The 135,001-nt window shown below is 32.5% G+C and overlaps 19 protein-coding genes and 1 long non-coding RNA gene across 28 annotated transcripts; 7 read left to right on the top strand and 13 right to left on the bottom strand.

Moving 5' to 3' along the window:
• The first annotated feature begins 962 nt into the window (after positions 1-962).
• On the top strand, positions 963-6,854 carry LOC101247833 (bifunctional 3-dehydroquinate dehydratase/shikimate dehydrogenase, chloroplastic). Its single transcript, XM_004242269.5, has 9 exons — positions 963-3,248; positions 3,481-3,580; positions 3,649-4,208; positions 4,277-4,340; positions 5,003-5,111; positions 5,496-5,645; positions 5,740-5,888; positions 5,996-6,158; positions 6,524-6,854. Exons 1-9 carry the CDS (start codon positions 2,959-2,961, stop codon positions 6,565-6,567), a joined length of 1,629 nt encoding a protein of 542 aa, XP_004242317.3. The 5' UTR covers positions 963-2,958; the 3' UTR covers positions 6,568-6,854.
• Positions 6,855-7,841: 987 nt separating this feature from the next.
• Positions 7,842-9,706, bottom strand: LOC101258667 (rho GTPase-activating protein 2-like). Its single transcript, XM_004242478.5, has 4 exons — positions 9,375-9,706; positions 9,106-9,226; positions 8,684-9,034; positions 7,842-8,591 (listed from the first exon to the last, which is right to left on the bottom strand). Exons 1-4 carry the CDS (start codon positions 9,653-9,655, stop codon positions 8,037-8,039), a joined length of 1,308 nt encoding a protein of 435 aa, XP_004242526.1. The 5' UTR covers positions 9,656-9,706; the 3' UTR covers positions 7,842-8,036.
• A 2,942-nt stretch (positions 9,707-12,648) lies between these two features.
• On the top strand, positions 12,649-16,775 carry LOC101248688 (NPL4-like protein 2). Its single transcript, XM_004242272.5, has 2 exons — positions 12,649-13,903; positions 16,236-16,775. Exons 1-2 carry the CDS (start codon positions 12,923-12,925, stop codon positions 16,488-16,490), a joined length of 1,236 nt encoding a protein of 411 aa, XP_004242320.1. The 5' UTR covers positions 12,649-12,922; the 3' UTR covers positions 16,491-16,775.
• A 544-nt stretch (positions 16,776-17,319) lies between these two features.
• Positions 17,320-17,981, bottom strand: LOC101248985 (histone H2AX-like; the record flags this gene model as incomplete). The annotated part of the gene is made up of 2 exons (XM_004242273.2): positions 17,320-17,701; positions 17,772-17,981. Coding segments are annotated over 2 exons (432 nt in total), but the record flags the coding sequence as incomplete, so codon positions are not given.
• A 2,313-nt stretch (positions 17,982-20,294) lies between these two features.
• On the bottom strand, positions 20,295-21,968 carry LOC101249277 (LRR receptor-like serine/threonine-protein kinase ERL1). Its single transcript, XM_004242274.5, has one exon. It carries the CDS (start codon positions 21,757-21,759, stop codon positions 20,554-20,556), a length of 1,206 nt encoding a protein of 401 aa, XP_004242322.1. The 5' UTR covers positions 21,760-21,968; the 3' UTR covers positions 20,295-20,553.
• A 2,691-nt stretch (positions 21,969-24,659) lies between these two features.
• Positions 24,660-31,739, bottom strand: LOC101249559 (histidine-containing phosphotransfer protein 1). Of its 2 annotated transcripts, XM_026031793.2 has the most exons (7): positions 31,389-31,739; positions 28,156-31,253; positions 27,948-28,078; positions 27,802-27,870; positions 27,511-27,582; positions 25,568-25,640; positions 24,660-25,026 (listed from the first exon to the last, which is right to left on the bottom strand). In XM_026031793.2, exons 2-7 carry the CDS (start codon positions 28,216-28,218, stop codon positions 24,976-24,978), a joined length of 459 nt encoding a protein of 152 aa, XP_025887578.1. In that variant the 5' UTR covers positions 28,219-31,253; positions 31,389-31,739; the 3' UTR covers positions 24,660-24,975. The 2 variants fall into 2 exon arrangements, with proteins under 2 accessions (XP_025887578.1, XP_004242324.1); XM_004242276.5 differs by lacking the exons at positions 24,660-25,026; positions 25,568-25,640; positions 27,511-27,582; positions 27,802-27,870; positions 27,948-28,078 and having other exon boundaries at positions 30,593-31,253.
• Positions 31,740-36,214: 4,475 nt separating this feature from the next.
• Positions 36,215-38,922, top strand: ERABP1 (ER auxin binding protein 1). The gene is made up of 5 exons (NM_001247897.1): positions 36,215-36,370; positions 36,758-36,864; positions 37,057-37,260; positions 37,860-37,927; positions 38,577-38,922. The coding sequence occupies exons 1-5, from the start codon at positions 36,250-36,252 to the stop codon at positions 38,683-38,685; spliced, it is 609 nt and encodes a 202-aa protein (NP_001234826.1). The 5' UTR covers positions 36,215-36,249; the 3' UTR covers positions 38,686-38,922.
• A 381-nt stretch (positions 38,923-39,303) lies between these two features.
• LOC101258968 (RNA demethylase ALKBH10B-like) lies at positions 39,304-42,545 on the bottom strand. Of its 2 annotated transcripts, XM_019214182.2 has the most exons (8): positions 41,926-42,536; positions 41,562-41,689; positions 41,363-41,480; positions 40,798-40,908; positions 40,553-40,668; positions 40,286-40,440; positions 40,001-40,094; positions 39,304-39,925 (listed from the first exon to the last, which is right to left on the bottom strand). In XM_019214182.2, exons 1-8 carry the CDS (start codon positions 42,359-42,361, stop codon positions 39,626-39,628), a joined length of 1,458 nt encoding a protein of 485 aa, XP_019069727.1. In that variant the 5' UTR covers positions 42,362-42,536; the 3' UTR covers positions 39,304-39,625. The 2 variants fall into 2 exon arrangements, with proteins under 2 accessions (XP_019069727.1, XP_010323031.1); XM_010324729.3 differs by having other exon boundaries at positions 39,304-40,094; positions 41,926-42,545.
• A 10,948-nt stretch (positions 42,546-53,493) lies between these two features.
• On the bottom strand, positions 53,494-61,191 carry LOC101250130 (E3 ubiquitin-protein ligase SP1). Of its 4 annotated transcripts, none has more exons than XM_010324730.4 (12): positions 60,852-61,191; positions 60,507-60,614; positions 60,369-60,421; positions 59,568-59,692; positions 59,384-59,479; positions 59,124-59,261; positions 58,789-58,854; positions 57,747-57,883; positions 57,330-57,440; positions 54,718-54,761; positions 54,474-54,576; positions 53,494-53,743 (listed from the first exon to the last, which is right to left on the bottom strand). In XM_010324730.4, the coding sequence occupies exons 1-12, from the start codon at positions 60,989-60,991 to the stop codon at positions 53,641-53,643; spliced, it is 1,224 nt and encodes a 407-aa protein (XP_010323032.2). In that variant the 5' UTR covers positions 60,992-61,191; the 3' UTR covers positions 53,494-53,640. The 4 variants fall into 4 exon arrangements, with proteins under 4 accessions (XP_010323032.2, XP_010323033.2, XP_069154979.1 ...); XM_010324731.4 differs by having other exon boundaries at positions 57,771-57,883; XM_069298878.1 differs by having other exon boundaries at positions 57,771-57,883; positions 60,782-60,947.
• A 2,161-nt stretch (positions 61,192-63,352) lies between these two features.
• Positions 63,353-67,028, top strand: LOC101250608 (sm-like protein LSM2). 2 transcript variants are annotated; one of them, XM_004242279.5, is made up of 4 exons: positions 63,353-63,512; positions 64,155-64,219; positions 64,438-64,596; positions 66,589-67,028. In XM_004242279.5, the coding sequence occupies exons 2-4, from the start codon at positions 64,217-64,219 to the stop codon at positions 66,706-66,708; spliced, it is 282 nt and encodes a 93-aa protein (XP_004242327.1). In that variant the 5' UTR covers positions 63,353-63,512; positions 64,155-64,216; the 3' UTR covers positions 66,709-67,028. The 2 variants fall into 2 exon arrangements, with proteins under 2 accessions (XP_004242327.1, XP_010323036.1); XM_010324734.4 differs by having other exon boundaries at positions 63,369-63,618.
• Positions 67,029-67,358: 330 nt separating this feature from the next.
• LOC104648124 (heavy metal-associated isoprenylated plant protein 35-like) lies at positions 67,359-68,907 on the top strand. The gene is made up of 5 exons (XM_019214215.3): positions 67,359-67,481; positions 67,562-67,638; positions 67,711-67,789; positions 67,995-68,361; positions 68,474-68,907. Exons 2-5 carry the CDS (start codon positions 67,615-67,617, stop codon positions 68,697-68,699), a joined length of 696 nt encoding a protein of 231 aa, XP_019069760.1. The 5' UTR covers positions 67,359-67,481; positions 67,562-67,614; the 3' UTR covers positions 68,700-68,907.
• A 16-nt stretch (positions 68,908-68,923) lies between these two features.
• On the bottom strand, positions 68,924-73,065 carry LOC101250900 (CSC1-like protein At4g02900). The gene is made up of 12 exons (XM_004242280.5): positions 72,797-73,065; positions 72,270-72,671; positions 72,043-72,195; positions 71,602-71,737; positions 71,428-71,529; positions 71,208-71,327; positions 71,073-71,153; positions 70,619-70,959; positions 70,166-70,411; positions 69,772-70,096; positions 69,467-69,700; positions 68,924-69,325 (listed from the first exon to the last, which is right to left on the bottom strand). Exons 2-12 carry the CDS (start codon positions 72,581-72,583, stop codon positions 69,077-69,079), a joined length of 2,301 nt encoding a protein of 766 aa, XP_004242328.1. The 5' UTR covers positions 72,584-72,671; positions 72,797-73,065; the 3' UTR covers positions 68,924-69,076.
• Positions 73,066-73,497: 432 nt separating this feature from the next.
• On the bottom strand, positions 73,498-74,974 carry LOC101251195 (EID1-like F-box protein 3). The gene has a single exon (XM_004242281.5). It carries the CDS (start codon positions 74,486-74,488, stop codon positions 73,655-73,657), a length of 834 nt encoding a protein of 277 aa, XP_004242329.1. The 5' UTR covers positions 74,489-74,974; the 3' UTR covers positions 73,498-73,654.
• A 550-nt stretch (positions 74,975-75,524) lies between these two features.
• LOC101251485 (small nuclear ribonucleoprotein SmD1b) lies at positions 75,525-78,700 on the top strand. Its single transcript, XM_004242282.5, has 4 exons — positions 75,525-75,845; positions 75,927-76,003; positions 78,002-78,193; positions 78,315-78,700. The coding sequence occupies exons 1-4, from the start codon at positions 75,832-75,834 to the stop codon at positions 78,374-78,376; spliced, it is 345 nt and encodes a 114-aa protein (XP_004242330.1). The 5' UTR covers positions 75,525-75,831; the 3' UTR covers positions 78,377-78,700.
• A 1,195-nt stretch (positions 78,701-79,895) lies between these two features.
• Positions 79,896-85,166, top strand: LOC101251789 (protein trichome birefringence-like 10). Its single transcript, XM_004242283.4, has 4 exons — positions 79,896-81,067; positions 81,532-81,921; positions 83,140-83,298; positions 84,492-85,166. Exons 1-4 carry the CDS (start codon positions 80,634-80,636, stop codon positions 84,856-84,858), a joined length of 1,350 nt encoding a protein of 449 aa, XP_004242331.1. The 5' UTR covers positions 79,896-80,633; the 3' UTR covers positions 84,859-85,166.
• Positions 85,167-86,994: 1,828 nt separating this feature from the next.
• On the bottom strand, positions 86,995-87,474 carry LOC101259261 (protein FANTASTIC FOUR 3-like). The gene has a single exon (XM_004242480.1). The coding sequence runs from the start codon at positions 87,472-87,474 to the stop codon at positions 86,995-86,997; it is 480 nt and encodes a 159-aa protein (XP_004242528.1).
• A 2,746-nt stretch (positions 87,475-90,220) lies between these two features.
• Positions 90,221-96,321, bottom strand: LOC101252093 (DAR GTPase 3, chloroplastic). Of its 2 annotated transcripts, none has more exons than XM_004242284.5 (9): positions 96,073-96,321; positions 94,120-94,263; positions 93,895-94,011; positions 92,854-92,997; positions 92,683-92,769; positions 91,877-91,992; positions 91,262-91,443; positions 90,912-90,969; positions 90,221-90,807 (listed from the first exon to the last, which is right to left on the bottom strand). In XM_004242284.5, the coding sequence occupies exons 1-9, from the start codon at positions 96,211-96,213 to the stop codon at positions 90,684-90,686; spliced, it is 1,113 nt and encodes a 370-aa protein (XP_004242332.1). In that variant the 5' UTR covers positions 96,214-96,321; the 3' UTR covers positions 90,221-90,683. The 2 variants fall into 2 exon arrangements, with proteins under 2 accessions (XP_004242332.1, XP_010323043.1); XM_010324741.3 differs by having other exon boundaries at positions 90,221-90,797; positions 96,073-96,312.
• Positions 96,322-96,666: 345 nt separating this feature from the next.
• Positions 96,667-97,209, bottom strand: LOC138349018 (uncharacterized). The gene is made up of 2 exons (XR_011221548.1): positions 97,063-97,209; positions 96,667-96,995 (listed from the first exon to the last, which is right to left on the bottom strand). It is a non-coding gene; the product is annotated as an uncharacterized lncRNA (long non-coding RNA).
• Positions 97,210-97,489: 280 nt separating this feature from the next.
• LOC101252697 (fatty-acid-binding protein 1) lies at positions 97,490-102,388 on the bottom strand. The gene is made up of 4 exons (XM_004242286.5): positions 101,723-102,388; positions 100,365-100,614; positions 98,823-98,914; positions 97,490-97,880 (listed from the first exon to the last, which is right to left on the bottom strand). Exons 1-4 carry the CDS (start codon positions 102,126-102,128, stop codon positions 97,741-97,743), a joined length of 888 nt encoding a protein of 295 aa, XP_004242334.2. The 5' UTR covers positions 102,129-102,388; the 3' UTR covers positions 97,490-97,740.
• Positions 102,389-103,713: 1,325 nt separating this feature from the next.
• Positions 103,714-111,322, bottom strand: LOC101252406 (ARM REPEAT PROTEIN INTERACTING WITH ABF2). Of its 2 annotated transcripts, none has more exons than XR_742131.4 (19): positions 110,978-111,322; positions 110,579-110,739; positions 110,002-110,174; positions 109,791-109,911; positions 109,619-109,693; positions 109,400-109,494; positions 109,161-109,236; positions 108,935-109,042; positions 107,328-107,456; positions 107,161-107,229; positions 106,959-107,018; positions 106,569-106,692; positions 106,335-106,474; positions 105,147-105,210; positions 104,986-105,065; positions 104,500-104,564; positions 104,299-104,416; positions 104,098-104,212; positions 103,714-103,990 (listed from the first exon to the last, which is right to left on the bottom strand). XR_742131.4 is itself a non-coding variant. In XM_004242285.5 (19 exons), the coding sequence occupies exons 1-19, from the start codon at positions 111,222-111,224 to the stop codon at positions 103,903-103,905; spliced, it is 2,118 nt and encodes a 705-aa protein (XP_004242333.1). In that variant the 5' UTR covers positions 111,225-111,321; the 3' UTR covers positions 103,714-103,902. The 2 variants fall into 2 exon arrangements, 1 of the variants encoding a protein (XP_004242333.1); XM_004242285.5 differs by having other exon boundaries at positions 104,098-104,222; positions 110,978-111,321.
• Positions 111,323-135,001: the final 23,679 nt, after the last annotated feature.

Below are 135,001 nucleotides of genomic sequence, written 5' to 3'. Positions count from 1 at the left end.
CTCATTAATTGAGAAAGATATATTTATTATTATTATTATTATTTTATCATTAGTTTAAATCAGTTAAAGCAAGTTATATAAATTATTATTTTAACTACCTTATGATAAATTACTGTAATATATATGATATTAACTTTTGTAAATATTTTTGAATTCTCATTATTTGAGATAAAACATTCGTCCATCAAGTATATAAATTAGTTATTTAAAAAAAGTGATTTCCTTACTATACTAAATTATTCTCCTAATTTTAATGAATATAAAAGCAAAATGTAAAGTCATAATTTTTTTATCCTTTTATCATTTTGTATAGAATGAAATGTTTCATTCTAATTTTTATCAAGTAGATCATTGTTTTAGTTTGTTAACACCTATATTTATAAGTGGACTCAAAATTAATCTACAGATGGATAGATGGATCAGTACAAAATTTTTTAATATATTGAGACTCGTAATTTTAATCTATTTCTTGAATGATTTTCAAATTTTTTTAAAAAAAGAATATCATTAAATTAGTTATTTAATTCGAATATATATGTTTGACATGATGTTAAAATAATCACGGGAACATCTGATATTATATTATTATTACTTATTATATTTATTTGAAAATGTCAAAAATAATTTTTATATTAGAATCTTTGAGAAAGAATTAAATTTTTGATGTATTCTTAGATTTTAGAAACAATTTTTGATCTTTATTAACTTTGTTTCCTCCTCGACCCCTCTCTAAAGGAGTATAATTTGAAGTCTAGACTATTGGGCGTAGTACTCATCAGTAGTTTTTTCTCATTGTTCCTTGATTTGATCAAATATGTTGTCTTGCTTTCTTTCACACACACGTTCTCCATAGTAATAAACTTTGGTACGGACAATCAGCTATCACAGTTTACAAATGTCTAAATCAATGCAAAATCAACATTACTTTATGACAACTTTTTAAAATGTTTAATCTCTTTTTTTCTTTTTGAAATAGGAAGCAACTCTTTGAAAAGTACAAAACAAAGAAATATTGTGGCCATGGACAACATTTCAATATCCTACATATGATCTATGTGTTCATGGTGCAAACTCTTCTAAGTACCAACACTGGTAGATTAGTGATACATTGTGTTATTCATGCAGCATGTGATGGTGGATGGTGGATAGTGTAATGAGTCAATGACACATACTTTTGGATTTGATTTTGCAAGTGTACTAAAGGAAGTAATAGGTAAGTGTGATATATATGATTGTATGTTGTAGTGTAAAAAGAATATCAAAGATTGACTGAACCGATCGAAAAGTATCGTATTGAACCGATTTAGTAAATAAATATTATCAATTTATTAAAATAAACATTTAATAAAATTGTGGATTATTGTTTGAGTGTATACCGTGCCAAACAAGCAGGATGACTTTTTCATTTTGTAAAAGAAAATCAAGAAGTTTCTAAATCGAACAATCTTACATGTGTCCATATATTTATATATAAATAAAAACAGTTATATTTTATTTTATTTTTTCTAACATTTCTTAAATAAAAATACAACTTAGGTCCTAGATCTCTGATGACAATTCAAATTAAACACGAAAAAATAATACCATAATTTACGTTATTAGGCCCGTACTTACACGGACAATACTTATCTAGTATATATATATATATTTTGTAAAGACCAACTAGTTTTGACATCAATGTTTATGACTGTGGGAGGTGGATGTCTGTGTAGAGTCTACATTTCAAGATTTAAAAGCAATAATTGATGGAAGGTCTTAGAAGGGTGTGCCTATAATTAAACATACGGCCGTGACATTCCACTTGAATCATTAAATTAAACCCTAACGTCGTTATTATTATTATTATTATCATTATAATAAAGATTATCCTCCCCTTAGCTCTCAAACTACCCCCTTAAATTTTTAAAAAAAGTGAAATAAGTATTTTGGAACATAAAAGTTACTATTAATGAATCCAAATAGAATAATATGATAGTATTAACTTAGAATTGACAGGTAGTTATTATTATTGGCATATATATATATATATATATATCAAATTATCAAAAATAATTAAAAGAGAGTACATAAAAATTAAAAGGATAGAGTAAAAATGATTTGGGATTTGAGAATCTTTTCTCGTCTATTGAATAAACTCATTTTAAAAAATGATTTGATCCGATCCATTGATATTTTAGAGTAGGTAGGACATTGTTGTGATCAATGAGAGCAATTTTTCCTATCCCGAGGCTGGAGGATCGGACCTGTTGTGTAGTAAATTGTCACTTGTAAGCAGTGGGGTCGGCTGTTTCTAATAAGTCTTTAAGAATAATGTTATTAATTACATTTCTTAAAATATTTAATTTGATCTATTATAAAATAATATACATCGTTGTATAAAGATATTCAGTTTAAAAAATATCTTCCAAAATACTAGGGGTAGGTGGTTGCAGCGTTAGCTTCGTCCTACCTACCTAGCTTTTTTCCTATATCACAACAACACACTTGAAAATTAGGATTTGTCACATAAATAAGAATTTACTAATTCAATTTTTCTTCAATAATTGTGATATCATTCATGACAGTAAACTTTGGGCTTCAATCATACATTGTCTTTGTCCTTTTTTCACATGCCATAAACTTCTTTTTCCAACAGATGACAACTCAATTGCTCATCAATTATATTTATAAATAAATACCAGTTCCGTTTTTAATATTAGCAATTGAAACACCAACTAATTAAAGCAAGAAAAAATTGTAATATGAATAGTTGATAACTTGATTTGGCAAAAAGAAAAGATGAAAGAATTGTTAGCCAACACCCATAATGTAATTTTATACTGTAACAAAAACAATGTCTCTAAGTAGGATTAAATTTTATTGATCTTGTTATTTAGTTTAAACTTATTTTAGTAATAATAATATCAAAAAGTTTTTTGTTTTTTGTGGATTGAGGTGTGTGTGTATTTTATATAAAATATGCAAGTACTCACATGGTTTGTGTTGTACATGTTCCCTCCCCTATATAAAAGAGAGAGATGGAGTGTTAAAGAAGAGAGAGATATTATTATGGGTTTGAAGAATGACTTGGTGGTGTACACAAGATTAGAATGTGAGAGCTGTGAGGAAATGACTTGTTGTATAGAGAAAGCTAAAGAAGAAGGAGCAGATCTGGTGGAGCTTTGCATTGACGACTTCACTTTCTCTGACATTTCACAACTTGAAGAACTACTCAAGCAAAGAAGTTTACCATCCATAGTTTCTTTCAGGTAATCCAGAAATGGTGGGTTTAATTTTGATTAGCTAAGATTTTGTGAGGAGGAGATGGAGTGAGTCCCTTTTTTTGTTTGATTTCAAGGCACGTGAAACCCACACTACTCGTGGAGAGAGAGAAAAAAAAAAAAGTATTTATTATTACTCTCATCTACTTGTCATTACTACTCTTAACTAATTATATTATATCCATCTCGCATGCATTTATTGGCTGTTCTAATATGTCAGGCCAAAATCTCCGATAAATTCTGAGGGCAAGAAAACATGTATCCAAGTTCTCAAATTAGCTGTGGAATTGGACGTTGAGTTCGTCGAAGTCGACACTCAGGTCATTTCACTTCCATCCATTTAAACCTAACCGAAAATCAAAATTAAATTAAATTTTTGTTTTTTTAGGTTGTCTGCCATCAAGTGGTTGCTGAATTGATGAAGAGCCGATCAAATAGCAAAATAATTGCTTCTACTTATGTCAATGGTGGAAACCCTACTAAAGACACACTTTGTAATTCCATCATAAACCTGCAGTCCACAGGAGCAGATATCATCAAACTTGTCATTGATGTAGCTTATATTACAGACGTTGCACCAGTTTTCCATATGCTTACACATTCTCAGGTCCCTCTAATTGTTAGGGCAGCAGGGGATAGAGGACTTATAAGCCAACTATTGGGTCCAAAATACGGTGCTTTCTTTGTTTGTGGATCTTTGGGAGGCAAATACACCCCTGGCTTGCCATCTTTGACCACCATTAAACAGGTTTATAAACTCCAATATGTCAACCCAGATACTAGAATTTTTGGTGTTATCTCAAATCCTGTTGGCCATAGCAAGGGACCCCTTCTACACAACCCCGCCTTTAGGCATACAGGATACAATGGAATATATGTCCCACTACTAGTTGACAATGTCAAGGAATTCTTTCGGGTTTTCTCATGCAATGACTATGCTGGTTTCAGGTAATTAAGCTAATCTTTGTTTTTTCATGCTTATTTCCTTTTGATACAAACGTGCCTGCCTATTGTAGTGTTGGTATCCCACATAAGGAAGCAGCAGTACGGTGTTGTGATGAAGTTGATCCACTTGCTAAGGTTTGATTAACATACATAAACTATGCTTTCTATAATTTGCTTTTCCTGTTTAAAATATCAACATGTTCAATTTTCATAACTCAGCAGCTCAATGTGGTTTATATAGCATACAGGGTGTATGCAAATCGGTGTGTTGTGTGACTTACCTTCAGGTTTTGGGAGTTGAAGAATCCATAAAAGCACAAACTTTTTGGGATGTCTTTGCTGAAGCTAGTTCAGCATTAATACTTCTTATATAATGACAACTTAATTTGTTTATATATGTGTACAGAGGCCGCCTGCATATAAACATAGGAAGCAGAAAGTACTACCTTTGAATCACCCTAGAATATTAAGCAGAATATTATCAGTTTTATTTTCATAAATCGACGAATGAATAACTAGCCTTGAAGCCTAAGTAGAGATATTACCCTGGTTGGCCATCAACTTATGAAAAGAAAAAAAAAAAGGAAAGAAGTTGTGTTTCTCATATATTCTCACATGGACTAGAATGCTATTGTCCTTGCATGGAAGCAGAATTTGTTATATAGATTAGCTCTGTATCTTGAAAGTTCAGATGCCATTTCTGTACAATACTTCTTTCTGTGTAACCATTCCAGAATATTTTGTGGCTAAATTATCTTATTTTTAAACTTTCTAACTGTATCATGCTTCGGAATCAGTCTATAGGAGCTGTAAACACAATTATAAGGAGGCCTTCTGACGGCAAGCTCATTGGTTATAATACAGATTGTGAGGCTTGTGTGACGGCAATTGAAGATGCACTTAGAGGTACCAATTATTCTTCATTTGGAAGTTAAAAACTTTTTTAATACTCTTACTAGAAAGGTACGAGTGAAAATCTTAATCAATGTAGTTTAGTGGTCTATTATGTAATTCTTTTCAAGGCAATTTTTCCCCAGAATTCAGATGATTACATATTTTTATCTTTTACTTAAGACAATTCTGATTTTTAAATGGGCCTGGTCTCTCCTCTCCGTCCCCCCTACCCACCCGATAAAGCATAATTTAGTGTGTCTGCAGGAGAAGGTGGTACTGGCTTCAATTGCATTACATATTTGATAACAATAATACTATCGTCATTGTTTTCAATATTTTAGTCCCCCCCTGCCCATCCATGGTATGTACCCTCCATTAAATTTTGTGTGTAAACAGAGAGACAAAAGACCAATGGCCATGCATCAAATGTTTCTCCAATTGCTGGGAAATTGTTTGTATTAGTTGGGGCAGGTGGTGCAGGGCGAGCTATTGCTTTTGGTGCCAAAAGCAGAGGGGCAAGGGTTGTAATATTCAACCGCAAATATGGTAATACCTCATATCCCCCTAAGGAATATGGATATGTGATCTTTTGCTCTTTCATATGTCTCCTTCCATTTATTGCAATTTTGTCTTGGAATAGAGAGAGCAAAAGCTCTGGCTGCAGCAGTATCCTGTGACGCTTTGCCATATGAACATCTGAATGATTTCTGCCCTGAGAAGGGAATGATTCTTGCAAATGCTTCTGCTGTGGGCATGCAGCCAAAGTCTGATCAAACTCCTATCTCAAAGGTTGTCTTTCTTGCATAGTCTTCGATAAAAGTTAACATGTATGTTCTCTGTTTGCATGAGAAAAAGCAAACGTTCTGAACTTTTCCGCAATTATCCTATTGTTTCAGGAGGCATTGAGATCATACGAACTAGTATTTGATGCGGTTTACACACCTAGAAATACACGGTTATTGCAGGAAGCTACAGAGGTTGGAGCTACAGTGGTGAGTGGGGTTGAGATGTTTGTCCGGCAGGCACTTGGGCAGTTTAAATTGTTCACCAATGGATTAGGTAGCTTTTCTCTCATCCCTATAATTTTTTACATAAAAATTTGAAGAACCTTATGTCCGTTATTTACTGCTTTGGAGTGATAATTTTTTTTCCCTTGAGCCAAGGATCTAAGGTACTGAAGTTGTATAATTATGTAGTGGATCTTATATGCAAAATTTTGCTATGCTTAATTTGGTGATTGTTAATGTCTTGCATAAGGGCTCCTTACTCCCAATTAGTATGCTTTAATTCTGAATTGTTAATCTGATAGCTTTTTAATGACCAAAGAATAAAAAACATAAAAACTCTTGGAAATGAGGAACTACTAAAACGTAGTATATTAGAAAGCAATGGTTGTAACTCTTTCTACTTGTGTTTTTGTGCAGCACCAGTAGATTTTATGCGGAGGATTGTATATGAGCAATTTTGATTCATTTAGAAGAAAATCAGGATGATATTTGACAACTCCATAGAAGACGAGGTTTCTGAAAAAATTCTTATGATTTACATGGGATATATGTAAATAAATTATGATTGTAATAGTAGGAAGAAACATATATCCCATAAAGGGCAATAATACTTGTTATGTTAGATGATGAAAATTACTGGAACATGATTCATACAGCTGCTGATGTTATTATGCATTTGATTGAAAAAACAATTGTAAAAATTAAGAATGAAATTCCTTGTTATTGGAGGCAAGGCATTAAACAAAAACAGAGAGATGCATTCATGGCAATATGGAATATTTACAACGTGATTGGTGGGCAGAGTTCGTTGCAGTTAAAGGAATAGTATAATGTCGAATTCCAACAACTACAACTTTGTTGGCAACTCATCTCAAAATGGTATGAACCCAATGAGGGCGTTTGGTCTAGTGGTATGATTGGGTCCCGAGTTCAATTCTCGGAACGCCCCCTTCTCTTCTCTTTTTTATTTTGATAACATGATGTCCTTTTCACTTTTCAAGGCTATAACTCCTAAACACACACTATATAGCTTCCCATTCTTTTTGTTGTTTGTGTAAGAAGGTGCTTTTCCGTTTTCAACACTCGGTGTTATGATTGAACTTGTTTCTGCAGTATATGTAACTTACGACTCACAATCAAAATGATAGAATGAATGGTTTCCAACTAGACGGGAAAAAGTTTTAAGGTTTCATTCAGCTTAAAAGAGAAAATAAATACTTAAGCCACTCACTATATATGGAGTCTGCAGCCAGTGCCTCCCACTTAGCAGTGACATAGCAACTGAATGTTCCCTTGTACCACTCTAATCTGTAACATTTGTAAATTCATTGATTCTTCTAATTGATATGACTGTCATTAAGTTTACACTCACCGTCAATTGATGTCAGACAAAGTTGGAGTGCATATTTTCCGTTGATGATTTTAATTTGAGATTAACTGATGTTTTCATTGTGTCCTTGTTAGTCAATTTCAGCTCCTTGTTTCCTTCTTTTGCAACAAATATTCAGTGAAGCTAAACAGAACAGCTTTGTCTGTTTCCATTTACAAATAGACTCTTCTGAGAGACATGCTTGGCTTCATAAAATCTTCCTACTGTTTTTCTTATTACATGAAGACACAAACGTAAAGCAATAGTTCAAACCATTGTAGAGATCTTTTTTTTTTTTGTATAGCAACTTCAACAGTAGTTATTTCCATTTTCACTACTATTCTCTCTTAAATAAAATCATTAATCTTGATAACTTTTTCAATCTTCATCAACAAACCTTTTTCGTACACCATTGATGTTAGAGATCCTTATAGCTAGCTAGCAAAACAAAGAAATCAATCAAGCACGAGTGATTCACAAGCAAACCATCCCAAGGCCTACAACAACACACTTTTTACATCCAAAAAAAATGCAAGATTCAATAGCACTCATAGCTATAAACTACTGCACAGAAACAGCAGATTCTACCTCTATCCTGTCGACATCCTCCATGCTTGCACTTGATCTCTTCGACTCCACTTTTTCTTCCAGAGTAACACAAGTAGTGTATCTTGAGTCTTCACCATCGCTAGTGCTCAAGCCAGAAGTGTCGATTTTACTGTCAGAAGAAGAATCTCCATTTTCGGTAGATGCAGTTTCTCTGCCCAAGATTCCTTCCAACTGTTTCCTGAAGTCATTTTTTGCATGCTCATTCTCATCCAACTGTCGCAAGAAGCTTTCTTCTATCTCACTCAATGACTCGACTTCATCTCTCTCTTCCGTGTTGTAGCTGTAGCGATGTTGGTCCTCATCATCTGATGCTGATTCACAGCTAGTGTCCATCTCTTGTTGCGAGTCGAATTCCTCATCCGTTTGTCTACGAGAAGAAGGAGATGACATGGGTGAATATTCTCCCTCTTCTGCTTCTCCACGCTCTCGTAATGTTTTCATGATCAGGGTCTTGAGCAAGTTCATCACTTGAACAGCGTGCATGAGAGCTGTTAATGGATCAGACATCTAATTCCAGAAGAAGAAGAAAAATGAATTTGCTTTTCAAATCCTTGTAAGAAATGTTCATACTTTATACAACCAACTGCATATTCATTTACCTGGGTCATGTTTGGAGCAAAAACCATTGCAATATTTCTGGCATTCATTTTGTTGGAATCCTCTTGTTCAACAACATCAGCCATAAGATCAATTGCCCAGTTAAGCAATGCAGTCTCGGTTGGTTTAAGCTGTTTCACAAGCTCAACGAATTCTTCCTCGGTGTTGCATTGCAAAACCTGTTGTGGTGAAAGCCCATCAAGCACACCTGATGGGAGTTGTCGGAACCAGGCTTTGATGAGACCAGCCAAGCAATGAACGTCCATGTCTTCAGGCACGATGCCTCTATTTAGCTGGTCCCTTACATGCTCCTCCTCGCTATTTTCTGGGTTAATTCGGAAGATTCCTTCAGCCTGTCCGCACATAATCAGTGAGAAGGCAATAACATAACTTGGTGGACGAAAATTTCTTGTTTTTCTTTTACCTTAAGACCATTTTGTGAGTATAGACGTTGTTGCATTAACAAGAGAATAGTTGGGACACTATTGCCCCTTGTATCATAACAACACTGCATTGACTCTGCAGATACCCCAAACACGCTGACGCTGCAAATTTGGTTACAAATTCAGCGAGCTTTAAATTACTGCGTTTGCTCAACTATTCAATCGAACAGAAAACAGAAGTACTTATTTGAAATAGTGTAGAGTAAGACTGAGGATAAAAAAAGTTTGAGTCTGAGCTATAAGAAAGAACCTGGCACTTGGTACTCTACATGGGATTTGGACTTGAAACTCGAGTGGAAGACCCAGAAATCCATGAAATCGATCGAAAGTTACATGGGTAAGATGCTGGACATTGGTGGGCCAACCTATTTCCACAGCAGAAACAACATCTTCTTGTCGATCTACACGACAAGACACCATTGATTTCCTTAGACCTGCTAATATGAAATCCAACAAAGACAACTGCTGCGCATTTGAATCCTTCTTCCCATTTCCTCCTCCCCTTGTCGTCACCATTAACAACCCCGTCATTGCTCTCTCTCTCTATCTCTATAAATTCGACCTTTTTTAAATTTTAACGAGGAAGAGCCTGTTTTTTCAAGTTTTAAACAAACGGTACGGCCACTCCATTCAAATTTCTTATGTCCAATGACAACAAAACCCCTTTCATTACTTAACAATTTCAATAATGCCACTCAACTTTCTTCAATAATCGAACAATTTAATTAATCGAGTAACTTGTACTACGATTAATTACCCAATCATCCTCAATAAATACACTTTAAAAGAAAAAATAAATTATTTTAGTACAAATTAAATAATTTCGACATCTTTAACAAGATGCCTTTATTAATGACACACAGATAATTAGTAATATTTTGAAATAAAATTATAGAAAAGGAGAATCCAGACCGTTGGTGGATTCTAAATGCAGCTTTTCCCATAACCATTTGAGATCTTTGTCCCTTTACACACTAATTTGCAAAGGAAAATAAATGAATTACAAAGACAAACATTGGCTAATTTACAATTTAATTGTTTTTTAAGGTACAAAAAATTAATAATCAACATATAAATATAACAAATCTTTTTGAATATTGATATGATTGCTCCACGTTATATATTTCTCTGTTTATTTTTATTTATCATGCCATGTTTTTAAAAATTAATTTAAATAAGGATACTGTGAATTATAATTTTTTGTGGTGAAAATTATTTTAGCGTAAAAAGGGAGTAGTAACAACGGCTACAAGTTGTATGGCGGGCTGGGCTAATTAAGAAAAAATCCAAAGTCTTGGGAATGGGCCATTAAATGGTTTTGTTCAAATTCAAAATGTTATGCCAACTTTCACTATAAAGTAGACCCTACTTTTATATGTCAAATATAAAAAAGTAGTATTTATTAACAAGAAAAGTTAATGGGAGTGGGACCATCAAAAACCACAAACTAGAATATGCATTGACATCTCCATTAGTTTTTATTTGGCTATATATATCACATAATTTCAACTTAATTCAAATTCACCATTAAAATAAGCTCTAAATAAACATGTGTGGTTCACATCAACTCATACTATACGTGCAATAGTTGTTGGGTTGAGTTGACAAAGAAAAGGCTTTCTATGTCAGTTCTCAAATCTCTATATTCTTTCATTTGCAAATCATTTATTTTGTTGTCTAATCCTATTCTTTTTGTATGTATCTAATCTTCTCTAAATCAGTTTTGTTCCATTCATATTACATCTTCTAAATATTTTCTTAACCTTTTTGTCTTTATGAACAAAAGTTGAAGTATCACCAATTAACAAATAAGCAACATTTTGTCCACTTAACACATCACATTTATCCATCTTTTATTCTAATTGTGATTATACTAGTACTAATACTCATATATATTGATTTTTTGAATCACACTCTCCTCATATTTCTGTTTATTCTAAACTACAACCAATTATACAAATTGAAACACAAACTTGTGTCACTCCTCAAGTACAATTATGGTGAGTAAAGATGTTTGTTTAAAAAATACAAAGGTAGATCAAAATTGGTGATACTTTAAAAGACGTATTATTAAATAAATAATAAAGTTCAGGTAGATTTGATAATGACATAATAAAAAAAAAGGATTTATAGTGATGGTTTTTTTAAAATATATGAATATTAAGTGAAAGAGTGTTTACTTTTACTTACGAGCTATGATTGTTATGAATAATTGCGAGTTTTATGACGAGTTGTGACTTTTATAATAAAAAAAAATCGAGTTTCATAATGAATTATGACTTTTATGTAAGTGAAAACATTTCCTACCAAATCAAAATGAGGAAATGACACATATATACTTTCTCCGTCCCTAATTACTTGTCAATTTTTTCTTTTTTAGTTGTCCACTCTTACAAATCAAGAAAGGATAAATTTTTTTACCTATTATACACTCAATTAATTATTTTGAAAAATGCATACCTGTTTTCAAACACTTTATGAATAAAAATGGTATATTCATTCACTTAGTATTGATATACATTTATAGCTATATTATTCCCTCTAGTGTATACATATTAAAAAATCAAACACTTTATGTATTCATTCACTTATAATTAATATATATTTATAGCTATGTTATCCCCTCCACTGTATACATGTTAAAAGAATCAAACACTTAATGTATTCATTCACTTATAATATGTATACACTACATTGAATATTCTTTTCAATCGTGAACTTTATGTATACATTACATTCATGTATACATATTTGTGTATTCATTCACTCAAAATTTGTGTACATTTCAAATTCTTTTTTTCAGTGTCACATGAGGATTGCACATGAAATTTTTAAATGCTCAATAGCAAACACATAAGTTGAATCGGATAACGAGAAGAACTTACATAAGTAATTTAGAGTTCTAGATGGAAAATCCACAAAATTAGAATCAATCTCTTTTTTTTTCATGAATAATTTAAGATAATTTTCTTAAATGTGACTATTGATACCTGCAATCAATTACTATTATACAAATTTTTACCTAAATTATATATAACCTACAATTTCAAAAATTAATACTCGAAAAAATTTGAACGACTATAAAAGAGAGAGATCAAAGGCTAACAGTTAGAGAAATTGACACGTAGGCATCAAAAATTTAAAAGCGAAAAGAGAAAAAATAAATACAATGAGCAAATATTTTCATAGAACTCAAATATGTTTTACATATTAACCAAAAAGTAAATTATTGTTTATTCAAAGTAAGAAAGAAGAAGAAAGAAAGAATTAAATAAATACATAAAAGAATCATGTGGGCATGAAAAAGAAGAGCTTTTTTTCCTTTTTAGTTTGTTTAAAAAAGAATGATGTTTATTTTTATAATATTTTAATTTTAACTTTATAGGTGACATATATAAAATCACAAGATCAAAAGGATAGTTTTATACATTTAATCTTAACTTTAATTTAGAACTATAAGTCACGGAGTATTTTCCAATTAAAAAAAGAACACCATGCTGTCAGTTGAAAGAGGGGCTATGTGTGTGCCAATTAGTAATGAAATCAAATTAGGATTTTGCAGCCCAAAACTTGTCCGAGCCCAAGTTTAATTAGGAATAGAAATAGAAATTCAAAATAGAATAGGAGACGAATTTATGCTTTGCTTATTGGTTAATAGTAGTATATAAATGGAGTATTGATTGATTCTACAAGCCAAAGTTAAAGTTTCTACTTCCTTTCTTCTTCGACGGTCCTCCCCAACTTCCATACAGATTCACCTGCACTAAACATATCAATCACCATAGGAATACAACCAAGATGATGATCAGAATCAGAAGCAGAGATGGGTTAGAGCGAGTCACAATTGACAACCCACATGCCACAATTGCCCAACTCAAGTCCCAAATCGAATCCCAACTTCGAGTTCCAGTTCAATCGCAAACCCTATCTTCCAATCAGAACCTTTTGCTCGCTAAAACCCCAGATGATTGGTCTCGCTTCACTGATATGGACAACCCTCATACACCCATCTCCTCTTTCAATCTTACTCACGGTTCTATCCTTTATCTTGCTTACCAGGGTGAGCGCACAATTCCCGGTCCCACCGTACAGCCCGCCGGTTCATTCGGTAGAAAGATGACCATGGACGACCTAATTGCTAAACAAATGCGAGTTACTAGACAAGAGAACCCTCACTGCGAACTCGTTTCCTTCGATCGTGATGCCGCCAATGCCTTTCAACATTATGTCAATGAAACACTCGCCTTTGCTGTCAAAAGGGGTGGTTTTATGTATGGTACAGTATCCCCTGAAGGCAAAGTGGAAGTCCATTTTATTTATGAGCCGCCCCAGCAAGGGACCGAGGAAAATTTGTTGCTTCTACGCGATCCTGATGAGGAGAAATTGGTGGATGCTATAGCTATTGGATTAGGGATGAGGAAAGTAGGGTTTATATTTACTCAGACAATTAGTCAGGATAAAAAGGATTACACTATGTCAACTGCAGAGGTCTTACAGGCAGCTGAGTTACATTCGGAGGGTGATTTGAAGGAATGGGTGACCGCTATAGTGAAGCTTGAGGTGAATGACGATGGCGCTGCCGATGTACATTTTGAGGCTTTTCAGATGAGTGATATGTGTGTGAGATTGTTCAAGGAAGGCTGGTTTGAGACGGATGTTAAGGATGAGATTGATCCAAAGCTTTCCAAGATGAAGAAAGATGTGGTGGTAGGAGTCAAGGACACAAGAGAAGTTGATAACGACTTCTTCTTGGTTGTTGTCAAGATTGCGGATCACCAGGTGCGTTGGATTTATTGCATAGCTTTTTCTTTGAATCCTTTTTGTGTGCTCCATTAGTTGCTAGATGAATTACATTTGTTTGCTTTCCTTAAATTGCATAAAGTGAGTAACTTTATGATCATACTATGAGGAGAAAAATGAAGGCAGTGAGAAAAAGAACTGAACAGAAGAAATACTACACTATTGGTAAGAATTGGCGGTAGAACATCTAAGTATTGATTAAAAGATGCCTTTTTTAATTGTCTTTGGTTGGAACTGTTGAGAATAGAGAAACCTTACTACGGCATTAAAACACATGCTTAATTTAAGTAGCTGTGTGTTTTATGTAGTTTTAGCGAATCGGGTGTTGGTCAAAGCCCCCAAGTAGACATTTGTGTTGCCATATACTTCATCCTACAATTTGAACCTGTTAGGCGGTGATGATAGAACCTAATACTCTATGGTTTCGTGTGTAGTTTGAGAACATCATAAGAACTAGGCAGATCAGAAGGACGCTGAGTCTCAAGTGACTTAATCACTTTTCTCATCTTTTAGATCATCTAACTCATCCTTTCTGATTCGTAACCTTTTTGAAGATTTTTGGGTAATGTAGTTTGCCCCCCCCCCCCCCCCCCCCCTCAGTAGGTGATTTAGCATGTTTCATCATATATTTTTCTCTGATTTGCTTTCAGCTTGTCATCATTCTGTTAGCTGCATTAGTTAGCCCGGTTGGAGAATTCTGCTTTGTTTTCTTTTTTCCACTGTCTTCGCTTCACATGAAGCATGTTTCTGCAGACATGAACTCATTTATCTATGCTTATTTTTGTAATGTCAAAAGAATATTTCTAGGGATAGGTTTAAGTGTGAAATTAGGGAACTTTACCCTATGGTCATTGGACTGTTCAACGTTTAGGCTTGAGCATGATTGACCTGGAAAATTACCATGGAACAATAGCATTAAATCTTTCCATTGAGGAGTTATTCTTCATTCTTCTTCATTCAGTTTTCATTCACTAATTATATCCCCTCTCGCTTGATGTCAATCATGTGATAAATAAATTGGTTGAGGTATTGATGTCACCCATAGCGTGGGTGATGGAGTACAGTAGTGTGCTAGCTGTTGTTGCTATTGACTGTGGTTCTAAAATCTAACCGGTTGGGATATACTTTCAAGTGAGAGGTCTTCGTAAAATTACTTTAAGTGTCTTGCCATAAGACTTTGGACAGAGATTACAATATGCTTATACTCCATTTAACTTGACATGAACTTAAAGAAAAAGGAAGACATTTGAAATTTGTAGTCTAAATTAAAACTGGATATTTGTGTAGCTATTAATCAATTTGCTAAGGGCAAAGGGGGGGGGGGGGGGATTTTAATAAATTATCTTTATTATTATAGAAATATTACATTCCTTTTAGGATGGACTAAAAAGGAAAGTGGTACCACATTAATTGGGACAGAGGGAGTAGTACACTTGCTTTAAGGTGTGGTAGTATGTGCTCAACATGAAACTTGCATATTTTGATGTATTCCAAACTGTAATTCAAAATATTGCAAATTCTTCCTCTGTTTGTTCAGATGGCCTCTTGTTAATGTTGCATCAATTGTGGACTTTAGTGGAGTTTGAGTTTGTTAATGTTGCATCAATCGTTGACTTCAGTGGAGTTTGAGTGTCTGAGTGATCCTCAGTTTCTTTAAGGATATACTGAGAAAAATAGTCACTTTGCTTTTATCACCTGATATAATTGATGAACTGTGATAAGGTTTAGTTAGTGAGAGAAAGAATATGCAACCTAATTTGAATCAAATCATTTAAGAATCATGTAATAGCAGTCTCTGCACTTGGACCAACCTCAAATCAATCACTGTGCTGGGTGATGTTCCTTTTGTTTCTGTTTTCTGTCTTGAATCCAAAATAATTTTGAAAGAGTTTTCTAGCATGTGACATCCAATGTCGACTAGATTTGGAATAGGGCAGCTTTACCAGTTTTCAAAGTCCAGGACTTGGTGGAAGTTTTCAGTTTTGATATATATATATTAATGTAAAACTGGAGCTGGAAGAGATGCATAAAGGCTTAGGAATAGGTTCCTGCCTAGTGGTTTTGGAATAGATCAAACCCTGCAGAATGTCCTTGACAGTTTCATAAAGATACCTGTTATTTTATCATTTTTCTTTTCCTTTCCTTTTTGATATAAATTTGGCACATATGTGCGTTGTATCAATTAGAAATTGTTGGATGGATGCTAAGAGGTTCCTTCAACCCCTTTCTCCCTGTCTTGTGTCCTTTGCTTTCATACTGGTGATATTTATTTGAAGCACTTGGTTCTTATTTGGTCTCATCTCATGTGCAGGGTCCACTTTCTTCATCATTTCCCATTGAAAACAGGATTATTCCAGTGAGCATGAATGCATTGAAAGATCATTTCAATCGAACAAAGAGTCTTTCTTTTGTGAAGCGAATCTCAGATTTCCATCTGCTACTGTTGCTGGCGAAATTTCTGGACATTAATGCAGATGTTCCTGCATTGGCAGAATGTGTGCTTACACAGTCAGCTGTCCCAGAAGGTTACAAGCTCCTTATAGAATCGATGGCTAGTGCCTCTTAAGCAGCATCGCAGACATCAGGTACCAGTGATGACATTCTCTTGAGTCGTTACATGTGTTGCAGTGCAGAAATCCTCTTAATGTTATATTTACCACCAATGAGCTGTTTGGATACTTTTGTTAAATTATATTTGGTTTAATATAATTGGTTGAAGTTAAATTCTTCATATGTTATGGATGTGAGGGTATGAAGATGTTTATTGCGCATGTCTTTTATTGTATCGTCGTATCATAAATTTATAATTCTAATGAGAAGTTGCAGTGTTTTGAAGCTCGATTTAACAAAATATTCTGTTAAAAGGCATTTCTATTGTCCACCCTTTGGGGGTGTCTCAAGAATGATAAATGCACACATGATTGTTCTTCTTAAACATGTAGAATAGAGTATTTGTTTGTTGTCTCTCTCTCCCGCAGTAATTGAAATTTGGATAGGAATAATCGATCGTTTGTTTGTGCAAAAAACAGATGAGTTATCTCATTCTGTAACAAGCATTGCATGTCATCTAGGGCTCCATCTGCAATGGTCATCATTTCTCATCAAAACACTACTACTCCATATGATTATTATATACATACAGAAGTGCAAATCTATGGAGATGAATTACGGACGTATGCCTTGTGGGAATCTATATTTGCCTCATTGCTAACTTTACTATGACGTGTCCGACAGATACCGTATGAAAAATCACAAAAGTACACGACAGTTTAAAAGAATTCTTTTTTTTTCTTTTTACTTTTGTGGTTAACGATGTATAAAAATGCGCGCATTTGTTGTTGTTCCAAACTCCAAAGGACTTGGATACAAGAAGAAAAAAAATGGATACAAGGACATAAGACACCACCAAATGCAATGGGATATATATTCAATGGAACTACATTTTGTTTCAGTTCATTGTTGATGTTAGACGGAATAGCAAATCAGGTGACAAGACAGAAGCAAACATGTTATATAAAAAACAACCCATTCACAGAAATAATTTTAACATAAAATTTAAAACTCTTGAGACTGAGATGCAGACTCCACTTTCCCCTTGCCATTCTTCTTGGGCAACAAATTAGAGTGAATATTGGGCAGAACTCCACCATTAGCAATGGTGACCGACCCCAACAACTTGCTAAGTTCCTCATCATTCCTCACGGCCAGTTGTATATGCCTTGGAATAATCCTGTTCTTCTTGTTATCTCTAGCTGCATTCCCAGCAAGCTCTAGCACCTGCAAATCTCAATAAATCAGCCAAGGGTAATACTATCTTTTTGTTTTTTTTTTAAAAAAAAGAACGAACCTCAGCAGCAAGATATTCAAGAACAGCAGAGAGATAGATAGGTGAACCAGAGCCAAGACGCTGAGCATAACGACCTTTCTTCAAATACCTAGCAATACGGCCAACAGGGAATTGGAGACCTGCTTTTTGAGATCTGGACACTGATTTTTTTGAACCTTTGGCCTTACCTCGACCACCAGCGGACTTTGCTTCAACTGTAGAACTCCTTTTTTATATCTTTTCGAAAGCTTGAATTTGAGATAAGGTTGATAATGAGAAGTAAATTGGTTTGGTTGTTTATATATAGAGAGAAAAGGGTGATTCACGCGGATCGCCAACGTGTTGTTATTCTATTGGATATTCAGTTTCACTGGGATCGTCAAATTTAGTTTTGCCGCGTCACTTTTCATTTAATTGCCGCCAGCTACTAGTTTAGAATTTGAGTTGAATTTTGAGCGCTTATATATACATACATACATTAAACCATGTATGGCAGTACAAGTACCAACAAAAAAAAATACTCTTTGGTTATAGTAGGCAGCAAATTAAACAACATTTCTTAATTTTCTTTAAAATATCTAGTACCTGTTTCGGCCAAAAAAGTTTATTTAGGGTTGCCATAGCAATTGGGCTGCATAGTCTCCTATTAACAAGATCCTTAAACACCATATGAAAATTAGCATGGATTCCAAGTTTTCGTAAACATAATTACACAAACTTCGCTATCACACATACTATTATTATTCCTACTTTTAAATTTTTATGTATCTTATCATTAATTAAGATATTTTTTTTAAGTAGTACATGTATTTTGTGACTAGATATATAAAAATAGAGAAAGGGTTGAACCAGATACATGTGAATCACACTAAATACATATTAGATACAAATACTTGTATGTATTTTAAGTGATTTGCATGTATCTTGGATATCAGGTACATGGGAGAGTGGTGAGCGAGATTTTCTTTGTATTCAAATACATGTGAATCCACTTGGATACAACGTGTATTAAATAAATCACATTTAATTTTGATATCATGTATTCCATATACATTTATTTTTATGTGTTTACTATTTTATACTTCGAACCCCCTTCACAGAAATCCTCATCATTCCCGCCACTGATCTCACATGAATACTCAATTTGTTTGTCTTACTTCGTCCTTGATACCGAGTTTAAAAAAATATAAAGAAAACTTTTAAATCTATGATTTTAGTTTAAAAGATAGGTCTTATATAACAAAATAAATTATTATTTTTACTTGTATGCATTTTGATTTTCCTTCAAAATGATATATTGTATGAAAAAAGAAATATATTTTGAAACCGAAGGATTGATCTTTGTTGCTTGCATTAATTAAGGATTGAAAAAATGTTTAGAGCATGGAAGGGAGTTTAAACATAAAATATGTTGTTGAAGTTCAAAATGGAAAAGAGGGTGTGAGACATGGATGTTCAATCTAATTAAAGAGCTGGATGTTTAAAGAAACGTGGTTTTGATGAGAGGGTGAAGTCATTGTCATGAAAATGTGTTTTTGTTTAGTCTTATTAATATTGACAAAATACATCATTTCACAAGTTTGGATTTTCTCATGTCTTTAAACATGAAAAGAATTCAATTGTATTTATTGTTCAAGTTAAAAAGAGTGAAAGAATATCACATCAGGTATACATACGTTATCTCTAGATTATTATTTTTGGAGAAAGTACTGAAGTTGAGGTACATATATTAACATTATTAAAGAGTAATTTAGTGCACAAATCTAACATTGCATACACTAATGGGCAAATTACTATTCATGCATGTAAAGCCCAATGACATTGGCAACCACATGTTTGTAGGTTGGTAGGAAAGCAAATGATTAATTTAAATTAAATGTCACAATAATAATTTGATTTAATTATGCCCGGTAGCAAAATGTTGTCATTCGATTCTTTCCTTGAAGATAATAGCAAATGATTAATTTAAATTAAATGTCACAATAATAATTTGATTTAATTATGCCCCGTAGCAAAATGATCTCGCTCATCGCTCTCCATCTCGCTTTATACAAACAAAAATATATAAATTATGTTTTTGATTGCGTAAAGAAAGAAAAAATTATATATATACACATATAAATACATATATCTTTATTCCATATATTTATAATTATACAATACAAGTATTTTCATCTACGGTTCTCTTTTATCTTTCTAGCTTTATATGAAAACAGTTTATACAAAATACAGTGGAGTAACTTGTTCTTTTCCACGTGAACAAAAAAAAATCCCCTTAGCAGTTAATAATACTGTATCAGATAACAATTAAGATGCAACCAACATTATTAATTGACATACAAATTGTTGAGATAGATGGTGTTTAATGGAATTTACAGCTCAATTTTGTGCATTTATGGCTTCGCGTGACTGTGATTCATTGGTACGGTGTAATGTATTAATGATGACGACAATTAAATGTATGTATTGCAACTTATCCAGGAAAATAAATAAATATTTGACTTGTAACGTATACGTTACTTTTGTCTGTCTGTGTCAGTTGAGTATCCCAAACAAACATTATATATAATAAGTGGAGAAAAAGCATCAGGAGGAAAAGGGTAACCCAATGAAAAACAAACAATCAGTAGCAGCATTGATCTATTTTGTGTCATCCACAAAAATAAAATGCCAAAATTGTTGGTCACTCTTTTGGCTGCTTCACACAGAGATGGGATTTTTCTCTCCTTTATGCATATTTACTAATATATAAAAAAAATATAGAATGAAATTCAATTCAATGAAAGAATAATGGATGATTTATTTATCCAGTAGTAGTATTCTTGTTTTGCTGCCCCTTCCACTCCACACACTGATTTGTAGGCCTACTCTTCTGCTTCCCGGCTTTCAAAGGACAAGCACTCTCAACCGGCGGAATCATGCAATTATACTGCAAACACAAGGAACTGCTCACCGGAATTTCCACCCTAGGATTTATCTCAATCCCCGTCAGAAAATTATGCTGTAAATATAAAACTTGGATTCCTGAAGATAATAAACGCTCCACCAACAACGCCGGAACCTCACCCGTAAACCGGTTATTGTTCAGATACAAATTCTCCACATTACACAACAACGGAGATATCTCCCCGAAAAACCTGTTGAAGCTAATGTCCACCGTCGGAATTCTCACCTCTGAAACGGGTAAAACCGGGCCCGAAAATTGATTCCTTTGCAGCTCAAGATTTGTCAGTGGAAAAGTAAATAAAATACCCGGAATGCACCCGGTGAATCGGTTCAAGCTAAGATCGAGGTAATTCAACTGGTTCAGCCGACTCAACTGATAATCTACTGGACCGGTGAACTGGTTCCATGACAATGACAAGTATTGAAGCGATGAAGGAAATGAATTCGGCAAAAGGGTACCTGAAAGTGCGTTGTGTTTAAGGTCTAAACGGGTCAATCTTTGGGATACGAAGGGTGGGATCGTACCGGACAAGTGGTTGTGACACAGTATAATGTTGGACAATGCCGGAAGAGCTCCAATAGCCCAAGGGATGCTCCCGGTCAGCTGATTGAAACTAAGATCAAGAGTTTGTAGCTCCCGGAGAAGGCCTAATGACGCCGGAATATCACCGGAGAGAAAGTTCCGGCTAACTCCTAGAAATCTCAGCTTCTTCAACTGAGAAAAACTTTCGGGCAATGGACCAGTTATCCGACCCGGAACCACCGTGAACTCCGCAAGAGCAGAGAGTTTTCCAATAGAAGGATCCAAGTTTCCAGTTAACCCTGGTGCTCCGGCTCTGGGATCACCGAGATTCAAGGCGATCACTTTATCTCCATCGCAGTAAACTCCGGCGAAGTTACAGGGCTCCGAAGTGAAATCCCAGGAAGCAAAATAGTTGGAACCGGGCAAATCATCCAAGCCTTTTCGAATCGCTTGTAAAGCTAAGAAATCAATTGGGTCTAAAATGGCATGTACAGAGAAACTAGTGCTCTGCAGAAGAAGCAGAAGAAAGAATGGTATCATTATTATCGTATAGCTGAAGAGAAGAATGATAGGAAAGGCTTATATAAGTTGGTTATTTCTTTTTTGCCAACAGCAAAGGCAAAAAAGTAGGAATGCTTCACAAGAAAGCAAAAGCTTTGTTGGTTATGGCTGAAATTAATGGTTTAGGAGAGAAGAAGATGATGTTCCTACGGTCACTTTACAAGACAGACAGGAGGTACAGAGTTAATTGTTTCTTTGGTTAATACTTTTTAATTTTGTTTATCGGGAAGAGGTTCGTAACCCCAAACGGTTGTACGAGCCTACCTGGATACTACGAACCTCAACTTCGGAGTGACAGATCAGCACTTTTCAGCAATCTCTCCTTATTTATTATTACTACGTTTTTAATTTCTTTTATCTTTTATCTTTGTATTAACTAGTAACTACTATATATATTTAGTGTGTTTTTAGCCAATTACTCGATTTCAACTCATTTATCCTCCTTGTACAAAGTTTACACCTTTACTAGTATTAGCTAAAATGTTTATTTGTATTCAATACACACAATTGAAATTTAAATAAGTTTGTGGACTATTTATTTTAGTCAATTAAGTATTTTGATGTCTTAAATTTCTGTGGAATGACCAGTAATTTTCAAATTAATTCTATGTTTGTGTTATGTTTAGCAAAATGTTACACGTGTAGTCAACTTTAATTTTGACACATTGATTTTACGTATTTGTTTAACTCCAACTTACTTATTTACATTACATTAAATTAAATTAAATTTGTCATAATTTCATAACCGCCTTTCTCTTTTTAGTTATTTTTTGTTGCATGTAATGTCCGATATTAGTGCATAGAGTACTAGAATTAGAATTCCAAACATAAAATTAGGATAATGAGATGGTCATTTCACATTCAATCAACAAAAATTTTATGGTAATTTTATCACTTTATTATCCTTTTAAAAAAATACTATACTTAAAACTGAAAAAAATAAAATAAAATAATATATATATTTATTTATTTATTTATTTTCTCCAGCCTAAAATCAATAGATATCACTTAGTATAATAGTACATGGTTTCTCATGATTTTTTGTTCTGATTATTATATTGGTAGAAAGAAAGATGCAATAAGTGTGGGGGGTGAACCACACACACGGAGGAACTGTGGGAAGAAAAAGCAAAATACAGTTGACCAATCATCTTCTCCCTATTGTCTTTGTTAGGTATGGACGTTAAGAATGTGGGATTCTAAATTAATTTTATTTCAGGGATCACATGTAAATATATATTTATATTATTTAATTTTCTTATATAAATATATGGTTTTTGGAAAAGCTAATGAATTCGTTTGAATCTATGAACTCCCACCTAGCTTCGCCTCTGCTTTGGACCCTACCTCCTTCCACGTTGGATCGTGCTCTTTGCCGATCATTTTACTCTTTTATTTTATCTTTATGAAATTTCTATATTACCATCTAAAACGATGACATTATATATGTAACAATTTAAAATTTATATGAAATACTATAATGTTTTATATATCTCAGACGCTATATTTATACAATTCTTTAAAAATAATAATTTGAAGAAAAAAAATTTATTTACGTACATTCGTTCAAACATTAAACTCAATATCACTTTATATTGGATATCATTTCACTCTTGATATAATCATATGTTAATATTAATATTCACTGTGATTTCAATATTATTTTGTGCTGAATTAAGTTAATTATTAAAGAGAGTTTTAATATCCATTTAGGTAATACAAACATGTAGATTGTAGAGTGGGAAGTCATAGCTCAATAATTAACAAATATGAACGGTTAATATAATTTTATAAACTCAATAATTTTTTAAAAACTTCTTTTGACAAAGAGTAAGGTTGATAGGTTGAGACAGAGTGATAACGAAAAGATTATGAAGTGGCTAATAATGAGTTAATTATATTATATAGAGAGAGTAATCATAATTGCTTTTCACAAGACATGAGAAGTTGTTATGATATTATTGGTTCCCGTTCCCCACCATTTCCTTTTTAAAGCCAAAGCAAAGTAGTAGTAGTAGTTACAAGATGATTCTCTTTTAATTTGTGTCGAGAAAAAACGTCTTGTTCCAATATTCTTAAATCAAACAAAAGCTTTTCTCTTTTTTTCCCCAAAAAAGAAGAAGAAGAAGAAAGTATAAAGGTCGCTAACAAAAGGTAGCTGGTACATATTGAATATGTCCCAGTATATGTCAATGATTGATGCCCAACTCTACAATTATTGAGATTATCAGACATTTGCTTTTAACAAAAGCCAAAAGATTTGCAGATAATTCACACTAATATAATGGACACGAATCTCCTTTAATCTAAAACATCCATTACAATACATAACTGGAAAAAAAAACACACATTATAGCATTTCCTTTTGCTGATCCCAAAGAGATTATTCAACCCCACTATTTCTATTAAATTAGAATTTTCATTAAGAAGAACTAAAAACACAAGCTAAGAGAATTAATATCTCTGTCTTTTAAGCCTAAACCCTAAACACATTCTGAATGATGATTTTAGGTATAGGAAATCATTTGGTCGATTGGCCAGAAAAGTATAATGTTATCGATGGAGTAGTCTTCATCTTTAAGTTTGAACAAACAAATATAATGTAGTGGAGTATTATATACGAAGGCCACCCACTTAATTTCCCATGGGTGTGAACTTGATTGTATATTCAGAGGCATTATGTACCAACCCCAACAACCGTGGGCGTTTTTGCATTAAAAATGACCAATTGATGACAGACAACAAACAGAGTGTGCACATTTACATGTCAACTCAACTACACTGCATCACCATTATAACATAGAGGTCCAAAACCAATAATGGAACCAATTCTCTTGTTTTCCCACGATCGAGTTGACTACCTATTTTCTGACAACTTGTTTATTGAAACTACCTACTCATATATCAAGCAGTCAAACAAACTTCCATGTGCATTTACAATATAATACGACTACTTAACAAGCTGAAAAGTTCTACTACTTAATGGCTAAAGCACAGTAAACCATTCAAGGGTTAAAAAGTTCAACAACTAGAATTGTATAAATAGTTCAACACCTAAAAGGTCTGTTATTCACATGGAAATACTTTGCATCTACAACTATTACAATCCAGCAATCTTGAATCTCATCTCTACTGCCAACTTTTCTCTCTACTATCTTTCTCTCAGGATGTGGACTTCAAATCATTAGCACCTAGCTATGACAGGTCAGGAATCCTACCACCAGCCGCCAAGATTTGCTTCTCCAGCTGCAATTTTATAAACAAGCTGCAATTTAGCTGATTTTACAGACTTAGAAAAAAAATAACTATTCATGTATTGGACATAGTTGCAACATCTTTGGAATAAAAAGTTTTTATTTAAGCCTAATCATGGAAGAGAATTCAATGTCAGAAACCTGGCTTTAAACAGGTAAAAGGAAGTGACAAGAAAACTTAAAATTTTTTAAACTAGTTATAAGCAGAAAACATGAAAAATTTTCTTGCTAGGAAATCATGGACTCCAACATTACTTGAGAGGAAAAGTTTAAATCAAATGAGGGGATGCTGAGAGGGCTGTTTCATTATCAAACACCAGCCTCTAGGTATTGCTTGTCAAATAGTATGACCTATAACACGTACCCTGTCAAACTTTATCGCGAAATAATTTGTGAAAGATCTAAATTGGCAGAGCATCAGAATCCCCACACTTGACCCACTGAAATTTAAGCATCATGTACTAAATAGCATTTTCTTCAACAGTATGGTACTGAGACCTGGAAATCCCAAACATTTGTAGAAGAGTACTTACCATCATCAAGGTTTCAAGTTTGTTCTTCACAAGAAAATATTCATGTTTCACCTGCTGCAGACATTGCACACACCTGCACAAGGAAATAAAAATAATTTACAAAGATAAATAAGAGTAGAGCCTCAAAAAATCAAACTTAGATGCACCACACAATAACAAGACAGCATCAAGGCTTGAATCCCAAATTAACCAAGGTTACAATATGGGTCTCGTTGTTTCTTACTACCATTTTCCGATTATATATTCCATGTTTGAAAGCAATTAATAAATTAAAGGCTTTAGCTTTTTTGAGATAACATAAAAGTAATCAAAAATGATAATTAGAGTTTGAAAGTTCCTACGAGGAAAGTAATCAAAAAGTAATACCTGTTACTATTCTAGATACCCACGCCACAGCTATATGGTCTTACTAGCTGACTGATGTTACTTCCGTATGTATTTACACAACAGTTGATACATGTATATTCAATAGTTTCTCCAATTTACTTTTTTTTTTGGCTGAGAATGGCAAGTATAAAAGAACAATAGTTCATCCAATATAATACTATAACATAACTAGAAATGCTAGATTTTTTTATTTTATTTTTTTGGAGAAATACGGTATGTGTAGATACTCCACCAAGATTGAGGTCTTGTGTCCAAAACGTCTTCTATTCATATCCTTCCAAATACTCCACCATATGCCAGCAGGTATGGTAATCCACGTCATCTTTAAGTGTTAGGGCATACCTTTTCTAGCTCTTAAATGAGGTCTTTAACAAAATGAACCAGATTTTACTAATAGATGCTTCAATTAAATTGGCCTTTCATGTTCAAACTGTGAAGAAAGAGAATACTTAGACTTAAGCAGATTTGAGGCAGAAAAAAGAGCAGATGGTACTTGAAAAGATCTCTGCACAGAGGCAGTTCATACTGGTGTCCTCCTAAGGGGCAACAATAATTTTGCGAAGATTTAGAGACTCAGTAGTGAAGCTGGTCTATTGTTGTGATCTGATAATTTCAAGCATAAGAGTTGAACAAGAATGGAGTGGCATGTTACACTCCAATTTTATTTTTTTACCAACCAGAAACATCTCTGCTCAAATCCCTCTGTTCTTTATTCTGCAGTGACTGTATACATAGAACTCCAAGAAGGCGTGATTCGTTTTGTTTAGTTACTGGAACTATGTAAATAATGTCCCAAAAGAGAGCCAGAAACACACAGAGATCAGGATGCTTGAGGTGGGGCCACCAAGACACGACAACATTGGTACTGCAATTATAATGTAGTAGAAATGTCTGAAAAAAGATAAATTGGAAGGTTCTAGACATGTACCTTCGTAAATGAAAAGCCATATTAGCATCAAATAATGTCAGATTTAGAAAATGCCCTATAGATGTATTTTGTGTGCGACCAAGAATATACCACATGATCATAGGTAAATCTTAATTTTTTTTTTATAATCTTGTGTCCAGACCAACTTGCGTGTTCCTCGACTAATTCCACGGGATGCCTGCCACTCGAGACCTTATGGTTCTCAAGTCTAGGGTGGGAAGAGAACACCTAGTGTTTTTGTCTCTACTGGGATTTTAACCCGAGATCTCGTGGTTCTTAGCCCACTTCATTGACCAGAAGGACACACCCTTGGATGTTGTCTGTATGTAAATCTAATATCATCTTTCTACGCATTGATACCAATTAACCACTTTATGTTGTCTGTATGTAAATCTAATATCATCTTTCTACGCATTGATACCAATTAACCACTTTATCACTATACGCAAAAAAAAAACCAATGACTTATGATTTACATGGTAGAAAACAAAATTTCCAACATGTCTTCTTAATGTCTACAAAGTCAAATCTTTTTATGTAAATCTTCTAAAAACCCAAACCCTTATAATACAAATAGATAGATAGATAGATAAAGGCAAAAATTGTAAAAGAATCAAGCTATACCCACCCTTCAATGTTCTTCCCTTCGCAGAAGGTTTTAAAAGCCACACAAGCATTCTTTACTCTTTGTGCACCTATGCTGCAAAATATAACAGAGATTCTGATTAATGGGGATACTACTAACTCCTAAAAGACTTCCATTCAATAACCTAAATTCGGCTAAATCTTTGATCACAATAAAATTCACTCAGGATGTATCACTTGTCTACCAAAAAGATACAACTTCAAGCATCAATTAAAGTAGTTTAGTCAATGACAAAAACCTAAAAATGTATGGCAGAAAAGGAAAATTGGATACCTGGAACTGCTACCCTTGAACTGGTGGACATGGGAATCAACTTGCTTAAAATCTACAACCTGTTGTTGACTACAATTGACCAAATAATAAACTAATGATCCAATATTTCTGTTAAAGGTAAACAATAAAAAGAGTTTATTTCTCACAGAGCTGCTGTCAGATTGTTGATAAGGTTTTCTGAATCTACAAAGAAAAGTGAAACTACTTCACGAACAAAGTCTGGGTTGCTCTCATCTTGCAAATTCTGAAGCTGAAGAAACTGATCATCCAAGAATCTCTTTTCAAAAGACAAAAGAAAACTCATATCAGAAAAATTCCCTAATATAGTAAAAAGAAAAAAGAAAACCAACCCACCTCACGGTACAAAGCTGAAATGAAGTCCATGAACTGTTTCTGCAACTTGGCTACTATTTCCATGAATTTGATGTGGGGGAGAAGACTCAAAAACTCAAACTTTATTGCAGATCTACAGATTTCATATACTAATTTTAATAGGTACCAAATCAATGCTCATCGAATTGACTTTTGTCAAAAATCATGGTTAATATATTAGTATAAATTAATGAAATTCCATTTTTGTCCTAATAATAACTACTAGTAGTATTTCCTTTTTCGTTAGAATCAATCAAAACTGAAACTAAAAAAGTTTTATTTTATTATTAGAATATATATATATATATATGGAGTTACAAAGACATATACATACAAGTGACTGTTAGTTATTGACAAAGTGATTTGTAATTGGGGGATATTGTAATTTGTAGCTAATATATATTTCGTTTGCCTTTGAATACAATGTATTTTTGAACTAATACATAAATTATGCATATAACTTTTGGTCAAATATTAGTGGCAAATTTTGTAAACTCGTGATAGACTCCCATTCAAACAATTTTGGAATAATACATCAAACTCGTTAATGTATTATTTGTTACATAATTATGTTTTTGTACAAGTAGTTGTTAGGTTTCTCTTCACCATAACTGTTAATCTAAATACCTTAGTGCTGCATAATTTGCATTATATCTTTGTAAACTAAAAGGTTACAATTGCTTTTCAATTAGTATTGGAGATGAAGAAGTATTTCAATTTTAAAATAAAATAGTGTACGTTTTTGTTTTATGTATAAAATGTTCTTTTCTTACTTAAGATGTATTGTATTCAAAATGAGTCTTGATCAAACAAGATTATGGGAAAAACGATCATACGAAATTCTAACCCAGACAGAAAAAATGCCACAAAAAGTAAGAACCTGGATGGATACAAATATGCTGCCTGTCTAATCATAGGATAGCCAGAATCCAAAATTCACAAGCCATGAATATCTAAAAACGAGCCATCTTGTTTTGTGGAAATCATATAATAATACATGTTATGCGAGCAACAGAATACATACTCATCAATGAGTTTATATAATTTATTATCTTTGTAGCTAATGAAAACACACAAGACTACATTACCCAACTACCAACTAGGAAGACTTGTCAAAATTTATGTATACACTTGAGCAACACTAACTGGTAGGTATGCATGCACAAGAGATAATTTATGAATGGCCAGACATACTCTACCTTGCCCCTGTTAGAGTTGGACATATAGAGACCAAAAAGCCAGAGCAAATTCAAACTACACACAACTTCAATTCGATGGACCAACAAGAAATGCAGAATCTGAAGGACAGTCAATTTACCAACAAGAACAGAAGGAGAAACCATAAATCGGAAACAAATTTCAGCTCTCACAAAATTGGAGATATAAACGTCAAACTTTTTCATGCTACCATATGTAAGTTATTAGAAACTAAAATCTTAACATATATAGGCAAACAAACCCCAGATTGACGAAACTACTACTACTGATTCTCCAAAACCTCAGAACAAGACCTTGCACAGTGATGATAACACCAGAATGACATCATTATTTTAAAAAAACTCTTTTGATCTTTTATCTCTAATGGCGCCGGGCCAAAAGCCTACTCAGACCCTACTAAACCTATCTTGTCCTTGCTGGAACCTCCGAGACCCCTACTATACATAAGATAGAACAAAAACTGCCTGAAATATTATAGTATGTATGTAATTCATATATGAACCCTACTGACCCTACAATTTTATCTACTAACATAGGGGCTATGTTGCTCAACTCTTCAAAAATGCAGGTGCGTGTCGGATTCTCTAAAAGTAGTGTATTTTTGGAGAATCTAACACGAGTGTAGCATCAAAAGTGAAGAGTCCATGCAACATAGCATAGGCCATTCCACTATCAAATCATAAGATAATTGAGTCTTCTAATTATAAAACAATTAATACTAATAATTTCAATTCTATAAATGCCAAAGTGGAAGAGAAAATCACATCATCCTCTTCATACCAAGGTAACCTCATTCACTCCAGCCACAAACAAATAATATAACCCCTATATTGGTAGGTTAACGATGAATCATAACAAACACAACCTCATATTCCATGAGAATGGATTGAACCCCGAAGCGATACCCATTTATGCAACTCAAAACCATCTCCCAACCTAAATACATCCTCTTTAGGCTTTACATCGGTATGAACAGCTAAACAAGCACGCATAGTTTCTATTTCACATCAACATGAGGCAATTCATATTATTAGGCGCTATTTCACTGGTACTTTGGCATATAGAAGGTGTCAGGATCAAATGAATGTGCACTCTCTTTCCGTCAACCGAAGATATACTTTATATACGGGGGGGGGGGGGGGGGGGGAAGCATATATAGAAAGAAAAGAAGCAAAACTTCAAGTTAGCAGCTAACTCAAAGTAAAGAAGGCTAACAAATTTTCCTTTTTGTCACAACCAAATCCATCACCATGAAAAGTAAACAGAGCAGTTGAAATGTATTTTGCAGATGGAAAATAACAATACATGGCGAATAAGTTGAACCTTTAAGACTCTAAACAGTGCATCTACTAAGCATATGAACAAGTCCAGCTCCATCCATCCAGTCATTTAGTGCTACTAGCTACACCCTTCTTGTGAGAGTTGGCAAGAAGAGCGGTAGAGGGTATGGTGTCATCCATAACTTTGGGGCTGGTAAAGCTGAAATCTGAGGGTTTAACGTCAGATAACTGGGGATTTTGTTCAAGAAAAGTAGTAACATCAGTAACGGATCTGAGTTTCTTCCCTAAAGGAGTGAAATAATAAGTATCCATCTTAGAGTAATCTCTCCTGAGGTACAATTCTCTCTTAAAGCCAGATGGGGTTTTAGGGAGATTGGGCTTGTCAATAGCCCAAGTTCGAGAAGCATCGTACTCAATGTCTGCAGGATCATCACAAGTACCATTGGGGCAGTTAAAGGGTTCTTCAGTAAACCTACTTCTGATATCTTCAAACTGTTCCTGTGTCGCAATCCTCCTCCATTTCAAGCATTTTTCACACTGTACTGCCCAAACGCCAACTGATGGATTCGTCGCCGACCTCGACTGTCACAAAAACAAAGTATATATCAAAACCTGAACAGCCATTCGGAAATCAGGCGACAGATCTGTAATTAAAGCAAAAAAGCTACAAGTAGCGGTAGCATTTTTGCAAAACAGAACAGCAAGTATAAAATTTACCTTGGGAGTTTTTGGTGAATCTTTCGCCATTTCCTGAGAGCAATTTCAATGGAGAATTTTGATTTTACATAGCAATTTGTCGCCCAAAAGGATCATATTTACACACTTAGGGTCCTTACTAATTTAGGATTCTCGCGTTTAAGACTCCCACTTTAAATATTTACTTCTTGTTGGTCCCTTACTAATTTAACATTCTCTAATTTAATCCCTTTTTCCAATCCTTCCTTAGCTTTGCAAATGATTATTATTTAATCTCTACGGTGTCATTGTTTTGTCACCCAATTTTTTAACCCTATACTATTGATTTCCCACCTATTAAAGTTTTAAGATTTTCTTTCGAATATTTGCCTCGTCAATTATTCTTATATAGGGGACTATATAAGCTATATTATGAGTGGTGTACTGAACATCAATTTGATCCTGATAATTTCTTTTTACATACAAAAAAACTATAGCAACTTTCAATGATTGAGAATTAATATAACCATTATAAAAAAATAAAAAAATTAAATTGATGATTGACAAGATACATTATCAAATTTTGTTATCACTGGATGGATGCATTTTTGTGAATCTTGAAAATGACACAATACTAACTCTCTCGATCGTGTATCGACATTTTTTCATCTTTAAAATAACGATAAAAAATGAGATTAGGAGTTGAATTCAATAGGTTAGATTGGTATAATATAATATTAGATGGATAGAAAATTAAATTAAGAGCAATCTTTTTATTGATAATATACATATACATATATATATATATACACGTAGGTGCCAACAATAATAAAGTATGAGGACTCGAAGCTCAACTATCCAATCGACAAATATGTGTCTAAAATTATAAGGGTGTAAGGAGTAACCAAAAATATAACCATTTTTCGAGTTGGGTGGTAGGCTTCATTGAACACACACCACTTACAAATCTTAGCTAGCGTTTGGTTATAAATTTTCAAATATTATTTGAGTGAAAATTTGGGTGAAATTTCACCATGTGTTTAGCCATAAGATTTGAAAAATTTATTTTACCTTTTTAGAAAAATATAATTTATACCCATAAATTTTAAAAACTGTCAAAACTAACAATAAGTTTGTATTACAAGTCAAATGGATGTTCGTTACAACAATAATAAATAGTGTCCATGATACTAGAGCAATGTGATAATTTGGAATAAGTGCAACAAGCATTGTTTCATACAATACATCGTGAAGTAGACGAAATACATGACTTTGTTTTCATCATTTTCATCAACAATCATATCATTATTTAATACTCACTAAATATTTTATCACTATTTTGAAATTCAAGCAAAAAATTATGTAATACAACGCAAACAACTAATATAGAGGGTGTTTTGTTTATAAAAGATAAAAGTTTGGAGTAAAATTTTGATTTTCAAAAAATCTCAAATAGTGAAATTTGACCCAAATACTAAAAAAAATTAGTATTTAAAAATTTGAAATATTTACCAAATAATAACAAATTGTATAACAAACATTATTTGCCAAAATTTTTCTCAAATATTATTTGAGAAATCTATTGCCAAACAGGCCTCAATTAGAGTTGAACTATAAGCCTTGCAAAAGGACCTAGTACCAGTAGATAAATTTTTGCTCATCTGAAGCTATTAAAAATGCCAACCAATAATAACCTGCTCTACGATGATTTGATTTAGAGGCGTACAAAATCGAATTAAATTATAAATCAAGTCAAATTGAAAAAGAATTTGATTAGTGATTTAGTTTGACTTGGTATGGTATTAAAAAAACCCGTCTATATTTGTGTTGGTTTGGTTTAACTAAAAAAAAAACGAGACCAAACCAACCCGACATTATATATGTAATTTTAAAATTTTATTTTATACCAAAAATATTTACTTTGACATCATTTAAAAATATTTCTTATACGGTTTCATAGTTTTTATCATTTAATATATCATTTTAATTTTTAAAACTTAGAATTCAGAATGGTCCAATAAAAATTATAGTTCATAAATGTTGATAATTATAATAAAACCTAAATCAAAATAAAATTAATACTAATGCAAAAAAAAAATCAATTCAACATTAAGAAAGACAATAATATTGAATATTTATACTTTAGTTTTACATTGATTTATTAACAATTAAAATATATAATCTAATTTAATTTTCCTTAAATATTTAGTAATGTAACTAATACTTATTAAACTTATTTTAGCATGATTTAGTGCGCTTTTAAATTATGATTATTTTCATTGTAACTTTACAATGTTTATTTTATATGATGATTTCATTATTATTTTTTATTGAATATTATTGTGCTATCAATACTCATCTCATATTTTGTGTTAATTTTTTAAGAAACACCTTAAATTGTATTTTGGTTGGACTAAATAAATATTTGGAGCATAAGTTAATTATATGTTTGTATGCAAGTGCATACTCTGAAAATATTCAAAATTTATTAGTTTGGTTTGATTTATATATTTAAATATTCGACACAATGGTTTGATTTGGTATTTGAAAAATTTGAAAAATTCAAATTTTATCAGTTTAGTTTGATTTATATTTTTAAATTTTTTACACGACTAATTTTGTTTGATATTTAAAAATTTGAACCAACCCAATCATTTATACCCCAAATTTGACTATTGAATATGGGTTCTTGATAGCTGATAGCAAAATTAAAAATCACAAAGATGGAGCGTGTTTTTCGTAAATAAAATGGAGTGAAGAAAGGAAGGAAGAATAAAGTTTTTAACTAATCCGCTATTTTGATTACAACATAAATATTGGCACAAAAGGAAAATGTAGTAAAATTAAGGGTCCGTTTAGTCATACGATACGGTACTATAATACTAAATAAAGATATGGTATCAATGAAATGATATTATGAGATGAAATTAAAGTTTGTTTGGACATGCGATGTGAATTTTAGTATTTTGTATTTTTTCATAAACATAAAAATCTCATAAGTTCTAAAACTATTAAAATAGCCCTAATTGTTTATTCAATCTTCTCAAATAAATAAAAAAATATCGCACAATAAATTATTACAAAACTATTTGTTCTCCACTTAATTAATTGTTTCATCAATATATTTGAGTAAAAGTGACTAAATGTTGGAGAGAATAATAAATTGAGGAAAGACATAAAATGACTCGTGAAGTTGTCTCGAATTATCAAAAAGACACCTAAATTATGCAAGCTTCCTATTAACCCCTAAATAATTCTGAACTGATATTATTACATTATTTATTGTCCACTTAACATGGAGAGTATATGTAATCTCTTAAAGAGTGTGAACAAATAAAAAGAAAAAAAATAATTTTATTTTTGCAAGTATTTTGCTATAAAATACATTTTTTTTTCTTATTATTTTAACTTTTTCTCCTTATTATTTTTTTCTTTTTCTTTATTCCTTTTTCAAAAATTCATTTTCATCTTCATTGAAGCTCCTCACTTTAATTGTCCCTTTTTATCACAATTTCATCTCCCATTTTTACTACTATTAGTTTAACTCGCTTTAATTTAAAACTACATCTAAACATTTAATTACATTCGAACAATTGGATAAGCACATTAGATTTCAAAATGATTAGTAGGTATTATTTAATTTTTTAATCCAAATTTCAATCAAACTTTTCCAAATTTCTCAAAATTATAATTCTTCCAAAATTATCATTTCTAGTTTTGAAGTTATACGAAAATGAGATAAATTAATAAGATGATAATATAATTTTTGTTTTATCCGATTTCAATTAAGTTCTTTCAATTTCCGGGAAATTAATTTATTCTTTTAACATTATGATTTCTAATTTTGGTTTTATATGAAAATGAGTAGTTGATGATACTTTAGAATTTTAAATTTTTTAAAAAAGATAATGAATTTTGTTATCAATAATTTAGTAAAGTCTAAATAATAGTATGAATAGAGTTTGACCGAGAAGAAGAAAAGAAAAGAAAAGAAAAGAAAATGAAAGTAAGGTTCAATTTGACATGGGGGGTGGGAACTTGGAAGTGAAAAAAAAAAGAAAATGAAGAGAGATTATTAAAATAAATGAAATGTAAAATGAATCAAAATTAAAATTCAAAAAGTAAGAGAGAGAAATAAAGAAAAAAAATAAAGGAAAAATTTTAAAAGTTTATTTTTTTAAAAAAATAAATTAACACGTTTCATGTATTAATAGGACAATTACAATGTTAAAATATTTTTTTGAAATTCGGGACAACTTTAATGGTTACTTTATGTCTTTTCTCTAATAAATTTTATATGGATGAAAAAAATAATTTTTAAAAGGTAATGATGTGATTATAAATTTTAGTTACTTTATGTCTTTTCTCTAATAAATTTTATATGGATGAAAAAAATAATTTTTAAAAAGTAATGATGTGATTATAAATTTTATTTACATGTGAAATAAATGATTAGTAAATATAAATGTAAGATTATTTTAACAAATTATAAACTTATGAATTAATTTTTATATTAAAATTTCCAAATCATAATATGATATTTTCATATCATAATTTTTAGAAAATATAGAATCATATAACGTAGGATTACATATCTAAATATTAATTTTATTTTATAATACCATATTGTACGGTCAAATGCGCAATAAGTTAGAAATGAACCTCTTTGTGTTATCCAGGGTCGAAACTGACAGCGGACGAGGAACCCATTAATCTATAATATTATATAATATAAATAACCCTTTGATTGAAAAAAAAAATTTCCAACTAAAACATCAATGGGGCCTAGTAAGGGACATTTCAGTAAAATCAGTCTCGAATCTTCTATAAACAAAAAGCTCCGATGCACCGTTCATCAAGCAGTGGATCTTTCTGGACGTTTTCTCGAAACGACGGTACGGTGATGAAAAGTGGAGTTTCCAGTTTTCAGACTGATGCTACGATAATGATCCGCCATGGCGTCGTCATACTAGTTGCTCTTTTGTGGTTTTCCACAGCCGAAGCTTCTCAGTGCTCAATTAATGGCAAGTCTTCTCATCATTTCCTCTGTATGTGTATGAGAAAAATTTGATATGTATCATTATAAATTTTCACTAAGTAGTAGTGTAGTGGATGCAATGCACTGATATTCTGTTCTCACTAATTTAAAACCATGATTCTGCCTTCAAGTTAGGGAAAAATTCCTACTGGAGGAAATTCTGGGGAGCTTAGAAGCTGATTTGGATTAGTTGTGGCCCTTTTAATTCTAGAAGAAACAAGTTATTGGTTCCTTTGACTGAATTTCCAATGATCGATTGATAATATGCTCAATTGTTTTGAACTGTAAAGAAATTAATTAACATTTTCATTTGGTTGTTATTATGAGCAAATTTTTTTATCTTATAGAAGCTGTGATTTTCCTCATTTTGCAGGACTGCCACTCGTGAAGAATATCAGCGAGTTTCCACTACACAACTACGGGAGGTCAGGTTTATCTCACACTACAATTGCTGGTTCAGTCTTGCACGGCATGAAAGAGGTACTATTCTGCTTGCAGTTACTTAATTTTGACGATACTCGCTGACCTGAATAGAATGCAGATAGAAAGGATTTATATAGCCAGTTCTATCTAATTTGAGATTGAAATAAAGTTGATTGATAGTTAATATTGTCTATTTGGTTTAGACTGTTGCAATTTACTTTGGTTTCATTGCTATTATTTCATGAATAGATAGAGGTGTGGCTACAAACATTTGCCCCCGGATGTCGCACACCAATCCACAGGCACTCATGTGAAGAAGTTTTTATCGTCTTGAAGGGTCAAGGCACTCTCTATCTTGCTCCTAGTTCACATTCAAAGTACCCAGGAAACCCACAGGAGTTTCATATATTCCCTAATAGCACTTTTCATATCCCCGTTAATGATGTACACCAGGTATACATTCTGCCTTGTTCTATCATACTTGTGCTTAAAGTTATTCCTGCAAGATGCAAATAGAGTTCAATAACTTGATAAAGAAAACTTTGAGCTGATACATTTCTTAATGTTGCATCTAGTATTGTAGATAAAAACACTTACCAAGGGTTTCTAATTTTTACTTCTTGAATTATAATCAATCAGTTGACAAATTAATTGTTGAAAGGATTTAAGAATAAAATCAGTCAATATTTTACCAGGCTTCTAGGATAATCTTTGTCTCCACTTCATAATATCTTTATGTGTGAGATATGCTCTATCCCTTCATGGCTAATCTACTTGCTTTTCTTCATCTTTCCATGCTATTTTTGTTTGTGATGGATGAATCTGATGATTGGTTTACTTCTCCCAGCCAAGTAGTTTGCATTAGTCATCCTAGATGCATGCCTTCAATTAAGACAAAATTGTTAATATAGCGTGTTTAAAGACCTATACCAATGCTGCTTTTGCAGTCACAAAACATCAACTGAGCTGTCAATCGTATTACAACTTTTTAAATTAGGCTTCTTCTCTGTGCGCGTGTGACCGGAAGTATGCTTTAATTTTTGTAATTACAGATATGGAACACTGGTGAACATGAAGATTTACAAGCTTTAGTTGTTATATCTCGTCCTCCAGTGAAAGTGTAAGTAACATGTGTTGAACCATAAACTTCCAGTCCACCATTGCACAGATTATCATATACCATCAATTTGTCTGTGCTTAATATTTTTTGTTAACCTTCTTACTTTCATAATTTTGTTTCTATACTTTCCCCACGATGAAAGACTCCATATCAGTTTCATCACCTGATAAGGATCAGTACTTGGACAGTTGGACTTCATCAGAGTTGAATGGGAGTTGTTCTGATGCAGTTACACTCTGTGTTTCCTATGATTTACTATATGTTTTTAGACATTGATGTTTGTTCTTGTCAACATGTATCCCATTGTGTGTAACCCTTATTCCAGGAAAACAATAAACAAGAGGGGGAGGAGGAGGTCAAAATATTTTAGAATAGTTCATCATGGACCAAAACAACTACTATCTAATTTGGCCATTTGAAAGACTTGAGATCAGCCTGCCTGTGCATTTGGAAGCATCTTGTTTTGCTAAGTTCATGATGGTACTAGCTGCGTAAAGGCCTGCAAGGGATTTCTGAAATGTTGTTATTCATCTTTCCTTGTGTGGCTGGCTTGTCATGATTGACTGATAAATTTTCTATAATCCCAGATTGTGCATGCACGCTCTAATTATTACTTAACTGAGCTTTGCTTTCTCGCACTTGTTTTCAGGTTTATGTACGATGACTGGTCGATGCCACACACAGCTGCCAAATTGAAGTTCCCGTATTACTGGGATGAGAAATGTTATCAGACAACAACGAGGAAAGACGAGCTTTAGCCAGAAAAGTAGGCTATGCAGTTACTTACATTTAGCTAGTGTTTGATATGTTTCTGTATTATGCTGGGGTCTAGCTTATTTGAAGGAGTCAATGATTGACTAAAACAGGTCTTGCAGTCATACATAGTACAAATGTGTTACCCAGTCACCACATTAGGAGAACTTTAGTTGTACTCCCTAGCTACTAATACATGATTTCTTTAATTGAGAAACATTAGTAAATGCGGTTTCTGTGTTGCTGTTATTGCATTTTTCGACTCCTTATTCTTGTTGCGAGTGTGATGAAGATTAGTGCTCATCCTCTGTATATCAGATTATCTGGAACATAAATATATGTAGGTCATCAATAATTTTTTGTTCTGGTCTCTCAATTTGATTATTACATTTGTGTAAATACTAATTTAACATTTTCTTCCGTCATCATCAGTACTCTCCTAGATTTTAAAGTAGCCATCGACAGAGTTAGTCCAGTTAGCGCATTTTGCTCTGATGAATGAACAGATAGCTCCAAGGTATGATACGGATCTTGAAAGAACTAAAACCGAAAGTCATTCGCTAAAAATGTCCTTTTTGTATCCAGAAAAACATTATAGAGGAATTTCACTGGAGATGGAAAAGTGAATGAAAATAATAATAATTGTTGGTACTTGAGAAGAGAAAGAGGATATAATTACATTAAAATCAACCTCTACTGTCCTTGAAGAGATTGATAGAAAAAGGAAAAACTCAATGAAAAATTCAGCAGATAATACACTCAACTGACTAAGCTCAAAATATCTAAAGCCTCTCATGGTTAGCATAAGTAAAAGGTATATCAACCAACACCTAAGTAAGAAGGAAAATCTTTGAAGGGAATTAAAAACGCACAAGATATATCTATAATCAACAACTGAGCTCATCGTGGAGAGAAGAAACAACGGACAAGGGACCCATACTCGGTCTAAACAGCCGTACTTGCTTCTGAACTGCTCACTGATTTAGGCGACCCACTAGGGGAAGGTAGCTCAAGAAACCGCCTTTTCTGGGCACGTGGTGGAATATGTTTTGCAGGTTTTCTTGATAATGGAAGAAAGACACCAGTACCACCAGTTGGAATTTTTCGAGGGCTTAGAACCATCGGATGCACAGGAGCTACCATAAATTCTGGAGCTCGAAGGAAACCCCATTTAGGCATCACATCCATAATCTTATAACCATTAGCTGCTCCATTTGCAGTTGAATAATGTGTTGGGACACCAGGCTGCCATAAGGTCATTGCTTTAGTCAGAGGGGGGATTTTTTGATCCGAGACGAAGTTATTCATCTCTGTTCTTACTTTGAAGAATGTAATAGCAACTCTTTTGCTAGCTGATGAGCACAGTGCATGTCTAGCCATATCGGCACTGTTTCCTCTCATGACTAAAAGAGACCTGCCAAATATAGGACAAAATGAAGAATGTCACTGTAAGAAGAATCGTCGTTTGATAAGGACACTTCTAACAGACTGAAATTACACTAGCATGGCCTTACTTTCACCGGGGAATGGAGGAATTGCAATCTCCCATGTTAATGAGAAAGACTTGCTACAGGAGGAAAATTGGAATTTGTGAATACACATTACCCTTGTTTAAGAGAAAGCATGAATGATCCTTTGTAGTTCCCATCACTATCACTCACAAGAGCTCTACCAAATGCCATCATTGATTCAGAGAGGAGAAGGGTAGACACCGGCTGGTCCAAATGTGGTGGTTTCATGAAAGGTTGTGAATACTCCCCCTACATAAGCCAGCAAAAAAACAAAAAAAAAAAAACAACACATTTAGGCACCACTTTTTATCAATCAAAATGTACAGAGGCCAATATGAATCTGGCATAAACAAATATGAACCTCATCAAAATAGTTGATTACACAGCTGTTAGGCCTTCTACTTTCTGATATTAGATTCCACTGAATCAGGTGGTCTATGACACCTTGTAGAAGAGCTGGAATGGGTTCAATGTTACCTGAAGGTTGATTTCTCCCAATTAAGCTTTACGGAATGTGTTAAAAGGTAATAAAAGTATTCAGAAATTTTTATGAATCCAATTGTTGCAACAAACATAGATATGCATTAAGGCACAGCTTTCCCTTACTCTTTTGACACATGGCCTCCTCTTTTATGTGTCCGAAAATTGGGGTCCCAAGCTGAATCATCTCTCTTTTGTTGCCCTTCACTTGCTGGTTGAATAAAATAAAAGTTTCACCTGAAAAGGAAGTCACAAGCAATTCAGGGTGGAAATCAAAGATAAAGGGGTGATTTTGAAGAACACTGATAATGAATTAATATAGTAAAGAGCTTCTTTCTCTCCCACTTAAGAAGTATAGTGTCTTAAATGAGAGCAGTGCACAACTTGTTAAAAAGAAACTAGATTATAGAACATTGAGTCGAGCTTTTGGTGATTGTATAGTTCACAATATAAGGAGAAGAGAGGCAATCAGCGTAAACCTCAAGCACCAAGGGTAAAACAACAGTTTCCTGATTACATGTGTACAAAATTTTCACTCAGATGATAGAATTCATGGAAAAGCCTATATAGTAAGCTAAGGCTGCTATAATGAGTCACAAAGCAAATCAATTCCCAAACCTGCTCGAGCATAACTTCGCCTCAAAAAGGAAACAACACTAACTATAAAAGTGCCACGAATCACAGGATCCACCTGAGAGATCACCATTCTGGCCAGCAACACGAAGTTCGTCCACTAAATCATTTAGTTTAGAGATTTCATTTGGAGTAAATATGTCTTCGAATAACTTGAGACCTCGCACTACATTCACCTGACAAGTCACAGATACATTGGATTTAAAATTGAATGTCATCCTTCACAGAAAACATGCAAATTGCAATTGAGGACTCACCATATGCCCTTTGACTAGCTCTTTCGACACAAACCCCTTTGTCATCTTGATGTGGGCATGCCTTGCCTCACAGTTCTCATGGTTTGAGCAGAATTCAACACTTTCTTCCAAGTGTTGTATTAAGAGTCCTGTTAATTAGCCAAGAGCATGTACCAAAAGAGTTGAACAAAAATGAGAATTTTAATGAATCAGTCAAATTTGTTTAGGTGACAATCAACTTATCACCATAGGATGTAAAACAAAAAAAAAATCGTTAGTGCAATTTCCCTATTTAGAGGCGCAAACTGTAAAGTTTTCATGATGAATTACATGTTAATTTAAGCCAAAATTGTGTACGGAAATTAAGTTGTAGTATATAATTTACCTGTATCATGAGTGATGTCAGTTTCAGGAGAATCATCTCCATCCACTATTTCAGGAGTGATTGCCTGGTTATCGAACTGTTTGGAGATTGCAAACTCCTCTCTCTCCTTGATCTTTCTATCAGCGACTTTACGTAGATCGAGTGTAACCTCGGCAATGGAACAGTACTTTTGCATCTGTAGAATTGGGATCCAATTCAGCCTCCGGCGGTGGATGGCTGCAAACACCGATTCATGCTCTGCTCTTCCTCCCTCAAGCTGAGTTATATGGTTGCAAAGCGCATCTATAATCGCATTTGCAGCAGCAAACTCTCCCCTGAACCACGCTAATATTGCGTCCTTAGCAAATGTCTCCGATACCATGGAGGCCGTCGGCGTAACCTTAGAATCTAAGGGTACTACACGGTGATGTCCAACAACGTCGGCAGCTGGCGGCATATCGGAACAATGAAGTTTTAGCTGGTTAAAGACTCCGTAATAATCTCTTCTCTCTAAAAAAATCTAATGTGCCAAAGCTGTTAGCTAGTCGTTGGATTATTTAGTTTGAATGTGTGCGGTGGAATCGGAGAAATTGTTAGGTGTCGGCCCAGTATTTTCCGGCTTATTTATTTTATTATTTATCAATGGGGCTCTGTTGGGGAGGTTTTTAAAGGCAATGCTGACACTCCGTACAGCATAGCATGAACCATTTTTTATGTTTATTTATTATTTATTACTAAAAAATAAAATTGCAGGTTAGTATTACTGTAAATTATTTAATATATATAGTAGCATTCAAAAAAGGAGATGAAAATAATTTAAGATGAAATTCTAACTTCAAAAAGACATTTACCACCAATAAATCCAAATAAGAAGATGTCAAATATAATTTAATGGACCAACAAAATAGAGAAGAGATTGAGGTAAATTGTACAAATTGATTTGTATATTGTGTGTTATTGAGATTTATAGTCAATATCTTTTTGAGATACACATTTCATCTAACAATGCATTAATTAATCTACACAAATATCAAGATCTATAGCCAATATTGCAGATTCTTACGCTTTTAGATCTTATTTCTACATTTTTAGCGGTATAAATTAATTATTTTTATTTGTATATTATTAAGAAGTATAGTTCTGACTATTTATTTGTATATAATGTATACATTTGCTTATTTAATCAATTGTGTTTAGATACTTTAACATGCTTATTTAGGAAGTTAATGTTATCTTTCTTTGTTTGGTACAACTTAGAACTCATATTTGACAAGAAATTCGAATCATATTCCATAACGATGATTTGTGAGGTCATAACCTAGATATTGTCTGATTACTTAAGTTTAAGAGTTCAATTTGTATAAGAAAGTAAATTTTCAGTAAGATATACAATTCTATGGAAACTATAGTTATGCTATGTGCACGTGAAATTTAATAACACTAATTACATTTCAACTTTTAACTATTTATGAAATCTCCGCTCAATATCTTCGTTTACTTTTACAACTCCATCTTTACTATGATCGGTGGCCCTTTTTTAAAAATATAAAATAATGGGAAAAGACAAGAAGCAAGGATGGATGGCAGCATCGTTTTACGAAGGAAAAAAGTACATTTAAAAAAACAATAGAAATGTCATCATGGAGAAATTTAAAAAGTTAAAATTATATATATATATATATAGCATATGAAAGATGTGGTTAGTTAAAAGCTAATGCCAGCAGCAGCGTGGGCCAAAAGTAATTAACAAGCAAGGACACTAATCTTCTAAATAAAATTGGTGTTCATTTGGAAAGATCTAATTCGTCTGCTTAATTTCTTTTCCATAATTAATTAAAGCAAATAATACTATACTATACTTGGCTCATGATGATCACTAGAATTCTAAATAATTTACTATAGATATCTTCGCATGTAACTTATAAGTAAAATTTACATAAAATCTAGGAACAATTCTTCAATTTTTCCGTTTAATTTTTAAAAACAAAAGATCTTTCATGCTTATATTTCGATATCCACTTTTATACTCATGTCATTTCAACTTTTGGAATAAAATAGATGGTAAAAAAGCAAAAGAGAAAAAAAAAGAATGTTGTTATAAAAGTACCAAATTCTCATTTTAGTTCATATACGGGAATAATAAATTTTGATAAAGGAATGCAAGTCGTAAGATGAATCAAGCGAATGACATTTAATAAAAAGAGCTATTAAATATATGTTTCCTTCTTTAAAAAAAAACGATGAAAGCGTTTGAATCAACTTTTGCACACTTAATCAATATTTTATATGTTATGTTATGATTTTAAAATTGTAAACTTAGAATAATACGGACTAATAACTACATCATATGAAGGATGTTATTGAGGAATTAAGCTAAGATGCAACCATTTGAATGGTAACGCATGATGACTTAAGTTTGAGTTCAATATTCTCTCGATCTTTGCTACCTAGTTGGGTTTGAACTTTCAATACGAGCGTTAAAAATGAATAGTATTCGATTGTGAGAATAAACATTTTTAAAAAATAGAATTTTCACTTTGAATGATTGGATTCTTTATTCTTGAAAGCATATATATTTCTATAAATAAATGGAAGTTTAATTTGTGAATGGTAAAGGGAGGAGTTGGTTACGTTAATGAAGACAAGTATTTAATTTAATTAAAATGAGCGTATCTTTGTATCATATATTTGTATGATTAAATAATTCTACCATGTGTGGTGTCCCTTTAATTACAAATGTGAATTATGTTGAACACTGCCAACTAGTTTTAGCTGTATATATATATATATAACCTCATCTGAGTGCACACTATGTTTTTGATAAATAAATACAAAAGTACTATATATATATCTTCCCTTTTTAGTTAGGAGTAATTAAGGAGTGACAAATAGGAGAAGAAAAAAAAATTAAGAATCAGAAGCAGAATAATAATAATAATAATAATAATAATAATAATAATAATAATAGATAAAAGACAAGGGCATACATAATTAGTGACCAAATAATCGTATCCCTCCAAAATTCCCACCTTTTAGTCCCTCCAAAGGACACTATTCAAATTAAATAAATAAAAAATATCAGGATGGTTATGTAATCATTTAGTGATAGAATAATGGGTAATTATAATAATTTGTAAACTCTTACAATGAAATGGACCAAAAATGTATATTTTTAAAACTTAAATATATTTACTAAGATATTACATGATTAAAATTTAAATATATCAAGGCTAAAGATTAGAGTAATCGAATTAAATGTTTTTGTTGCTAACGTCATGGAGGAATCATAAGGCTTTTAATTTGGAAATCAATAAATGATTATTCAAACTTAGCTAGTAACAAAATAAAAAATTCCATCATAGAAATAGAAGATTAATAAAATAAAAAAGGGCCCCTAATGTCGACGAAGGATGATTAATTGGATATGACTCTTACTTAAAACATAATACTCATATAATGATCGATGTTTCCCTAGTTATGTTTGTTTTTAATGTGATTGAAATATTTTAAATTGAAAAGTGTTAAATGGTTAGAAAATTTAGCAATCAGAAAATTTTTAAAAATTATATTTTATTTTTTTTTAGTTAAAAGAGTAAAAATATTTTTTTTTTAAAAAAAAAACAAAATAATGTGATATAAAATAATCATTTAAATTTATTATTGTAATTGGTATGGTCTTCAATTAATTAATGCAAGGAAAAATTAAATTAAAGGTGTTGACATTTTGAGAAAGCGTAATTGGCTCCTTGCATGACTCTATAGTTGCCTACGAGAAGCCACACAAAGGGATTCTCTTTCTTTCAAATTTTTCCTTTTTAGTTGAAATAAATAATGAGTTACAGATTCAGATGGAGAAGAAATAAATGTATTGTTCCCTGTGCTAGAATAATATATATTTTCTACAATCTCTTAATCAATTATGGTAGAAATATGTTTAATTAATTTGTGCTATTTCTATAAGTAAAAATAAAGTTCTGTGGGAATATTTCTTAGGAACTCACTCCGGTCCTCTATGATTTGATTTTTGTAAATAGAATCTGAATATATAATAAAAGTTAGGAACTCAGAATGTCAAACATAGTCGTCTTCATGAAAGCAAAGGAGCATAGCCCATAGTTGTCATAAGATTTTTAGGGCCCGTTTGGCCATAAATTTTTCAAATAATATTTGGAAAAAATTTGACAAATAATGTTTGTCTATACAATTTGTCATTATTTGGCAAATATTCCAAATTTTCAAATATTAGTTTTTTTTAGTATTTGGGCCAAATATCATTATTTGGGATATTTTAAAAATTAAAATTTTACCCCAATCTTTTATCTTTTACAAAAACACCCTTTCTAGTATTTGTTTGCGTTGTATTACATCATTTTTTACGTGAACACCAAAATAGTGATGAAATATTTAGTGAATATTAAATAATGATATGATTGTTGATGAAAATTATTAAAAATTGGCTTTAGGTAACAAAGTCATGTACTTTATCTACTTCACGATGTATGGAATAATTCTTGTTGCACTCACACCAAATTACCACATTGCTTCAGTGTCATGGACATTATTTGTTATTGTTGTAACTAACATTCAATTGACTTGTAATACAAACTTTTAGTTAGTTTTGATAGTTTTTAAAACTTGTGTGTATAAATCATATTTTTCTAAAAAGGTGAAATATATTTCCCAAATTTCATGGCCAAACACATGGTGAAATTTCACCCAAATTTTCACTCAAATAATATTTGCCAAGAATATTTGGAAATCTATGACCAAACGCTAGCTTAGTTGTTCAACTGCCAAAAAAGTCACCATAACAATAGGTAATAAATAAAGGATAAATGATAGAAATCACGTACTTTTAAGATAAATTTATCATTTGTCCCTAAAAAGTTTATAGTTATAAAAATTCCTCACACTGATACAATAATATATGTACTGACATATTATTTGATGCGCGAGATACATTAATCATTAAATAAGATATATCATATTTTATACATGATATTAATATGATGTACATTTAATACATGATACACTAATTTGATGTGCGAGATATATTAATTTGATGCGTTAATACAATAATCTGATGTATGAAAAATAAGAAATTTTAGAAATTTATAAAACTAATAGAGATAACAACAATAAGAGAATTTAAATATGAAATTTATGACATTTTTTTAATAAATCAACTTAAATGTGTGTCTAAAACTGACAAAAAGAGGGTTGGACCCAAAACATTGGGCTTCTCCATAAATTTGGACCCATAAAACAAAGAGTTGAAAAGAAAACCTAGTTTTTACATAACTGCTAAAAAATTAGTAAATTAGTCAAAATAAGTAACATATTTAGTAAAAATATCCATACTTTATAAATATTAGCAATAATGTCAAAAATGTCATTATTTTAAAAAATTTATGTGTCCCAATTTTCTTCCTATTTTATCTCTTTTTTTCAATTAATTCTATATATCTTTTTTAAAAAAAAAATAATAATCATTTTCTCTCATATTTATCTTTTCAAATTGTTAATTCTCTCTTCCATTTAATTTTTTTTATCTCTCATGATTATCTTTTCTGATTTTCCTCCAACATTCAAGTTGCAAATATTTTTTTTCCATATATTTTGGTTGTTTTTTTAATCCAAAATTAAATCAACAAGAATCCCTTTGATTAAGGTATCTCTAATGATTAAGAATCCAAAATTGTTTTTTCTCTCTCATGATTATCTTTTCTGATTTTACTCTCCAATGGCTGAATCCAAGAGGCTTACTAGAGGTATTCATCTTAATCAACCAATTTCTGGTGATTTTTCATCCTTTAATTTATTTATTACTTAACAAATAGTGTATAATGTATGATCCGCTGCTAAAATGAGGGAAGAAAGAGGGTAAGAACATTTACAAGACTCATTGGTGTGCAAAACCTTTCTCAAATTCAGAACGTAAATGTAGAATCTTTGTCTACTCGTGAGAATCTTGAAAAAGACGACGAAGATCGGATAGTTGTCGAACAATTTTCTATTAGTTTGTTTTGTATTTATATTTATTTAGAATTTGGTATGCTTTCTTAATTTGTATTTAAATCACTATGTATACTATCAATATTTGTATTTATTAAAAATTTCATGTTGCATGCTTTATGAATCTTGTATTTGTCCCTAATTTGTATTCATCCAAATGTATGTCAACTAGTTATGTATTTTATTTATAAGAAGAACAACTTTCTATTAGTTTATTTGTATTCGAATACAAATAGTAGACATATTGGAATGAATACGACTTAGAAAAGGAAACAAGATTTTAAAAAGAAAAAAATAAATACACAGTGAAAAATATATACGAATACAAATATATTTCTTAAATAGCTACATTTTATTTGACATATATATTGGAATGAATACAAACTAATAAAGGTATGTCAACTGAATTTGACATTTTTTTCTAATTTGTATTTATTTTAAAGGTATGCCAACTAGTTATGTATTTTATTTAAGAATGAGTACACCAAATATTCAATTATTTCTTTTCAATTTTATATTTCATTCACTTTTTCATCATACTAATTTTTTGTATTTTATATATTATTATACAAAATTCTAAATAAAAACTAGAATAAATAGAAATACAAATAAAATACATATTGAAATGAATACATACAGGATTTTTGAAGAAAAAAATAACTATATAGGAAAAAAATATATGAAAATACAAATATATTTCTTAAATGACTATATATATAAATTTGACATACATATTGGAATGAATATAAATTAATAAAAAACTATAATAAATATAAATAGAATATATTGTGGAATGAATATAATTTTAAAAAGATAAAAATTCTGGAGAAAAAAAAATTAAATTTTATTTGAAAATGTAACTGATGAGAAAATTAAGGATGGTTGCCTTTTTTTTGAAATATCTTGCCTTTTTTTTAAAAAATATTTCCCCCCTTAATTTTCTCATTTTTGTTATTAAATAATAATATTCTTTAAATAAAAATAAATAATAAAAACATAAATAAAATACATAACAAACTAAAATAACATTTTTACTAAATATTGAAATTATTGCTAATGAGTCCTCTTAAATGCTAAAATATTGACATTTTGAAAAATTTCCCAATAAATATTTGGTGAGTCCATGTCTTTATGTTTCCACCTAATTGAGCCAAAAAAAATCATAATTATAACACCTTCTCGGGAAAAATTTCTTTTCGCAACTTTCACATATAGCAAACAAAAAATTTAAATTTGTATGCTATAATAATATTTGTATAATTACGCTTTATAGCAAATATATGTATGTATTAGCTATACATATACAATTGAAAGTTATGCCTATTTCGCTATATATATATATATATAAATACAAAAGAAGCAATTGTATAATTTGTTGGCTCCTTTTCAGATTTGTATAATTTCGCTGGCAGGCCATTTGTATAAATTGTTGTTAGCCTCTCAATTCAATTTATGTGTTTGTATATCTGTATAAAATTTCAATTTGTATACAATTGAATCGAATTGAATAAAATGAGAAAGAGAGAAACTATATACAATTTGAATTTGTATATAACGAAGAAAAAGAGAAAGGCAAAAGAGACTTTGGCAGGAAATATACAATTGAATCGAATTGTATAAAACGAGAAAGAGATAAATTATATACAACTAGCATACAACGAGCCACTGCGAATAGACAATGCAAAAGGACTAAGTTTCTCTCTGCTTGTTTTCTTCTCTACTTCTGTAGCCTGACGACTCACTATCAGTGCTGAGCAATTATGAGGGAGAGAAGCGACTGCCAACAGTTTGCAACGAAACACAAATAAATCAAACGATAGCTACTATATTTATTTTACATTATTAATTTGTCATTCTATATAATTATCCCAACTTCTTTTAACTTTTTACAAAATAGTTATTTTATAAATTATACTTATGACTGTATTTATATAAATTGGATAAATAAAGAGGAGAATCTATTCATAGATTCTTAAGTATACTTCACTGAGATAAATCAACAATCCACTCTCTTGATAGTAAATCATATGACAAGAAAAAAATGTTAAATTCCAAATTACTGTTCATTTTTAATGAATTTATTATTTTGTCATTGTTAATTATGTAATTGATGAATTAATAAAACTTAAGATTTTTAAGACTTTTCAAAGTAATTAATTGAAGATAAGATAGACAAAAAAAAATTATTGTTTTTTGATTTGTCAAAATGGACAAGTAATTAGGGATGTCTTACACTTTGTTTGGATCATTGTTATACATTGTTTCATAATATATTTTATTGTATTGTACTATATTGTATGGTAGATACAATGTTTGGTTAGATTGCACTGTTTGTTGTTGTGTAATAACATTTTAATTGTTTGGTTTGATTGTATATTGTAATTTATAAATTTACTTAAATATCCTTAATAATTTTAGAGTAGGAGGTTTGATTAGGTTTAAATAATTAAGGTAAAGGGTAAAATAGTATTTTTAAATATTATGTAAAGATATAATTGGAAAAAGAAATTAAGTAAAAGACACCAAATTGGTTGTTCCATAAAATAGGGGTTTCCGTTGTTACGTAACAATGAAATTTAACAATACAATACAATACATTTTAAGTAACAATCAAAACAAACATTGTAAGTATTGTCACGATACAAATACAATACAATGAATAACAATGATCCAAACATAGTCTTATTGAAACTAAGTGGACAAGTAATTAGAGATATACTTATTGTAAATCTTAGTTAATAGAATAACTGCAAAATTAAGGTGTCTTTTTAAAAATTCAAAACAACTTCAATAGTTTTTTTTTTATGTTTTTTAATATGTGTAATAAATATGTATATATGCATATACATTATTATAAGTTCCATTTCTCTCTCTTATTTAATGTCACGTATGCATATAGATTTTGTAACATGATATATGGAATGAGGGGTTTAAAAACCAAATTTCAAATGGGTTAAAGTTACGTACAGTATAATGATTGTTTATTACCAAATATAATTTAATCAAATTTACTTATCATCTTCCACATGTCATATAAACTATTCATGTTTCTTACCGTTATTACTCCTTTAGTCATATTTTATGTGATAACTTTTAGATTTTAAAATTTAAATAAATTTATCTTATATAATAAAATTTTTAAAGATTTTTTAAACATTTTCAATTATCAGTTATTGCAATTTATAGTACTTTTTACATAATTTATAAATATATAAATTTTATTTTTAAAAATTCAAAAATTTTGTGCGTCAATCGTTTGACTCTCGAAAAATAAAAAATATTATGTAATTGAGGAAGTAACTTTTAATTAATAAATCTCAAATCCAATCAGAATATAATGAAACAATTGAGCAATTACGATAATGGAATTCATTGATATTCACTTTCACATAAAAATCAAAAGCACAATTTTCACGTAGTGGTAACCAGCACAAAAAGGATCATTATCCATTAAGTTGAAGAGTATCTAGTGTCATAATTTTTATTTCAGCAGAATAAAATAAAGCATACAATTACTCATCAAACAAATAAAAATAGACGCAACCGTAAAAGTTCATCTCCTTTCGTATCTTAATTCTTATCCAACCAATATTTAATTCAGAGCGCACTCACCAATTAATATATATATATATATTGTTTTTTTTCTTAACCATCAGCATGAGCATGATCAACAGTAGTAGTAGTTCGCATTTTGAGTTTGGCCCGATTGATAAAGTGAGAAATTCTATCATTGAAACTGTCCCTTCTTGTGGTGGCCCGTTTAGTTACTGGGCCATTTTCATCACCAACAAAACTTGAATTAGCCTTGATCTTTTTCTTCGTCTCATCTATAAAATTAGTAAACTTAGAGTCATCGCTTGCCTTATTAATGTTCGTCGGGCCGGGCTTCATGGTTTCATTGTTGCTGTGATTATAATATATAGGTATTTTGTTTGAAATCGGGGTCTGTGGGCGGGCCGGAGAGACTCGGCGTTTAAAGGCCCTGAAAAACTGTCGAAATGTTCCACGGGACTGGGTTTCTGATTTGGTGTTCTTTGCCATTTTTTTTTTCTTCTTCTCAACGATATTTGTTTGTTGGTTTGTTTGTTTTAAACAAGAGGCAGATATTTATATATATATATATATTAGTACTAAGACAGTTCCTTAATCCCTAATCATTAGCTTTGATGTGAAAAGGACAAAGCCCAAAACATATTCCTCAAGGGATCATATTCCTCACGGCTTTCCCATACTTGCCTCTTTTTTCTTCTTTTTAAGCTTAAAAAAAAAACACATTTTCAAAGTCTCAATTTTGTACATATACATAGTTAATGACTAATAACCTATATACGGAATTTTTTGTACAATTTATTGAGTATCAAAATTTTATTTCTCTTAATATTTGTTTCATTTTATGTGACATTTTTCATTTTTTAAAAGTCAAATATTTTAACTTTGATTTGCGTATAAAATCTTCAAAATTTTTGAAATGAAATATATATATTTGTAAACTACGTAAAGAATACTATAAGTCACAATAATTGACAATTCAAAATGTTAAAAGGATATATGAAAATAAAAAATAGATGTGTTTGAATCTCGAAATATAATAAGTGTCATAGTACATATTTATGAAGAAATATTAGTATGCTGAAATTCCTGAGACAGCTATATGTGTAATAGTGCGCAAGTAACTAAAATTAAAGATGATGAGCATCAGATTCGAAAGGGGATTTCAAAGTCTCAAAAGTGTAGCAAGACTTTGGACAACAAACAGGAGATTGTTTGGTTGTAAGAATCGTGTTGAAAGACAATATTTATTTTTGGATTTGAAAATTGAGATATTTTAATAAAAAATAGTTACTAGCTCAAAATTTAAAATAATTAAACTTAAATAGACGAGAGAGATGTATATCCTTAGTTAGCGATTTGTGTGCAAGCTTTAAGAAATATATAATTGAAATTTCTTTGTATATACGAATCTAAATTAAATGAAGTGAATAAATAATTTTTAAAATAGAAAAAGAGGATAGTATTCAAAATCAACGGCTGACTAGATGTGCCTTGGGCAAGAAGAAGAAAATTGGAAGACATGAAATGTCAAATCACAGGCGAATACTAGGAGTAACACTGTAGCCGTCATTCCAGAATTTGTTTGGCTGGATTAATTGGTTAACTATTTTCAAGCATAAATTTCTCTCTTTATCGTTTTCTTCTTCTTTTCTTATCATAAAAAATAAAATAAAAAATAATTTTGTTGGATTGTTACCTACTAACGAATATAAATATGAAAAGTATAATGAATAAGAAAATGCGGTCTTAAAATTAGAAAAAAGTATTAGCACTAGTACATATATCTCATTTTAACAGTTGATAATAGACATTAGTCGAAAAAGAAAAAAGAACATTTTCATGACGAGTTAGATTGAATTAAGCTCACTCTTCATTTGCTTAACATATAATGTATCAAGTATCATTCTACCATTATTTTTGTTAAATCCAAATATAGAAAATGCCTAATTAGATTTTGAAAAATTGATCTGTTTGGAAATAAAATTTTGCCAAAAACGAGAAGTGGAAGTGCTAGTTTAACCGTTGAGATGGAGAGAGGCTATTATACATACATCATAATGACATAAAACTCTGACAAAATCCAGCTTTCAATACAATCTACAAGTTAATATCCGAATGATTTTTATGAGCGAGTCAGAAAATGGCCATTTCAACAAGGCAGCTTTCTGCTCAATGGCGAAAAGTTTTCACAACCTGCTCGATCCGTCTCCTACATAGTGGGCAGTTTGTCAAGTGTGAAGAGCACGTCATGCAACAGCACATATGACCACACCTGCGAAAACAAAATAAAATTTTAATTTCTACACAAAAACCAAACAAACATAAAAGTCCAAAAGTTTCGCATTAGCGCCTGGGCTGTCAAATTAATTATATTAGAGGGTGAGGACACTACAGCTTCAGTATCCTATCTGCTGTTCCAAGTAACAGTGTTGCCAGCCCGCTCTTATGGGCAATACTACAATGTTAAACAACAACTAACACCACCAGTCAGGTCTACCTTGTGAAGATAGAGAGGCTGTTTCGGAAAGACCCTTGGATCAACCCAACACAAAAACAAAAATAGGAATATCTGATGCCAAGTCTCAGAGATGCTCATTTTTTCAGAATCTCATTCAGCAACCTAAACAGGGACAAAAAGGAAGCTGATCCGTCATTAATCAAATCAAATGAACTCAGATATCCCTCAATCCAAAATAGTTTGAGAAGCTGCACGAGTCTCCATATCCATTCCACTCTATTTACACACTCCTTTCCACAATTTGCCATTCAAGATCTTTGTTGTAAACTAGTTATATCTGAATTAATTAATCTTAAAACAGTAGTTTTATCTTGAGTTAGTTGGTATTACTTATATGAACTCTACTTCTATTGTGCCAACACCAAACAAGTTGGGATTCGCATACAATTCCTAAAATTTTATCAATTAAGCAGCATAGCAATGTCCCAAAAATCTGAACATTTGAACATGTAGTGAACTAAAAGCCTTCATGAAAGGGTCTTACGGGACAAAAACTGAGTTGTATTCCTGCTCCAGACATATAACACATAGATCTGGCATTAAGAGGTCCTTATTATCCACTCCATTCTCAGCTGTAGCATCAGAACCTAAAAATAGAAAAGGAAACAAAATAAAATGATTAGTGAGAACCTAAAAATAGAAAAGATAGCAAAACAAAACAATTTGACTGCAAAGAAACCAAAAGGTTGAGACAATAAGGTGGAAGTATGTAAACCAAGCAAGCTTACCTTCATCCTCATCTCCTGCTCTTTTAGCAGCAGCAGCAAGAACTCTGCACGTGCAAGTGTTTCTCAAATTTAGGATTATCACTCAAAAAAGGTAAAATAAAGGAAAAACCAAAAAGTCAAAACTGTTAGTTGAAATGTACGGTGTTGTAACAACATCAATGGAAGAAATCCAGCAATATATGAACATAAAAATGGAAGGAACACAATCTATCCATATTTCAAGATGTTTAAAGCCAAAAGAGTTCTGTTAAGAAATCTAGACCACCAGAACTTTTGGCAAGGTCACATCCTAAACCAGATGAGTCAACCTTGCAGGATTGGAAATTTTAAAGGGAAAACAGAAGAGCAAAGTTACACTACTCAGGACTGTTTTAAGTTGATGTTAATTGGATTGACCAACCTAATCAATCTCAACCTCATAAAAACAAGCATCATATTAGCCAAAATGAAGTTCTCACTAATAGAATCAAGAATTCACCAAAACTAGAGAGAAAGCCAATAAAAGGACATACATATGCAAGTCATATGTCTATATCCTATACTAGCCAGGATAAACTAAGGATAACATTCCCTATAAGGACCTTATACAAAAGTGCTAGATTTGTAATAAATCTACTAACATGAAAAAAATGCACAAAGTATGCCATACTGCTTTATCTTTCCTATTATGTGGCGGCACCGTAATTAGCTGGGAATTTAATTATATTTGTAGGTAAAGCGGAGATGAAGTTCAATTATCTTGAGAATGGATGTGAATGCAACACTTGTCATTTTTGTAAGTTTGCTCTTGCACCTTCTTGGTGTTACTCATCATTGTCAGTAGTCAGTACCGTTATCAAATATGTATCAAAAAGAATCACCGACATTTTTTGTTTGGTTTAACAAGCTCCATAACTGATGAACCTCCGACACAAAGCTTTCGAAAAAAAATAAAAAATTAACAGCTTACTGATGTTATGAGGAGAAAACATGTTAGACAATATGTGTACCAAAAAGTAGACAACTCCCATAAAATAACACTTCTCTATGATAAGATAATAATTCATCTATACTAACAGGGACCTCGTGGGTGTGCCAAAAGTTAATCAATAATAAAAGGCAAGCCTAAGCAATGCAAAGTCATATTCCACCCTTCAAAAACTCTCCAATTCTGTTCCACCAAAATACTCACATAAGTGCCATACAGGCTAAATATCAAGCTCTTCACAAAGTAGGAAGGAGGTAAATACCAAGAAAATTACCTTAAGCTGAAAAATACTAGGTCACAAATATTTTAAGGGGCTAACGCTCACCTTAGCCTGCTACACTTTGCTTATCTAAGAATTGGGTCCTGCAATTTGGTGTTAGTGGCATTCATCAAAATATGTGTTCATAGTAATTTACTCCATTCATTCTCAGGAAGGGCGAGTCAACGGACTGAAAACATCCAATCAAGATACACATGTATAGCCTATTCTTGGGCACAAACCTCATCATCGTTGCTGCCCTCAGAAAAAAAGTCCATCTCTCCCATGTGGAAAAGAGCATGATATAAAGATCTTCCTCATTTTCTATTACAATTCAGTATAACATGTCTTCCTCAACTTTTAGTAGTATCCAGAATATGGTGCTTTCTTATTTGAGAGGGGTGCATTATGCGTAAGAACCTGATAATAGGTAAAGTCTAAGGACTCGTTTGGTGTGAGGAATTAAAAATAATAGTGATGGGATAAGGAAATAGTGACGAAATGAAAAAAATTATGTTGTTTGGGAATAACTCATCCCACCATTTATATCATAGTGATGGGAAAAGTTAATCAATATACATGGTGAGATAAGTTATCCCAGGATAGCTAATCCCGGGATAGTTAATCCTGGGATAACTAATTCCCAACCAAACGACCCCTAAAGATTTTTCCTGTCCCTACCAATGGCATCTTCAAATTATGCCTCCTTTCTAACACACGAAGTACATTTTGTGCATGAAAATGGAATATGCACCCATTGTTTATATGCATTGAAAGCTCCTAGTATTTTGTCATTTTAGGTACTTTCTAATTTGTTGTCACTAAACTCTAATGCAGTTTATGAACAAACACTTCGTAAATAACTCCCTGTAATAGATTCTGTCCTTTCTCTCGCTCTCCTGTTAACTTTCCCTCTTTCTCCCCTTGCTAATTTATACCCTCTATCTCGTCCCTCTGTCCTCTTTCTAGTACTGCATCAAATCCTCATCTCTAAATTACTACAAATCTGGCTTTACCATCTCTGAAGCATATCTTTTTTAAAAATTGTGGCGCTTAGTCCAGCTTGCAGGCACCTTGACATCTCCCAAAGCATCTTTTCCCAGCAGCTCATGTTATGCCCCAATTGAGCAAGGGACACAGGCAAAGAAGAGACATCTTAAACTGTTGCATCTCAGCTTATCCTTGAAATCAATCATGAACAGAAAGTATACTGAGGTACAAGTTGCAGCACCTACCCTATAGTAAATTGTACAAGCATCTCTAATGTACCCAAACATTTAAGTAGTGCTTTGATAGATACAAAACTCAGAAGGGAGGATTAGTAAGGGGCAAAAGAAAAAAAAAAGATAAAAGACTGCAGTTTTAGAAGTCTTGGCCTAAATATACCTCCTGCGCAATTCCCAGTGACGCTTTCTTTCCATCATATAATGAAAAGTATGCTTCACAAGTAGATATACACCGACAGCAGTAAAACCCATTGAAGCATACTTGTACCACCTGAAAGTAAAAGAACTTATCAATACTATGTACGAGGCTAAAACAAACAAATCCTGGGGGCGCCTTGACATACTCATGGGGGAATAGATATGTTCATGCAAGTCAATTCATGAACTTTTATTTTTCTAGACATATCTTTGTTGAACAGATATGATAGTGGAAAGGGTACTTGATACAGACCCTACAAAGTACACTACCAACCTAATTGAAGTAGAACGTACTCATGTCTATGAGCTTGAACATAAGATTGGATATGGGCAAGTGAAAAAATATGTAAAATTAGTAGGGGAATATAGGGTTGATTACAGTTCGAAAGTACAGCATATCAACCTTGCCCATCTCCCAAGATTTGCAATGAGCTGGTCAATAGTTTTATGAGAGATATAAAATGGGCCTTTGTGTGGTCGCTGGATCCGAACTGTCCCAATGTCATCTTTGACAGCCTGATACAATCACAAAGGAAAATGAAGTTGATACACAATATACAGACAGCTCTTATATGCATCCAGCCCCCTTGGCGCACACAGAGAAGGGTCAACTAGTGTTCAAGCAGAGTAATGTAGTAGAAGTGAACAATGAATGCTCAAGTATAACTAAAGTATACTTGTAATATTGGATGCATTTTGATCCTCTTATTTCCTTGATAGCTATTTCTATAATCTATTTGCTATTTTTATTATTTCCCTTTAAAACTATTCTCTACCAATCAGGTCATGATGACCATGAAGAACACAAGGAATGACACATTAAAAGAAAGTCTAAACTCTGCATGCTTGCTTCCACTCGACTGTGACAAAACAACTGAATCATTTTATATATATTGAGGATGTCCATAGGTCTTGATATGTATTTTATGTAATTCAAGGACGTGCACCATTTAACCAGTTAGTTAAATATATGCAACTCTTGGATCATTTTGAGTTTGTTCTATTGTTGAATCCTCTCTGGAAGTCACCTCTTGTAATTGTTCTTGTTCTTCTTTCCTTCCAATAACCACAATAACGTGATGCAACAAAGATCTCTGGAAACTACACTAAGAGTTACCTTACAGAAAATAAAGAACTATATAGAAGGTGTTGAGAAGTAATTAAGTATATAGAAGGTGTTGAGAATTAATTAAGTATATAGAAGGTGTTTTGTTTCACTATCATTCTTCTTAGCTGTCATCAATTCTATTTACAGTTAGTGTCAGGAATACATTTTTTATGACATCAGTGTTGAGAATACATAGTGAACGACTAAAGAATAAGCTGACAGAGAGTTGCTACTCGTATCATCTGAATTCTGTTAATTTGTGTTACTTCTATGAAAATGTTGCAACTTTTTCTGCTCAAAAGGCATATCATACCTCGCCAACAACAGTCAAAGGAGTACCAACTGGCAGCACACGTTCAATCCTCTTTACTCCAAGCATCTTCAAAAGTAATCATCAATTAATGAACTTCACCAAAATACATAAAAGCATGGTCATACATGAACGGATATGTGAGTGACTGGTGAGAGTGGTTTCCTGCAATTCACTATGTTCTACACTTACGACGCTAATTAAAAATGGCGTTGGCCTCCTACTTGTGAAAATAATAGGTCAGAGTCAAAGTTACCTTCAAAATTTTTTTAGACACAAGAGTTATGAAAATACAAATTACAACCTGCAACAAACAGCAGTTATATGATAAAACAGACCTTAAGACCTTGAAGATAATCCAATGTCCCTCGCACAAATGATCTCCCTGCTTCCTCGAAGGCTTCACTTCCAACTGTCAGTACCAAACCCGTGGCACCACGGCCACCAACAATAAAAGTGCGACCTGTGCCATCATCCTGGTACACAAGTCAAAAACTATTAAAAATTCATACATCAAAGTAAAGCAGAATTCTTAAGAATTCATTTAAACAGCCTACAGGACTATTAAGATAAAAAGACAAAAGGAAGTCATTCCAACCAGGTACCACGGAACTTCTTTACACATTGAGAGCATCAAGGCAGAATCCTGTATCCAAGAACCTGCATCATTGTGTTTCAGAAAATGTTGTTCGGCCTGTAATAATATCAAGAACATTTAACAAAACATCATTGAAAAGAAAACAAACATTTTATGCTATTATTTAAAGAACGAGATAACATACAGTTTCTTCCACAATCACGCCTCGTAGACCACTGTACTCACAGTTAATTGGTGTATCTGATCCAACCCTTCCAGATATAGTAACCACCAGAGGCAACACCTTGGATGCAGTATCTAGTAGTTGTGCTAAAATAAAAGGAGTACAAAGATAATTCAAGGTTGAGAGAATGCACTAACAAAAGGTACAATAAGATATATACAACTATCCAATATTAAGTTCTATATTCTAGAATTTGTAATGCCTCTGATCTAACAGATATCCCTCTTTCAAATATCATGAACAGCCTCATGTTCTCAGCTACTCCACTAATTCGCTGAGCACCTTCATAACTAAAAGGAACACAGGAAGATGAGGATATCCTTGTCTAATGCCTCTACTACTCGTAGAGAAACCAAAAGGAGATCCATCCAGTTAAAAGAGGAAACTCAATTTGCATGGTCACACACCTTTCCTCCATCCACTTTGAATAGTATCCCCAATTTACTCGAACTTACCATGGGACTGATGCGCCTAAGTATATCATCTAACACTGCCTGACTCTCATTTGGTGCCAAAATAGAAATTTTCCCTATGGTCGAACATACTACCTCAAATGAGTTACAAGTGTAGCATGATATCACACACTAAAACTAAAAATCCATCTGCTCTTTTCCCAATGGATAAAAAGTTAGTTCTTTTTCTTATGAACGATGGATGCAGTAAAGATATGACGCAACCTCCTTGTACTGGTAATTGAAACGTCTGCTGAAAGTAATTAGCGGAGAGACTAAGCCATCCATATGAAATTACAAATTTACTTACCAAGATCCTTCAATTGATTAACCCTTGTAACGGATTTAAGAACTTCAGCATCTCTGTATTAGAAATCAAATCCATCTAAATTCATGGACATAAATATACACAGTAGAGCAATGAAATTGGAAGAAGAGAAGTTCAAACCTTCCACTGCTCCTACCGAGAAGGTAAAGAGCAGCTGCACTCAAACAGCAAGAGAGTCCGGCCCATGGAACCATTTCCGGTAGCTCGAAGGGATAATAGAACCTAAACCTAACGAATGAAATTATGACTAAGCAACACAAGTTTCAGGCGACAAGCAATCATGGAAAAACAAAAATAGAGCAATTACAGAAGGGCAGAGCATATGTGGCTTTATAACAGTAAAACTGAAGAGACAAATTGGGATTAAAAAATAAAAGGAATTTGAAGAAGCTGACACTCCATAAGATGCTAAGAGTGGTTGAGAGGAAACTTGAGAGTGCAGTTATGTTCATGCTCTTTATCTACCTCTCCTTCAACAACTCTATAATCCATCCATCCACTTCTTCTTCTTCTTCTTCTTCGTTTTTTTTTTTTTTTTTTTTTGTAGCCATAAAATAATTTGGGAGTATGAGATAAATGATGAAAATGAAGTTTTGTTTTACCATGATTTAGAATTTTTATTTATAAATATAAAAAGTTCGTAAATTGTAAAATTATTAAAATTATCTTAATTTTTTATACAAAGTCTTAATAAATTATTAAGTAAAAGTTTATAAAATTTTATAATACACTGTTATAAATATGCTCTTAAAAAATTATGACAATATTTATTGATCAAAATTCAATCAATAAAAAGAATGAAGTTAAACATATATAAATTGTGGTGTATTAACTTGTAATATACTTGGCCCAAACAATCTTCTCATGTAATCATCGTTCATGTAACCGAGAAAACAAATCAATATTATTAATTTAAATCATTTATGGGTCAATTGGTTGATAAATAAATTTTAATAAAAGATATGATGAATATAAATGATTTATTGAGAAATTCATTTGAAGTAATAATGAGTTTTATGTTAATGAAAATAATTATTATATAATATGAATTAATATTTTTATTTACATATGAAATAAATGATTTGTAGATATAAGGTTGTTTTTACAAAATATAAAAATTGTGATATAATTTTGTGAGTCCATTTTTGTATTAGGAACAGGCCTAAATCATGATTTTTAAAGAATATGAATTTCATGATATGATATGAAATTATGAAATTAAATCAGCGTGAAATTATTTCTCCAAACACTAATTTCATATTATAATTTTATATTGCGATATAAAATTATATATCCAAACACATAAAAAAATATTTTTATAAATATATACCGACCTTTTTGTACATGTATACCAATAAATAAAAATAAATGATACGTAATACAAATCTCGATTTTAGGCTTCTTTCAAAAGACTAAATTGACATGTAAATCTTATACATTCACAGTTGAATTTTATTCTAATACTAGTACTAGATGAATAAGTGATACTTTATAATAATCAAAGCATTCAAAAATATTAATGGATAAAAAAAATAATTTATTCAATATAATAATGAACGAAATAGATGTCATCAATGAGATTCAAAAATTAATTAATTACTTAGTTATTCATTGACGAACTTTCACATACAGTCACTAAAAAATAGTCTAATTACTCTCCATGATTATAGTTTAATAATTACAATTTGTAGTTACATATTATAGAGATGAGAGAGGCGAGCGAGACAGAAGAGAGAGATGAGCAATTAAGGGGAAAAAATGACAGAGAGGTAAATTGTATATGTATTTAGTTAGATAATTGTATTATACATATGTATTTATATGTATGGCAAGCAAGATTAAGAGAAGAACGAGAGAGACGAAGGAGATTGGAAGAGGGAGGGAGAGATGAGCGAGACTGGAAGAGGGAGGAAAGAGGAGAGCGAGAGAGGGTGGAGAGTGGGAGATACGTATATCGGTTAAATAATACATATGCACTTGTATATATGACAAGTGAGATTGAGAGAGAAAGGGAGAGATGCGACCGAGATTGGGAGAGAGAGGAGAGAGGTGAGTGATAGAGGGCAAAAAATGGGAGAGACGTGAATTGTATATGTATATCGGTTAGATAATTATATATTATACATATGTATTTGAATATTATGACGAATTATACATGTGCAAGTGTGACTAATTATATAAACTTAAAGTTAGCCCACATAATTAATGTATGATGTTAATCGCGAGTGGTAATTATAACAAATTATAGCTACGATGGGTAATTAAGTAATAGAAGGCCTCATTTGTTTTTCATTAAGATTAAGAGGTATGAATCTGAATGTTAAGATTTGCATTAAGATTTGAGTGTTTTGATATGAATACACATCTAAATATTAAGACGTGGTCTCTAAATCTGAACAATAAAGAATAATGTCGTTTGTTTCCAATATCTGAATGTGCAAGTGAAATTGAACGTATAAATAAAATATTATAAAAAATTTCATTTCAACAAATTATATCACTTTTGATAAAAAAAATAATTCAAAAGTTTTAATAGTCATCATTTGGGTACTATTTTTTAATTCAAAAACCTTGATAAACAATAATATATCAAAAAAATTATGAAAATCATTCTTGACACACGTCAATACAAAAATATTATTAATATAGACAAAAATACTTAGAAATTATAAAAACTTTTCAATTCAAAAAGAAAAAAAAATGTTTGATTGAGAAAAGTGAGGAATAAAGTTTTTAGTTATAAGATAAAAAGGAACGCTCAAAACAGAGAAACGATGATTTATTATTTGATAACTTATCAAATGAGTCTGAATGTGTCGATCTGATTCGTTCAAACCCATCATCTTTCGTTAAATGCATACAAATAAGGCCTAAGTTTGCTTAATGACATTATTTTTCATTACTCAATTAGTAATTATTATAGCAAATTTCTTTTTTTCTATTAAACAAATAAAATTGAAAATAAGAAATTTGTCTTTTGTTTTGAAATAATAATTAGTTGAGTTGAGAATTGAGGTTCACTTGCCCTACTTTTCCAGAATTGAGTGTCTCTGAAATTGGGAGTTTTGTCCGGTGAATTTGAAACTAAAGGCATCATTCATCAGTTTTGTCCGGTGAATTGGAGTTGTAAGCTGCCCTTTTCCTATCTCTCTCTCGCACTCTCTTTTCTACTGCTGCCGATGCTTGTTTCACCTTCACACCAAAACCCTAGTCCTTCTTTTTCATAGAGCGAGTACGATTTTTACTATTATTTGTTGTTGTTGTGTTTATATGTATAAATATAGCCTTACCTTCAATTTATCATTGTTTTATGTGATTCTAGTTTGCTTTCCATTTGAGGTGTTCCTTTGTGGTTATTTCTGTTTATGAAAACAAAGTTTACTTTCCATTTGAGGTGTTCCTTTGTGGTTATTTCTGTTAATGAAAACAAAGCTGGAAAAATTATTTGTTTTAATCAGCTATGGCCAGAATTTGGGATGAGAGAACTTGACTTTCAAGTCATTTACCAATTCCCTTTTTCAATTGATTCAAATTGCTCCTTAATTCAAATAAAGATATTCAAACATGTGTTTGAGTTTTAAGATTAATATGCTAGAGAATTTGATAGGTAATATCCATGTAAATGATACTCCCTCCTTTGAATGTATTAGTGAATTTGAATTATTAAAACTTGTTAGTTTTGTGTTGAAATGGAATATTATGATATTAATTGGAATCATGAAAGTTCTAACATTTTTGTTACTTAACGTATACTGTATGAAATGTCAGATTTCTGGCAGCTGAAGCCCGAAAAACGTGTGAACTGACGAGCTTTCCCATAGAAATAGAAAATGGTAATGTTACTCTATCCTTTTCCTCTTGATGTTTATTCCTCACTATTCAGTCTAATCCCTTTAATATCTATCTCCATTGAGTTTTTTAATGAAAAAAGAGATCTTCTGATTGTTGTAGTTTGGAAATTCCGATTCCTTCATGAAAATCAATCGTTTTCATAGCTTTTATATTTTTAACTTGTATCTAACTGAGTTTTCTCCCATCCCACTCTTTCCAGTTGTTTTTCTCATACTTCAAGGACATGGTGGGCAGAGAAGTGACAGTGGAACTGAAGAATGATTTGGCTATCCGAGGTACACTCCATTCAGTCGATCAGTATCTCAACATTAAGCTCGAAAACACAAGGGTCGTTGATGAAGACAAGTACCCTCACATGGTAATTGCATTCCCTTTTCTCCTTCATTCGGGTTTTGGTGGGTGGATAAAGTAATGCTTCTTGATTAGGAATGCTAACTTCTGTACTTTTATATACAATGGTTGTATTGTTAAGCATGCTAGAGTTCTCTTAGGCCTCTGACAATTTTGGGTGAGTAAGTTAACCACTAGGGAATTCAGTAGTGTTCACTGCTCTTTCTTCCATATCTTTACTATACTTGTTTCTTATTTCTGCTGTTGATTTCTTTTAGGAAGTGATATTCAGTTATTCACTGCTCTCTCTCTCTCTCTCTACACACACATATATTCAAGAATTGATATGCAACTCGGCTTTAATTATACTGTTGAGGTTCATTCTATTTTCTGCGTATATGCAGTATGCACTAGGTGGAAGGATGGTATCTGTTCCATAATATTGTGATTGTAGTTCCAGCGAACCAATAGTTCTTTTAATAGCCATTGACTGTAGTTTTTTTGATAGCTATTGACTGTTGGTTGGATATGTGCACTGGAAAAGGTTAATGATTTGTGAATATTATTTTGATGATATCAAGCCTTTTATAAAGCACCTGCTGCTTCAATCCTTCGAGGTTGGAGGCCCTAGTCGCCAAGGGAGTGAAGTGGAAAGGGCCACTATGACATGGGGAGGGAGGATTAGGTGGAAAGGTAGATGTAGCCATGTAGGTTACCATATATAAAAGCAAGAAAAGTATCCTTGACAATTCGCATACTAATGACTGCATTATTGCAAGGCTAAGAAATGGTAAGCAATAGGGTCTAAAACAGTTATTCCTTATCAATTTGTCAAGAATTTATCTGAATCAACTATTGCCACATATGACAACTATTAGTTATCAAAAATGACAAACTATTAATGTTATACAGGTTTTTCTTTAAGCTACGTGATCTTGCAGATCTAATGCCTGAAATGTGAAATGAGTACATTACACTATCTCTAGTCGCAAGTTTCTGAGTGGGTTGTATTAGCTTGACTGGATTATTTTATTTCTCGAAATTTTCCTATGTATAGATCATCTAGTATTCATGGTTAAATATGTTAGCTATTATTCCAAGGTTCTATTTAAGTTAATTCCAGCCTGGAATTGCCTGTTATGGATACAGGAATCTAATGCCAATTCCAATCAGTGGATCATTTTAGTAGGTGCTTCATCAAATAGGCTTAAATCATTAATTAACTTGTCGTGCAAATTCAGAACTAAAATTATGTGGCAAGGTTGGTCTCCAGTATGTTGCCCTTTCCACTATCAGCTCTTTTTTTTAGTAAGTACTTCAATTAAAAAACAAATCCAAGACATAGGAGTGAGGTTTTTACCCTGTGCACACCCAAAGGGTAGCGTCTGCGGGTTTCCCTTGCCATTTTTTTTAAAAAAAACAGTACCAAGATGGTACTGCAGCTTTCTCTGGATCATACTACATCATTGACCTAGACCATCTTTATTTTTATGGCAACACAAAATATCAGCAGTCTTTCGGACACAACTTCTTTACCTCACACAAGGTAGGGGTAAGGTCTGCATCACACAACCTCTCTATCTCTGACTTACACTAGGTTTGTTGTTTTTGTTGTGCAACTGGAACTGGAGAAACAGTTGTCAGAAGATTTGTATATAAGATAAATCTCCCAAGTATGCAAGGGTATTTTGTTGTTGCTGCACGGAGAGTAGATAGCTTACAGTTTCTGCCTTACAAAATCCGGAAAAACAATGTAAAAGTAGCCTTTAAGCAACTACTTGCAAGCCTTTGCTTGTGCACAAGACATGCAAAGTTCCAGAAAATTACAAGTACTAAAAATATATGCAAATATAATAGTATGTTTACTGGTTGACACTGGTGTATTTAGCAGTTTCACCCTCTCCTTTTTTACTTGGTTCACTTTGCTCCGCCTTTTCCTGATATTGTTTGTATTTTTTCACGTGATATGTTTTTAGTTGGTATTACCATTAACATTTTTCATGTCACTTTGCTGTAATAGCGTTCGGTGAGGAACTGCTTCATCAGAGGATCAGTGGTGAGATACGTCCAGTTACCTCCAGACGGAGTCGACATAGAGCTGCTTCATGATGCTACGAGGAGAGAAGCTCGTGGTGGCTAAAAGCCTAAAATTTGAGACCTTCAAAAGCGGATGTACTTTTAAACTTTTGAGTGGGTCAATCAGCATGTACTGATTTGTTTTGTTAAATGTAATTTTAGATGCTATTGCATGCAGTGCTTTGTATTCCTGCTGTTACTCCTCTCCATTTCAACCTAACTGTGTGGTGAAGCCTTGGATATGAATGTCTGGGACTCATATTCCCTTGCCTACTGCTCGTAGAAGAGAGAGAAATTTATTTTAGAAAAAGTTGTACAATGAATGGTACACTTGGATTTTTTAGTTTTTAAAAGTGCACACTCCAACGTGATAGCGTTAAACCATTTTTGAACTCCTTAGCCAATACATTATAATATGCAATGAGAGAGGAATCGATCGAATTAACAAAAAGAAGAAAGATACGAGGATCGGACCCAGTTAAGATAGCTATTGACTCTTGCTATTAATTAATTAAATGAGCTCCTTAAATAAGTTGCCTAGAGTGGAAATAAAATCACTATTTTTATACTCAAATCCCGTATTGTGGGCAAGAGATTTTACTTTTAAGAACTAAAAAAAATATTTGCACAATATTTAGATCACTTATTACAAGAAACTTTCTTTATATATATATAGGAGAAGCATTAATTTTTGCCATCATAAAAATGGTAGTCATTACATGTCCTAGTAATAGTATAATACTAAGTTTTTGCACTACCTAATAGAGTTTAAAGCTTTCGTCTCTCCTTTGTCCTTGTCAAGAGCATATTTGGTTTTCTTCATACTCTAATTTCTTGGTATTTTATTACTTAATTCGTAACACTTATCAATAAATTTCCAAATCCTTGTTAATTTTATATCAATGTTGTTTGTGTAGGTGACAAACTGGAGAAATCACTTGTTCTTTGTCTTCTTTATCAAGTCATCTTGATGGAACACAGTCCCGATGATCCTGTATTATGATTATTATTTTTAATTTATTAGTAACATTTAAAAGGCTTCTATAATAGTTTTTAAACATTTCAGGTCTGTGTGATAAAAGTTGAAGTCAGTTGTTGTACAGCATGCCAGAGAAAGTTGAGGAAAATTCTATTAAAGATAAGTGGTATGTTATTCATGTTAATATTACACTAATTGTACAAGTATGTCTCATATCTTTCATAGTTCAAGTTTTATGCATTTATTTAGTAACTTCTTTGACTAGCTTTAACTTCAAATTTACAATCATCGATTATTGGCCTGATAGTGTAAACTATTTTTGTGATACCAAGTTAAATGTTTTTACATTGGAATGATGTTATATATGGTAGGTGTGTTGGAAGTTTGTTATGATCCAAGAACAAACTTGGCTACAATTAGAGGCAATTTTAATCCTTTGATGTTGATTGAAGCCATTAAGAAAAAGGGGAAGAAGGCTGAGCTGATATCTTATTCCAAGAATCCCCTTTCACATAATAGTAGAAACTCCAAAGAAGCAGCTAATTGCCATACTAAGGACTACAAGGGCAAAGCTAAAGTTGGTGATGACACAAATTGTTGGAATAGTAGTGATGATGAGACTTGCGATGACCAGGATTATTATGTGTCATCAAAGTGTGAAGATTTTGTTTCAAAGAAAAAATATCATAAAGCTGAAGCTTATGTGGCCCCTCAAGGAGTTGATCCTACCATCTGCAGGTATGGACTCCATATATATCAAGTTAAGAGTCAGTCAGGATTATTGGTCAAACTCATCCATCATTCATTATTAAACTCTGTCTCTAGTCGCATAAAATGAATATATTTGCAGGGATCACTACTGCAAGATACATAGAAGAGGTGGAGGCATGCGAGATTATGTTACTCAAGAAGAAAGACAGAAAAAGTATGCTATGTTCATGCAAATGGGAGGTCACCCTGCTGGAGACATGCTTCCTCCATATCAATATGGCCATTATGGTCCAGACCTGGATTATGGGTTTTATCAGCCCATGTCAGGGTTAAATAACTTCACTCGCACTTGCACCATTATGTAAGTGCCATATTTTGTCAACACTGATTTTTAGTTTGGTTTTTACACACAAGTTATCAACTACTTTACAACTTTTCATCACCATTTTGTTTTCATTTGTGGTGCATTATGTGCTTAAAGAAGGACCTACCCTCATTGGCTCTATTTTACAGCGTCTTATCTTGTATTTTTGAGAGACTATTTTCAAGAAAGATTGATACTTTCTTCACAAACAACGTGTCAATAAGATTATAGTAATCCCTGTTCTTTTTCTATTTTTTCAACATCAACAGCTTTTCAACGGGTACATTTTCACTGCCATCTTTGATATAGAAGGCCTAACACAAGTTATAAGGAAATCAAACACCATGATTGTAATTTTTAACTGCTTTTGGTGTCAAATTAAAAAACGAGCTGAATCTCTGAGGCTGTCTTCTGATCTTCAGAAGTGCCATTAGAAACAGTCTTGCTACTCCGTCTACAAGTCCTCTTGGTAGCAACAAGTGAATTTTTTCCCTCATCGTTAATTTCTCTTGATACTTCAAAATCGACCCCTTTGAGAACAGGGTGCAAATAAGCATCCTGGAGATATTCTTTCAAGTTAAAGTTTGGTTCTGTGGTCCGTTCTACTGTATCCTTCACCACCGCGTCCTGCAGAGTGCATCTTATGCATTCATAGTTGAGTATACCAACGGGTACGTTTATGCTAGCTAACAGCATCCTAACAAGTGTTGTAAACATAACTTAACACAACTATGAACATCAAAAGGGTAAGGTCGAAGGAACACTAACCTGCAATGGGAATCTGACAAACACAGACTCAAATCGTCCCTTGCAAAACTTATGGAACCAGATTGTCAAAACTGTAAGTACTATCAGCAATGGGGTTGATTGGGAAGCCTCTTTGGTGCTCAGTAGACCGATTAATAGAAGGTGGGATATGACCAAACCTATAAGTATACGACGATTGACATCTGGCCAAAATGATGCACCACTCTCATACTTCTGATCGTACACATTAATGATCTAGCATCAAAGAAGCAGTTTGTTAAATTATTATTATGTGTTTGTAAAAAAGTAGTAGGAAAACAACATACCTGATGGCGGAAAACCATATAAGAGAAGGCAAAGAAGATAATGATGAAAGGCAGGAGTATTGGTGTGACCACTGAGTAGACAAGGCCTAGTAGGAAGTAGAGTTGTAAGCGAGGTTCTGATACAGAAAAGTTTAATGAACCAGGGTCCATTGCTTCCTCCCTGTCGTGCTCTGTCTTTACTAGAAATGTATTTTTAATGTGAAACATGATTAGAGGAACCAATCTAAGGATCTCTGCAGCAATTCCAGCCCAGCCATCAACCATTATGAAAGTAATAAAAAAAGTAGCTTTCATCGGAAGAGTTACACCAATGGTTTTTGGGATCCTGCATTGGAAGTGAATGTTAAGAATTGCATACAAAGCTAAGTATCGTTTTTGGTTAGCCGAAACTCACTCTGTTGGAGACTGGTGGAGAAACCTGTCAAGCTGTTCAAATGCAGCACCAGTAATAATACTTCCAAAGAAGACATTTACAATGACAAACAAATGATATTTAGCTGCTGATCTTCTGTCCAAAGATGAAATTGATGTAAAGCCTTCTATTTTGGACATGATCATTAGAATCATAGGAAGAAGAATCAGAAATATCTTTAATACAATCCCGGGTAGAAAACCTTGTACAAATGATTTTACAAAATCCCTGCACCACAAACTTTAGATATTGATTTAATTTGAAAAATACAGCAAGGTCAATATATATATTCAAAGCTAAGTTTGCAATTTAGAAGTAGCTGCTACAATTCACACTTAATAAATGTACTTGTTTACTTCCCAAGAAACATTGGTGGTAACCTATAAATATAGATACAAGCAGCACACATTTAGCAAATTTAGAAGGATCACATACATATCTATTAATGGCTTCAGGAATGGAAGAACCTTTCTGATGCCATCAATGCTTGCAAATGCTTGAACAAATCCAATTGGGATCATAAAAAAGAAAGTAAGAAAGAACAAAGCAACAGCCATTAGAAGTCTCCGTAGAGAGAGTTGAATATATGGTATTGAAAGATTATCCCAATAGACATCACGTGGTTCAGGAGCCCATTCTGTCAACCAAATGGTTGAGTTTCTTGACTGTTGTGTTTGAGCACAAACAGCTGCTCCCCAACGAGAGTTGAACGAGACAAATGCTGCAGACACGATTGCATTGGGCTCACTTTTAACCTTTTCTCTTTCTTCAGCTTCCTACATCAAAACAGAAAATCCAATATGCTAATGAAAATGTCTACATTAGTTCACCTCACACAAGCTTCCATACCTACCTTAGTTTCAGTTGTATAATAGTCAGAGAAACTTACTTCTTTTGTCAACTTCTCAATTTCAGTTGTATAATAGTCGATGGCGTCCACAGATTTTCCCCAAAGCCCCCAAAATCCTGTCTATAAGAGACTCAGAAACAACAGTAAAATGAAAAATGAAACAAAGGATAATACCTTAATTTTTTGTTTCTTCTCAGGGTTCCTCTCATTCTTGGTTTGGTAGTAAGTAAGCCAATTATGGTAACTCTTTTTCTTCTCCACCAATTTAGCAAGCTTATTGGCATTGTAAACAACCTAAAAGTAGCATCAATTTAAGATAATGATCTGAATGGAAAGGGTTCTACATTACTCAGTAGTATCTATCCCGTCAAATACTTGAAACATAAATACAAACCTGCTGTGTAAGATAATGATCTGAATGATTGACACGAAAAAAATGTTCAACATGCTTGCTCACTGATTCATCAGGATCTGGTGGGACGTTTCTAACAAGGACCTATGAGAAGAGTCAGATATTGTATAGGTGTATTTAGAAACACTCATAACATTAAAATATGTGAACACTCACCGTGAACTGATCTGGCCTACGTTTTTCAGAGGCAAGAAAATCTAGTCTCATTGTTGATATTTTCTTGTATTCTTTGTACAGAATATACAAGGTCCAAAGTGTGTATACATAAGCCATCACCACGTGTGCCCATAACCTGAAAGAATATAAAACTAATTCTGTAATGACATATTGGCATCAGTTCAAATTTTGTAAAAGCAGCCTTCCATTCCTTGGTAAACATTTCTTATTATCTTCCGTGTAGAAACTATAGGTATAGGTTATCATGGATATGGAGGGAGTGCTATTCTCTGTTTTGCGTTAAGAATTGAAGAAAAACCCTACAGACAGTATATTGATGTATTTTTGAACCCTTCCATATTAAAGTGCATTTAATTGTCAAACATTTTGTACCAACATGAAGCTGAGGTGTTCATATACTAAAAGGAAATTAACCCTCACCTCTTTGATCCTGAAGGAACATTGGATATGGAAAGTTTATCAATGTTACTGAACGTTAGATCTTCAATGTGATGTAATGTTTCCCCACAAGTCCAATTAACAGGCACTAAAACCGCAAAAGAAAGTAGTGTGATTGGAACAAAGATCTTCAAGCTGCATTGATAATTCAGGAGTTAGATACTCAAAAAATTTGCAAGTACTATATCATAATTAACCCAAAGACTCACCCAAGAAGGTACATGCGTATATAGACTGCAGAATCAAGACCAGCATGACTTATAAGCTCTTGTTCAGGCATTTTTAGAGCTGCAGGCATCCAGTTCAAGAACCTAATGTATGTCCTAAAGTCCAAGTTGACAAATTTATTGACATATGATCCAGAACTTCTAGGACTTGCTCGTATACCCTTCAAATACCATTTAGGGAAGTATACTCTGTCATTGATTGGCTGAAGCCGTGCAATTGCAAAGGCCAAAAGGAAAACAAGTGCAGATATAAGGTTGATCACAGCTGAAACAGAAATATCTTTAACACTAGCCATGTCTCCCTTCAAGTGTTAGCTATCAGTCATTCCGAAGACAGATCAATCTCCGTTCCTAGTAGTTATACGTCTGACGCCAGAGTTAGAGCTGGTAAGCATAAAATTCATTGACATTATTAATGCATATGAACAAAGAGGGCTCTTTCCTATTCCAGAAATGTTAATGGATCAAAGTTGGTGATAATTAATATAACTTTAAAATCAATATCTAACCTTGGAAATTAAGATGACTCGAAATATCAGCTCCAGAAGAATATTCAAGTAAGGAACTAACCAGAAAAATTGACTCTATAGCAAAAAGAAGTTTGCTTTCTTTTGATCATAAAGGGTTAGAAGATTTGGTTTGCTTGCTTAGAAAGAGAGAGGACATTCTTAGCTGCGAGGGCGGCAACAATAACGGGGACGGCCGGCTTCTCGAGGAACGAGACCACGTGTTATATAGGCGTGTAATCACCAAAGTACACGAGACCATTTCACTCAATAAATGAAAAGTACACTATAATATCTTATATTTATAGTATAAACCAATAGTGTCGTTACCAATAAAGTAAGTTGAGATTAGTGAAGAAATATGTTGACTGTTTGTCGTGCGGGCAACCAAATTTTGTTATTTCTGAACAGTATCTATATCAAAACTGTTACCTCTCTTGTACAATAATAAAATAATATAACCTCCAAATTCATCATTTTAGATTCCATAATTCTTCTTTTCAACTACAAAGTAAAATTTTCTCCATCTCATCTATATATCTATATATATATATATATTATATTGTGGAATTAATGAGTAGCTAATATTTGCTTTAACATAGCTGATCGTGCAGATTGCCCTTTTTATTTTTCAACTTGTAATGTTTCTACTTTTTCTCTTGTTCTTTTTGGAAAAAGATTATAATTGATTGGCTAGTGACAAGTTTTTCCACTGGAATTTCTTAAGAATTAGAAACTTCAAACAAATCATACACTTTAATTGAAATCAAATCATCCACACAGAAAATTTCATATTCTCAAGTTAACAACAAGCTGAACTACAAAAATGATCCTGCTTGCTAACTTCGGGGATGATGAACATCAAGAAGTAAGCCCGTAATTCAGAGACCCATTTATTACTATCTGATTCTCGCGATGAAAATAGCCGCCGCCGCCGTCGTCAAATCTCCGGTCAGCTTCCTCACTCTCACCTTCATCATCAGACGATAAAGGAACCAGCCAACAAGCACCATATAAGTGCCCATTAACACATACAAAGTACTCCAATCCACTCTCCATCGAACCAAGCCGCCGCGCCGCACTTTTGGGTATGAGCCGAGCCGCCGTCATACTCCAAACCCGAGCACGACAGAATGGACACTTGGCTCCTTCTTCAAGCTCCACTCGTCTTCTGATCAAACTCGCCCTTGTCCTAGATTTCATAAACCCCCAAAATACCCCTCTGAAAAGCCCCAAATCATCGCTCCCAGTTGAATGTTCACACGGATCACTCACGTACAGCAAATCACTTGTACATTTCTTCACCAAAAAACTCCGACCGGATGTCTTCGAAAACCGGGATGTTTTCACGAAGTGACCCGCTTCCGGTCGGCACACTTGGAAATGCCGGGTCGATTGACATCCATTGCAGAAGAACATCAATTTTGCCATCGCCTGCCATCCGCCGCCAATTCTACCGCCGTCCGTTAAGGCCGTTATCATTTGCGGAGCTCGATACACGCAAAGCTCTTTCCATAGAATCCTTCTCGCAACTGCACGTAGTTTCCTATTTACCGAGGCTGTTCGACATAGTGTAGGAATATCCCAATTCATTGAGGCAAACACCAAGATAAGAATCCTCTCATTGTAAATTCCAGAATCTTCCGATTCGGACGACTCTCCAACTCGCCGTCTTTGACTCCGATTGTCACTCATACTTACTTTCCGACGAGAATGTGGATAGACTTAAATAAAGGGATAAATACCTGGCTACGTGCTTCTCTTTCATTGGATGATAGAGACCATACCAGATATGATATTTCTTCAAGTCAGCAAGGATCCATGGACACGTATCCTTGCTCAGTGGCTCGAAAACGTGGCAGGGCTATAAATATTTGGGATTTTAATATATGCTTGTGACAAGTGATGTGCGTACAAGTGTTTCTTGAAACAACAACTAACACGTATATCATTTTGACGAGAAGAAAGGACAAATCGATCTAAGTAGCATTTTATATCTATTACAAGGATTTCTTTTTATCTGCAGTTATGATAAAAACTTATTTGTGGATTTAAATTATATATTATAATATAGAATTATTGATTAAAGACGTATGTTGTCTTGCCCTAAAAGGTACTGTACTATATATATTGCTTTTATCTCATGACAACTTTTGTTACCAAAGTTAGACATGAAACTTTATTCTTTACTTGATCTTTTTTATCTCCAGGTTCCATAATCTGTGCAATAACAAAAATAACTAAAGGCAACAATATATTTACGATAGATAATTCACTACTAATCGCAAAAACTAATACGAATTAAAAGATCAAATTTAATAAACTTCTTCAAAGTATAATAGATTATAAGTGAAAAGAGGGGGAGGGGAGGGGAAATTTTATGTTACAATTCTTTGATTTTATCAAATAAATAGGAGTTAATGTTTATATATATGTCAAATTAAAATTAAATGACCAAGGCAATAAGATAGGAGAATTATATTAAATATCGATTTTTGCCAAGAATCTGTTTTATCTTTCTAAAACCCCATTATATGGATGAGGTTGTTGTGAGAGTATCAAAAATCAATCCACCCTCAAGGTTATGTTTTTTACAGAATCATTTTCCTCTCGATCTTTTCAATGTGTCCAATTTGCAAAGAAAAGGATATTGTAGAATGCTTCTTCTTCCGACCCCAATTAATTGTTTTTTTTTTTTTTATTAATATGGTATGACAGGAAGAGATTTGTTGAATTGGAAATTGGTTTCGTTGAAACTCCATCACATTTTTGAATCAAATGAGTTGCCAAACTGGCTACAAGTTGAAAAGTTAAAAAGTATTGGATACAACTTAAATAGTGCAATTCTTATTCTTAGCATTATAAAGTGTGAGACAACGGCCCACGTTTAGTCCAATGGATGAGGCAGCCCATGTGCTAATACGACGTCGTTATAGTGTTTTTTGAATAACCCTGGCGCTCTTTGCCCTAAACTTGAGGTCGTGTTCGATCTGCGCTTCGACTTAAGCCCTAGCGTCTCTTCAATTTCTTCAGCAACAATGAAGCTCGTTAGGTTCATGCGATATCTTCATCTTTTGAGTTTCTTTTCCAGTGTGCTTAGCAATGGATTTAACTTTTACCTTTTTTTGTGCAGATTTTTGATGAAGCTGAACAACGAGACTGTCTCAATTGAGCTCAAAAACGGCACCGTTGTTCATGGAACCATTACAGGTCACCCTCCCTATCTTTCTGTCTATTTCTTTGTTATCTATATTTAGGTATTTCCCTGTCAAGTCTAAAATGAACAATCTGAACGTATGTAATTGCTGAATTGCTCGCTCCAATAGGTAAATTAAGAATGTGCTTGTATAAAATTCATTTCCTGGGTTCACAAGTTTTTTGGTAGTGTCGCTAACTGAAAGTCTAGTTGCTGGGTGGTATATGGAAGTTGCTGAACTACAACAATAACATACTACCCAGTGTAATTCCACAAGTGGTGAGGTCTTGGGAGACAGAGTGTTTGCAAGCCTTACCCCTACCTCGTAGTGTTAAAGAGGCTGTTTCCAATAGATTCTCATGTTTAAATAAACCATTTCCAAACCATTTTTTAAATAAAGGATATATAAAAATAAGTGCTCATGACAGACAAGTGAGGTTTTGCTCAAGTAGTTGAGCACTTCCACCATCAACTAGTAGGTTGAGGGTTTGGGTCAGAGGATAGATGGGAACACTATTGATCCTTCTAGTCTCATGGGGGTGGGGTGGAAAAATGGAGCAACAACAACAACGAAAGCAAGTTGCTAAACTGTCTTTGGTTTATGCCACAAGTTAAGTTAGTTCATAGCGAATGTTAACTGCAATAGTTTACTTCACTCTCCTTCACTTCCACTGTGAGTAATTATGTATGTCCATAAATGCATGGAGCTAGGACTGAGAGGCTATAGAAAGTATACGAGGTAACTCGTCTCAATCTGTCTACTCCTCTCACTACCCTTCTGAATATGTCATCTTCTTATCCTCTCTGATTCACACGTATTATCTCTACTTCTGTCCTCCTTCAACTATGAAGTTCCTTTCAAATACCAACTGGAATTCATTCTCAAGTGCAGAGCTATTTCTGCCTATCATCACTGTAATTTATGTCTACACTCTAGAGCACCGTAGTTCCTCTCAGTTAATGCGTTAATTATACTCTGCCAATAAGAATAACATCTCTCATTCACTTTTTGTGGCTATAAAAATTGGATTATTACACAACTGAAGAATTTTGAAGTGTCACTATAATAATTCAACAATTCCTTCAATGAATTTGTATGCATTTAAATACAACTATGATGTCTCAATCCCAAACTAGTTGGTATGTCTATATTAGTGTCCTATATTTGTTCTGCTTTATTTGGACCATTTCATTAATTCACAGTTCGTTTACTTAAAATACAAATCTCTATATTGAAAAACAAAACAAACAAAAAAAAAAGAAATTATGGGAGTGAACATGGGATTCTTATCATCTTTTTGTCATTTTCTTAATATTTTTCATAAGTTAACTCCATAGATATATTCTTTGCCTTAAAACTTAAACTATGTTTGACTTTGGTGGAAGTGGCGGCGTTTGCGAATGGCTATGTTTAGCGTGGGGGGTGGAAGTGATAGTGTTTGCGAATGAGTGTGTTTAGCATGGGGGTTGAAGGGTAAGTCAGGGGTAAATTAGTAATTTGAATTTTAAGTTGGGAGTTGATGCTTTAAAGTAATATAGATAGATATAGACAACTACTTTATCATCTGCAAGAAAATCATACAGTAGCTTCTTTGTCTGGCAGTAGAGATGCCTTAGCAAACTTAGATAGGCTTCTTATGGCAAGTTGCATCGAAAATATCAAATTTTGCAAGGAAAATAGCCATATATGTATTGCAGAGTTTATCTCTGTTCTAGATAACTGTAGTAGTCAAAAGTAAAAATTTGTCCTGTTCTCATATTTTGAGACCTATAGCATTTCTCTTTTTCTGTTGGTTGTCCTTTCCATGCTTTTGACTGTTATTCCTTGAGGGGTTGCTTATACTTGCAGAAAATTGGTAGATATATTCGGGATATAGAAATATGTATTTGAGCATATCAGTATGTGTTTTGATATTAACTAGGCACAGCGGCTATTAAATCTGTCTCCTTATTGAAGTTGCTAGATTGAGAGCTGTGAGTTATAGCTTCTAAAGGCAGTTACATTTTTACAGGTGTGGATGTTAGCATGAACACACATCTGAAGGCTGTCAAAATTACGCTAAAAGGGAAGAATCCAGTGACGCTGGATCACCTGAGTGTGAGGGGTAACAACATCCGTTATTACATCCTCCCTGACAGCTTAAATCTTGAGACACTGCTGGTGGAAGAAACACCTAGGGTGAAGCCAAAGAAGCCAACAGCTGGTATTGTCATATTGTTAAGGACTATGTTGGGATTTTTTTGTGCCTTGTGGGTGTATGGCTAAATTTCCTTATTGCTTGGACATCCTTCTTATATACTCTTCCTTTGATTGTTCCTCTTCAGGAAAGCCTATGGGACGTGGTCGTGGGCGCGGTCGTGGGCGTGGACGTGGTCGAGGCCGCTAAATGCATTCCAGCTGCTCTTAATTTTTGCAGTGTTGCCTATGTAAACATGTGTACGGATGGAGAGATTTGCTCTTAGTTTTTCCCAGTAGAAAAAAGATGGATCTCATGCACAATTTATTTTGGATCTTTGAAGTCAGGAGCATGTTATCTCGTTGCATCATATTGTCTGCTAACGTTACTTTTGTATCGTGTACAATTATGTTCTTCCTTGTCAAGTTACTCAACTAAATTGGTCACTTCAGCATCTATACTCTGAGTAAAGTGACATAGAATTATATTTGGACCAAATTGGGAATTGAGATAAATAAATATTAAGTTTGATGATCGGTGGTCTAAGGATTGAAATCGAGGAATCGTTGAAACTACCACCAAATTGGGTTTTTTAACTTGTAAAGTATAAAACATTCACAAATCTTTGGAAGTCCAGCAAAATTAAAGCCTCAGGGTATTATTTTTGGGTTCCACCGTCAAAGTTGTGAAATTATTCCATGTTTTAGTTTTTGTAACAACAAGCTGAGTTTTTAATTGAATGAAAATGAGATGTTGATATGGCTATTTATGTAACTTTTCGATAATCAAATCAATCGGGCCCATTCCCTATATCTTAATTCCTCTTCTGCTCTATAAGTAAAATCATCTCGAGAGCTGCAAACTAAAAGCCTCATCGGCACAGGGTGCTTGTGGTCTCTTTCAATGGCGAAGAATAACTCGTTGAAGTCGACCGCAGTGGTATTCGGAGCCCTAGCATTTGGGTGGCTGGCGATTGAGCTTGCTTTCAAACCATGGCTTGATAAAGCCCGAGCTTCCATGGACAAGTCTGACCCATCTCGCGACCCCGACGATCAAAGTTGCAAGTCTCAGGTCGATGTTGATCCGAACAACTGATTTGATTTTTGGGTTCTAAACCCCAAAATCCAATATATGTGCTTGAATTTTACTTCATAATAAATAATTATGACTTGTTAATTTCTGTTTTTCTTCAGTTTCTAGCCGTCCCTGTATTTTATTTTGTTGGTTAAAGTGAAAGGAAATTGGTAGAAGTTTAATACAATTCAAGAGGTAAGTTCAAGATAATTGTTCCGTTTTTATATTTCTGTTTCAAGGGTCCATTTGTATTTGTATTTTATACTCAAAATGGAGATTTTGACATTTAACGTGTTGCTGTTGATTTATCATATAAAAATTTGTCTACACAAATGAGAATGAGAGAGAGGGCAGACAAAGAGAGCTGAATTTTCACAATACAGCCAGAGATAGGAGTTTGTTATTAAATTCTTATATTTGACTAGATAATCATTAAGTATGATATGAATATGACTTGTATGTTTTCACACCATAATTCTCATAATCTCACCATGATTTGTGGGCTTCATAAATCACATCACAACACTAATTAATCTTTGTTGTCACTTCTCCAACACTCAACCACAAATCTCTAGTCTTAATGACAAAAGAGTGATTTCATTTATTTGTAAGTAAATATTTTACTACTTGTATGTCCAAATCCGAAATTTCAATTATCATAACAAAAAAGGAATACTGAATAGTTGAGAAAAAAAAATGCTACTACTGCTATTCAGATAAAATTGAAATTCAATCAAATCTACGGGGCTTAGTTAATAGGTGCAAATCGCGATGCGTAGCTCTCTTTCAACTACATTAAACTCATTGGGAGTGGTCTCCCAATAGTAAATCTTTTTTGGGGGTGAATTTATTAATCAATTCTCATTTCCATACTTTCTAACCAACTAATTAACAACCATTTAATTTAACATTTGTGAATTTAGAGAGAAAATGAAGTGAAATTTGTTGACATCCCACGTTGAGCCCACGTTCCCATAGATTCTCTCTTAAGCCTCACGGCGGTTTCACCGTCCTTGTACCCTTTTCCGACATCTCCGCCACAAATCTTTTGGTATTTCCCTCTGTTGTCGGTTTCTTCAAAAACTCACTTCTTCTTCTTCTTCAATATTAATTACTACTCCTGGTCCCTATTTGCCATTTTAGACTACTACTTGTTTGTCTTTAACTTTGTCCATACAAGACCCCACCTCATCATCATCAACAACATCTTCCTCTACTCATTTACTCTCTTTCTCTCTCTCTCCTAGCTGTATTCAACTTACTTTAAAAGTGTGAACACATCTTCTCAAAACAATAACCCTCCAAAAATATTCAATTTTTTTTTTTGATAGTCTCCATCCCAAGACTGCATTTTTCTCTACACCCACTACTACTTCTTTAGTCTAAAGCAGAGATGAGTGAAAACCCACCTCCCAGATTCTTCAACACAATGACCCATTTGAAGATTTTCAAGAAACTCAAGCCTTTTGAGCCTTCACCAGGTGTTCTTGGCTGCTTCTTTTTCACCGTTTGCTTATTCTTGTATCTCTTCTTGTTGGATTATACAACAGTAAACAAAGTGCCTCGGTTGCATCAGCCATCCTTGTTAGCTACTTGGGTTGGGATAAATGGATCATCTTTGTCCTATAACAAGGTTGATTTTTTGGGAAGAGGTGCAGAAAGTTGTGATATTTTCGATGGAAATTGGGTTTGGGATGAAAGATATCCACTTTATGAATCAAAGGATTGTAATTTCTTGGATGAAGGCTTTCGTTGTTCTGAGAATGGTAGGCCTGACAATTTCTATACTAAATGGCGTTGGCAACCTAAAGATTGCAACTTGCCCAGGTTAATTTCACTTGTATTCTACTGGTAGTGACTACTGTGTTTAATTTCTGCTGATAATTTAACGAAAGAGTTTACGAGACAATAAAGTGAAAGGATTGCTTTAACAGTTAAGGCTTTAATATGATGTGCTTTTCTTGCATACCATTTTCTACTGAATTTAGCTGATTAAGGTTTTAATCATTGAACTACTAGGTGAACACTGACAGTGCACAATATTGTTGAACAATTTGAGGGGTTACATCAGGTTCTCGTCCAATTTTATCTAATAGTGTGCTAAACATATAGAACTTAACTCTTACTACATGGGCTCTCATTGAGCATTGTCTAAAGTTGTTAGCTTGATGCTTAAGTCTTTCTTGGTTATTCTTGAGAAGACTTTGTGCTTAGTAGGAGAGAGCTTTTCATAATCTTTTCCATGATTATTGAATGCAAATTTTTAGTCTGCTAATTACTCTTTTAAGCAGATTCGATGCAAAATCTATGTTAGAAAAGTTGCGAAACAGACGGGTTGTGTTTGTCGGAGATTCAATTGGAAGAAACCAGTGGGAGTCTCTACTCTGCATGTTATCTTCTGCTGTTCCTGACAAAAGCAAGATATATGAAGTTAATGGAAATCCTATCACGAAGCACATGGGTTTTTTGATTTTTATGTTCAAGGATTTCAACTGCACTATTGAGTACTATAGAGCTCCATTCCTAGTGTTTCAAGGTCGTCCACCTTCAGGGGCTCCCCGAAATGTTAAATTGACTTTGAGATTGGATCAGATGGATTGGAGCTCTGCTCAATGGAAAGGAGCAGATATTTTGGTATTCAACAGTGGTCACTGGTGGATTTATGAAAAAACTATTAGAGAGTAAGCTCTCTTTTCTTTCTTTTTCAAATTTCAAGCTCCCATACTTCTCTTGCTTGTTTACTGATAGAATGAATCTACTGGAACACTTCCTATTATACTTTTGTGTCAAGAACTCAAAGTCCTCACGAGTGACTACAATTCTACAAATAGATTATAGCTTGCTACTGTTAGTATCTTTTAATAATTATCAACACAGCGAAAAGTTGTATAAGATTATGAGTTACATATAGTTGCTATAGTTGTGTATATTTCCCTTCTAGATTTTTGCATTTCAAAAAGCTGTTTTAATTTAAAATCTGCAAAGATTGGTAAAACATAAAGAAAATAATTAACCACTAAATGTGTAGTACATAGAGAAAACTAGCATTTACAATTTGCAACATATTGTCAGAACCTTCAAAGTTGTTGAGCTACTTTATGGCAAAGATTTTTTATGGAAAAGAATAGTATGCCTTGGAAGACCAAATAACTGATAACCATTAACAAGCACCTCAACTTCCATGCACTTTACTTCCTTTCTTTTCCAGTTCTGCTCTCTTTGCACATTGTGAAAGGAAAAATGAACTAATGGGCGCGTAGAGAGGGCATAAACCTATGGGGTTTCCCCTCATTCATTGTCAGATATGCCCTGATGTTAAATTTGGCAGTGAAGCTAATTGATCTGAACTAGGTACCTTGAATAGTGGATATGTAAGCACAATAAGTTTGACAGGAAAGAGACTGAAATGGTTCGGTAATGAACTCAGTAACTTTGCAGAAAAATATAAGATTTTGAATTTTAACAGTTATCATGCTACGGAGAATTGAAGGTGGTAAATTCAAATATCCTTCTTTAAAATATGTTTGAGCTCTTACATTTAGCCTTTTTGTCTTAGTCTTTAGGTTGGCCTTCTATCTGAAATTGAAAGGGTTAAGTGAGGTATGAGTGATTAGTTGTTGTCGTTGGATTTCATGAACTAAACATTGCTACAAGTATTATGTACTTGTAGGAATTTTTATTTGGAGAAAAATAACTCGAATTGTTTCAGGTAAGTATTGTCCTCATCATGTGAATTTTGTTCCTCAAATTGTTTAGATGTGTTGCTTCCCGCCACCAAGTAGTGCATTAATATTAAGCACTTTAAGTTTAGACATTAATATTTGTTGCTTTTGTGAATCATAATCTTGATAACTGATAACATAATATACTTGTGACTTATTGATTTTTGTACTTGATAGGGGATGTTACTTTCAACTAGGTGGAGAAGTCGATATGACGATGAATATTGAGACTGCATACAGGAGGTCAATATCGACATTGGTTGATTGGATAGGTCATGAAGTGAATATGACCAAGACACATGTCGTATTTCGAACTTATGCTCCTGTTCACTTTAGGTATGTCTTGGTCTTGATCTGTTAACTGAAGGGAACGTTTCGTAAGGCAACATACTTCTATAAATTTTGTTGAGATCTGTTGCTGAATACATCATATTACAAGTGTGAGGAATAAATTTAGTCCAACATGGTAATTTCAGTTTAAAAAGAAGCTGAGAAGGTTGACCCCTTGAGTTTTTTTCTACTGGTTGAATCATGTTGTACAACAACAATAACATAACCTGTATAATGCCACAAATGGGGTCTGGGGAGGGTGGTGTGTACTCAAACCTCACCCCTGCCTTGCGAAGACATTGAGGCTAGATTGTGTTTGACTGTCCATAAACCTTTCTACCTTAATCCCTGACCTCTATACCCTCCCATCTAGGGTCATGCCCTCAGTAAGTTGCAGGAGTGTCATGTCGTGTCCGGACACCTCCCAGTGCTTCTTTGGCCTACCTCTACCTTCCCTTAGACCCCACATATCCAACCTTCCGCACCTTCTCACTGGGATATGGGGGCATCTTTTTTTCACATGCTCAAACCATCTCAGCGCAGCCTCGCTTCTCTCATTTTGTCCACCATGGATGCCACTCCTACCTTGTCTCTAATATCTTTTTTTTTTTTGACGACGACCTTGTCTCTAATATCTTTGTTCCTAAAAGTATCTCTCCTAATATGCCCTCACATCCATTTCACTCTCCGGATTGTCGTTCTGCTACTGATTTGTTGGATGTAAGAGTTCTTGACCTGCCAATACTTCACCCTATACAACATAGTTGGTCTAACCACCACATTTTATAACTTACAAACTGTACAGTTTATATACGCAAGTATGGGTTTACTTCTACCCGAAATTGTATGTTCCCTTGGCTTTTACGAACTGTTTTAACGAAAATAATAGGTGAAATGTTCTGCACCCTAATTTGTCATTACTCACGGCCTCCTCTTCCCCAGCTCGTCTCTAAACATGCATATTCTGTGGCATTGATTATGTTCAAATTTCTAATTTCCAACATGGACATACTGCCTGTTACTACGTTAGTTTTAATAATCAGGTGGCAAGTCCATGTTTGCATCTTTCAATTCATGAGCTAGCTTTCATTGGTTGAATGGATTTAGTAGGTTGGTGTTATTTGTAGATTGTTTTTGATGATAATATACACATCTTTGTTAATAAACCAACTAATGAATCACTTCAATATAATGTATAGAGGTGGAGACTGGAAGACTGGCGGCAACTGTCATCTTGAGAAGCTACCTAACATAGGATCATCCCAAGAGTCGGTGAAAACATCATTTGAATATAACACTGTGATCAATGTGCTGTCTGAGAAACAGAACAAATCAAAAACATGGAATTTGGATTTATTGAATGTAACAGGGATGACATTTCAGAGAAGAGACGGTCACTCATCTTTGTATTACTTAGGTCCCAAGGTTGGACCAGCTCCTCTCCACCGGCAAGACTGCAGCCACTGGTGCCTCCCCGGTGTCCCTGATACATGGAACGAGCTTCTATATGCCAACTTCCTCAAACGGGAGTTGGGTTGTGCAAAATTTTCCAAACAAACTAGTTAAAATCAACGGTGTGGCAGGTAAAGAGATGTTATAGCTCCAACATTTCAAATGTTACACCTCATACGCTTGCAGTGTCATGGACTATAAGACGTGTACCTTGGAAAGGGAACTCCATTTTCAAATTTTCGTGAGTGGAATGTGCCCCTTTTCAAGATTAAATAGTAGGGACAATTTTTGCAGCTTTGTATAGTTGGGATTATTTGGAATCTCTTCACCAAAATTACTGTAATGTAGTACATTATGTGTTGTTGTATAGCTGAAGAGAACAACATTAACCTAATTTTATACAAAATGACGAGCTTCCCCAATTGCAATATTGTACATTCCCTGTTTTTACGTTATGGACACAAACTGTTTTAACACTATAAATACAGAATGTCTTATTGTTATGTATTCGACGAGCGTTTTTTTCTTTTTTACAGAAAAACAAAACAAAACAGAATGATAATTTTGTGGTACAGTCAAAACATTTAATTTGGAAATAACATTATTAGTAGAATATGTGAGCAAAAAATGATTACTTAAAACAAATGAAAAATTGAGGAAAAGGTGTGCAAAATGTTGCAGAAGTCGAATATATAGAGAGTGATGGAATCACAACTGCTATATCTAAATGTAACTAATAAATAGTAAATGAGACAACAACAAAAAGAACGTCAGTAATTAACAAGGTTCGGCAAATTTTTGTTTTCTTTTGCCTAGTCATCGGACACAACCAACCAATATTTATTTCACTCCAAAAGTGAAATATTATAAGAGAGGTGTATTACAAATGAATTAGAAACTATGTATTTATAGAAGTGAATTTTTCCTGTTTATGTACATCACAATACGTCAAGATTTACCTTGTGAAATCAATTTATGGTTCACCTAAATTTTACCTACAAAAGGTGTTATCTTGACTTTTTAACTTCTCTTTAAAAATTTAACACAAAAATCATACTAATAGTTTTATTTTGATTGGATGCGTCTTATTATATTATCTAATAAGGTGGGAGGGAGGAGGCCTAAAAAGAAAGCAAGTTGAAGAATAGTAAAATACATTTGTATCCTATCTTTGTCCCCTTGCAACTATTATTATTCTCCTTTTCATCAGTAATTTTAGTATTTGATGTGATACAAGTCATTCGTCAACAATGGGCGAATAGGAAGGCGATACGTATCTTATGTTTAATAATTACTACTATGGTGGGAGAACTTTGGGGCATAAGTCGACACGTGTGTTGCGATTTGAGAGCCTGAAAGAAAAAGTAAAAGCGTGGGCTCACCTCTTATTCCAAATTTCTTCAGCTTTCCCTACATATATAATATTTGACATCACTTTTCCTATGAAAAATTAAAAGGAGATTGTTTTTAATAAATCGAACTGGCTTGTCCTAAGTTAACGTTCAATTTCACAGAGGCAGACAAAAATTGTTGTCTCCCAAAACAAACAAAAAGATTCAGTGTATATGCCAAGTGCAACGAACTAAGATTGGGATCGACAGGTAGTCTTATTATCAAAGGGGATGCTTAATGAAAGAGCAATTACAAAATGACAGGATTTTGGAATGTAGCTAGTTAGCCCTTTTCCCTTTCTAGGCAAAAGATTGTCAAAAAGAAACCTCAACAGACAATGGTCCCTTCTCTTGTGATAAGCAGTTTGTACAATTATATTTATTTAAAAACAAAATCATCTTCCCTTTCACCTAATGTCAACAAACATAATTGATATAGGTCTTCCCATCCCTTTAATTTATAGTACATTATGTAAACTTAAAATGGACAATTTCTCTTTCTACCTCTTGATGAATTGTTTCTTATATATATATACACACTCCATGTGACACCTTTTTTCCAATAAATTTATTTGAGACAATTTTATAGTATTTGACATTAGTTAACTCTTCAACTTTTCATTATATAATTATTTTATAACTACACAAAAGTTAAAAGCATATTGTTCATTCTAAGAGATATTACTTTTTTATCCGGCCCACAATAGGAGTTTGAAGTACGGAAGTGCACTTGCACGTACGATAAAAAATATTTGGAGACTAGTTGAAGTTCAAAATTAAGACCATTATTGAGCATGGAATGTATAATAATAAGTAGAGACGCATGCACTATAACTATAGCATAGCAATACAATAATAATTAGGAAATGGCGACCCAAAAAGTTGGTATGTTAGTCCCATTTTGATTGCACTTGGTTGGTGTTATGTATCCATTTTGAGCTAGTATTTCAGTATTATTGAAAGAAAGCCGAAGTCTTCCATGGAGGCGTTCTGCTTTGAAGCAAGACTTCATAGTGGTGGCTTTCAAGATTAAACGATCACCTTGGCGATGAGGCGTCACCTGAATAATTGAAGTGAGAGGAGGAGGAAAATGAGCTACTAGCATTTTGTTACTACTAGTAGTAGTATGCTTTTTAACAATTTTTGAATTATTATTCTCTATGCTTTCGCTACTCTCCCTCCCTGTTTCGCTCCCCAAACTCTCAGTACACATCTCCAAGCTTTTAATGCTAAGCTTAGTGACTTGTTTTTCCCCATAATCTTCTCTTTTCGGGTTACAAAGTATCAAACTCCACCACCCCCCACTCTCCTCTGCCACCTTGTTGATTACAACATCCATCTTTTTTTCTCTTAAATTATTATTATGAGATAGATAAGTGAAAGGGCAAGGAGGCTTCAATTTATAGAAACAAAAAGTGGGGTCACGTACAACACACAAGTGGTTTCAATTACAGAAAAAACTACTTTATACAGGTCACTTGTCAAAATATACATACAAATACAAAAATTGAGTAGTCATGCATGGTTTTCCTTTTAAATTATCTATACTCCCCCGTCCTAACTAACTATGAAAAAGCAAAAGGTTTGTCTAGAGGGGTATCTATTGGATGATGCAAAGTGCATGCAGGAGCACAACTTTTGATGCCACTGAATTATTTAACTTATACATACACCTACATCTTTTTACATCATCATCAATGTAACCTATTTCGTACATTTAAATTCTTATAACTTCAAATTTGTACTCAACCTTTTTTTTTTTTAGTTCAAATATTTAAAAGACATAAAAATAATCACACTTAGTTTGACCCTCTAAATAAATAAATTAATAAATAAGAAGCGCTACAGGAAAGAAAAAATATAATAAATCTTTAAACTCTTTAACTTCTACTCTGCTAATGTACAAAATATACGGATGTAAAAGTCGAAGAAAGTGGAATGCAAGAATAATTCGACATAGAACGAAGCTAATTGGTCATTGCTTCCCTTGGTGCACTTTAGCATTGATATACATACGTAATAAATCTACTTTGATTCAAATTTATATTTATTTTTAAAAAAACTTAAACATGTATAAATTATTAATTTGAAACTCAATAAAATCTTAATTCTTTAGTTTAGCTTATTTATAATTGGTAATAAAATCGGATTGGTTGGATTAGGAATTGGTGTAAATCTTTGAAGAGTAAAATAATATTTCTGTCCTTCCTTAGTAAGCTAACAAAATGTCCCAAATCAAAGGAATAGTTTGTGTTTTCAAGAGTTTTAACTTGGAATAATGACATAAAGTAGAAATGTTTATATAATGATCAAATCATTCATAAAATAATTTTGTTTAGCCATAAATTATACATATTTCTAATGAATGTGTAAAACAAATATTATTGGTAATATTTACAAACATTTAAATTACCAACTGCACAAACACATAATGTTTTCTTAAAGAACATACAATAATCAACCATAAAATTAAGTAAAGGAGAACCAAGGAAGTATATAAAGGTCGATACAAAACGTATATATACTTACCCCCTATTTTTTCCCTTTCAAGTTACTGAATAAATGGACCATAATTAATCTTCTTTTCACTCTTTTTTCATTTAAAAAAGAAAAGAAAAGAATTGAAGACATGCTAAAACAGAAGTTTGATTTGTGCCCTGTCTGGGGCGCAACACAAACAAAAACAACATAAAATGCTTTTTAGTTTGCTATTGGTCCATCTATCTATAAATAAAAATATAGAAACGTGTAGCAGGTCGACACTTGTCGAATGAAAATTTATTCTTAATTCAAAACTTGTCAATAGACTTTTATGATTGTGATTAAGATTATGACTTTTTAAAGTTAGTAGAAGGTGCAACAAAGGATTAATAAGTACGCGTTATCTGGTTGGCTCATTAATATTAACCACTAAGAAGCAAACACCTTCCTTTTATCATTCACTGTTTTGCTTTAAACCTTTTTCTCCAGTACACTGTACCTACTCTAATCATTCTTTAATTTTAACTTTCTATTTATAAAATTAAAAGATATTATAATGTATGTCATATACATTCTTTAATTTAAGATCATAAGATTTTTTATTTTAATTTTTTTATTAAATTAAAACGAAGTATATATATATAGAGAGAGTGTGTGTGTTTTTAGTGGAAAGCGAATATGCACCCGCACTCACTATGACAATACATAAATCCATGTTTGGTTTGTGCTGTGTTTACCACTAATAGTTAGTTAAATGAAGTGGTACATTACGTGTACTATCATTACTTTTACAATATTAACCTTGACTCATCTAATAACAAAAGCCAAGTATAAGATTATCATGAGGACTTTACTTGGGTAGTAGTAATTCTTTTACAACACTCATTTCTCACTTCTTTTCTTAGCAAGTATATCATTTTACTACACTTATGTTACTTCAATAAGCTAAAGGTTTACATTAAAATTAAATATACATCCCTGCTAAATAAAATGGAAGGAAAATAATTCACAAGGAGGAGTGGGAATTAAATTGTCACAGCATTTAAAATTATTTTTAATCAATGACAACAATTTAATTAACACTTTTTTTGTAAATATCCTTAAACCCTTTATTTAACCTTATTAACTTGATTATTAATTACCAGCTTTCTACTTTCTTGCTTTCATAATCTGTCCTTTAAATATTTGCTTAAAAATAAATTAAAAAAAGGACCATAATCTGTCTTTTAATTGTTTGCTGCTGATTCATTTTCTTTTGTTGAGAGATTTGTCTAATATTACCCGACCATTGCTTAGTATACTTTCCTAAAAGCCTGGTACTGTCATTCTTATATAGGGTGTGTTTAACTAGACATACAAATTTTAAAAAGAAGACTACTTTTGCCCAATACCAAAAATATTCTTAAATTTGTGATTTGTTATTTTAATGGCCTAAAGGTAGTTTGAAGTTACGTAAACAACTTGAAACACATTTTTCTTTAAATAGACTAAAAAAAGTAACATGCATGTATTTCACAGCACATTATGTGACAGTTTGATTACACTAATAACCTTTTACATAATATGGCAGCAAGACTTTCCGCCCTTCATTTCACACATGCAAATTTTGAACTGTCGAATAAATCATCTAATTTACTGGAATTTTATACACGGTCTACTCATTGCATTTTTCACAAAAATACTAATGACAGTCTACATCACCACCTTCATATTTACAGCAGGTAGATAACTAAAGTTGAAATGTTTCAGCAAATTCCAACTGATGGAATTGTAGCCAAACTATAATTTAGTCGTCTGAAGATAACAGTTACAACTGACAATTATAAACCAAACTCATCATTGCTGCCTCACACTAATGGAACTAAAGAACCAATTACACCGTAGGTTAGCTTCATTGAGTAGGTTCAATGGTGTATATATACCTTTCCAGCTTGCAGGTGAAGATGCCAACAGCTTCTTCCTGGTTTTCTCCGTCTAGGTACTTCTATGTTGAAGCTTCCAAGAATTTTCCACCAGCTTTAACTGATATACATGAAAGCACTAGAACAAGGTATGAAACGCACAGCTCTACTTGGGTGGCCGCTCTAGTGCTATCCAACCAAATTTCCCTTTCCGGAAATCTTGCAAAATACGAAATGCTGCTTGATTATTGTCCGCATTGAATAACTGAACAGCCAGCTTCTGAACAAATCTTCAACCAAAACAAACAAAGATCAAAATGGAAATATAGAACAAATCCTTGCAGGGGAACTCATACTTCAGATACACCCTTTGGGTATAATTTGCCATACACACATTTTACCACTGCGCCCATCTGCCTCAATCTTGTAGCGGTCACACAGAACTTTATTACCTGGTCAGAGGACCCATGTCAGAAAAATATAAGACAGCATGCATACAAGAAGCTTAAAAAATGAACTATTTAGGGACAGCCAATCCCTAATGCAAATGAGTTGTTACATACAAGAGGCTCAAAGTGCAAGCTTAGGTGCAATAAGTATCTATCAGGATGAGTAATTAGTCTTATCATCTAAATAAGATCCGGTAATGAATTCTGACGCACAGTGTCTTCAGCAACGTATTACAAAAAGAAATCTACCTACACGAGTGAATAGCATGTGTTATCTGAATGACAGGAAACATACCAACAGTTGGAAGCCCTGAAAGCATCTGTACAAGAATAGCTGCAACATCTGCGGCATCATAAGATCTCTCTCCAATATCATCACATATGGCAAGCTTTATTGCTGCTGTCTGATCACTGATCCTCATAGGAATTATACCAGGTGAATCCAGTAGCTCTAGATCTTTCCCAAAACGGACCCACCTTTTAATAAAATGAGCCGTAGACAATCAAAAGGAAGAAGAGTCCAAAATCTAACCCAGTCTTTTGAAATTAAATTGATGATAGTCTTCCTTCTTGCATAACAATTACATGGAACTAACTATGCTGAAAATATTCACTCAGTTCGACTTAGCATATCAAATTTTTTGAAAAATAGATTCCTATATATTAAAAAGGTACTCCTATCAATTTCTATGTAATGCTTGATGTTAAAATGACTGGAAATCCAAGCGGTTCAAAAGGAGTCAGAATGAGATGGTGAAATAGAGAAGAAGGTACAACCCTGTCACTCCGTTGTCACTTGAAAGTAAAGAAGAGATACACGCTTTGGATCAAAATTTTGTGGGCCTTCTCATGGAATCAAATGTCGAATGAACTTGCTGCAAAAGAAAAGAGTAAGGAGCTACGGACATACTTCAGCTCTCTGGTGACACCTGGTCTTGGGGCTGCAGCACACATCCGGCGCTTCAGCAAACGATTTACCAGAGATGACTTACCAACATTTGGATACCCAACTACACCAGCTCGAACCTGTCAAAATATACAAAATTCTCACTCAGAAAAAACTAACACAGAAGAAGCAGACATGAACATCCTAACAAAGGATGTAATTCCATAATTTTGTCATTTCATCTACTAGTGAACCAAATAAGAATTTTATATTCTGTTACATATTTTACATATGTTGTTCATCAGCACATTGATACAAGATTACAGCAGCAGAATAACACTTTTCCCTGGTGTACACTCATTAAACCCAAATTATCAGACGGTAAGACTTCGATGTTCGCCATTGAACTCCTTGCATTTCTTTTATATCACAGTGGGTCCTTCCAATGGTCTATATGTAAAATTGTAAATTCATGAAAATTACAGATTAAATACAAAATCACAATAAGAGTTCTGGCATTATTCATGAGCCAACCGAATTGGTGGTTTGAATGAATAAAATCATTGGTACTTGAAAATTGAAATGTGCTCACACAGATCGACCAGTTTAAATGCTTCTGATGGTCAAGATGTAAATGGTGAAGATAACATATACAGTTAAAAAATCAGAATTAGATTGCTAACATCAGTCACAGACCAACTGAATTTGATGGATTGAAAGTAAGTAACCATTTAAGTTTCATTTGTCTTGACAATTGCAATGCGCTCACAACAGATCTGCAGTCTAAAGGCATAGATGATATGAGATATTGTCAATCTTAGTAGACTCACTGGGCGAGGAAGTAGTCCTTTTGCTTTACGTTTTATGTTTACAGTACCCGCTAATGCTTTCGCCAACCTTCCAAGCTTCAGTGCTCCCTGAAATTTGTCGAATACATGAATCAACAAAGTATACAACGACTTTTTGTTGGATCAGAAACAAGTAAATGTTATTCCAATCACCATTCCAAGCTGGCCATTGGAGAAAACAACTTTAATCCCTTGATTAGCATAATAAGTTGCCCAAGCATTCCGATCAGCAGTTGATATCATATCCTCTCGATTCAAAACCAAGATCCTCTTTCTGTTGCCAAGCCATGAGTCCATCTGCTTATCAAAGTTGAATTACTAACAAAACAAAATAGATGAAAGTTGAAAGGAGACGAAAAAAGAATCTCATATGCAATAGGAGTCTGGTATACTGAATTGAAGTCAAGAAAAGGAATTATGGACTGCACATGCATACTCTATCCTGATTCAAACGAGATTCTTGAGTATCTACTTCATAGCACGCTCTTTGCATCATTGGAAAATTTTTCCTACATCTCATTTGCTCTTGTTTGGCTATGCCAAAGGAGAACAGGGTCAAAGTGATACCTATGAGTAATCTAGTCTTTATAGCTGCAAACCATCAAAGTGATCAAAGTTTTTGTTAAGTATATTATTAATTTCCAAAGTTCAAAACACAATCCCTGAAGTGATTAAACTGCAATTCAATAGGCACATTTCTAAGCCAGACGAGGAAAACTCTCAGATGGAGTATCAGTTTATACTAATCACAAGCGATGTAGAAAGAATAGGCCAGGCTAAGCGGAAAATAGCTGGCCAGTGTTATAGAGGCAATCCATATGCAGAATACCAAGCAGTCCCATTTCTAATCAGAATTGTCAAGCATAATTCAGATCTCAAAAGTGAAATGTACTCCTAAGCACAAAGTTACCAATCTCAAAAAAAAAAAAAAGTACTCTTAAACACATTCTCCAATTAAAATAAAATATAATGATTGAGTTCTTAAGCTGTTTGCAACACTCAACTTTTACACAACAAGTCTTAAGTGGTAAAGATAGTTTAGGATGGCACAGTGGGCCACATCTACCTAGCTGTTGGGAAAGCAGGCTAGGTTACTAGCACATCACTCAATACCCTAGCGAAAATGCAAATATAACAAAACATTCAATAATCTAGCCAAAGAGTAAACAGGCAAAGCATAAACAAGTTTCTAACCTGTGGATGACTTGTGGACATCGGGATTCTTGCATCTCGAACCTCTATGACAACATCCATTAGTTTCAACTGTTCCTTGAGCTCTTTCTCAGTTTTCGCGATATGACCAGGATACCACTATTTAAATAATAGACACATAGTGTAAGGTCAACCATTCAACAGGGGAACACATAAAAATTTTGAAACATACAGAAGGTCAAGGTCAAGTCCACACCCTGAGCATACCTGAACTGGTCGTAAAGTCTTTGTCCAATGGTAAAGATCGGTTTCTAGATCATTCCAGTCATATTCTTCTTGATTGTCTTCAAAAGAATTAAAAAGTTTTGAATTCTCACTGCCAGATCCTCCAGCACCTTTCCAACCAACAACCTGAAAAGTTCATTCACAAGAATGTTACTTCGTGTAATGGATAGTTAAAAAGACCCTTCTATGAGAGTTTCCAAAAGTTTCATGAAATCGATTAAATAAAGTTAGACCAAAAGTTCAATAAGAGCAAGAAAACTTAATCAGCGTTTAGATGACATATGATACACACTTAAGAGAGCATTTTTATGTGTCCAAGTGTTGCACGTGAGAATGAATTACGAAATACATCACTATTGAATATTGTAGCCTAAAAGAAAAACCAAAACCTGATATAAACCACAATCCATGAATGTTAAGTTTTGCACTAGGGCTGTTCTAAATCGAACAGTAGCCAATACGTAAAATTGGCTTATTGGTATTGGGTTATCGAATAAACGGTTGGTTAACGGATTATAATTTTATAATTAATAGCTTATTGGTGTGGGGTGATGATTCAATTTCCTTATCCGGTAAACTATTAACCAGTGAAGAGTCACCATATTTCAACTTTTATCTTAGATATATTAGCCTCATAATATTTTGCCATAATATATTATTGTTAATCCTAAAGCCGTAAAGCCAAAAACTGAAAAACCTACTTACTTTTCTGTTGTATTAACAATTATATTACTACTAATTTATATTTTTTGCAATATAAAAGAATTTGATAATTTAACTGCATTTAAATCTGATGTCCTGCCTTTACTTGACTTTGTATTTCTTCCCTGACATTCGATCTTTGAACTTGAGTTATCTCATGCTCGTTCACCTTTAAGTCACACTTTATTCAGCAGCTCACACCATCTTTATCATACCTTCATTATAGGCCAAAATTGCAGGCTCTGGAACCTACTTTACTGGACTTTGAGGGTTACACAAGTTCTACCAGCAAAGATCTGGTATTATGGGCTTGTCTCAATTACAACTGATAGAGACAATCCTGTTAGAATAGGAATAGGTTTATATGATTCTATTGAAATAGAAATAGGTTTATACAATCCTATTAGAATAGGAATAGCTTTATATAATCCTATTCCTATTCTAACAAATCCAATTAACACTACATTTGGTTCCTCTTGACTATGTCCTAATTTGATAGATTCTCCAAGAACTATTTTCACATCCAGTTTATCCAATCTCATATCTATAATAATAAAAAAAAATCTCTTGGAAGGGACACTTACAAACTCCCTAAAGCAATACCAGAGAATGCTGTTTCCTTCTCTCAGCAACAACCCTTTCCCATGGTCTCAGTCTCAAATTTGAAGTTTGTTGTGTCTCAACACCTCCATCTCTAATACTCCGAAGTTCTTCCTCCATCTAAATATCTTTTTTTGGCAACCATTAGGGGATCAAGCAGTTTCTTTTTTCTTTTAACTATACAAAGTTATTATTTATCCTGCTTTTTATGCACTTCTAAAGGTTGTTTTTCTAAAAATAAAATTAACATATTTACGTTCTAAAGATACCAAAAAGTTGGGATTTTTAGTACTTTTTATGTAGTTGCTAATTAAAAAAGAAGTCTAAAAAATTGATGTTCCAATTTCAGAAAATTAGATGTCTTGACGACTCCGTTTGTTCATTTATGGGTTGGATGGAGAAGTATGCAACTATTGGCTAATTTAGGACCTTAAATACAGAAGTAAATGAAGTGAAATTTTGTATAGTGCATACTTCTCCACTAACTATATGCAGATATTGCAGCACCTCAGAGAGCTAGTATAAAACAAGTTATTACGCTGCTTCAAAGCAAAAGGGCAAAATAAAAGTTCAGCTTTCAAGCTTTGGCTGTATCCAGCGTAAATATACCATAGGAAATATTATACAGTTTACCTGAATTGTGGAAGAGAGAGAAGGAGGGTTGGCAGAGGAGATAGCTGCCGGTGGTTGATTGTTCCGGCAACTAAGAGACCGGGCGCCGGCGAGTGTAAGGCCAGCGCTGTTCAGCAACAAACCAGGGAGCTGTGTAGCCATCGGTTGCAGATTATCGCTTCAGATTTACCACTGCACAAGGCATTTGTTTGAACATATACTTGGAGAAGCTTGTTGGTATACAAAGGATATTTTTTTTGTTCATCTTTTAAAATAATATATATATTAGTAATAAATAACGAATTTATTTACTTTTTTAAAAGAATAAATAATTATCTTTATAACTTTGACCGGGAAGGTCTTTATTTTTTGTGAAATAAAAACTAAAACCAACCAAACAGTAGAATTTGAAACAAACACGTCTATTGTAAGTTGTAATTGAGAATAAACGTTTGTTTGTGTGTATGTTATTCATTCAAGGTCCTTCATGTATTCATAAGCCTCCCTCAAATTTGTTTTGCTCTTCCTATATTCTTTAATAATTATTGTTCTCGTTTGGAAAATTTATTAGAATTATGCAAAATCCAAAATAATTGTAATTGACATACATACAGCTAGGGAATTTTTTAAAACTCAGAGAGATGATGATTGTCATTTGGACCAAGGACATTTATACAGAGAGTAAGTTAAATCTAAGAAACTGAAGTTGATGCGCTACACTAAACGTCACAACAAGCAATGAGAGGTTACACAACTCTTGCATTTAATCAAAGAATACATCAGATGTCAGCTTGAATTGGCCTTGCGTGTCTCAGCTTGTGCTGTGAATATATTTTATAGTGTGTTAATGCACAATTACATAGTAGTTGTTTAGGCTCCAAGCATTTCTTAATGACAACGCATTGAAAGCCTCCGATTACTCAAACATCACAGACATTTTCATCCTACAGAAGATAAGAAATTATCAGGAGAAACCCGACATAAATCCTCCTCTGACACCCCAGCACTCACCTCTGCAATTGCATACTCAACACAGTTGCTTAAGGCACTCAACGTCATTTTGATCAGCAGCCCTTAGGCAACATCCATATTAACATCACCACATGCCCTGTATATGTACCTGCAAACAATAAACGCTCCTGTTTGATTTGTATCCCCAGATGTGACAGAGAAGTTGTTTCCTAAGTAATCCCACAAGTGGGGTCTTGGGAGGAGGGTAGAGTGTACACAAACCTTTACCTTTGAGAAAATAGAGAAGTTGTTTGCGAAAGACCATGGCTGAGCAAACAGTGAAAAAGAGACACTAGGAACAAACATAAACAACAACAAGATGATAATAAGAAACCTTAGTAGTAAACACTACTAGGTTATACAAGTTGTTCTCCAACCTTAGCAGTAAACACTCCAAGATGCATTTCAATGAGGTAAATAAAAGAAATTTGGTAACCAAGCCAACATACTTATTTCAATCATGCTATAAAAATTGCAAAGCAAAATATTACAGGAGTAGAGAAAACCACTCATCAGCATATAAAACATAGATCTAAGTTCAGTTTGCAAGAGATTAATTCTCTAGTTCAACTATTTAAAGAGAATCATCCAACCAATAGAAGCTAACATGCGTTAAGTATAAATCACCACAACTTGATTCCTCGTGTTGATAAAATTCTCTTTATGCTAAAGAAGTAGCTACTTGTGAAGTAGAGAAGCCAAGTTCGACTCGACATCTTCATTGGCTTTGTGATCAAATGACTCATCACCAATATATAGGTCTAGGATTGATCTGCATAAGAGTTTGCTTTGTATGCTTCCCACTTCCTTTCCATCAACTACAAAAGAAAAATAAACAGAACCTAAGCTTCATCTAAGTGATTGATGCAAGAGCAAACTTTAAGCAAACAACTAGTACTTTGATGCTGTTTAATGTAAGTCTTTTTTTTAGCTCATCAGTCTCTTACATAAAATGCATGTAGAACAAATCTCAACTAATACTTTGATGCTGTTTAACTTAAGTCTTTTTTTTAATATGGAATGTCTTTAACTTATTTATTAGTCACTGTGACAGAGGTGTATCAGCCATTGGTAATGAAAATCATCAATAGTATCTTGGGGAAGCATATTTTCAAGAGCTAACAGCTGATAATAAAAATCATCACTGGTCTCTTGGCGAAGAATATTTTCAACAGCTAACACATAACAATTTCTATTTCTTCTTTTGGTTTTATAGACAGTGAAGACGGTAAAGACCAGAAAATCTATATCTGTATAAAAGAGAATAGGGATGGTCGATTGGTGAAATCTACACAAGCATAATTTCCAGCATGACTTCTGTAATCAAATTCAGGAAAATATTTAGCCACTTCCCACAAAGGAAATGTAAGGGTATAAATGTGCCAACTGACGGTGTAATTAGGATACTTATGGTATTGTTCTTGTATAGAACTCACTTGATGAAATAAGTTCCCTTCATTGTAGCCACTAACATACTGCTTTGAAAGCCAACCTTATTAGGGAAATGACTAAATAAATTAATGTCTTATGTATCTATTCAATAGCTCTTCAATAATTTGAGCAAGTGATAGCTATAACATTTTATCTTTTCTCAAAACACACACACACATGCACGTCCTGTGGGCGTTTACACTGACAGATTGAGAGTCTTCACTTCAAAAGATTCATATCAAATCGAAATATGAACATTGTAGAAAAAGTGGAAAAAGACGGAACTTGTTCATTTCCAAAATACTACCAGCGCAAATAAATCATCTTACTTGTTGTGTGGAGTATGTAGTCATGATCTCTGGAGAGTTCAATGATAGATCCCCGAGGTAATTTAATTTCATCCTTAAACTGGGAAGTGAACCTACAGTTGCAAAAGGCACTTTTGGTTAATAAGAACTAGGGAACTGAGAAGTTAAAAAGATGACAAGATGTCAATAGTTTTATGAGAAAATAATATATAGAAGAAATATATATATAATATGAGCATATGTATTATACATCCAAAGTATAAGTTATTTCGTAAAGAGAAATGTTTGGTCAGTAATTATATGACTTCCAACAAAGTCATAAGTTGTTACTTAGACCAAAAAAAGTTCTAAACTTAGGATAATAAAAAACTCGTATAACATCATTCTTATGATCTAAATTATTAAGAAAAAAACGAAATTATTGCACAATTTTTCAAACTCTAATGATCATTTCTAAAAAGTCTTACAATGCTTTATTTATAAACATTTAGATTTATACAATAGAGAACAAAAATGAATGCAGAAATAATAATTAACACAATTCTTTTTTGTATCATAATAATTTTAACAATATTCTTGGCCAAAGAGAGGTGTCAATTTTATTCACTCATTATTGTTGTTTTTCCTCTAATTTTCATCATTATCTAAATAAATATTCATATTTTTAATTTTGCATCTATCTTTTATTGTAGTATCTGTTTTACATTTCAGTAACTTTTTCTTCTTTTTCTCTTTTCCTTCCTCTATCCAACTTAATAGTCTTTTTAAAGTATCAAAAACACATCTTCCTTAGTATCTTAATCAGAACTCTGAAGAAACATAAATGGTTCTTTGTACAGTAAAAGAATATCATAAAATAGCCTTATTTCAATATTAGATATATATTCAAATTTTCTAATCCATCAATAGTAGTGTTTGAACCTTGATAAAAATTAGCGTAAGACAAAGTTACAGTAATTAATTTCCGTCTAACGAAGTACAAACAATATGCTCTTACCTTCCAAACGTAAAAAATTACATAGAAAGAACACAATGCACATACCTTCATTAGGACCTTAATCATAAGAAAATAGATTTTAAAAAATATTAAATGTGACTATCTTTAATAGTTAGGAGAATTTTTTGTATTTTAAAATTTGAAAAATGGCCAAAAAAACCCACAAAAAAAAGATAAATAGCTTTTAGGCATGCCGCGTCAACATGTCTAATATTCTCCTTTATATAGAGAGAGAGAGATTGGAAGGAGGCAGTAAAAGTTTGAAAGATTGAGAAACAATGAAGTTTCAATTTCCAAAAAATATCTTGTGGGTTAACCTGTCCACAGCTCAATAACTCTACTCAAGAAAAGATGTGACGTATGTAGCTGAGTGATAATTGATCGCAGTTGGGCAAAGAGTCCAGTAATAATGTTAAAGACTATGATATCGAAAACATAATAATTTAGACTGCAAGCAAATGGAGTGCTTCATCCCAGCTTTGGCAGGCTTGTTCCCCTGTTGTGATATGGTAATTAATCGAGAAAAGGTTGAATAAGATATGAATAATATGAGGCTAAGGAATTACCTTTGAAGCAATTCCTTATTATCACATCCCCCAAACTTATGTAATCTGCTGCCAACAGATTCTTCGAAAGCACTGCGCACAGAATTAATGCTTAGCCTGCCATAGACTATTTGAAGCCTGATAGTCATGCGTATATTGTTTTCCATGAGATGATTTCTCAACTCTTCCTTTTGCTGCAGTTCAGAAACAGAGCGCCGTCCATGCTTCTCAGCCAGATACCTCTTTACATCAACATCATCAGCATACACACCTAGAGAATGCCATATTGATATCACATTAGATAAAGGCCATATTCAAAGTAAACATCACTTTTATGAGTTTTACTTTGAAATGCAGACACTCAAACTTTCAAAAGGAGACAGAGAGTGCTATAATGCATATCCCCCCATCATATAAAGGAAGGTCCACTAGAGACGGCAATGAGATTCTCAAATATGATACCACCACAGGTTTAATTTTTATGAACTGACCAGGGACGGAACTACGTTGCAGAAAGGAGATTCAATTGACTTCCCCTCGTTAAAAAATTTACATTGAGCAAATAGAGCAAAAATGAATTGTATATTAGTATTATTTCACTATTGAAACCCCTTGATACTATTGCATCCCCTCGATAGAAGGCAAAATTCTAGTAAAGTGGCAAAGGGGTTGCACAACTACTTTAAGACCTATGTTCAATCTCTTGTATGAGAATCCTATTATTTTTTTGAATCCCTTGTATAACTTCCTGGCTCCACCACTGGCACTGACGGTGCAAAAAACTGTATTTGTTGCTACAAAAAATTAATCCAAGTAACATGTATAGTAAGCATGAATCGATAAGCCTATACAAGCTGTTAACAATTGATAAGCCCACACGATCTCACATGAACAGCTATAAATGGTAGAGCATGAATTGAGTTGTGACAACTGACAGGGAGAGTAGTGTGTACTACCCCTAACTTGGAAAGTAGAGAGATTGTTTTCCATATACCCTTGGATCAAGAAAAAAAATAACAAAGAAGCACGGGAAAAGAATAACAGAAGTGAAGAAGCCGATAAAATACATTCTCAACATAAAAAAGGTATAAATTCTATAGCAAAAAAATGTAATGCTACAATTACTATTTACTAGTATGGAAGGATAAGTGAGACAACACACAGTTACCTATAGCCTTCTACCCTTATCTGTGTCCTCCATAACTTCCTATTGCCATAGAATTGGAATTCATTTTATATATTTGAGCATCTGTGCTCCACACAAGGATCACAAAAATTAAGAACCTCAGCTACAGCATAACAACATTTGCAGAAGAGACAGAAACATAAATTGATAAAGAGCAAAATCAATTAAGTAAATTGCAGTGACAATGTAGTACCATAAGCATAGACATCAATGTTTTTCAATCCAAAAACCGCCTTTTTACGCAGCCCAATTCCAAGGAGTCGCTGAGTATCTTTCAGAATTGAGGGGAATGCCATTCCGGTCCTCGATTCAGTGACCGGAGCTGAGTTATCTGCTAGAGAAACAGAACCCCACAAAGGGGATGAATGATTTTTGTTAGGTGAGAAATTGGAAAGTAGAAAATTCATAGCATTTTCCAGAAACGGATTTTTGGGGCTTTGAGATATGGCAATGATCGCTCCGGCGGCAGCGAGGGCTGAACCTCCGGACGCGACGGCGACAGCGACGGTGGAGAAGGAGCGAGATGGAGCATCTGAAGTGGCGGAAGACGGAGTCTTGTGGGGCTGAGGAAACAAGAATGGAAAACGAAGAGAAGCCATTTTTTATTTTTTATTTACTATGGTTTGAGCGTATTTTTTTTTAATACTAGGACTACTTTATAGTTTCAACAAAAAAGGATATAGTAATTCTTTTCATCCTAATGTGTTGTTTCTTCTTCCTTTTTTGTTTTCACTTTTAGTGGTGTGGAAGGCAAGAATTTCATCTTCTAGGCTTTTTGATTCATTATGAATATCATTTTTGGGTTGAAAAATGCATATAAAAATATTATTTAGGTTAAGTGTTTGATTGCATGGAAACTGGTCTAAAAAAAATAAATATTATGCATATAAAAACATGTCGGTAAGGCCAAATAAGAGTTTTAAAAATTAAACTATCTATGGTTATATAAAAACTAGTGCTCTTTTTATTAAATCAACTTGGAGAGAGTAAAGGAAGTTGATATGGCATTGAGCTCTATTTTACTATCCAGAGTTTAGACAAAGATTTATACTCTGGCTGGAAAATCCAGATATACCTATTGATAAAGGAGAGACAGAACAAATATGTTGTTTGTGTGAATGGTAGATCGTTCGGGGACGAACGATGGGTAAATTGGTATCTAATGTAACGACCTGTTTAGTCGTTTGTCCATGTCCAATATGGATAATTAAAAAAGAGAGAGAAATTGACGACAATTCAGAAAGGAACTGGCAACTACTACAATTTTGGAAAGACAAGAAATTGAAAACAGATTAAATGCATATACAGAAATTAAGAAGGAGATTAGAACTAGTAAAAGGCTCTAAGAAAATCAGGACTCTGATTCTGATTCCGATTCCAATCCTATAAGTGGCCATTAGTCCTTTCGGTGGAGATACAGTTCACTTCTCTAATGGTCTGGACCTGGCAACTGAATAGAGGTCCAATTTCCATACCAAATTTTGAGATTGCAATCACCTATATTTAAGAAAAAATCCATATACACAATTTGATTCTTAATTAACTACTGTTTTTGCATACACTTTCAACTAATTTTCCTAACGTATGTTGAACTCATATTAATTTTTATAATCTCTCTCGCGTAATTATAACTTAGTAACAAAGATTATACTTCGACCGAAAAGACTACATCTGATAAGGCCTCATTTATGATAGAAGGTTTTGTCAGTCCTTATATATGAAGATAGTAAAAAAAAAATTATTTGAACTTCTAGCCTAGCTAAAATTTTAAACAAAACTGGTGATAAAATGAGAATTGTCTAAGGATCATACAAGCCATAAGGATATCAATTCATATCTCACATGCCAGCAATAAAGAATAACGTAATTTAACGCCCCGGGTAAAATGCACAAGAAACAAAAAATATCATTCACTAAATAATTGTCCTAAAAAGAACAAGGAACAGAAATTCCAATCGATACAGATTATCTCAAGTATGAAAGATGGATGGTGTATTCCCATTTCCCACAAAGTAAAGTCTACAGAAGCACACCTCACCGCTACCTTGAAGGTAAGAGAGAGACTATTTCTAATGGACCCTCGATTCAAAATAATATAGATGAGATCCCAATAATATAGTGGATAATTTAGATCTATACAACTCATAAAACCGGTAATTTATTTGTAAGTTTTTGGTGAAAGAGTTTTAGAAGCATGGCAGGCGTTGCAACTGAACTTCATACGCTACATTAAACGTCACAACAAATATGGAATTGCAAGCGATGAGAAATGACACATAACTCTTGCAATTAGAGACGAGTGGAATAAAACCCACTTCCTGTACAATTTACATCATATACTACATCTAATCAAAGAATAAAAATGAACCTAAATCAGAGGTCAGCTTGAATTGGCCTGCTCAGCACCCTAGCAAAGTACGCACGTGTCTCAGGTAATATAAGTTGAATCAATTGCGAATACCTACATGTAACAAGATTACAGTGTGTTAATACACAATTCATGTTTGTTAAGCGTGTCTTTTTTATTCCAAGAAATGATGAAGCAAAAGGATAGGAATCTGGACACACCATGGCATGACACTTAATTTGTCGAACTTCTCCAATGTGAATACAATGCAAGCATTTCTTAATGACAATGCATTGAAAGCCTCTGATAACTCAAACATCAGAGAGACATTTTCCACTGAGATATCCTACCAAAGATAAGAAACTATTAGGAGAAACCAGACATAAATCCTCCTCTAAGACAGAAAGGTCCCCAGCACTCACCTGGGCAATTGCATACTCGCACAGACGCTTAAGGCCCTCAAGAAGATATTGATCAGCAACCCTTAGAAGATCCTTTGCAACACCCATATTAACATCAACAGATCCCGTGTATATGTACCTGCAAACAATAAACGTTCCTGTCTTCAATATTACTAGATTGATTTGTATCCCAGATGTGACAGAGATTAAACAGCAGCGCACCTCATCATCAACTCAAAAACATCCCATGGAATGTTGGGAATCTCTATATCTTTGGCATCTCTCTCCTGCAATAAATATATAACAGATCATCAGAGTTTTGTACTCCACATTTGTGCATTCAGTCATGTCACATGACAAATATGCTTGTAACATTTCAAATAAAGATATTTGCCTTTAAGCAATTTTGCAAAAATCATTTGATAGTCAATATAAATTTGTCTAAAGGGAAAGGTAATCAGAGTTTTGTACGCCATATTTGTCATGACACATATGCTTGTAACATTTCAAATAAAGATGTTTGCCTTTTAGCAATTTTGCAAAAATCATTTGATAGTCAATCTAAATTTGTCTAAAGGGAAAGGTAAGCAGTAGAAGACAAAATTTGGGAGCAAAACCAGCTTTCATCTTGTGTTGCTAATGATCAATTTAGAAACCAATAACCTAAAAGTAAAAGCAATAAATCTTTATGCCAACTATTCTACTTACCCTGTAGCCACCATCAAACATTGCGCGAAATGCATCAGAAGAAGCAAGTAAACAAATTCTGTGGGCATAAAACCGTTTGCCTGGTGAAGGACCAAAAAATCATTAAGATACACCATGATATGAAAAAGATGACAAGATTTGAATCACAAAACTGCTGCTACCTTCGACTAAAAATGTCACATCAGATAGCGTAGAATTATTTACATACAGCTCACCCAGATAGACCTGCATAAAGAAATGCACAAGGAGAAAATAACGAAAAGAGATGTAATATAGGATCAAATACATTGTCTAATTACTGCACCATGAATGGTTATGAACCACCTACAAGTCAATTGAGAAAGAAAAGACAGAAAGCAGACATACAAACTAACAAACATGAAAAGCTCAGACAACATTGTTAATTGGTGAAGAAAGTGAACATCAAGTAAACTGTGGTGAAAACAGCCTATGGAATCTGTCAACATGTAAACCCTCCTCAAACGATCACCAAAGTGAAGACGAGTTACTCACAAAATCTAAATCCTCAAAATGTAGGGATAAGAAAAGCCCTCATATTGCCTAATTGATTCTCAGAATACACCAAGCATGCCAGCGATTAAGGGTCAGCAAGTGAAGTTTTCAGAACTCAACTGTTTTGTATTACTAAGACCATAGAACAATTGACAATGTTATAGGCTAGATTAAGAGATTGACAGGAATACCAGTCTTGGTATACACACCCTCCCAGAACCAAAAAAATAATGCTCAGTGAAGCAAATTTAGCATATCAAGAGAGGGTTCTAAGGTCTTCTACCCCTCATCAGCATAACAGATGCCAAGAACAAATAAAAGGCATATCATACTCTAAAAAGATGCTTTTTCATAATAAACTTGGTATAAACAGCAGCATATAACACAAGGGTCACAATGTGAGAAGCAAACTGAACTACAATATGGTAAGAAACTGTACGCCCAGAGTTTTTATGCAGTAATTCAAATGGTTGGTAAAGTTGACATTGTATTAAATTTGCAGGACAGCTACATTATAACTTTCAAGTCTTGAGGTAACACTAGCACAACTTGGTTTGACAAGTGTTCATAAAGTAAATGGTAAAAGCTTCACAAATTATCACAATCAATGATTAAATTTGAACATCAGACGGTTCAGCGTGCATCTTCGAAATACTCGATGAGAATACAAACACAGCTTAGTGTTAACTTGGTATGAGAAGCACCATGTAACAGTGCAAAACTAAATAAAGACCCATAAATGACCAAGAGACTAGTATTACTCATGTTAGAACTTAAGAACCAAAAACCTGAACAAAAACTTTGCCAGAGTATGAGCATTAAACTGCGGAGCAAACCTGAGGTGTAGGAGATGGAGGGGCTGCATCAACGGGTGAAAGTGAGCTGGCTTTGTTAGCCAACTTGCATAAAGCTACAGAACCATCTCTTTGGTGCTTCAAGTTTGTTGATTCTAGAAGCTCTAAAAGCAATTCCAATCCTACAAGAACATAGTCCACATAGTGGATTAACTGTCACAGCCTAACCAACACACCGAGGAAAATTCATTCTGAGTATAGGTACAGATCACATACCACCATTATCAATAAATATCATCTTTTGGTCATCTGGTGAACAAAGATGGGCAAGCACAAGAGCAACTCGTCTTTGAATAACCTTTTCCCCAACATGCATCAAATACAATAAATGGCCTAATACCTTCAAAAGAGGGCAAACTGGTTTGAGATATAACTATCAGTAACCTATAAGACTTAACAAAGAAATTTACCTTATTGAAGGGACAAGAATGAACTGGACAATGGGGGATACACCACATTTCGTAGCTAAGAAATAAAATAACTTGGCATTCGTTAACAAAAGAAATGTACTCACTGAGTTCTTCATACACAAAATTGCATCATGTGCTTCACTGCAAACAAATAAAGTATGCATCAACAAATTCCTTGCAACAAATAGAAACTCACCCGTCCATGAATCTTCTCTTCCAATCTTTTCAATGTCTTCGCAACACAATCTCTAGTTGGCTAAAAAATGAGTGAACAATATCAAGGGCCATGACAAAGAACTAAGAATAATGAGAAAAGCATCATACTGTATGAAATCATTTTTCCTTTAAGTAATATTTGGCACAAAATAACAATCACGGGAAGAAAAAAAGAATAATACTTGGACAATAAATTCTCCATCCTGAAGCTTTTGAACACCTCCAACCTTTACAAGATCTGTAACATTATCCTATAGCAGAAAGTTGCACCTGCGTCAGATGAGATGTAACACGTCGTAGTACAAAAATCTGGTTATAATAACATTATTGTTTGGATATGTTGTAACACCTCGTTATCAGCAAGCCCATAAAGAGCAAATGCAGCATTATGTTGCAACGATCCATTTTTTGATTCTAGAAGCTTCAATAATGGGACTATTCCACCACAATGAGCAATACCAGCCTGATTGTGAGTGTCCTGAACATCAGGGAACCAGTAAATCCAATCAACTAGAATGTATGTAGAGAATTCTCAAATCATATGAACTCCAAAACTATTAGATAGAGCACATCTCTATGCAATTAATTATGTCACCAGCATGCCACTTTACATGCAAGAATGATTCTTTTGTCATGAGTCAAGCAGGTGAATATACTTTTTTTTTAAAAATGGGTGGCGATGAGACTCAAACCCAAGGTTCTGCCCTGATATCATGAAGTGTATTTCTATTTCAACCAAAAGCTTAAGTTGCTTGAGAGACCCCACTTCTATTTATTTAATTATATATTTAACATGTAGATTATTGAGTATTGAAATGTAATGAGCTAGTATAGAAAAAATTCATATAGCAAAGCTTAAATAGTTTTGGACTGAAGTTTAGCTAATTGCCTGAGAAAGAAAGAAAAGAACAACCCTATGCCCTGGCACTTTCCACGGAAAAAGAGCTCCGAGCTTTGACCCTTCACACACTATTATGATATAATCAAAACGCAAGCATTATCCCTTAAGAAAATTATGATAAAATGTTACTGCCCAATAGAAAAGGTGTAAATGCCAAACATCAACAATTTAAACTACTTTAGGGAGCCCTATCCGTGTGCATATAATATTTCAAGACATGAAATGAGGAGCAATTGAACAGCAAGACAGCATTTATTGTTATTTGATGAGTAAAAATAAGATAGTGTATTTAACATTTAATTGTCCATACATGTATACCGTGAAAGGAAAAACAAGTCAGTTTTAAATTGAAACCACTCATGAAACTGCACAATGGTGCAAAGGAACCACTACTCACAAGCATGATTCCTTGTTTTATCATTTATGTTATTCCTACGTAACAAGTTATTTTTAAAAGGTGGGCAAGTCAATATATAAGATAATCCAGCATCTTTAATACATGAAAACAAACTAAAAACAAGTAATCAAGTTCCCATCCAAGATCTATAATCCAAGTATACAAGTCAAACTTCAATCAATCAACAAAACCTCAATCCTAAAGGAGTAACCCATATGAATCTTATGTAATCATTTCACTCCATCAAGAGACAAGCCATGCCAATTAATCATCCGACATGCAAGTAAATAAGAAAGTAAATTCTTGAATTCTAAGCTCGCAGAATAATTAGAAAAACATGGTCTGATTGGAACCAATAATACAATTATATTCTTTAGTATAAGGTTTGATTGGAAAGGGGGATAAGACCATGAGTCATGACAAAGATGTCACGAGCACATATCATACTTGAAAACAACCTCAATAATCGCGAAAGATATGTCCATGATCATCAACTATCGACACAAGTAATGCCAGAAAATAAATCTTAATGGTAAACTTACAGAATACTCAGAGAAATAGTGGCCCAGGGAATAACTACTAACAGAACAAAAGAATTACTTGATAACCACAAGAAAACAAAGTACCCTAAAGAAAATCTGTAAGGATTTCAAGTCACCTGTGCCAACCTTCCAAGGGCAAAGGCTGACATTTCCCTAAGTTGAGCATCCAGAGATTGAAGCATCTCAATCAGTGGCGGTACGGCACCTCTTTGCACAATGTGAATCTGCAAAACCATCAGAAAAAAATTTCAACCAGAAATCAGATTATGTTGCTTTAAATGCCAATAAATCGATAAATATACTACTCTTAGGCCATTAATAGAGTACAGTAGCATCATCAACCTTGCAGTCGGAGTCGGTTGCTGCAAATTGTCCAAGTAATAAAGCTGCTTCCCTTTGGCTTTCCGGACAGGAGGAACTATCATACAAAAAGGGCTTATTTCAGAAGCAATCAAGAGGAAAAGAACAAACCAAATAGTAGCATGTCTACATCCATTAGATGGAATCTGCAAATGATAAGCATCTACGGAACAGAAGTTTTACATGACCAGCCACTCAAAAATTATAAGATCCAACACTACCTAAGTAACCCAATAACGGGTTGTAAAGCTCCAGCAAGAAGAACGTCCTTTTTGATATTTGGTGATGAGTGCACCAAATTTCCAATGACTCCAACCTGACATCCCACAATTTCACTATGTCTACCACTTGAAGCATGGCTGTGACTTTATACATAATTAAATATATATATATAAAAAAAAAAAGAGCTAGTAATATGAACTTGCAGAATGATGCCTAACCGCTTCATAGTGTATTGCAGTATCTTCGGATCGCAGCATTAGAATAAGAGTAGGGAGTGCATTGCATTCAACAATCTGAAATCAAATCAGAGAAATTATTCTAATAGAACAGATAAGACAAGAAATTCAGAGATACATTCTAGAAATCGGAATAAAGATTAAGGCTACTAGCCTGATTTTTGTTCTCGTCATTTTTAAAAGCCAAAGTTCGCAACGCTCCTGCAGCTGCTCTTTGCACCTTTGCATCAACGAACTCAAGCAATTCAACAAGTGGAGGAATACCACCCACAATCCTTCACATACAAAATAGAGATGAAGTGTGAATATATGTCTTCTTTTGATTTGATGTAGTGACCAAAATTTTAGAGGACAAATAAGCTAACCTAACACGAGTTTTGATGCTACTATTTTCATGGGCAAGATTAGTGATTGCATCAGCTGCTCTCCGGATAACACCATTGACAGCACGAGAATTTTGCAGAGTTTTATGTCTTTTCAGCAGATCCACAAGATGAGGTAGAGCTCCAGCATCAACAATAAGTTGCTGGTGCTCCGGCTGTCGAGAAACAGAAACAGTTTAAAACACCTGCATCTAAATTATGAATCAATGAAGGGCCTTACATGATAGACTAGAAGTTCCTATTGAGAAACAAAAATTGGTAGGAAAGTGGCAAGAGAGTGCACAAGTAGACCAAATGGTACATGCATGATGCAATATACAGATGAAATTAAAGTACCAATTAACGTGGAATGCATTCAATGAAAAAACATAACTCCAACTGTGCAAGCAAGTTCATGTAGTCAATAACAAAAAATAGCTCCTATTGTATAAGCAAGCTCCAGTATATGCTAAAGTGTGGATAGTGCAGAGTAATTCAAAGAAATCATCTGCCCTAATAGCGAAAATTGTCTTCTCAGTTGTGCTTAACTCTCAAGAGAATAAATATGATTTATACTGACTTTTATGGCTAGAAGGCCAAGCGTAAAAGCACTTCCTTTCTCGACCTCATGCTCATACGGCATCTGCCCACCATCTCCTTGATTCCCAAGGGATGGCACTTGAAGATGCTTCACCAAAGCTGGGACAGCACCACAGTCTACAACCACATTCACAATTTCCTCTGCAACAGAAAAATCCTCAAAAATATCAAAACCCAACTTCCAGGCCCAAACTGATTGAAATCAAACTCTCTGCATGTACATTCAGCACTCTATAAGACTGACTAACTTGTATTTTTTAAGAAGAAGAAAATTTTTTTTGAATAAATCCAGTAGAGTTTAACTTGGGAAATTAGTTGAATTAACTCCCGATAAACAGAAATGTAGATGAAATCGGCTAGAAACGAGATATTGAGTTACCGTTCTTCGCTAACTCGCAGAGAACATGAATAGCAGTCTTGGCAGAGGCACGATCTGCTTCCGTCGAAGAGAAAGTAGAATCGAGAATCTCCACCTGCGTTCGAACCTCAGAAGCGAGATCTTGATGAGCATCATCATCATGAGAAGAAACTTTACGATCGTCTTCAAAATCTCCTTCGAGCTTTCTCTTCAAGCTTCTCCTCCCGGAACTTGAAGATTGTTTGCTCCGCTTTGCTTGGTTCTCCATGGAAGAGTGGTGGTGCGAGCGTACAATGAGTGAGTGTGGTGCTCTAGCTTAGGGATATAAAATATAAAATGTTAACACTCTCCTCTATTTTACTTTGAGTTGAAAAAATGTGACTGCGTTTACATATTTTATTATTACGTCCGAGAAAAACAAAATTTTGAACAGATTTTGCTCTCTCCCGCCATTATTGCCGTGCGGGGCGGCCCAAAAGTCACAAACCCAAATTGGATGCATGCAAAGGTAATCATTTACTTATAATACTCCCGAGTCCCAACGTTTCAAAAATAATAACCTAATTTAATTTGAAACAGAATTTAACAAAAAAAATAAATTTTTTTAATTTTATGGTTCGAAATTAAAGTTATGTCAAATATATTAAAATATCATTTAATCTTGTGATTTTAAACATGCCACATCAAAAATTAAAATTAAAGTATTACCAAAAACAAAAGAAATTATCCTTTTTAAAACAGACTAAAAAAGAAATAGTTATTTTTTTTTAAAACAGAGGGATTACTATTTTTTATTCTCAATTTGTGCAAATATAATCCTTGAAAAACTAGTACTGTAATTTTTATTGGGATTTAATATATTGATGTCATCTAAACTCTAATGTATTCTTGTAAAAAATTTCAACTTCATTAAAAAGAAATGTTTATTTATGAAATAGTTATTCCAAAAGGAAAGAATCAATGAAATCTTTCGCATTGTGAAGGCTTGTTTGGTTTGCAGTAATTAAAAGTTCATGAACATTAGGTGGAAAAAATTATTTATCCATACGTACCTATTTACTTAAAAGAATACACTGTAAGAGTTATATATGTTGTATACAAGATGGAATCGGTAATAAAACAACAAGTATCAAGTTTTGTATATTGAGAGCGTACAAAGAATATTTACGCACACAAGATCAGTTACAGTGCAATCACATAAATCTATCCTATAAGCATTGTGTAATTTTTTTTGTAAAAATTTAAGGAATCTCATAGTATAATCTGTCCCGACAAATTTAGTATTTATAAAAAATCCCTTAAATTTGTTGTTCTGTGATATTTTAGACTCTAGTGATACATGGTAAACGATACATGGTAAGTTTAAACTGTTGAGAAAAATATGGGGAAAAAATGGTACAATTAATGTTGTTACTAAAACAACTTAATTTAAGGTAACAGATCATTAATCACCATAAAATCAGCACGTAATTGGATATTGATTTCAAATTTTGAAAATCAAAATTATATCATATATTTTGAAAACATTTTTTATGAACAATTTGTTAAATTTTGAATTACATTAATTTTATTGTTGTTACAGTGGATTTTTCAAGATGAATACTTCGAATTTGATGATTCATTGAAAGAAGAATTCAGCTATCCAGAAAATGGTACTGTCAAGATCGAGGCTTCATCATCATCATCATCCCCTACACCATCTGAGGAATCATCATCTTCGCCTGAGTCTGATATTATTTTCTTGGATTTCGATGAATCAGAAAACTTCTTCTTACCCAAGTACCCTTCCGTGGAGATTGATTGGGAAGCTCTTTGATACTTTGTTGTAGTATTACTTTGTTTTTGTTTTTTTTTTTATAAAAAACATATCATGTATGGTGTAAGGCATGGCCTCCTGCAATGGTGTTTTTGACATTTGCAGAGGTTGGTGTAGTAGTGAATAGAGTCATGTAGAGAGCCATGTAATAGTAAAGGTCACTTACTCTCCATCTTGTTCATGCTGTGGTTTTTGTATATGCATTGAACCAAAAGGGAGAGATTTTGTATCATGTATGTGTCTTGTTCATTTCTTAGCTTAATATAATCATATCTAATGTTTTAGTATGTATCTAAACTTGTGTTATTATATCAACAAACAATCTTTCAGTATTCCAAAAAACAAAGAATCCACTTAGCTAGTCAAGTAAAATAAGATCCAAACATGAAGATTATTGAAGTGAATATTGAAAATTTGAGGTAAATTATTAGTTTTATTTTTAAATAGTGACAGAAGTACCCGTTTACTTAATTTTGATATAATTTGTTTCGTGATATATTAAGTGGCTTTTAAATTTTGTAAAATCGAGAAACTCGTAAGTGTTGAATTCACTAGTACTTTTCAGGTAAATCATTGGCAAAAAATAGTAAGGTAAGAGAGGTTTTCAATAAATAAATATATTTTTTTACTTGCTAGTAGTATCATGTTTGCAATTGAGTATACATCGGATGATCAGAATCATTAAAAACAAAAAGTAAAAAAACTCAAAAAAAACATGATTATTTTTCACTCATGCTCCTCTTGTCATTGGATCTCTCCTATTCCTTACACACTGATTCCATATCTATCATCAAGTACAGCTGATGAAGCATTTATTAAACTTAGTGAATGATACATTATAATAATTTTCAAACCATGTATCAGTACATCAACTAAACAACTAATACCTTACTGATACATGATATCAGTTTTCAGGAATTCATACTACATGCAAAACATGTGATACATATCTACTACATGTATCAGTGCATTGACTAAACACTGTACACACAGATTCTATATGTATCATCAAGCACAGTTGATGACGCATTTACTAAACTTATTGAATGATACATTATAATAATTTTTAAAACTTCATGATACATATAAAATATTATGATACACAACAAATTCATGTATCAATTCACCATCTAAAACACTATACACACTTATTCAAATGTATCAGCAAGCACACTTGATTCCTTAAAATTTTTACTAATTTAAACAACATTTTTAAGTACCAAAATACTAACCCGAGACAATGTAGGCCTAACAATAATGTTTGCTGCTTCTTTTTTCCTTTTTTGTTGTATTTTGACAACCTTTGATTTTGATGTTTCGTCAGAGTCTTTGTTTGAATCCTTCTGAAGATTCATAGGATCATGCAAAGACTTTTTCCTATTTTCTTTCCAATTTTCATCGTCGGAATCATATATCCTTCTATTAATTAACGGATCCATTACTGTGATGTAATAGAACAATTAACAAAAATAAAAAAGAGAAGAATATACGAATTGATGATGGATTAATAATAAAAAGATGCTGGGTTCAAACGATTACAGATTAAGAAGAAATAGACGATGATGGATTCAAGAATAAAAAGAAGAAAATAATAAAATATGTTGGGTTGAGAAGATAATATGTTGGGTTAAGAAGAATGAAGATGATTATGGAAAAAAAAGAACTGAAACTTGATGGAGTAAGAAAAAAACGGTAGAAGTTAATGGAAGTTGTCCTGCTTCCTGAAATTTTTACTTTTTTAAATTTCAAATTTTTTGAATTTTGAAATTCAAAATTTCAAAATTTGGTCTTTTATTTAAAAATAATTAAATTTAATAATTCAAAATCAAAAAGCTGATTAAAAGGTTGAGTGTTTAAATGGATAAAATTTAAAATTCAAAAACTGATTTAAGAGGTTGAGTGTTTTAATGGAGAAAAAATAGGCATTAAAATGGGTAAATGTGTATTATAGGAGAGAGAATGTAATGTATCTAAAAACTTACACTAAAATAAAAAAAAGGGAATTATGTAATATTTGAAAAAAGTAGGGAATATTAGAGAATATAAAAATTATAGTTGTGTATTTAAGTTATTTTTTCAATTTTTTTTACCCAAAATTAATGGTTGGCTATACTGGGCCACTTGAATGATGGACACTCTGTCATGGACCTTAACGGTTGTGGCCTAGCCCAAGAATCGACACAGATACATAAGTGTTACACACAATTGACAACATATAGTCCAATAGCAATTAGCAATTAATAAACAAATAAAAAGGAAAAAATTACGTACTAAAGAAAATTTATATTATATAATTACTCATCATAGTTATAGTTTGCTATAATTATCACTCGCGACTGTTTACATCCCTACTCTTTCGCAATAGGGCGAAACGTCGCGACAACTCGAAAAATAATTAATTGATTCAATTTTAACAAAATTAAAAAATAAACGAGTTTTAAAAAAGAGTCGCCACCTAATTTTTTAGGAAAACTAGGAAACCAATTATTAATCTACGAAACCAAATTGATTCTTAGGTAAGGGGTTCAAGTTATTCCGAAGGGAAGGGGTTAGGCACCCTTCGGAATCCACAAATGTGGTTCCCGACTGAATTCATTTTTTTTTCAAATTGAGGAAAGATATAAAATAAACACATATAATAAACACACAATATACACAATAAAGCAATAATTATCGGCCTAAAGTTTGTCTAACGTCAATATTCACAAAATAATGAATGAAATACAATTCGAACTTTTCGAATAATTTCAATGAGAAGCACCTCCGGGTACCTGTAAAGACACTTAGTAAAAGAGTTATTGTCAAAATAATATAAATAAAAATAAATAACTCAAATAATAACTAAAATAAAAATCCGTCTTATTAACATGGGAGGCCTTGGAAATCGACGGTTATTTCTTCATCGGCCACTTTCAACATATAAAATATATAAACTTGAATTGAAATTCCGTCCTTTTAAAATGAGGAGGCCTCCAAAACCGACGGAGAGTTTTCTCATTGGCCATTTTAACAAAACAAATAATATGAACTTGGCTAAAAATTTCCGTATTTTTTTAAAAAGGGAAGACCTCTAAACCCGACGGATAGATTTTTCATCGGCCTTTCAACATATAAAATATATAAACTTGAATTAAAATTCCGTCTTTTTAAAATGGGGAGGCCTCTAAGCCCGACGGATAGATTTTTCATCGGCCCTTTTCAACATATAAAATATATAAACTGAACATCAACAAAACATAACAAACTTATCCCAAGAGAATATGGAAAACAACAACCAAACTAAAATAACATAATTAGAAATGGAAACAACTATAACATAATATATATAAAAATTAAAAATAACATTAAAGTAGAATAATAACAAAACCCTGAAAAGTTAAGATAGCAAATAATTGACTAACAATTTTAAAATAATAGTAATAATAAATAAACATCGAATCGTAAAATAATGCTAATATTAAAACTACAATAAACACAAATATTATGAGTATTGTTTTGTTTTATCTCTCCAAATCCCCCTAAAAATAGTGAATGAAGTGGGCTTATATAGAAACCCAAAAATCCTCAAAAAGGATGAAATACCGATGTGGGACTATTGTAAAATTGAAAATTGTTTGAGAGACAATGTGGGAAAGGCATTTTTTATTTTATTTTTTTGTATTTGACTCAAAATGTATGAATTTTAAAATCATCGGACAAAAATTTGCTATTAAATAAACAAAGCTTCAAAATCACGAATTTTTAAAATGTTAGGCCAAAATTGGGTGTCAACAACGACTAACTTATACATTAATTATGTGGACTGACTTCGAAATTGTATAATTAGTCATGTTTGTATATGAATAATTTGCCAGATATACAAACACATATGTATAATATACAATTATCTAACTAATATACATATACAATTCACCTTTCTCCCACTATTTTCTCCTTCTATCGCCTATCTCCTCCATATAACATGTAGCTACAAATTGTAATTATCAAAATATAGCTATGGAGAGTAATTAATTATTTTTAAGTGACTATATGTGAAAGTTTCCCAATAAAAAATTAACACATATTAGCCTAAAAGTGATATATCGACATTTTTTAAATTATTATTTTTTCAAATAAATAAAGATACTTAATATCATCTCTCTTTTAACTTCCAACCATTACTCCTTAAAACTACCAAAAAATTATTTAGAATTATTTCTCTCCTTTCAAATTATTACGTACTTTTTTAAATGGAAAATGGCTAAAAATACCTCTATACTAATCAAAAAAGTTTTAAAATACCCCTCAACCAAGCTTTTTGGTCTACTATTACTCTTTAAACTAACAACATTTTTTTTTAATTATTATTATTAATTATTACGTAGCGCCTTACTATTGGTTAAAGTAAATTTAACCCATCAAACTTTCTCATACTCACCCGACCCGACCTATATTGACATCCCTAACAATTTAATTATCAATAGAAACACGCCATGTGATAATTAATAATAATAATAATTAACAAATATAAGGCTGTTAATTTTAAGGGGTTAATAATAGACTAAAAGAGTTGATTGAGGGGTATTTTTGACTCAATAGGTGGATGAAGCTATTGAGTCATTTTCCCCAAAACTTACTTTAATACTGTAATTTTACGTATATTTAAATACCCCCTTAAACAACTTGCAAGTGAATTAAATATCACTTTAAAGACTGACATGACAAATATAAAATTTCTAAGCGCGTAAATAGCATAAAATGAAAAAGGAAAGATAAGTGGGTCCCACTTTGTCTTCTTTCAGCAACCTGTACCATCTCTGCTTTTCTCTCAAAATGTTTTTCCATCCCTTTTTTATTCCAGTTTTCATCACCAAACTTCGCCCCAAACCCTATTGTTGAAAGCTCTTGCGAGAGACCAGCCGTCGTAAGACCACCAAATCTTGCTAAAAAATTTCACCAAATTTTGGACAAAGCCATACCCTTTTCTGGCTTTCTTCCATTCTTCTCTTTTCTTTTTATTTGCTATCATCTTATTTTGCTTTTCAGGCGACTCGTCATCAGATCTGTCGGTTTTGAGCCTACTATAACAACAATAACTCCGGTGATTGGCATCGAAGCAGTTGTTGATTGTCATTAGAGCAAGCATGGTTGTTAAGATTTAACTTTCAAAAACTTGCAAATAAAAATATGGAAAAATGGTAAGTTAATAGCAAAAAATGAAATTGAAAATAAAATTTGCCAAGAGTATGAGCAAGAGTAGCACCAACAAACCCAGCTCCAACGATGATTATAATTTTTTAATATTGTCGTTACAAAACTAGCCGGTATATAGTCATTTCATCGTTTCACACAATGTTCGTTAAATTATTAAAAACTATGTTGTGGATGTTGAATTTTTACGAAGGGTAACAATTACTTTTGTATTGTATTGTATTGTATTGATTATTGAGATAATGAAGAATATGGAACAATGAAGAAGATGAAGTCAACAGTGAAAATGAGAAGAAAAAAAGATACGGAAAAGAGAAAAGAAATTAAATAAAATTTGTTCATAATCAGATGTGTTATATGCGTGTCATTGAAGTGGCGCTTACGTGGCGCGAGTGTACATCACCTTCCTATTATGAAACTGGTATTGTTTGTGTAAGGTGGTATTTAATTTATTTGAAAGTTGTTTAAGAGGATATTTAAAGGTCCGTAAAGTTATGATGCTAAAGCGAGTTTTACGGACAAGTTTAGAAGGAATTTGATGTATTTAGTCTTTTTTTATAATCAATTTTATAAAAATATTTTTTAAGATTTTTTTTTTTAAAAAAAACTCCCAAAATTTACAAAGAAAGTTCATTTTTATGATCAAAAATTACTTTAGGAAGTCTTTTGAAAACTTCTCCAAAATATATGAATGAATATCAATACTATAAGTTAGAATTTTACTTCATGGAAAAAATATATTTGAGGAAAAATTTTAAAAATTACTATACAAGTTTATGGTTAAAGATCACATTTTTTATGATAAATAGATAAGATTTTTAAAAATAAATTTCATAATCAACGACTAAAGATTAAATTTTTATGATTAAACTTTACTTCATGACCAAACAAATAGTTAAAGGATTTTTTTGAAAAAAAAAACTTTTAAAACTCATGATCAAAAATCGGAAGTAATTCTAATTAATTATTTTTTATGATTAATTTTCAAAAACTATTAGCAAAATTTATGACTGAAGATTGTTTTTTTAAAAATATTATCAAATTCTGTAGTCAAAAAAATATTTCAAGGAAAAACTTCAAAAACTATGTTAAAATCTACTAGTAAAAAAGATAATTTAAAATTTACTTTCAAAATTTATGAGCAATGAATATTCAAGGAAAATCTTTAAAGTTGTGTTGAATATCATATTTTTAAAATCATAATAAATTTTATAGTCAAACTAATATTTAAGGGAAAACTTTAAGAATTACTTCTGAGAGTTATGGTCAAAGAACATTTCAGGAAAAAAAAGAAAATTATGAGCAAAGTATATTTAAGGAAAATCTTTAAAAACTACAATAATATAAAAATTATACTTTTAAAGTCTTATGAAATTTAATAGTCAAAGAAACATTTAAGGGAAAACTTTAAAAATTACTTTGAAAAGCTATGGTCAAAGAAATATTTAATATAAAAAACTATAAAATGTATAGATAAAAGAAGAAAATAAATTGATAAATATTAAAGGAAAATGTTTAAAATGTATTTGGATTTTTCCACCAAAAAAAAAATGTATTTGGATTTGATCCTAATGTACCAAATAAGGGCCTCACTGCTCACTATCAACCTCCTCATGCAAATCAACATTTCAAATTCCTTAAAAGTAAGCTTTTCTTTTCTATTTTTTACTCTGCTCCTTCTTTTAAAATTGACACACAGTCGTTTTCAAGTTACAAGTGCACAAAGTTTTATCATCTCTTATATATATTTAAAAACTTTATAGAAACTTTTTAATAATATGACTTGATACGTGAGACATTGCTTTTAACTAAAAATATATATATAGGTCCCATCGTTTCTATTTAATATATTGTTGTTTCACTCTCCTATCTTACTTAATTTATGAATAAAAAATTATGTGATCCTATTCGTTTTGTTTTACATAGTTATTTGTTTGGCGGAATTTATTGGTGACCTCCTAAAATTGGCACCAAGTTTCACATAAACATCTTAACTAGACGATACTTATTTTAGACACTTTAAGTAAGATTCTATTATGTCATTTTGATATTTTTTGTTGAGTTGACATATTATGTATGTTACACTTACTTTGAGCGCTTGAAAAACATAATTTTATGATTTAAAACTTTTTTATTTCTTTTTCTTCCTTCTCTATCCTTCCCACACTTGCTTCATCATATACCACCACCTTGCATATTCAATTTTCTCTTCTCATTGTCATTTTTTGATGTGAAAAACTAAATTAATTATATGTATCACCAAAAATAATTTAAAAAAGAACCAAAAATATGTCTAGAGCATATATCTTCTTCATGTTATCAAATTATTTACCTAATTTTTTCATAGTTTCATTGCCGGAAAGTTTACCGATACCTTCAAGTGTTTGTTCGTCTATTTTCACCTTTCTCTATTTATGTAAAAAAAATTCAAATTCAATTTTTTGAAATATTAATTTTCTACTTCTTAAAGCTTTTAACTTTTTCTATTTTGCTGAACCCGTTTTAGGTAAATTCATAAATAGTTCTGATGTTATCATGGATAAAAAATTTTGGGTACTTTGAAACTTTCTAAATGAGCAGTTCCAATGGTAAAAGTGATTGAAGAACAAAAAAGATAGTATGATATTTAGATTATGAGTATTTGCTTATGACCCAAATTGGTTATATAGATTTGAAGAAAAAGATCATAGTAGTGTTAATCTTCGAGCTTGAAGAAGAAGATATCAAAGTAATAGTGGTTAGAGGAGAAGGAGGTGTGGAAATGGTGGAAGAGAAAAATAAATGCGTTGTATATTTTATTTTTTTACTTTTTCTTATTTATTGAAAGATTTTTTTTTACTCTTTTAAAAAAGAATGATCTTTTTCTTTTTTTGGTAACCACTTTTCATGTGACATGTTTAAGGCCACATGATTAAAGGATAATTTTGTAAATTTAACATAATTTTAATTCAGGATCACATGATCAAAAGTCTTTTTTATTTTCATAAATATCATTTTAAATCAAACTAGATCATTCTTTTTTAAACGGAGGGAATAGTAGAAATACATTTACTTTTAATTAAAAACAAATTGGTGGATTGTGATAGTTATCTTGTTTGCTCTAAGTAGGAGTATTCATTTTCATTTTTATTTTTAATTTCATTTGCTAGTATTATTATTCTTTTAATATTGTGTCAGTGGAATATAATAATGGTGGAGTATATGTTTTGTTTTTTAAGATATTGGACACATAAAGGAATCTGCTGGGCTAGAAATTTCCCAGTTGAAGCTTCACATTATATATGAATATTGGTACATACTCTTTATCTTTCAACGATGTATGTGTTACATAATCAAATTACTTTTACCTGTTATATATATATACATTTATTTTAACTTATACACTGTTTGAATAAGAAGTGGCATGCATGATTCAATAAAAAGAAATAATGTTGTTTTAATTCTTAAACGGTGATATATAGCTAGTGATGTTATATGGAGTATAATAGTAATTGGAGCCACACCATATATACTTGCTAAAGACGACACACCTTATGTCTGTCTCTTTGTTTGTTAGGTTTCTGTTCACTATCAAATATAATAAACACTCACCAATCATTGATTTCTATTTCAACAAATGCTACAATTGAATATGTGGCGGGACCTTGAATATATCATTGATTTCTATTTCAAGTTTCTTGTTTTCAAAACAACAAACATTAATCACCGTTTGACAGTAAAACATTGGATAGTGATGATGTGCTTTAATTTGTCACTACACCTCCACGTTAGCATATATACATCATAGCCACAAATCATTTTGATTATATTTTGACTGAAAATGTGATATTTCCATTTTAAAATCTGATACTGATCATTTTATTTGATACGGGATGTCATTCGTTAACAATAGCCTATACCTAGAGCTAGCGAATCGCCAAGCTTTGCACTAGAAGAATTTCACCAACTTTATACGATAAAGTGACGAAAGTATTTTTTTAGTTATCATGCACATTAAACTTTACTTTCTATAACAAAGAAGAAAATGATTAATAATCATGCTGCAAAATTAATTAGCTATAACAGTTAACTAATTTACACATGCTAGCTATATATAAGAAGAGAACTGTTCATAATATGAAAGCGAAAACCGAATCTCTCACTGATTGGTGACACATGACTAACATTTTAATTGATATGTGTGTCTATATACTATATAGTAAGAGAAGGATGTGGATGAAGGAGCTGCTCAACTCATAAAATCGTTCTCCTATCCAACTTACCAAACTCAACACACTTAATTTCCGACCAACTCCGTCTCTTTCAACTCTACAAGGTCACACACTATTAATTTTTAACATCAAATTACACATTCACTTCATATATTTTAATACTTTTTATATAAACACCCAAAAAGAGTGGTCGTGGGAAAGGATCTTAAATTAACACAATGTATATATTCTTATGGCAAGCCATTTCTTTTCATGACAAATTCCAAAGGGCATTGCCTGATCATATTAATTATCAACCATACATGAAGTTGTCGTATAGCCAAAAGATTTTACTAGCGAGTGGGTATATTTCAAAGAGCATCATGCATATATGTAGGTGTTTTTGGTAGAGCGAAAAATAAATTAATGACCACGTCCTCGAGTGCTAGGATTTGTTTTCTCTAGCTATATTCACACAAAACTCATTTTTTTAGTCTTTAAAGAAATTTATTTCCTAGAAAAAAAATAAAATATTTTGAATAGAACCTCAAAATTTTATAAAAAAGATTTTCACCGACACACTAGGTTTGGCTTTATCTTTTGCCAATAACGATGCACCTCTTATGTGGTGGGTGGTAAAAGAAGTTGTTTCTCTTGCCTATATTTCTAGATCAATATACTGCTACCTGGATGTTGGACAATATATGGCAGGCAAAGTGTGCTTTAAAGATAGCACATCAACAATAAGATGAGAGAAGAGATATGGTAGATCTACAAAATTGATAAATTGTTTCCTATTTGGGACAAATAGGCAAGACACATCTCAAATTCCTTTCCACCTACTTCGACCTTCTTTTGCATCATAATCTACCCTTGTTCCGATTTATACGAGTTGATTTTGTGAGAGTCCTATAAATATTCTTTGACCGTTAATTTTCTATATGTATTTAAAATGTCTGATTTATATAAATTCATAACACTAAAAATTAATTATATTATTTTCTATTCTTTTTTTAAATACAAAAATCTCTTATAATTAATAGAGTTTGGATACAATAATGGAGTTCCAGTCAACAAATATTTGGGGATAGAACATTTGGATACTCAGGGGATTGATGTATCAAAGAGGGTTAATACATCCAGATACATAGGAGAGAGATGTATTCGATAGGGGATAGGGATGTATGAGCAAGAGAAAAGTGATGTGCCGATTATTTTCTTTTGAAAAAGATAGGAAATTTTAGAATAATAATAAATAAGATGTGTATTTAGGTAATTTTCTTTAAAAAAATTTAAATTGTTAATTTTTGAGACTTATAGTATTATTTTATATAGTGTTTAAATATGTAATTCAAATCAATTTTTTAGAAAACAATTCATATGCTAATTCATGGAAAAATTAGAAAAAATCAGTCTCAAGATTTTTTTTTTAAAAAAAAGGTGTCACATTTATTATTTTCTACTCTTTTCAAATACAAAAACTCCTTAAAATTAATAGAGTTCGGATACATCACTGGGTATACATCTAGAAGCATAGGTGTTGGAGAACTAGTATTAGATGAGAGGATTGAGTTAATTTAGATTATTAAAATAAATTGATCATATTACATCCCACTCAAAATCTACTTGGTAAATTAAACATATTCTTACAAAACTACAATCACTTTAAGGAGGCCATTTAGGCAGATGTCCTCCGAATTAATATATTAAATTTCCAAATCAATTTTTTTATATGATATGGATCGCGTGTCATGTGAAGAAATAAAATTTTTTTAGACGTAACTCAACTTTGGAAATTGAATTGATTCAATATCATTTAGAACTATCTGGGAAAACTAATTCCACATTCCATAATGTTCGTTTGATAACTAATTAATAAATGTAGATATGTTTTATACTCAATTAGATGCTATCTGAAAATAAGCCTCCTTGCATGATAAACAAACAAAGACGTACAGATTATAATAGTTTTAAAGGGAAGAACCTTTTATTATTCGCATCAACAATAATTATATGAGGTCAGCCTTTGGAGCATCAACTAAAACAAGGAAAGGCATCAAAATTTATTTGAAATATTACAAATAATTTCTTAATTACCATTTTTTTTAATATATTGTCGAAAATATATACTAATATATTTATATGCCAAATGGGTTCAATTTTTTGAATTGAATGATAAGAACAAATCAAACCAATCCCATATATGTTATAAAGAAAATAAGAATTGTGAAGTATAATTTATGCAAATAATAAAACAAAATGGTGCAAACCAAAGATAGAAAGAAAATAGTCATGGCATCTCTATATAGTGCATTCATTCTTATATACTAGTTTAAAGAATGCTTGATTTAAGCATGTTTTGTCAATTTCATATCAAGTGGTGTTGTAATGCGTCAATTTCTTTATTCTTCCATACTTGTATGTGAAGATCAATATATTGAACTCTTAACATTCTAGAGATAATGTATAATTGACAAATTTTTAAAATTAAAGAAATCTTTTGTTAAATTATTTAAATTTGGTTAAACTTGAAAACGCATACGTATATCATATTAAAAACTACTACTCTTTAACTAATAAAATAACCTATCATTTGTATTGAGAAGATTATCCCATAAGAATATTTTAATAGATCATATGTTAGGTTAATTTGTCATCAATTATAATATATATATATATATATTCATATATTGACCTGTCAAATTTCTCTCTGCAAATCTTTGAAAAAATAAGTATATAAAATGAAATTGATCTTTGACCTCCCACCATCTATCGCATGCATCAACTCAATGCACACAATAATGCTGTGTTGGAAGAATCAGAGTCACAACATTCTAGTCAATCAGCAAAACAACATGCTGATTTGCCTCCAAGATAGAAACTCTGATCCACCCCAATGGATCATTGATACAGGAGCTACTAATCACATGACTTCAGATATAAATCTTCTAAACAAAGAGTCAATATATCTGAAGCTATCAAGTGTAAGAGAGTCGCATTGCCTAATGGTGGTGTAGCTTTGGTCACACACACTGGTTCTTGTACTATTTCTAATGTTCTTCATCTTCCACAATTCAAATATAATAACCTCTTATCTGTTTTAAAGGAAACTAAACAACTTAATTGTTCAGCTACCTTTCTTCCTAACTTTTGTGTTTTTCATGATATCTACAGTGGAAAGGTGAAGGGGATTGGTAGAGAAAGAGATGTTTTATACTATCTACTCAGCCATCACAAACTTCCAGGACATAAGAAGAGTACTTGTGGTTTCTCAGTTAAGAAGGATTCGAGTCTACATGTTATTGATCCAAGTTGGCATAGATCTATGGCACAAGAGGCTTGGTCATATGTTATCTAGAGTGTTATGTCATAGAAAATACTTTGGGAAAATGTAATGTTTGCCCGTGTTCTAAACAAACTAGGTTACCTTTTCCAGTGAAGTCACCTAGCTTTAGTAAGAGTGCATTTGATCTTGTTCATATGGATGTGTGGGGGCCTTATAAAATTCCTACTTGTGATGATCAAAAGTGTTTCCTAACTATAGTTGATGATTTTTCACGTAGGACATGGGTGTTCTTACTTAAACTCAAATCTGATGCGATTGTGGCTATTCAACAGTTCATTTCTTATGTTCAAACACAATTTCAAAAATGCATAAAAACAATAAGAAGTGATAATGGAGCAGAGTTTATCAATCATATGTGCACTGAGTTACTAACTAGGTTAGGTATAGTACATCAAACTTCATGCTCAAACACCCCTCAGCAAAATGGAATTGCTGAAAGAAAACATAGGCATTTATTAGAAGTAACTAGAGCAATCAGATTGCAGGCTAAATATATTGGGGTTATTGTGTTCAAGCTGCTACATATCTGATAAACAGAATGCCCTAATGTGTCTCCATATGAAAAATTTTATAACGGACAACCATCACTTTTACACTTGAAGGTTCTAGGATGTTTATGTCATGTAAAAGTTTTACATGAGCAAGATAAGCTCATGTCTAGAAGCAAGTAGGCTGTGCATATGGGATATTCAGAAACTAAGAAAGGTTATATATTGTTGGATCTTACTAATAAAAAGTTTTTTGTTCATAGGGAGGTCATTTTCAGAGAAGATGTGTTCCCATTCAAAGCTATTGATCATCATCAATATCAATTATTTCCTTCTGTGGCTCAGCAGTTGGTTGAGGAAGACTACAACACAACAGTTGTTCAGGCTACTACTCAGACTGCGGAAGAAGCTTCTGATAATGTTGCTACTGATGTAGTTCTTGCTAGCTCTTACTGTGCAGTGCTCAGACCGTGTCTGAAAGAAGATCCTGCAGGGGCAAACAACCTCCTGTATGTTTTGTCTATTGCAGCATCTAGACACTGGCATATCCATCAAATGGATGTCTTTAATGCCTTTTTACAAGGCGATTTGGAAGATGAAATGTATATGTCTCTTCCTCACGGATTTCAGAGTCAGGGGGAGACTGGAGTATGTAGACTCTCAAAATCCTTATATGGATTAAAGCAAACACCAAGGCAATGAAATGCAAAATTGTCCAATGTTTTAATCATTTATGGTTCCAGACAAGAGTCAATTTGATCACTCACTGTACATCAAGAAAACAAATGAAGGAATGGTTATCGTATTGGTATATGTTGATGACATACTAGTCACTAGAGATAGTTTGGATCAAATTTTAGCAACCAAGACAGCACTACATAAGGCTTTTCAAATAAAGGATCTTGGAGAATTGAGGTATTTCTTGGGGATAAAGTTTGCAAGGTCTCAACAAGGTATTATAATGCATCAAAGGAAATATGCTCTTAAGCTTATATCAGAAACTGGACTTAGTGAAGCAAAACCAGCATCTACTCCTATGGATACTACTGTGAAATTAACTACCACTGAATATGATCAATATCTCAAAGAAGTTGTAAGTTCAAGTGATGAGACACTAGCTGATCAAAAATACATATCACACCCAGACATATCATATAGTGTACAAAACGAATTGTATAAAATGAATTGCATAAAACGAATTGTATAAAATGAGAAAGAGAGAAATTATATATAATTTGAATTTGTATAAAACGAGAAAGAGAGAAACGCAAAAGAGACTTGGGCAAAAAAATATTTGTATTGTATAATTATAAGTGTATCGGACGATTATATACAATTTAAATTTGTATAAAATGAGAAAGAGAGAAAGGCATTAGAGACTTGAGTAGGGAATATACCATTGAATTAAATTGTATAAAACAAGAAAAGAGAAATATATACGATTCGAATTTGTATAAAACGATAAAGAGAGAAAGACAAAAGAAACTGGGTAGGAGAGTATTTTTGTTGTATAATTATAATTGTATAAAATGAAATATATATATTTTCATGTGTATATACAATTTTCTCTCGCTTTAGACAAACAGAAATGCAGTTTATACATTTCATTTCTGTCAATTGTATATGTATACATATGTACAAGTGAAATCACTCCATATATATAAAAAATCAAAATTTGTATTAGTGGAATATATATTATAATTTTAAAAGTTTGTATATAATTAAAATCTATATTAGTGGAAACTATATTAATTTTTAAAGAAATTTTGAATTTGGGGAGAGATTTTAGGAAAAATTGAAAGAAATTGGGAGAGTAAAGATATCTAACGGATTTTGCATAAAAACACAGGGTGAAATAATTGATTTGGGAAGAAATTATAGGGATAATTAAAAGAAAATGGGAGAGAAAAGATAGGGAAATAATTTGTATAAAAATAAATCTTTCTCTTTTTTTTAGATGTGTGGGTCTGGACCAAATGACAAAATTGTGCAACATTTGCTACGAAATACAAATGAATTAAATAGTAGCTATAGAATTTATTTTGATTTAAATGTTTGCTATTATGTACAATTTTCCCTAATAAAAATAACTAAAGATGCTTCTAGAAATATTTAATTTTCATGTTATCATTTTTGATAGCGTGAAATTACATTTTACCCCTCCCTGATCATTATTCACTTCATATATAGAAAGATTTTTCTAGATTGTTTACTATTTTTCTTAATGAATTTTTGTTAGAATGAAATTATAATTTTATCCTTGGTTGTCCTACTATTTCACTATTCTATATAATAGAATGGGATAATGCACAAGTACCCCTCAATTTATACCCGAAATCTCAGAGATACACTTATATTATACTAATGGTCCCATTGCCCCCTGTACTTATTTTATAAGTAATTTTCTACCTCTTTTTGGCCTACGTGGCACTACCTTAAAAAAAGTCAACCAGTGTTGGATCCACAAAGTAGTGCCACGTAGGTCGAAAAGAAGGCAGAAAATTATTAATAAAATAAGTTCATAAATAATAGAACCTAAATATAATATAAGTGTGTCTCTAAAATTTAGAATATAAATTGAAAGGATACTTGTGCATTATCCTTAATGGAAACTATAACATCATTGTTTGACTAATTCACGCAGATATAAAATAGCTTAATGTTGAAAGTAACAAGAAGTTAGTGGAATATTGTCATATTGGATATATTATTAAGTTTTAATTATAATTGTTTTGGAGTATTTCGTACTATGACATGACATCATATCCTTTCAGTGTTTAGTTAAGCTATTTTAGCTTAAATATAAGTGAAACAATACAAAAATGAGCCTGGTATAAATCAAACAAACTTTAATCGGAATCAATTTTTTAAATAGTCATTCAAATTAAGAGAATTATTTGAAATATCACTCAATTATCATTTATGTTTCATTTAGAATCAATTTATTACACAATTATCACTATTTAATTTTCCTCCAAATATGTTTGACACTTCAAAAGTCTCACTCTCTCATGGTTGATATTAGGGGTGTACAAAATCGAATCAAACCGAAAAAAACTCCGACTAATGCATTTGTATCGGAAAATATCTCAATTATATTTGGGTTGGTTTGGTTTTAACTAAAAAATACCAACCCGAGATCAAATCAACCCGATACTATATATGTAATTTTAAAATTTTATTTTATACATGAAATTATTTCCTTTGATATCATTTTAAAATATTTCATATACTATTTCATAGTTATTATCTTTTAATATATTATTTCAAGTTTAAAACTTAGAATTCGAAATAATCCAATAGCGATTATAGTTCATAGATGTTGATAATTATAATAAAATTTAAATCAAAATCAAATTAATATTAATGCAAAAAAGATAATCAATTTAACACTAACAATGACAATAATATTGAATATTTGTTCTTTAGTTTTACATTGGTTTAGACAATTAAAATACATAATCTAATTTTTTCCCCTTAAATATTTAGTGTAAATAATACTTATTAACTTATTTTAGCGTGATTTAGTACTTTTAAATTATGACTATTTTCATTATGACTATACAATATTTATTTTATATGATGAATTCATTATTATTTTTTATTGATTATTTTTATGTCAGCAATACTCATCTCATATTTTGTGTTATTTTTCTATGTAGGCGTTTGACCATGCAATACTATATTGTAGTATGGTATTGTGAGATGGAATCAGCGTTTGGATATATGATTTTATTTTGATTGCATCGATCATGATTCTATATTCTCCAAAAACCATGATATGGAATCATATGAGAATACCATATCATGATTTGAGATATTTTAATCCAAAAATTGACCACAAGTTTATATTTTGTTAATACAACCCCACATTTATATCAACTAACCATTTATTTCACATGTAAATAAAATTTATAATCACGTCATTACTTTTGAAAATTTATTATTCTTACCGACGTAAAATTTACTATTCTCACCAATATGTAGTCACTTTAACTCACACTTCACGATTATTGAGTATAAAATCTTGAAGAGCCCGTCAAAAGTGTCTCGTTTTTATTCAAATATATTGATGAGAAGTGAAAGTTAGGTTGCAAGTTAGATTGAAACAATTACTTAAGAGGAGAACAAATAGTTTTGTAATAATTTATTATGCGATTTTATAATTTTTTGTTTATTTGATAAGATTGAATAAACAATTGGGGCTATTTTAATAGTTTTAGAACTTATGAGATTTTTATGTTTATGAGAAATATACAACACCAAAATTCTATATCGCATGTCCAAACAAAACTTCAATTTCATCTCATGATTCTATATCATGATACCATATCATAATTCCATATCATGATACCATATCACATGGTCAAACGGGTCTCAAGAAACACCTTAGATATATTTTGGTTGGACTAAAGATATATTTGGACCACAAGTTAATTATATGTTTGTATGCAAACTTTATCGAAAAAATCCAAAAATCTGAGGTTTATTAGTTTGGTTTGATTTATAAAATTAAAAATTTGACACAATGATTTGGTTTTGTATTTTAAAAATCCGAACCAACCCGAGGTTGAAAAACTCAAAAAAATCAGAATTTTATTAGTTTTGTTTGGTTTATAAATTTAAACTTTTTACACAAATGATTTGATTTGATATTTTAAAAATCCGAACCAACTTGTTCATGTATACCCCTAATTGACATGACATGTCATTAAAATATTTACTTTAATAATAGATTAATTTAATTCATTAAAGTCATGTAACTAAAAACAATAATCATATTATTTTTTTTTAAAAATATATTAGTTTAATAAATTTTCATACTTAAAATCTTTTATCATAATTAAACTTTTTATTTTTTTATATCATGAAAAATATGTTTTTGAACGTACTGTAATATCATTAATTTTGAATACTTATAAAAACATACTTTATAAACATTAATATTAAAGGCAATTAACTTTTACAATCACATTAATTGTGTATGTTTTGATTTATTCGTCCGATATATTGAATACTTATAAAGTATGTGTTTATAAGTATTCTTAATTAATAACATTACAGTATATTTTAAAAACGTATTCTTCATAACATAAAAAAATGAAAAAATTAATTAAGATAAAAGATTCTTAAGTATAAAAAATTATTTAATAAACTAACATACTTCTTTTAAAAAAATAATATGATAGTTATTTTAATTAGATGATTTTAATGAATTAAATTAGTCTATTATTAATAAAAAGACCTTAGCGACAACTAACATATCATGTCTACTAGGAGAAAGTGAGACTTTTGAAGTGTCAAGTATATTTGGAGGAAATTAATAAACTTGAGTTATATTTTAATCTTAAATAAAATTATATGATATTTAAAGTCAATTCTCTTAATTTGGGTGACAATTTAGGAAATTGACTCCTTAAATATGATGTAAAACTAAGTATTTCAGTCGTGGGTAGAACCCACACTTAACCTCCTAAGTGGGCAAATAAAGAGATTCAAACCCCAATATATGCCAATAAGTCAACTACGAATAACAAAAATGATGCGGAAGCTCCAAAAACTTATTAAAGTATTATTTCCCAAAACATGAAAGTCAAGGACATCTAATTTTCAAATACTAAGTCTAAGAGTATTAAAGACACCAAAATAATTAATTAAAATACTTTATGCCCGAAAACTAAGGACATCGTTTCATAATCGAGATAATCCAATCCGAGCTTGAATGTGTAACTCAACTTGGAACCTGATATGCTTGAGACTGACTAGAGATGAAGGCGAGTCGAAGTCGTTGGTACACTCACTGCACTCCATAAAAAGAAACAAAGGAAAACACAAGTAGGGCTCAGTATGGGGCAGCATGTACTGAGTAGGTTTCATCGGCCAACCCAAAATAAAATTAATATACAATGAATAATAGTATGAAATCAACTATGATACTTAACTGGTGGCAAACAACAAACAACATGAACAAGTGACAATGGAAGCAGTACACAATCACTCACAATATCTAGTACACATATGGGGACTCATGCCTCCACACCACGCTCATTTGAGAAATGAGTTCTTTGAGATTGAGTATGTTAAGTTAATTCAATAACTTTTTCCTTTAATGTTACCGTGTCAGAACGTGACACTCCGATCCAAATATACGTGTCGGAACGTGACACTCCGATCCAATTATACGTGTCAGAACGTGACACTCCGATCCAAGAATAACGTGTTGGAACGTGACACGCCGATTCAATAATACCGTGTCGAACGTGACACTCGAATCTAAGAATATCTTGTCGGAACGTGACTCCGATCTAAGAATACCGTATTAGAACGTGACACTCCGATCCAATAATATCATTCATTTATTAAATATTTTCACCACTTTGAATTTATTAACAATATTTCATCAAACATTCTTTATTCAAGGCATCACTTCGATAGAGAGGGTTCAAGAATATAAATTTTATGGTCTCATGATTTCAGACCAATCACAAAACAGACAACCAAGCTACACAACCACACAATCAAGTACATAGAAAACTTTAAAATATTATTAAATGCATATCAATCACTATTAAGAGTTTACTATTAAATAGCATAAACCATAACCTACCTCCACCGAAGTTAAACTGCTACTTCTCCAATGCTTTTCCTTTCCTCAATGCCTCTCAATATTTCCAATCTAAAGTCTAAGGTGCTCGCGATCTTCTTTCGTTCACGCTGCTCTCTGTCATTCTCCTCTTCCGCTCTTTTTGTTTTTCTACAGATTATTTATATCCTAATTATTATATGACTAATTATAAGAATGGTGAAAGTAACCCACTATTAATTTTAATGTTATCTTTTTTTACCACAAACTAAATTAATTATTAAAACTACCCCATTAATTTCATAACTATAATTACGAATAGTCCAAAATACTCATCTAAAATCTATTAAAAATATTTAGAAATAAAAACCTCTAATATTTAAAACGAGCAAATGAGTCGTTACATCAAGGTTGCATAAAGGAATATTATATAGATAAGATATATTAATTTCGTCAAATCCATCATTCATAAACAGTAAAATTGAAAAGAAAAATAAAAAGCAAAGAATCTCATATCGTTTACTGTTAACCAGTGGAATTTGATTGGTGGACAGGTATGATGGCCAAAAAATACTTAGTCTTTGGTGGTTTTCGTCTAGGCGAGTACTCCGCATAATCAAAAAGATAATATTCACCACTGTTTACTACGTTGATGGGCTTGCCCAATCTCATTAGTCATTATGATTAATCTCTCAAACTATCACCCACATATTAATTCATTTACAAATTTCTTAAATAATTGATTTATTAATTAACGTGTTTCAAATTACTATATATTATGATTCGGACAATTTGAATACGCATGATGTAGGATTCATTTAAAGAAAAATATTTTCAGTAGAAATTATTAATTTGCTCGTTTTAATAATTACATAGTCACTCTCAATGATCTAATTAATTTTGATTAACATTAAGAGATCCTCTATTTATTAAAAAAAATATAAAAAATTATTTTTAAATTTAATTTTAAAATATTTGATTAAGGAGGAAGATTTTTCTACTCAATCCGCGCCACATCCGCAAGTGGTCCCTGTCATATAGTTAACATGACCTTTGTTTATTTAATGTCTCTCATTCTCATTCTCATGTTTCCTGTTTAGAAATAACAAGACACGTAGAAAAAGCGAATATGTCAACACCATATTACTGCTCATTGTTTGGTGATGGAGTTATAAATTTCATTATAATAGTATATCGTATGAAAAATAGATATATTATAAAAACAAAGGGATTGTTTTATATACATATATATAAAATGAACCTTTGAATCCTATATGATTTCACTTCAAATTCGAATGTGATGGGCGATTTAAGCCGATAAGCAGATGATGGAAATATATTAATTTTTGGATTCTTGATTTTAGAGGTGATTAATATCTTCTCATTTCACAATATACACTAGTTTTATTTACTTTATTATTAAGGATTAAATACTCATGGAATAGTAAACACATATAAAACATTAATCAATTCCTTAGATCATCAAATATTAAGTGAATAGCCTTCTAGACTTCTCGTATTTAATTTGAATGTATTTGAATTGAAAGTAAATACTGAGTACTTGTCCAATGGTGCAAGGAAAAGGGACACAAAAATCAGACTTTAGGACCCTGTTTAAATAATAATAATAATTGAATTTATAAGGTTTTTAAAGTTTGGCCTTCTCAAAATAAAAATTGTAGAATTATTGAGGTTGAAAATTATAAATAAAAAATAATATATTATATAAAATAGGATGAAAAAAGTACTACATTTTTTTTTTACTTTATATAAATAAAAAACAATATATTATATAAAATAAATGTTAAAAATGTCTGGTCATGAGACTAATAAAATGTGGCATTCAATTCTTTGAGTCTTGAAATAACATATCAACATACATGCTAATACTGAAAATGATCAAGTTAAATACATATATGATATGACAATACAATGAAAACATTAAACTTAACGTAATAAAGGAACTATCCAGTTGCCATCAGACCATTCTTGATGAACCCTCAACTTATCAATAGAATAGGCAACGGGAAATAGACATAGTACTCTTGTTCAACTTTGGCAGTGATTACCCCAAACCACCATCCCTCATTGGCATACACATCGTAGATTTCCATTGGCCTTCTTTCATGTGGAATAACAGGTGGACCTCTGAAACATGTACCGACTCCTCTAGCGGCGCCGTCTTATCATCATTCACCAGTGTTTTGTATTTAACTTTGTAATGATAAGCACCAATCGGATGAACAATACTTGCTTGGTAGTAAGAACCTATATAGCCTTCTTCTTGGCTTGCTACTTCAATGTCATCATTAATTTGAAATATTAACGTTGTTTCTTGTTTCTTATATGCTGTCTCTCTAATGTTTTCTGAGATAATATCAATTATTAATTGGTGATTTTCGTTTGCATCATTTGGTTCTGCCATTTGAACT

The sequence above is a fragment of the Solanum lycopersicum genome, chromosome 6, assembly GCF_036512215.1.
Source record: "Solanum lycopersicum chromosome 6, SLM_r2.1".
Taxonomy (NCBI): domain Eukaryota; kingdom Viridiplantae; phylum Streptophyta; class Magnoliopsida; order Solanales; family Solanaceae; genus Solanum; species Solanum lycopersicum.
Note: the sequence above shows the minus strand (reverse complement) of the source record. Positions and strands in the feature narration are given on the sequence as shown.

Excerpts from the sequence above, each read along its gene's own strand:
- LOC101250900 (XM_004242280.5), bottom strand. The coding sequence starts at position 72,583 with ATGGCTAGTGTTAAAGATATTTCTGTTTCAGCTGTGATCAACCTTATA. Across the intron at positions 71,530-71,601 it reads GTAGGCCAGATCAGTTCACG|GTCCTTGTTAGAAACGTCCC; the intron begins GTGAGTGTTCAC and ends CTCTTCTCATAG. Across the intron at positions 70,960-71,072 it reads TTGAGAAGTTGACAAAAGAA|GAAGCTGAAGAAAGAGAAAA; the intron begins GTAAGTTTCTCT and ends GTTTTGATGTAG.
- LOC101249559 (XM_004242276.5), bottom strand. The coding sequence starts at position 31,418 with ATGGCGAAAGATTCACCAAAAACTCCCAAG. Across the intron at positions 31,254-31,388 it reads ATTCACCAAAAACTCCCAAG|TCGAGGTCGGCGACGAATCC; the intron begins GTAAATTTTATA and ends TTTTTGTGACAG.
- LOC101259261 (XM_004242480.1), bottom strand. The coding sequence starts at position 87,474 with ATGGATGTTGTAATCAACAAGGTGGCAGAGGAGAGTGGGGGGTGGTGG.
- LOC101250130 (XM_010324730.4), bottom strand. The coding sequence starts at position 60,991 with ATGGTAAAACAAAACTTCATTTTCATCATTTATCTCATACTCCCAAAT. Across the intron at positions 58,855-59,123 it reads ATTATCTTCAAGGTCTTAAG|ATGCTTGGAGTAAAGAGGAT; the intron begins GTCTGTTTTATC and ends TTACTTTTGAAG. Across the intron at positions 54,577-54,717 it reads AGCAGGAGATGAGGATGAAG|GTTCTGATGCTACAGCTGAG; the intron begins GTAAGCTTGCTT and ends TTCTATTTTTAG.
- LOC101250608 (XM_004242279.5), top strand. Across the intron at positions 64,597-66,588 it reads AAGACAAGTACCCTCACATG|CGTTCGGTGAGGAACTGCTT; the intron begins GTAATTGCATTC and ends TTGCTGTAATAG.
- LOC101247833 (XM_004242269.5), top strand. The coding sequence starts at position 2,959 with ATGCAAGTACTCACATGGTTTGTGTTGTACATGTTCCCTCCCCTATAT. Across the intron at positions 5,889-5,995 it reads ATCAAACTCCTATCTCAAAG|GAGGCATTGAGATCATACGA; the intron begins GTTGTCTTTCTT and ends CTATTGTTTCAG. Across the intron at positions 6,159-6,523 it reads ATTGTTCACCAATGGATTAG|CACCAGTAGATTTTATGCGG; the intron begins GTAGCTTTTCTC and ends GTTTTTGTGCAG.
- LOC101252697 (XM_004242286.5), bottom strand. The coding sequence starts at position 102,128 with ATGGCTTCTCTTCGTTTTCCATTCTTGTTTCCTCAGCCCCACAAGACT. Across the intron at positions 98,915-100,364 it reads AATAAGGAATTGCTTCAAAG|GTTCACTTCCCAGTTTAAGG; the intron begins GTAATTCCTTAG and ends TTGCAACTGTAG. Across the intron at positions 97,881-98,822 it reads CTACATACTCCACACAACAA|TTGATGGAAAGGAAGTGGGA; the intron begins GTAAGATGATTT and ends TTTCTTTTGTAG.
- LOC101251789 (XM_004242283.4), top strand. The coding sequence starts at position 80,634 with ATGAGTGAAAACCCACCTCCCAGATTCTTCAACACAATGACCCATTTG. Across the intron at positions 81,068-81,531 it reads AAAGATTGCAACTTGCCCAG|ATTCGATGCAAAATCTATGT; the intron begins GTTAATTTCACT and ends TCTTTTAAGCAG. Across the intron at positions 81,922-83,139 it reads TATGAAAAAACTATTAGAGA|GGGATGTTACTTTCAACTAG; the intron begins GTAAGCTCTCTT and ends TGTACTTGATAG.
- LOC101252406 (XM_004242285.5), bottom strand. The coding sequence starts at position 111,224 with ATGGAGAACCAAGCAAAGCGGAGCAAACAATCTTCAAGTTCCGGGAGG. Across the intron at positions 110,175-110,578 it reads TTGGCCTTCTAGCCATAAAA|CCGGAGCACCAGCAACTTAT; the intron begins GTCAGTATAAAT and ends GTTTCTCGACAG. Across the intron at positions 105,211-106,334 it reads CTCCATCTCCTACACCTCAG|GTCTATCTGGGTGAGCTGTA; the intron begins GTTTGCTCCGCA and ends TTCTTTATGCAG.
- LOC101249277 (XM_004242274.5), bottom strand. The coding sequence starts at position 21,759 with ATGATACCATTCTTTCTTCTGCTTCTTCTGCAGAGCACTAGTTTCTCT.
- LOC101252093 (XM_004242284.5), bottom strand. The coding sequence starts at position 96,213 with ATGGCTACACAGCTCCCTGGTTTGTTGCTGAACAGCGCTGGCCTTACA. Across the intron at positions 90,970-91,261 it reads TTCAGGGCTTCCAACTGTTG|GTAATAAAGTTCTGTGTGAC; the intron begins GTATGTTTCCTG and ends TCCTCTGACCAG. Across the intron at positions 90,808-90,911 it reads GATGGGCGCAGTGGTAAAAT|ATTTGTTCAGAAGCTGGCTG; the intron begins GTGTGTATGGCA and ends TTTTGGTTGAAG.
- LOC101248688 (XM_004242272.5), top strand. The coding sequence starts at position 12,923 with ATGATGATCAGAATCAGAAGCAGAGATGGGTTAGAGCGAGTCACAATT. Across the intron at positions 13,904-16,235 it reads TCAAGATTGCGGATCACCAG|GGTCCACTTTCTTCATCATT; the intron begins GTGCGTTGGATT and ends TCTCATGTGCAG.
- LOC104648124 (XM_019214215.3), top strand. The coding sequence starts at position 67,615 with ATGGAACACAGTCCCGATGATCCT. Across the intron at positions 67,790-67,994 it reads AATTCTATTAAAGATAAGTG|GTGTGTTGGAAGTTTGTTAT; the intron begins GTATGTTATTCA and ends TATATATGGTAG. Across the intron at positions 68,362-68,473 it reads GTTGATCCTACCATCTGCAG|GGATCACTACTGCAAGATAC; the intron begins GTATGGACTCCA and ends ATATATTTGCAG.
- ERABP1 (NM_001247897.1), top strand. The coding sequence starts at position 36,250 with ATGAAAAGTGGAGTTTCCAGTTTTCAGACTGATGCTACGATAATGATC. Across the intron at positions 36,371-36,757 it reads TTCTCAGTGCTCAATTAATG|GACTGCCACTCGTGAAGAAT; the intron begins GCAAGTCTTCTC and ends CTCATTTTGCAG. Across the intron at positions 37,261-37,859 it reads CCGTTAATGATGTACACCAG|ATATGGAACACTGGTGAACA; the intron begins GTATACATTCTG and ends TTGTAATTACAG.
- LOC101258968 (XM_010324729.3), bottom strand. The coding sequence starts at position 42,361 with ATGCCGCCAGCTGCCGACGTTGTTGGACATCACCGTGTAGTACCCTTA. Across the intron at positions 41,690-41,925 it reads TGACATCACTCATGATACAG|GACTCTTAATACAACACTTG; the intron begins GTAAATTATATA and ends GCTAATTAACAG. Across the intron at positions 40,909-41,362 it reads CCAGAATGGTGATCTCTCAG|GTGAAACTTTTATTTTATTC; the intron begins GTGGATCCTGTG and ends CTTCCTTTTCAG.
- LOC101258667 (XM_004242478.5), bottom strand. The coding sequence starts at position 9,655 with ATGACGGGGTTGTTAATGGTGACGACAAGGGGAGGAGGAAATGGGAAG. Across the intron at positions 9,227-9,374 it reads TGTAGAGTACCAAGTGCCAG|CGTCAGCGTGTTTGGGGTAT; the intron begins GTTCTTTCTTAT and ends CCAAATTTGCAG. Across the intron at positions 9,035-9,105 it reads ACTCACAAAATGGTCTTAAG|GCTGAAGGAATCTTCCGAAT; the intron begins GTAAAAGAAAAA and ends ATGTGCGGACAG.
- LOC101251195 (XM_004242281.5), bottom strand. The coding sequence starts at position 74,488 with ATGAGTGACAATCGGAGTCAAAGACGGCGAGTTGGAGAGTCGTCCGAA.
- LOC101251485 (XM_004242282.5), top strand. Across the intron at positions 76,004-78,001 it reads TGTTCATGGAACCATTACAG|GTGTGGATGTTAGCATGAAC; the intron begins GTCACCCTCCCT and ends ACATTTTTACAG. Across the intron at positions 78,194-78,314 it reads GCCAAAGAAGCCAACAGCTG|GAAAGCCTATGGGACGTGGT; the intron begins GTATTGTCATAT and ends GTTCCTCTTCAG.